The following is a 131566-nucleotide window of genomic DNA, read 5'->3' on the forward strand; positions in this document are numbered from 1 at the left end:
CTTTGTTCCTTATCAAATTCTTTGCACTGACAAAATTATCATGACCACATAATAACTCTATCCAATCAGAAGGCCAGATTAGGATGCCAATCCCCAGGTTATTTTTTCCCTACAAAAGTACCTACTCATAATTTATTTTTTGCTATTCATTAGGAGCTGCTTGACTTAGGGAAGCAAATTCTCTAGAAGTTTTGTGTTTTCCTTTGTTAGAACTAGTTCATTAGGAACTTGCCATATCTTAATGGTGCATCCCTACTTAATGATGTCTCCTCCATTATGACATTTTTTCCCTTGTTAATTGCTAAATGTCCCAAAGGGAAAATAGTCTGCTGTCAGCAGTGTAATAAAATCTTTGTCTCTTGATTTGGAGATGGTCTAAGCCTATAAATTGTTTTGAGACACCTGTGATACCAGCCTGAAACCCCAATATACTTTTGGGGTCCACACTCCTGAGCCCCAACAATGCTATAGATCCCCTTTCTGGTTCTGTATTACTATGGGGGCTTTATAGGTGCTTCTGTTATCTTTAGAAAGAAAGAAGAAAGTGAATGAGAAGTGGGACTTCCATTTCCTATATTCTGCCTAATCTATAGCCTTCAGAGGAAAGAGAAGTTAAATGAAGACTCTCCTCTGAGCATGTCCTTGTCTCTTTCTTGCATGATCTCCTTCCTTTTCTGGTATAAGGAGTAGGACTTTTCACTCAATGATGAATATGCTCACACTTGGTAATACCCTTCATTTCCTTATGATTCAGAACCCCTAGTTCATCATCCAAACATCATTCTAATGGAGTGTAGCTTCTAGGGGAAAGAAGAGTAAAAAAGAAAGAGCAGACCTTAGAGTGCTATTGTTCTAAAAATCTGTCCATCAATGATTGTAAAAGTTTTCTGGCCTAGGAATATAATAATATTTTTCCCTTAGACTTTAGGGAAGATATATTAGTGATTTTGAGATCCTCTGACCTTAGAGTGCTATTGTTCTGACAATTTGTCAATGATTCTAAAGTTTTCTGGTTTCAGAATAGTCCTACAAACATTACTGACTGACAATCTGTTGGTCAGTGATAACCAAGTTCCTGAGACAATAGTGAATAGGCCACCTCTCAGACTTACCTGAAAGCCATAAAATTAGCAAATAAGTCTCACGAAGCTCTGGTCTAACTGTCCTATAAATCTATCTTCTTGCTCTTGATTCTTTGCTAGATCCTTTTGGAACTTAGCTTACTTCAATTAGTGTTACAATTATAATAAACTTTACTCCTTGACTTGGAGATGGGTTCAAGCCTGCAAATTCTTTTGAGATACCTTGCAACTTTGGTCTGTGACCTCCAACCTTTTGGGCTTCTTTTCTGAATCACAATTCCTCATTATCTATCATTGAGTCCTTATTTCCATCCTCCTCAACCTTCCTCCCAAAATTAGCCAATCAGCAAATATTTACTAAGCATCTAGTATGTGCTTGGCAAAGACCCAAAAGAATGCTACTGATTTATTTCACTGAGCCATTTGGAATGCCTGTTCCACAGGCAACAAATTTGCCTTTATCTCCCTTTCCTTTCCTCTCTTAGCAATAACTGAGTTCTAGCTCCCCCTGGTGATACAAATTCCTTGACAACCCTTTCCATTACTCCCCTCAGCTCACAGACTGAGGCATGAAAATTTGATATTCCTTGTTCCATAGCATTACCACTTCCAGATTTTCCCCCTACCTGCATTACCCAGTAACCTCTTCTTGCATGCAATCAATATTTACCATTCAATCAAAATTCTAGTACCTGTTCAGAATTCAGAATTTAGAATCCAGGATCCTGGGTCATTCTCTTCTTACCTCAATTGTTCAGTAACTCACAATTTTTCTCTCCTCTCCAGGAATGCTTAGAGTTTGTGTTTGTTTTGTAAACAGTACTTTATTTTTTCCAATTATATGTAAAGATAGTTTTCATGTTAATTTTTTACAAGATTTTGAGTACCAAATTTTTCTTCTTTCCTTTTTACTTCCTTTCTTCCCAAGATGGCAAGCAAACTAATATAGGCTATACATGTGTGCTATCATGTTAAACATATTTTCACATCAATCATGTCGTGAATGAAGAATCATAACAAAAGGGGAAAATCAAAGAAAAATAAAATTTAAAAATGAAAATAGTATGCTTTGATGTACATTCTTTCCCTGGATGTGGATAGCATTTTCCATCATAATTCTTTGGGAATTGTCTTCGATCAATGTATTGCTGAGAAGAACTAAGTCTTTCAAAACTGATCACACGATGTTGCTGTTACTATGTACAATGTTTTCTTGGTTCTGCTCACTTCAATCAGCATCAGTTCACATAAGTTTTTCCAAGTTTTTCAGAAATTCACCTGTTCATTTTTTATAGCACAATAATATTCCATTACATTCATATACAATTTGTTCAGCCATTCCCCAACTGATCAGCATTACCTTAATTTCCAATTTTTTGCTATGTCTACAAAAAAAAGCTGCTAAAATTTTCTAAATCCTTTTTAATTTTAACGTCTCCTCTGTTAATTACTTTCTTTTATCTTACATATAGATTCTCGGCATATATTAATTTGCTTGTTGTCTCCTCCATTAGACTATGGTGAATTTCTTTAGGGCTGGGATTCTCTTTAACCTCTTTCGTAACCCCTGGGCTTAGCAAAGGCAGCACATAGCATACACAATGTTTATTGATTGACTCTATTATAGGCTCAAGCCCCTTCTGTACCTGTGTCTCCCTACTCCCACCCCTTTGAAAGAACTGTGACTAGCATTCTCAGTTCCATTTAATCACCATTTAACAAACATCACTATCAGATGAGCTTTTCACAAGGGCTGTTGTTTATCCTTCATTCTTGAAGAGGATCATGACATCAGGGATGCCATTACATGCAAGTGAATTGGATTGAAGTGAGGAAAGGCTGTGCAGTCACCTGACTCACTTTCCCCTCCAAGAGCCATCTGAGTCTACTGGGCAGATATACATCAGGACCACTAGAGATGGCCCTGGAAGCAATGGGAGACCTTAGTCTTTAATAGGTCTGGTTGACTGAAGAAGGGAGAAATAAAAATAGAGTAAGAGAGGTAAATAGCAGAACACCGGGGCTTTCTGACCTTTTGGACCTGTGGGAAAACTAGGCATGTTTCTAAAAATTGTCAAAGGAAAAGAAAGGAAAATCATTATTAGTGTTTGCTTTCATGGAATTAGAGAACAGAAAGTTTAAGAAGGCTAAAATGGGTAATTGTTTGTCTACAACATTTGATTAAGAGTTTTGGGAATTTACTATATTTTAAAGAGGTACTATAATGTTGAAATTGGGGGAAATAATTTTACTGTTGCCTCACACATGTTAGATTTATTCTTAAGAATTGTTTGAATATTGAGGCCTTTATAACCGAAGAGAATAGGATATTAAACAAAATGCAATTAGCTTACCTTAGGGGAGGTGGTTGTGTTTGTATCTCCTTACTTAAATGGTATATTGCTTTCTAGAAGTATTGGGTAATTTGTAAACTATATTATAAGTTTTATGAAATTTGGTTCAAAGTTAACTGTGAAGTTTAAAGTTTAAAAAAAGGGTGATTTAAAGATAAGGGACAAGAAAGACTGATTTACAAAAGCAATTAATAGTTTAAATGGAGCATCTAGTCAGAAGAGTTATTGGTCTGGGAGTGTTTAAAGTATGTTGGATAAGGTTTGAGCAAGTAGGCATTAGGAGGAGAGAGAGACAGAGAGATGGGACAGGAGAATGAAGGTGATTTAAGAAGGATTGAGTAGTAGGAGCAAATGGTGTCAAGGAGAAATCAGTGGGAAAATGAAGGAACTGGTTGGAAAGAGTAGTCACAGAAAGATGGCTGTGATATAAAATGTGTTTTTGCAGGGGGAGAGCAGTAGTGGAAAGGTGCTGCAGCTGTTTGGTTTCTCTTGCTGAAGAAAGCAAACTAATTTAAAGAGACAGGCTGATCTTATAAAATGTTAATTGATTGAACATTTGTGTTTTTAGATACATAATGGTTATCAATATTAAAGAATATGATCAGAAATGTGATCTATAGTTTGAAAGAATTATTTCAAAAAAGTTTAATTGATGTTTTCAAGAACTTTTCAGATTCTTTTATGTGAAAATAGGAAGTTTTAATTGACTGTATTGATGCCAATTATCTAAAAGGGACTCTGTAAGGGTCCATTAGAAAGATCAGGCAAGCGCAATTGAAATGTAATAGGCCAATGGTCACTGAGGTCCTTGGATGTGATTGGAGTTGAGTACATAGGGACTTCCTTCATAGGTGGGACCTCCAGCCAAGGCAGGAATCCTAAAATCTCACTCTGAAATCGTGTCAGGATCAGGATGTAATCTCCACCATCAATTGGCTTGTGCCTGTGACCTCATAGACCTTATATAAGCTCAGAGGAAGAAGGATTCGACCTCTTTTACTCTTTTCCACCTCTCTTTCCCATCTCTCTTTTCTATGCTTTTTTCCACCTTTCCCACCTGGAGCTTGCCCCTGGGGAGCGATACCAAGATGGTGCAGGAGGTTATAGAGTGAGGTGTAAACCACGTGAATAAAGTCTAAGCTTGTCTGCCAAAACTCTTGGGTGCTCTGTTGTGCTCAAACTGTGTTCATATAAGATAGCAGCTGAGGACTTCTGAGGACCTCAAAACAGAGGTAAGATTGATATTATATTTACCAGAGTTTCTCTGATTAGGCCTAGGAATTCAGGATTGATTAGCGGTAGTTGAATGCAAGAATGACAATTAACAGGATTCCAAGAATAATAGTTTTTGCCTTCATCTTTTTGAAAATGTTTTTGTTATGAACAATATGTAGTTTGGGATTTTTCTGTGTATTGGGTATTTTAAAAGCAAATGATTGGTATAATATTTAACTTATTCAAGATTCAACATCTACTTGGGTATATAAGAATTGTGTGAATTTTCTGGGATAAATTTCTTCCTGTTATCAGTACAAGGCTAGATTTTGGTCACATTACAGATTATTGAACCTTCTGAGACATGGATCGGCTCATCTGAAGCTTTGGTAGATGTCAGCATGCCACACCCACCCCCTGCATGGATTGAAAGCCTTCACCCATTTCTCAGCCTGAAGCAGCTGAGATTGATACCATTGCCCCTACTCCTGATGTAATTTGGACTGATATGGAGGAAGTAGGAAAGTGGTTGTGAAGTGCCCAGGCGAGAGAAAAACAGGGCAGCCAAAATAATGAAGTTTTAAGAGTGTTTATTGCTAGCTAGAGACTGAACCCCAACACCAACACTGGAGGGGTCGGTAATGAGTGGTCTCAGGGCCATATATTTATAGAAAGAAGAGAGAGACATCAAAATATTTCTTGATACATTTATCATAATAAAGGAATTTTTATTCTAAACAAGAGGCAAAAAAAGTTATCACTCTAAGGGGGTCATTCTCAGGCAGCAGCAAGCAGCATTTCTTCTCAGGTTGTTAAGGTCTCAGGACTCTCAGGACAGTACATCTGGGTTGTTAAAAATACCATTTGTATTAAGGAGTGAAGAACTAGCAATAAACTTCTAATTCACGGTTCCATTTGGGGTGCTTTTCCACTTCAGTTGATGAATTATTGTTAAAATTACAACTGTATTACTGTGTGTTTAAGATTTGGGATGAAAATTGTCAAATTGTGTAACTATTGCTGTTATGGATGTATAGGAACTTTATATGTGGGATGGTTATTTGATGCTTTAGCTTTGAATCCCTTTTTCTGTTGGAATTGCTCTGGCAGACTATTCTCTCACTGCCTGTTTTTAGGAAATCTCCAAGCTATAGACACTTGTCTTGGGACTAGCAGTCTCCAGGCCTATAACCCCAGTTTCATAATTAGTATCTCAGCATTTTCAAAGAACATTGCAATTTTGAGATCAAGCAACTTTTCAATTTGATATAAAAGTTTTTGTACAAACAAAACTAATGCAGACAAGATTAGAAGGGAAACAATAAACTGGGAAAACATTTTTACAGTCAAAGGTTCTGATAAAGGCCTCATTTCCAAAATATATAGAAAACTGACTCTAATTTATAAGAAATCAAGCCATTCTCCAATTGATAAATGGTCAAAGGATATGAACAGACAATTCTCAGATGAAGAAATTAAAACTATTTATAGACATATGAAAATATACTCCAAATCATTATTAATCAGAGAAATGCAAATTAAGACAGCCCTGAGATACCACTACACACCTGTCAGATTGGCTAGAATGACAGAGAAAGATAATGTGGAATGTTGGAGGGGATGTGGGAAAACTGGGACACTGATACATTGTTGGTGGAATTGTGAACACATCCAGGCATTCTAGAGAGTAATTTGGAACTATGCTCAAAAAGTTATCAAACTGTACATACCCTTTGATCCAGCAGTGTTTCTACTGGGCTTATACCCCCAAAGAGATACTAAAGAAGGGAAAGGACTGTATGTGCCAAAATGTTTGTGGCAGCCCTGTTTGTAGTGTCTAGAAGCTGGAAAATGAATGGATGCCCATCAATTGGAGAATGGTTGAGTAAATTGTGGTATATGAACGTTATGGAATATACCACAATCTGACATTGTATTAAGACCAGCAGGATGAAAACAGCGAGGACAGGCGAGACTTACATGAACTGATGCTAAGTGAAATGAGCAGAACCAGGAGATCATTATATACCTCAACAACGATACGGTTTGAGGATGTATTCTGATGGAAGTGGATCTCTTCGATAAAGAGTGCTAATTCAGTTTCAATTGATCAAGGATGGACAGAAGCAGCTACACCCAAAGAAAGAACACTAGTAAATGAATATAAACTGCTTGCATTTTTGTTTTTCTTCCCGGGTTATTTATACCTTCTGAATCCAATTCCCCCTGTGCAACAAGAGGACTGTTCAGTTCTGCACACATATATTGTATCTAGGATATATTGTAACCTATTTAACATGTAAAGGACTGCTTGGCATCTGAGGGAGGGGATGGAAGGAGGGAGGGGAAAAATCGGAACAGAAGTGAGTGCAAGGGATAATGCTGTAAAAAATTACCCTGACATGGGTTCTGTCAATAAAAAGTTATTTAATAAAAAAAAAAAGAAAGAAAGAAAGAAAGAAAATGAGAATTTAAAAAAGAAAGAAAGAAAGAAAGAAAGCTAACCAGGCCCCAGGAAAGGAGACAAGACTCTGAAAGAGATAATAAAGGATTTGGACTTTAACATCTGGCTGCACTTGTGATGATTATTGAACTGAAAGGAAGGCTGCTCCCAGAAACCCCAAGAAAACCCAAAAAAGAACATTACAACTCATTGTATACACATGCTACTGAATGGAAGTGGAGAAAATCATGCAATCTTTCTGCCTGGGTCCACTACAAATTTATATTATATAACTTCAACTGAATCCTAATTAATCCTACTATAATCCCTCATCAACTCACTATCCCAACTTTTCATTCCTCCTCTAACCTCCCATAGGTTAACCACTTTCTTCTAAATCTATCAACTGAAAACGTTGCCTCACATTTCACAGGGGAAAAAAAAAGGGTCATGGACTCCCTCTTCTCCTTCCTTCATCTCTTTCACTCAGATGTCTTCTTTCTTTACTCCTGTATCACATGATTAAGTAGCCTTACTTATCAAGGTTAGCCTCTCTATTTGCTCAAGTGGATTGCTGTGGGAAATATGAGAAGTTAGGTTTTCACAGATATCATCCAAATAGAATGAAGGGAAGGTGAAAACATCCTATTAAGACATCCCCAATCGGGGACTTCCGGTTAAGATGGCGGAGAGGAGGCACACAACTGTGTAGCTCCACATTTTCTCTCACTATCCACTTAATTACAAGCCTCTGAATTAATGCTTGACTGAAAAAAAACCACAAATAGTTACCGAGAAGCCATCCTTGAGATTCGCCAAGAAAGGTCTGTTTTTACTGGAGGGCTGGGACGGTTTTAGATCGGGCGCAGGCTGAGGGCAGAGGCAGTGAGAGCACGGGAGCAGACTGGAGAGGGGGTGGGGAGTGATCGCAGCCATCTCTGTGGAGAGAGCTTCACTACAGGACTGGATACTTTTGCCCTGGCAGCAAGCCAGCAGCCCAGCAGAGAAGCTAAAAACACGGGGGTGAAGAATACAACCCCAAACAGCTAGAGTCTCTCGGGACCTGGCCACCCCCCACCCTCACCCCCACCCCACACAGTGACTCAGCACGCTCTGGGATCTCAGAGCGCAGGCGCAGCACAGTAGGGCTAGTGCCTCACTGCTGCCCCCCCGCAGTCTGTAGAGGAAGCTCGGTAACACCACCCAGCCCCTCCCCCAAAGAAAGACTCCAGTTTTTTTTTTTTTCTTTGCTAGTTTGTCTTTGATTATTAGACAGAATGAGCAAGAAACTGAAGAGGACTTTAACCCTTGACAGCTTCTATACAGATAGAGAGCAGACTCTAAATCCTGAGGAGACTAAAAACAGACAGTCTCCAGGTGAATCCCCAAAGGAGGAGATCATCTGTTCCTCAGCACCGATGAATCTCATGGAGGAAATTAAAAAGGCTCTCACAAGAGAGCTAGAAGAAAAATGGGAAAAGGAGAGGGAGGCTTGGCAAAAGAGCCTGGAGAAGTCAGTTAAAGAGAGAGTGGATAAAGAAATAAAATCCTTGAAAAACAGGATTGGTGAACTGGAAACAGAAAATAGCTCTCTAAAAAACAAAATTGGAGAAATGGAAAAAAATTCCACAGAACAAAAGAACTCAATGGGACAATTAGAAAAAGATTTTAAAAGAGTGAGTGAAGAAAATACTTCACTGAAAATCAGAATTGAACAATTGGAATTGAATGACTCGAGGAGACAAGAAGAATCAGTCAAGCAAATCCAAAAAAATCAAACAATGGAAAAGAATGTGAAATACCTTCTGGGGAAAACAACAGACCTGGAAAACAACAGACCTGGAAAACAGATCCAGGAGAGACAATCTGAGAATCATTGGACTCCCAGAACAGCATGATGAAAAATGGACACTATTTTCCAGGAAATTATCAAAGAGAACTGCCCAGAAGTCATAGGAACAGAGGAAAAAATAAACATTGAAAGAATTCATCGATCACCGACTGAAAGGGATCCTAAAATCAAAACACCAAGGAATATAGTGGCCAAATGCCAGAACCCTCAGATGAAGGAAAAAATATTGCAAGCGGCTAGAAAAACCCAATTCAAGTGTCAAGGAGCCACAATAAGGATCACCCAGGATCTGGCAGCATCCACACTAAAAGATCGAAGGGCCTGGAATATGATATTCCGAAAGGCTAAGGAACTTGGTATGCAACCAAAAATAACTTACCCAGCTAGAATGAGCATCTTTTTCCAGGAAAGAAGATGGACATTCAACGAAGTAAGCGAATTTCACCTATTTTTGATGAAAAAGCCAGAACTTAACAAAAAATTTGATCTACAAATATAGAACTCAAGAGAAATCTAAAAAGGTAAAGATTAATCTTGGGAACTATATTTCGGCTATAAAGATGTATAAAGAATACATGTATACCTTGTTCTAGAAACTGATGTGGAAAGGACATTGTACCAGAAAAAGGGGAAAGTGGGGGTAGTACATCTCATGAAGAGGCATAGGAAACCTATTATACCTGAGAGAAAGAATGGAGGGGGATGAATATAGTGGGTATCTTACTGCCTTCAGAATTGGATTTAAGAGCAAAATTTTAGACATATTCAATCTATGGTGAAACTTCTCCCACCTCATTGAAAAGTGAGAAGAGAAAAGTGAAAAGGGAAGGAATAAGCTAAGTGGAAGGGAATACGGAAACTGGGAGGGAAAGGGGTAAGATAGGGGGAGGAACTCTAAGGTGGGGGGAGGGATACTAAAAAGGGAGGGCTGTGAGAAGCAAGTGGTGCTCACAAGCTTAATACTGGGAAGGAGGGTAAAGGGGAAAGAAGGGAGAAAAGCATAAACCGGGGTTAACAAGATGGCAAGTAATACAGAACTATAAATGTGAACAGGGTAAACTCCCCCATAAAGAGGAAGCGGTTAGCAGAATGGATTAAAAGCCAGAATCCTACAATATGTTGTTTACAGGAAACACACCTGAAGTGGGGAGATACATGCAGGTTAAAGGTAAAAGGTGGAGTTGAAATCAAAAAAGCAGGGGTAGCCATCCTGATCCCAGATCAAGCTAAAGCAAAAATTGATCTAATTAAAAGAGATAAGGATGGGCACTATATCTTGCTAAAGGGTAGCATGGCTAATGAAGCACTATCTATATTAAACATATATGCACCAAGTGGTGTAGCATCTAAATTCTTAAAAGAGAAATTAAGAGAGCTGCAAGAAGAAATAGACAGTAAAACTATAATACTGGGAGATCTTAACCTTGTACTCTCAGAATTAGATAAATCAAACCACAAAATAAATAAGAAAGAAGTCAAAGAGGTAAATAGAATACTAGAAAAGTTAGATATGATAGATCTCTGGAGAAAATGTAATGGAGACAGAAAGGAGTACACTTTCTTTTCAGCAGTTCATGGAACCTATACAAAAACTGACCATATATTAGGACATAAAAACCTCAAACTCAAATGCAGTAAGGCAAAAATAGTAAATGCATCCTTTTCAGACCACGATGCAATGAAAATTACATTCAACAAAAAGCCAGGGGGTAGTAGACCAAAAAATAATTGGAAACTAAATAATCTCATACTAAAGAATGATTGGGTGAAACAGCAAATCATAGACATAATTAATAACTTCACCCAAGAAAACGATAATAATGAGACATCATACCAAAATGTATGGGACGCAGCTAAAATGGTAATAAGGGGAAATTTCCTATCTCTAGAGGCCTATTTGTATAAAATAGAGAAAGAGAAGGTCAATGAATTGGGCTTGCAACTAAAAATGCTAGAAAAGGAACAAATTAAAAACCCCCAGTCAAACACTAAACTTGAAATTCTAAAAATAAAAGGAGAGATCAATAAAATTGAAAGTAAAAAAACTATTGAATTAATTAATAAAACTAAGAGTTGGTTCTATGAAAAAACCAACAAAATAGACAAACCCTTAGTAAATCTGATTTAAAAAAGGAAAGAGGAAAATCAAATTGTTAGTCTTAAAAATGAAAAGGGAGAACTCGCCACTAACGAAGAGGAAATTAGAGCAATAATTAGGAGTTACTTTGCCCAACTTTATGCCAATAAATTCGACAACTTAAATGAAATAGAAGAATACCTCCAAAAATATAGCTTGCCCAAACTAACAGAGGAAGAAGTAAATATCCTAAACAGTCCCATCTCAGAAAAAGAAATAGAACAATCTATCAATCAATTCCCTAAGAAAAAATCCCCAGGAACAGATGGATTTACATGTGAATTCTACCAAACATTTAAAGAACAATTAACTCCAATGCTAAATAAACTATTTGAAAAAATAAGGATTGAAGGAGTCCTACCAAACTCCTTTTATGACACAGACATGGTACTGATACCTAAACCAGGTAGGCTGAAAACAGAGAAAGAAAATTATAGACCAATCTCCCTAATGAATATTGATGCTAAAATCTTAAATAAAATATTAGCAAAAAGATTACAGAAAATCATCCCCAGGATAATACACTATGACCAAGTAGGATTTATACCAGGAATGCAGGGCTGGTTCAATATTAGGAAAACTATTAGCATAATTGACTATATCAATAACCAAACAAACAAAAACCATATGATCATCTCAATAGATGCAGAAAAAGCATTTGATAAAATCCAACATCCATTTCTAATAAAATGATAGCATTTTATTGAGAGCATAGGAATAAATGGACCTTTCCTTAAAATAGTCAGGAGCATATATTTAAAACCATCAGTAAGCATCATATGCAATGGGGAAAAACTGGAACCTTTCCCAGTAAGATCTGGAGTGAAGCAAGGTTGCCCACTATCACCATTATTATTTAATATCGTATTAGAAACACTAGCCTCGGCAATAAGAGTCGAGAAAGATATTAAAGGAGTTAGAGTAGGCAATGAGGAAACCAAACTATCACTCTTTGCAGATGATATGATGGTATACCTAGAGAACCCCAGAGATTCTACTAAAAAGCTATTAGAAATAATTCATAATTTTAGCAAAGTAGCTGGCTACAAAATAAATCCCCATAAATCCTCAGCATTTTTATATATCACCAACAAAACCCAACAGCAAGAGATACAAAGAGAAATTCCATTCAGAATAACTGTTGATACCATAAAATATTTGGGAATCTATCTACCAAAGGAAAGTCAGGAATTATATGAGCAAAATTATAAAAAAGTCTCCACACAAATAAAGTCAGACTTAAATAATTGGAAAAATATTAAGTGCTCTTGGATCGGCCGAGCGAACATAAGATGACAATACTCCCTAAACTAATCTATTTATTTAGTGCTATACCAATCAGACTTCCAAGAAAATATTTTAATGATCTAGAAAAAATAACAACAAAATTCATATGGAACAATAAAAAGTCGAGAATCTCAAGGGAATTAATGAAAAAAAAATCAAATGAAGGTGGCCTAGCTGTACCTGATCTAAAATTATATTATAAAGCAGCAGTCACCAAAACCATTTGGTATTGGCTAAGAAATAGATTAGTGGATCAATGGAAAAGGTTAGGTTCACAAGACAGAATAGTCAACTATAGCAATCTAGTGTTTGACAAACCCAAAGACCCTAACTTCTGGGATAAGAATTCATTATTTGATAAAAACTGCTGGGATAATTGGAAATTAGTATGGCAGAAATTAGGCATGGACCCACACTTAACACCATATACCAAGATAAGATCAAAATGGGTCCATGACCTAGGCATAAAGAACGATATTATAAATAAATTAGAGGAACATAGGATAGTTTATCTCAGACTTGTGGAGGAGAAAGAAATTTGTGACCAAAGATGAACTAGAGACCATTACTGATCACAAAATAGAAAATTTCGATTACATCAAATTAAAAAGCCTTTGTACAAATAAAACTAATGCAAACAAGATTAGAAGGGAAGCAACAAACTGGGAAAACATCTTCACAGATAAAGGTTCTGATAAAGGCCTCATTTCCAAAATATATAGAGAACTGACTCAAATTTATAAGAAATCAAGCCATTCTCCAATTGATAAATGGTCAAAGGATATGAACAGACAATTTTCAGAGGATGAAATTGAAACTATTATCACTCATATGAAAGTGTTCCAAATCATTATTGATCAGAGAAATGCAAATTAAGACAATTCTGAGATACCACTACACACCTGTCAGATTGGCTAAGATGACAGGAAAAAATAAGGATGAATGTTGGAGGGGATGAGGGAAAACTGGGACACTAATGCATTGTTGGTGGAGTTGTGAATGAATCCAACCATTCTGGAGAGCAATCTGGAATTATGCCCAAAAAGTTATCAAATTGTGCATACCCTTTGATCCAGCAGTGTTTCTATTGGGCTTATATCCCAAAGAAATACTAAAGAAGGGAAAGGGACCTGTATGTGCCAAAATGTTTGTGGCAGCCTTGTTTGTAGTGGCTAGAAACTGGAAAATGAATGGATGCCCATCAATTGGAGAATGGCTAGGTAAATTGTGGTATATGAATGTTATGGAATATTATTGTTCTGTAAGAAATGACCAGCAAGATGAATACAGAGAGGACTGGCGAGACTTACATGAACTGATGCTAAGTGAAATGAGCAGAACCAGGAGATCCTTATACACTTCGACAACGATATTGTATGAGGATATATTTTGATGGAAGTGGATTTCTTTGACAAAGAGACCTAACTGAGTTTCAATGGATAAATGATGGACAGAAACAAAAAGCCTTCTTTAATCCCTCTTTAATAATTTTTTATATTTTTTGTTGTGTATATATTTCTTTGCTTTGTATTCACCATTAGATTGTTAAGCTCCTTGAGGGCAGGAACTTTTTTTCCCTCTTTTTGTATCCCCAGTGTTTTAGCACAGTGTCTGGTATATTATAGGATCTTAATAAATGTTGGTGATTGACTTCCCAAAGGCCATTCCCAAAACTTGTTCATTGTTCCTCAGGGCATCAGTGCTATTCTGGCTATGAAATCTAGACGCCAGAATGAAGAAGATTCCATTCTTTTAATCTTCTATTTGCAAAAACAAATCCTTGAAAGAAATTTGTGACCAAAGATGAACTAGAGACCATTACTTATCACAAAATAGAAAATTTTGATTATACCAAATTAAAAAGCCTTTGTACAAACAAAACTAATGCAAACAAGATTAGAAGGCAAGCAACAAACTAGGAAAACATCCTCACAGTTAAAAGTTCTGATAAAGGCCTCATTTCCAAAATATATAGAGAACTGACTCAAATTTATAAGAAATCAAGCCATTCTCCAATTGATAAATGGTCAAAGGATATGAACAGACAATTTTCAGATGATGAAATTGAAACTATTACCACTCATATAAAAGAGTGTTCCAAATCACTATTGATCAGAGAAATGCAAATTAAGAAAACTCTGAGATACCACTACACACCTGTCAGATTGGCTAAGATGACAGAAAAAAATGATGAATGTTGGAGGGGATGCGGGAAAACTGGGACACTGATGCATTGTTGGTGGATTTGTGAACAAATACAACCCCAGAGAGCAATCTGGAATTATGCCCAAAAGTTATCAAACTGTGCATACCCTTTGATCCAGCAGTGCTACTACTGGGCTTATATCCCAAAGAGATACTAAAGAAGGGAAAGGGACTCACATGTGCAAAAATGTTTGTATTAACCCTTTTTGTAGTGGTTAGAAACTGGAAATTGAAATTCATTTGGAGAATGGATGAATAAATTGTGGTATATGAATGTTATGGAATTTTATTGTTCTGTAAGAAATGACTAGCAGGATGAATACAGAGAAGCTTGGAGAGACATGAACTGATGCTAAGTGAAATGAGCAGAACCAGATGATCATATATTTCAACGACGATACTGTATGAGGATGTATTCTGATGGAAGTGGATTTCTTCAACAGAGAGATGATCTAACTCAGTTTCAATTGATCAAGAATGGACAGAAGCAGCTACACCCAAAGAAAGAACACTGGGAAATGAATGTAAACTGTTTGCATTTTTGTTTTTCTTCTCGGGTTATTTTTACCTTCTGAATCCAATTCTTCCTTTGCAACAATTCTTCCTGTTTGGTTATGCACACATATATTGTATCTAGGATATACTGTGACATATTTAACATGTATAGGACTGCTTGCCATCTGGGGGAGGGGGTGGAGGGAGGGAGGGGAAAAATCGGAATAGAAGTGAGTGCAAGGGATAATATTGTAAAAAATTATCCTGGCGTGGGTTCTGTCAATAAAAAGTTATATTAAAAAATAACCCGAGAAGAAAAAACAAAAATGCACACAAGTTTATATTCATTTTCCAGTTCTTTCTTTGCGTGTAGCTGCTTCTGTCCATCCTTGATCAACTGAAACTGAATTAGCTCTCTTTATTGAAGAGATCCACTTCCATCAGAATATATCCTCAAACAGTATCGTTGTTGAGGTATATAATGATCTCCTGATTCTGCTCATTTCCCTTAGCATCAGTTCATGTAAGTCTCGCCAGTCCTCTATGTATTCATCCTGCTGGTCATTCCTTACAGAACAATAATATAGAATTATGTTTTAAAATACATAAGATTTTATAAAGGAAACCAATTATGTAGAAATAAAAATGGTGTTTTCCTCTATCTACCTGATGAGTCCCAGGTTTAAAAAAAGCACAATCTATTGGTTAGTTTTGATAAACTTTATTTTCCCCTTTTTATTCTTATGAGGCTGGGGTAGAAGAAGTGATATATGTAGAAATAAAACAAAAGATTAATTTTTAAAAGATAGTTCTATAGAAATAATATTCTAAAGCAGTTCCTGTTCTAGACCAATATCATTTAACATTTTAAGCTGCCAGAGAGAGATAAAATTTTTTTTTTAGCACTTCAATTTTTACCCCTCTTATATCCCCTACAAACGGAGGGGTGTCAGAACAGGATAGCAAAGGGAGAGAGAGGAAGTAAGGAAGCAGGAGGATAGACAATTTGATGTATCCAAGCAATAAAGCTTCTTTAACTTTTTTAGCACTTCAGTTTTTACTCCCTTTAATTTACAGTTTTAGGTCCTTTTAGCAAGTTCTGAAACTCCAGCTTTGTGAATTTCTTTTAATTCAGGCTTAGTTGCAATTTAGTGTGCTTTTGTTTTGATTTGCTAGTGCTAGGGAATCTAGCAACAAGAATGCTAGGGAACAGAGTTAACAAGAGTGCATTAATCTTGAGACTCTTCATCATGTACCTTGCACACAATACCCCATTTGTATAGACAAGTCTGTGCAAAGATAGTCTTTTGTGCAAACTTGACCCTTGAGGTCTTTGGCTGGTTGGATCTCAGTCAGCTCACTCTTGGGAATGGATATTGAGGCTTCAGGTGTGAGTTCTGCTTCATTGGCTAAAGGTCCCGGGTACACACCCTGTAGACATGTCAGGATAAACATCGAGCATGCACCAAATCGAGATTGCCCCCACTGTCTCAGGAGTTGGGCTCCTGGATACACAAGCTAAATACATACTTGTTGTTGGGGCACGTTTGCAGAGGATATGAGAGGGGTGTAAGAACAGGATAGCAAAGGGAGAGAGAAGTAAGGAAGCAGGAGGAGAGACAATTTGATGTATCCAAGCAATAAAGCTTCTTTAACTGCATAAAGGGTATCAGAACTGCTCTGTCATATCTGGAGATGGAGACGTCTGTCTCTGAAGGTTGTAGAGGCGACGATAATTATGGGGAAGTGCTCAGACACCAGCTGGTGTCAGCAGATCTGCACTAGCTGGGGACCCCAACATGCTACCTCATTTTCTTTCAAGTTACTGAAAATTTCTTAATTATATGCTTACTGTATCCAAATCAGAGTTTATAAATTTGGTTTTGCTAGTTCTTGCTTCTCCTTTCCAACAACTTGTTTCTCTTGTTATTAGATTTTTTATTTATTGGGCAGCTGATGTTTTCATATATAGGTGCTACCTATAAAGCCCAAACTGTCCCCATATTCTACTTTTGGTCTCCAAAAAGCTTATTTTCTTTTCAAAGTTTTACCCCTTTGGTAGTTTAATAAATTTTTCTTACAAACCCCTTCTCATGGGCTTTTAAAACATGAAATAAAGCACACACTTATTTTATAAAGAAAATTATATTGAAATACTTATCAAAATAGCAGAAAAAACAAAGTTCAATGATCCCAGATTAAGACCCCTTTCTCAGAAACTGTCAACTGCAAAATGTACATAATTGAAATACTAAATGTTTCATTGAAGACTAAGTATTCACAGATCATATAGGTAGAAATCAGTAGCTTCATGGTTCATAATGGATTATTGATTCACAACTGAAAGCCAGTATACAGATTGAACTTGTACAATAGTCCACACCACAAAAACAAAGAGCAGATTTTGTTTCTTGGCCCTAGCTATGATTAAATCTTATCCACTACTCTCCCCTTCCCAAAGTTGAAAGCACTTACCATGTAATTTTGTATTATAGTTATGGCTGTATATGAGAAATGAAATCATGGTGAGTTTAAAGGCCTGTTTCTAATACATAATAGCAATGTAACCACTGGCAATCACTGAATCTCTTAATGAACCAGAGAACTTTCTAAGATTTATGTAAGTTCAACAGACACAAGCTGCTGATCTGTATTTGTGAAGAGTTTTTCCACATCAGAACTTCCATATATTCATGACATTGAAAGGGCAGAATAACCATCCCACCCCATCCCACCCCCCAAAATAGAGGTAACATCACAGTGGAAAAACAGCATTCTGAGGTTGGAGGATTTGGGTTCAAATTCTTCAACCTCCCTGGGCTCTAATTTTTTCCACTCTGAGGTCCCTTTCAAAGTCCAGGTTTATGATCCTATTTAGTGCATATATTATTTGTATATATATTTTTCAAATCCTAAATGATCAATTCTTATAGCACAATCAGAGATTTTGAAATGATAACTGTTATTCTGTCCTGAAATTCTTTTTTTTTTTTTTTTTTTTTTTTTAGGATCCACTTATCTGATCAACTCCCAAACTTTAGGCCTCCCCTTAGGCTCTTCTCAAAGACTCTCTCCCCACAGTCAGCCTCACCTACCATTTTGTTCAAAATCCCCAGACCTGTCCAACCCCATTCACGGTTTCAGAAAACAGTAAAACATATACCTCTAGAATGAGACTGCTTAATGCCCCCCTCCTTTTTTTTTTTTTTTTAATTATCTTTCATTTCCAATCTTGTTTCCTCAATGCCTTTTGCCTGTATCTCTGATGTTTCCATGGGTATGGGTGACTTTGAGAGTCAGTGCTCTCTGTCAGTCATGCTCTCTATCGGCCTCTTCGACTTTGCTCACCATATTCTTTCTTCGTGCCTTTCTTCTTGTTATGACTCTGGCTCTGGCTCTGACTCTGGGAGGTGGCATTTAGCAGATCTTTTGGTGTGGGAACCCTCTGGCCTGGTCTGACCCCATTTTTGTTAGAATAGTCATGGATATATGAGATGACAGCCCCCTTTGCTTTGGATGAAATGTTCGCCTTGTTGTGGTGTAGCTTCTTCAGCACCTTGAGAGGAAGAGAAAAAATTAAATGATAAAAGAGTTAAAGGGAAAGATTATGTTGAATAAGAAATAAAGACAGCACAGAGCTAAGGAATAGAAAAGTAGTAGCTATTAAATAGGAATGAGCCTATGGAAAAGGAATAGGATGTAAAGGGACTGGATGATGAAAAACGAAGGTCATTAGTCAAAATTAGTCAAAAGAGAGAGAGAAAAGAGAAGCTTAAGACTGAGGAAACAGATTCAGGGAGAAAGGCAAGGAAGTGATAGGTTAAAGTAGGAAAGGAAGTAGCCAACAAAGAATTATGTAGAAGTCACATGGAAAAGAGGATAAGAGTAAGTTTGGGAGCAAAGAGAGTGAAAGAGGAAAAGAAATGAGGTTTGGGGCTCAGAGAAGACAGAGAACTAAGAAGCTGCCAGCTAACCTGGGTCACACAGCGGGATCGTGGTGTGGGTTTCCTTTTCTTTCTACCCTGGCACTTCTTGCCTCTATATCTTTTTCGTCTCCTTGTTTTCTTTACCATTTTGTATGGGGCCCCAAGCTGTCTAACCTTTGGGGTCTGGCTCTCCCTATGAATATATAATTCTGAATCAACAATGAGAAGCCACACCCTTTACCATCTGATTGGCCAGCTAAGCTCTCCCTTCCCAGCCAATTGTATCTCTGAGAAAGCACTGATTCACAAAGCACAAAGCACCCAACCAAAACTAGGTAGGGACAAGTATTCATATGTGTATTCATGGATCTGCTTGAATTATCCTAATCCCCCTCCTTCTACTCATTGTTTTGTCTTTCACTTCATTATTAGTTTTTTATTCTGTCTCATCTTAAATTATTTAGTGCATTGTTTCCTTGTTTTGGCTGATAAGGTCTAATAAGTCACAAAAGGAATTATCTGGAATGAATTCACAGGCCCAGACCATTTCCAAGTCAAGGGGCAAAACTTTAGTGTAATATTTAGTAAGCAGACAAAGTTATTGTAATACTTAACAAGCAGGGAAAGCTGTATTATAATACTTAGCAAACAGGAAAAGTTCCCAATTAACTCAAAATTAACGAAGAAAGATTTTTTTTTTAAATGGGAAAAGATGCAAGGCAAGGTATGATAATTGAGCAGTTAGTAAATCAAGTGTGGTTATTGACTGTCTTGTTTGTACAACTTAACCTCTAAATTGTATAAGGTAATGGTGGGTGTCAATACAGAATAGCTCTGACTGTACATGATAATGTTAGTGCAATATAATTCTATATGTCAGCTTGCTTCTCACTGGGGTCCATTCAGATACTGGGTGACAGCCAGGGATATAGTATTTTGCTGGGGTTTCTTCAGCCCATCAAACCACCTTCAAACAAATGGAATCCAAAATATTTTAGGGTATGAGGTGATGGTTACATCTTTTTGATAGGGTATAGGGATGTAGAAATGCTGAACCTTCCAAAATATGTTGGGGTTTCGGGGCAAGATCATGAGATCTCAAAAGAATTTATAGACTTGAACCATTTTCAAATCAAGAGGCAAAGATTTTATCATTACACCATTGATTGGTGGCTTAAGTTTGAAAAAGTAGATAGTGAATAACAGGGGAAAAGCTTCTGCTAAGTTTCCTCGCAGAACTCAACATTAACAAGGGGGAAGAGCTGATAATCAGGGGGAAAATACCATCAATGCAGGTTAAGTTCTTACTGACTTAGCCATTGTGACACTTGGCTAACCCTAAAAAGAGTAAACTAGTACTTGTAGAGTCTTTTATAAGAGAAAAATAACCTCAGGGGCTGACATCTTAACTTGGCTTTCCAACTGGATACAATTAGCTGTGGGATCATATTAACTTTGTCCATGTAAAGGTACCTTTTGATTTTATCACCTCTAATCTCTAACAGATTATTCCCATAACTATAACTTCTCTTTAACTCCAAAGATACGTTTATCCTAGATTTCTTCCTTGTTGCCATAAGCATATCCAAGTCTCCCTATCCTTAAAAATCACTTTTACATAAAAAAAATCCTTATTAGAGCCTACAATCCCCTCAAATTTTCATCCTTTGAAATCTGTTCCTTTCATAGCCAGATGCCTAGGGGAAAAAAACAAAAACAAAAACATTCCACAGTACTTCATTTCAACTGTTTTCATTTAATTTATTTCTTAATTTTTTATAATCTGATCACCAGCCTCATCATCAATTCAACTGAAATTTTTTGTTTTGTTTTGTTTTCAAAATTACCAAATCCAGTTGTCATATATGATGGATTTTTCTTGATCTTCATCTTCTTAATTTATTCTGAGGCAGACAGTTGACCACTCTTTTCCTCTCTAGAGATTTTGTGACATTATTCTTCTGTTTCTCTTCCTAGCTTGGCCTAGTGACACCTTAATCTCCTTTGTGTAATGATCACTTAAATTACCCCTCTTAAATATGGGTACATCCCAAAGCGCTGTCATTGGTCATGTTACTTCTCTTACATGTTTAAGTGATTTTATCATCCTCCCCTATGCAGAGTACTTACAAATGTATATGTTCCAATTCTACATATAGTCTCTTCTCCTGAGCTCCAGAATCACAATTTCAATAACACATTTTCGTTTGGCTACTAAGAACATTTCAAGCTGAATCTCCCATAGCATTTCAAATTTAACACATCCTGAGATCCCAACAAATCATGTTGTCAAGTCATGTGCATTTATTTCTGCACAGCATTTTTCATTTATCTCCCCTTCCTTCACTCTTCTAGTTAATTAAGATCAAGTATTACTGTCCTGGATTATTTCAATAGTCTCCTAATTGGTCTCCTTTTCTCAAATCTCTTTCCACTCCAATCCAGTCTCCACACAGCTGCTAAAGATTCTCTTAAAACACAGATCTGAGATGTGTCACTCTCCTATCGTAATAAACTTCAGATTTGTCTTAAGGGTCAAATATCAACTTTCTTCCTTTACAACCTGATCTCATTTTACCTTTTCAGCATTACTTATATTCACTTTGAGGCCCAGCCAGATTTTGCCCATATGTCACCCAAAACACACCATTCATTCACCCAATCTCCCTTTACATTGATTTGTTCCTTCTTGTCTCCATCCTCATCTCTACTTCTTAGGATCTCTAGTTTTCTCTAAGACTAAGTACACTTCAAGCACCACTTCCACATGGAGTTTATTCTGATACTCTCTCCCCTCTCCAAAAAATTACCTTGTATTTGTAATATAAAGAGATAGATGTATATATACATATATACATACATATATATGTATGTATATTGCGTGTGAATACATGTAATCTCCCCAATAGAATGTAAGATCCAAGGTAGGAGAACTCAACGGTTTTTTTGTCTTCTTCCTATGCACCCTGCATATAGAGGACAATTAAACAAAGTGCCTGTTGATTAATAAATCAATTAAGTAGCTAGATAGATTTTAGATTTTAAAATCTTCCCCCCCAAAATCTAAGAAATAAAATAAATGCTACAAAATTCATTTTATTTTGCTTATAAAGGAGAATTCTCACTTAATCTATTTTTGCTATTGACAAATTTTAATAAGCATGTTTTTTATTTCTTATCCCAGAGTGATCAGAAGTGGGGGATAAGGAATATTCTGTCAGAAGTCTCAGTAACTGTTATGGTTGTCAGCAAGAGAGAAGCATGTATTCGAAAGAAGAGGAAGGAAGCATATGAAATGCAAAGAGAGAACTCACACACACACACATACACACACATATATATATATAGCATATATGTGATATGCATGTGTGTATAATTTTTTTTTGATAGCAAAAAACCCCAAGAAACAAAATAAACAAAATGTACCTAAAACCTAGGGAATAGATCTTTAGATTTGTTATAATCCAGATTTAGATTGAAGAAAACAGAATCAGGAAAACACTGTATACAATGACTATACAAATTTACTATGAACAAAACTTAATGCTGTTGTGTATTTGTAAAAATATATATTGAGATAAAGATATATCATCTCCCTATTTTCTTGGAGAGATGGGGAAATAGGTGCAGAATGTTGTGGGAAGCCAGCACTAATCTACAGGTAAGGCCACATTCCTAAGACTACTTTAACCTTGAATAGGAAGACATCTAGGCGCCTTCTAATCACATCCTGGAGCTTCCTACATCACCTAAGACCCCTGGTCAACTCGTCTTTTGGCGGGAAACTAATCCTTTGTCTAGGGCCCCCTCTGTACTGAGTTTGCGTGACCCCTACTTCCTTTCTTCTTGCTATAAATACTTGTACTTTTGCCCATAATAAACGAGACTTGATCAGAAAACCTGTCTTGTCTCCCTTCTATGCATCTCCTGTCCTTTGCCCCTTCTCTTCTCTTTCAGGGTCCATACTCTGGTCCCGCGGGTCGGGACAGAATGTTACATATATTATCAAGATGTGGTGTTTGTGCCAGTTGCTTTTGATTTTTTTATTACAAGGAAAAAGCTGACTGGGTGAGATTGCAGAATATCTAGGAATGAGTGATATAAAAACAAAGTCATCAATAAAATGCTAACTAAAAAAACAATATGAAGGAAGGAGAAAGAGATAAAGTACACTTCTCCCTCGCAAAGTTAATATGATTAAAAACTACAGAAGCCTTAGCCCTATGCAGCTTTCAATGACAACAGCATGTCATGAGGGGAAGAACAGTACAATAATTAGTATTTATTGCATCATCAATATTACATTAAATGCAGGAAAATGTTTCATATATTTCAGAAATATTTTTCATAAAAGTGATTGTGGACAAAAAAGGTCTACCCCTAACGACTGGCCCCTTTCCCAAAATATTTTGAGAATTTACCACCATCCATCTCTGCATCAAAAAAACCTTTTCCCAATGATTTATTTTCATATGCCAATAGTTTTTTATACCTCAATTTGTAGAAAGTCTTTTTCTTTATTGTATTCTAAGAAATGACAAGCAGGCTGATTTTAGAAAAATTTTAGAAAAAAAATACAATGAAGTTAAATAAACCAGAAGAATATTGTACATAGTGTTGTGCCACAATTCCCTTTTTATTGTCCTGCTTCAGTTTCCCTAATTGCTCTGATTCAGTTTCCCTAATTGTTTTCAGTTTCCAATGTAATGCCAGAGAAACTGAGGTAAGATAGAGATTAGAGTTTTTAATATTTTATTTGAAAGGGAGAGATTGTGCTGGGGGCCTGATGCCCCCAGGGCTGATGTCCAAAGCATCCAGCAGCCAATGTGAGTTCTCAAAAGCCAAACTCTGGTGAGCAGGAATCTTCAGGCAGGGACCATCAATCTGGTTCTGACAGGTTGGGAGGTATGACCATAAATTCTTGATGACTTAGGAGGAGTTAGGAGCCAGGAAGTCTGAACTCCCCCTTATCCTGAGTTTACACATTTACAATTTATAACATTAGAGTAACTATCCCTGAGTTATTATATCAGTCCTAATGAATGGGGGGTGGAAGGCTAGGGGGTGTTGCAATTAAGGGGATTGAGGTAGAACAATTAAGGGAAACTGAGGCAGAACAATTTAGGGGAACTGAGTCAGAACAATTAGGGAAATTGAGGCATAGCAATTAAGGGAAACTGAGGCAGGACTATTAAGGAAACTGAGTCAGGACAATAAAAGGGAATTGTGGCACAATAATAGGAACAGTAAATTACAAGATAGAGAATTGTGAATGACATATATTATTCTTAGCAATGCAATCATCCAAGATAATCCAAAGGATCCATGATGAAGTGCTATCTGCTTTCAGAGAAAGAATTGATATTGTCTGAATACAGACTGAAACATATTGTTTTTGTTTGCCTTCCTTACTCCTTTCCTCCCTCCCTTCCTTACTTCCTTCTTTCCTTCATTTTTTCCTTCCTCTCTTCCACCCTTCGCTCTCTTCCTTTTTCCTTTCCTCCCTTCCTCTCTTCCTTCTTCCCTTTCTTTCTTCCACCCTTCCTTCCCTTCTTTCTTTCCTTCCTCTCTTCCACCCTTCCTTTTCTTCCTCTCTTCCACCCTTTCTTCTCTTCCTTTTTCTCTTCCTCTCTTCCACCCTTCCCTTCCTTCTTCCCCTCCTCCCCTTCCTTCCTCTCTTCCTTCCCTCTCTCCTGCTCTTTCTTCTTTTGGTGGTGATGAGGTGTGGTAATGAATGAGTGAGGTTCCTTTTGTTCAGAGACAGGAGTTTAAGAATTCACTAACTCCAGAGACTATGACAAAGAGGAGGCCTTATTGTTTAAGGGCAAACACCAAGAGGCATTCTCTTAGTAGGCATATCTTTCTCAATGGAAAGAGAGATCTGCAAAGAATTATTTTTAGAAGACCCATTTTACGTGTAAGTCTAGGGGAAGTTTGATAATCTTCAAGTGAATATGAAATCTTGCCTGGGATTGTGACTTACCCCAAAATCAATTAGGAGTTTGATTTGCTCTTGAATGGCACAATTTATTTTCTGAGAGGATGTGAGAATGTTTGGAACTATAGATCAAAAGGGCCGTGGTTTCTGTGATTTTACATAATTTTACAGAGGTCATATAGAGTCCACCCCGTCAATGGGACATAGAAGTAAAAATGTTTTCACTACTGGAAATACAAGGTCTGATTTTTTTTTTTTTGGAAGGCTATTCAAGACTTTAAGAGTCATCTTGTACATAGGTGGTCACAAATGATTAAGATTGCTACAACAGAGACTACAGAAAAAAGGATCAAAAAGCTAAGGACTAGGTTATTGGGGATATAATTAGAAGGAAAAAAACAGGAAATAAAAGTCATTAAAGAAGAAAGAAATATTAGGAGTGCAATACAGTCATTGATGTTAAAAGGAGGAAAATTACTAAGAGGTCTTTTTCAGAAATATCTTTCTACATAAATTATGTGTATATACATATATATATTTGCATATATAAAGAAGCATGTACATATACATACACATGTACACATAATTCACTAAATATATACAACATGTGTTTACTTGGGATATATACATGGGGGGTTCAGGAAAGACTAGCATGCCTCTACAAGGCTTGAACTTTTTTCAGGGCTGCTTTTTTATTTTTTGTGTCCACCAACTCTCTCCTATCATGGCTCCAAGAAATATATATGTGTAGGAGCTATACCTTGATTTCAGGAAATGAGCTAAATCAAACTGAAAGTAATTGACAGGCCTCTCAAACTCACAAGTGAGTTAAGAATTGACAAAATACCAAGCAGGTAAAGACTTGGATATGGGCATGGAATAATAGGCAGATGAAAATAATTTGTTCCACTATACTGTAGAACACTTAGAGCTTGGTTAGATATGAAATATACCAATGTCATCTACTGCCTTCCTGGCTATTATAGCCTATTGGTCTTGAATTTTATCTTTCCACGGGATTTTGATGATGACTCTGAAAGAGTTTGGCTAATGATTTTGGGCCACTAAAATCCAAATCATGAAGAAGTCAAGCTACAAACCTGTGATGTCATTGAACTTTCCAAATGAAGTATAAATATTTCACATACACTTGAATAAGTCATTTTTTGAATCAGTTTTCCCATGAAGTAAAAAAGAAGATTGCATTAAAGTAGGAATTTTAAGGTCCTTTCTAGTTCTAAAAATAAAATAGATTCTTGTAGAATTACAAGTAATCTTACAAAGTGTTAACTTAATGGAATTGAGATCATGATTCTCTAGTTTACATGTTTAGTACTTAGTATAGTTCTACAAGTTGACATCTATTCTACAAGATTAACACCTATGATGATGTACTTATAATAAAGTATATAAGAACTAAAAGATCAGGGAGGGAAGGCATAGAGAATACCGAGAACTGGAGGCTAGAGCTCAGACTCGAAGACAAAGATCCTTGTGATGGCTGTCCTGTCTCCTTCACTTCTCCACTAAGACTAAGACCAAGGCCCATCTGAAGGTCCCCCACAAAGCTAGCCCAGCCCCAGGTGAAGGAAACAGACTGTGAAGGAGATAATAAAGACTTGGGACTTTATTTCTGACTGTTCTTGTGATTATTCTGCTGAAACTAAGGCCCATTTGGAGGACCTCCAGAGAGCTAGCCAGAACATTACAGATTTAATGGAATTTCTTTTTGATCTTTCAGTACTGCAAAGTCCTCAAAATATCACTATAAAAGAATAAAACACAACTTGTTCTTTATAAAGAACAAGGTAAATGTTCATCTTTATGCTTTCCTTTGATTTATGGAATAGGAATTTGAATTTTGCATGTTCCTTGAAGAAACAATTTTCTTAATAGTCTTGATATATAACAAGTGGCTAGTTTTGCCATTAAAAAAAACAAAAAACAAAACCTGTTAGAATTTTGAAAGATTACCAGATTCCTCTCAAGAAGAGTATAAATGCAATGTATAACATGTTTTATTTCTAAATTTTTTTTTTATTTCTAAAAGTCCACCCCAAACCTTTAACTAGATACTGTGTAGAAGACTCTCACTAGGTCTTGATCTAGCCTCTTTCTCCCTGATCTTACTAGTTCCCTGCTTCAGGTTCACTTTAAAAAACAAAAACTCCACTCTGTATTCTAATTCTTGCTCAAGGATCCAAATCCAACACACTTTCATTTGTTCCAGTGTGGGCATATGCTGCTCTTTTAGAAATTCTTCAACTCTTCATTCCACAAAAATCTTGAGATGATTTTTTAAAAAAATATTTAATTTAATTTAAAATTTAAATTTAAAAAATTAAATAAAAAATTTAAATATTTACAAAATATATGCATGGGTAATTTTTCAACACTGACCTTTACAAAACCTTCTGTTCCAAGTTTTCCCCTCCTTCCCTCCACCCCTTCCCCTAGATGGCAGGTTGACCAATACATGTTAAATATGTTAAATTATATGTTAAATACAATACATGTATACATATTTATACAGTTATCTTGCTGCACAACAAAAATCGGATCTAGAAAGAAAGTAAAAAAAACCTGAGAAGGAAAATATGCAAACAATAACAAAGAGTGGAAATGCTATGTTGTGGCCCACACTCATTTCCCATAGTTCTCTCTCTGGGTGTAGCTGGTTCTGTTCATTACTAATCAATTGGAACTGATTTGGATCCTCTCATTTTTGAAGATAGCTACTTCCATCAAAACTGATCCTTATATAGTATTGTTGAAGTGTATAATGATCTAGTTCTGCTCATTTCACTTAGCATCAGTTCATGTAAGTCTCTCCAGGGCTCTCTGAAATCATCTTGCTGGTCATTTCTTACACAACAATAATATTCCATAACATTCATATATCACAATTTATTCATCCATTCTCCAAATGAATTTCAATTTCCAGTTTCTAGCCACTACAAAAAGGGTTAACACAAACATTTTTGCACATGTGAGTCCTTTTCCTTTAAAATCTTTTTGGGATATAAGCCCAATAGTAACACTGCTGGATCAAAAGGTATGCAGAGTTTGATAACTTTTTGAGCATAGTTCCAAATTGCTCTCCAGAATGATTGGATTTGTTCACAACTCCACCAACAATGCATCAGTGTCCCAGTTTTCCCACATCCCCTCCAACATTCATCATCTTTTCCAGTCATCTTAGCAAATCTGACAGATGTTTAGTAGTAATGAGATGAGTTTTAATTTCTTATAAATTTAATTTTTTTATTTTCTTTTATTAAAAGAAAAAATAACCCCAAACCCAAACACTTATGGTTAAATGCTCCGTTAATTGAGTTCTTACAACTTGAATTTATTTTAACATGGTTGTTTTAGTTATTTTCTATATAAGAAACCCTGGACTTTGTTAAATTTGTAAAAGTTATTAAGTATATGTGTGTTTAGAGAATGATATTGTAACACTGCTCTCCCACACCTTAGATTCCTCCCACTCCCAATTTCAGCTGACAAAACCTCAAAAAATTAAGGAAATGAGTAGTATAATCAAGGGCAAGATTGTGTGTTAATCTATATATAAAGCATATCTAAACTTTTTGACAAAATGAGAGATTTGATTAGAAATAAAATTAGTCCTAATTATTATATGAAAATCCCTGGTTAGAATATTCTCTGAGAGCTAGTTCTTGGATTGGGTTTTTTCTAGGTTGGTACAGGGAATATATCCCTGACATGCTTGAAGTAAAACAACAACAACAACAAAAAAAAATCAGAAAAATCTGAGTTTAGTTATTATACTATTATATTACCCTCTATATTATGTATAATACCTAACTCTGGTCTCAATCCACATGGAGAGTCATTTCACTTTTCTAGGGGTCTCCAATACTCCTTAAGAAGGGGGTTTGGGATAGTTAGGAAAATCTTTGCCAGTGGTTCCAGTTATTCATAGATAAGTGTTACCTCTCCAATTGCAGGGGTAGCCACTGACAGTTGGAATTAGGCTTTTACAAAAGTGTATTTGCTTTAGAGGTATATCCAAATTATTTATCAAAGATATTACATTAAATATACATACTCCAAGATCCATGGGAGGTATCCCTTCTATTCCCATGAGATGCTCACAATTCCTCCTACACACTTTTCACCTCTCCACTCATCCTCTCCAACTTATAACCATATTTCCCAGATATCACAAAGTAAAATCACAAAAAGATAAAATACCACTTGTACTTTCCTTTGAAAATGTTTTAATTTTCAAGGGAATTGAGTTTTCTTACAGCAATCCCAATCCCAAAATCCAAAACTCATTACTTCAGGGCTCTAGTCCCAGGTATTCCTCATTTTTACGAGTTTTTCTGTCAGGGTGATTGACTTCAATTATCCTTCCTGGAATTTGGTTCAAAGTCACCATGGCTCAAGTTACTGCTACCAAGACTGGTGGGGGAAATGCATTACAGGTGTATTTCTCACAGTCACTGGGTAAAAGTAGAGATGGGACAGAAAAAGTATCCAGTTGAACTCCCAAGTTTGTGGCACTGGTGCTTGGGGGATGAATGTGTGGTTCAGAGTCCATCCCTCTGGAAGCAATGAAAGAGTTTTCAGAAAAGATAGTCAAGTAATTTTAAAGATGGAAGGTTCTGTTCCATATAGAGCAAATGGAGGGCAGCTAGTCCTGCCCCATCGATGAAGTATGATAAGGGGAAAAAATTAAAAGCAGGATCTGCCAGGTTAGACAATCTGTTCATTGACTTAGACATAATGTGTATCTATATCTATAGACTTTAGTCAGATATACATGGTTCATTCGGGATATTGGATAGACAGATATTGATAGATCAGAAAATACCACCTTTTTTCTCCCCACCCCTTTTCTCTTTCCACTTACAAGCATGAAAGGACCATAAAAACTCTTCCCTCCTCCCCTATCCAATAATCATGAATTTTAAGGTCAAAATACATTTATACACAGAGATAGAGAGTAGGTGGGTTTACGCATATGAAAATATAAATGGGGATCTTCTTAGAAGATAATTAAAACTAAAACCCTTAGAAAGGATAGCTCAGTAGATAAAGAGTTCCTGGCCTGATGGCATTCATTAATGACATCATTGTCATTAATGTCATTAAGACATTTTTCCAGAGTTCAAATCTGGCTCCAAACACTGGGTAAAGTCATTTTTGTCTCAATTCCTCATCTGTAAAAGCAGCTGAAGAAGGAAATGGCAAAGCATTCCAATATCTTTCCCAAGAAAACTCTTATAAGTCAGATGTAAATGAACAAAATTTTTAAATAACATACTTCCACAATTCCTCCCTTCATTCTTCCTACCCCTTCTCTTTCAACCTATTTCACACCCCAGAAACAAATTACAAACAAACAAAAAAAATAGCAAAACCACAAGTAGTGTTCTCAGTTGTTTTTTTTTTTTTTTTTTAATTATTATTCTCTTCTCTTCAGTTAGGGGATGGGGTGAGGGAAGAGCTGGGTTGTCACCACTGAAAGTCCATATTTGATCTAACTTTTATTTGATTTTTTTCTAAAATATTGGCCCCCAACACCTCTCCTGACCTTCCTGTTTTCCTCAGTGTTTCTTTCCTGGGACTTTCATTAAAAAACAAACAAAACCCCCCCTAAAAAAACAGAACACACACAAAAACCCCCCAAAAACAAACAAAAACAAAAACAAAATCCAGGGGCCTTTGTTCTTGAAAAAGCCTTTTGTCTTCCCTCTGCCCAAGATCCAAATTCATGAGTTTCTCATCTCTCCCGAAGCCTAGGCTTATTTCTTTTTTTTTTAAAGTTCTTCAACTCTTGTTTTTCCACAGCTGCAGAAATTCCACAAGAGATTGATATAGGGGAGAAGAAAAAAAGTACATTTTAAAGCACAAAGTGGGTGGCTGGGATTGGGAGTAAGGAAGAAGGTTTGATGATGATGATGGTAATGTTGATGATGATGATGGTGTTGGTAGTTCTGGTGGTGGTTCTGGTGGTGGGTACTTAATGGGGATTGATGGGAAATGGAAGCAAAGGGTAGAAGAGGAGGACGAGGCAACACGACCCCTCCCCTTTCTCCTCTCCCCCCAGACCTCTGGGTCCACCCTCAACGCCACCTCGAATGCTCCCGGCCTAATAGCAAAGAGGGTCCGAAGCGGTTAGGCGGGGGCTGAATTCTCAGCTGGGAAGGCAGGAGGATCTGCAGGGCAGCCTTGATCTCGCTTGGGCCCACAGGATCTTCTGGGTCACCATCAAGGCACTCCTTCTTTAGCCGGCTGGCCTCAAGGGCAATGCGGTCGAAGAGGTCTTTGACAACCGAGTGAAGGATGGCCAATGCCCCTTTTGATAGATGGGCCCGGCCATTGGACAACTGCTGCTTCAGTACCTGGACCACATAGGAATCCTTCCAGGGCATCCTTCGGTGCCTTTTTCGGTGACCTTTTTTCGAAAGTCTGCGCTGGGACATCCGGGCTTGCACAGGGGCCCCCTTCATGAGTGTACCGGGGGAACCAGAGGAACGATCGCCACTTTCCACAGTGCTGGTAGTTTCCTCGTCCATCTACTGTCAAGGTCTGATGGATTAAGATTTTAGGTGGTTGGTTGGACTTTTTTTTTCCCTTGCTCTGCCCCAGCCCTTCTAAATCCCCGGGGGTAATCTGGCTTGAAATGCACAGACCAGAACCTCTTGCCGGCCTTTTATACGGCCCTGCCCCTCCCCCCCAGGACTCCTCAATCACAGGTCACAATGGGTACTCCTATGCACGATTTTGTCTGTGTGATGGTTGGTTAAAGTAGGGCACAAAGGAAAATTCTGACCGGGACGCTGATGGTTTAACCACACACTCAGTTGCTAGAGCAAAGGGAGTGTTTAATTTCTATGAGTTAGTTGATTCTAGTGTGCGACTCTATTCTAGTTCATTTTCATCTTTTTTCTTTTTTTTCTAAGTAAGGCTTCCTTCTGGTACCTATCTAGAATCTTCATCTTTTCCCCCTTTCCCTTTCCTCTCACCTCAACCCCAGCCTTCTGTTCATCTCATATTACTTTCTATGCAGATGAAAACAAAGTTTATCATCCAGCACCCTTTTTACATGGGCAAGTAGATTGGGGCAGAAGGGGAATAGAGAAGAAATATCAATTATAAGAGCACAGAATTTTAGAGCTGGAAGCGATATTAGAAAGTCAATCAACTTTAAATGCCTACTATGTGTCAGTTACTAAAGACCAAAAAAAAAAAAAAGTTCCTTCTCTCAAGAAGTTGAAATTTAAAAAAAAAAAAAAAAGTATGTACAAACGATCCACATACAGAAAAAGACACTACAATTATGAAGAATTGGGAAAAGATTTAGAGTTGGAAGAGATCTTAGAAAGTCAATTTTAAGTGCCTACTATGTGTCAGTTATGAAAGAAAAAAAATGTTCCTGCTCTCAAGAAGCTGAATAATGAAGAAAATTACATGGGGGGAAAAAACTACGCACAATCCATATACAGGATTAAGTGGAGATTCTAAAAAAGGCACTACAATTATGAAGGCTTGGGAAAAGATTGCAGAAGAAGGCAGAATTTTAGCTGGAACCTGAAAGAAGACAGGAAAACCAGGAGAGAGAGATGAGAAGGGAGAGTGTTCCATATATAGGAGACTGCCAGTGAAAATGTTCGGGGCTGGGAGATGGGATGTTTTGGTTGAAGCCAGTATCATTGGATCACAGTACAGGTTGGAATATAGGGCATAAAACGACTGAAAAGGTTAATGGAAGAAGGGGGGGGGACAGATTATGAAGGGATTCAACTACCAAAACAGGATTTTTTTCACTTTTTATCCTCTGCCCTTATTTTTTTTTTTTAAGGTTTATTTACAAAATATATGCATGGGTAATTTTTCAACATTGACCCTTGCAAAACCTTCTATTCCAAATTATCCCCTTCTCCCCCACTCCCTCCCCTAGATGGTGGGTAGTCCAATACTTGTTAAAATATATATTGAATCAAATATATGTATACATATTTATACAGTTATCTTGCTGCACAAGAAAAATCCAATCAAGAAGGAAAAAAACTGGGAAAGAAAACAAAATGCAAGCAAATTACAACAGAAAGAATGAGAATGCTATGTTGTGATCCACACTCAGCTCTCACAGTTCTCTCTTTGGGTGTAGATGGCTCTCTTCATCAGTGAACTGGAATTGGTTTGAATCATCTCATTGTTGAAGAGAGCCACATCCATTAGAATTGATCATCATATAGTCTTGTTGCAGTGTAATGATCTCTTGGTTCTGCTCATTTCACTTAGCATCAGTTCATGTAAGTTTCTCCAGGCCTCTCTGAAATCATCCTGCTAGTCTTTAAGAAAGAATTTTTAATTTGATCCCAGAAGTGATATGGAGCCACTGGGTCTTATTAAGTAAGGCAGGTGACAAGGTCAGAGTTTAACTCTAAGAAGACTACTTTAGCTACTGAATAAAGAATGGACTAGAGTGGTGAGCCTTGAGGGCAGGCAAACCAACCAGCAGGCTACTGCAAAAGTATAATTATGAGGTAACAGAGAGCCTATGTCAGGTGATGGCTGTGTCAGAAAAGAGAAGAGATCTTATGGGAGAAGTGTTTTGAATGTAAAATGGGTCTTGACAACAGATTAGATGGGCTTAGAGTGAGGTTTGAGAGTGAAGAGTCAAAGTCATCTAGGTTGCAAAAACTGGGAGGATGATAGTACTTGACAGTAATAGAGAAGAAGGGTGAGAAGTAGAGCCTGGGAACATAACTTCAAATCTCACGGTTAACAAACTATTTTGACTGAATATAACAGCAAAAGAAATTCTTAGCTATCTCATGGGAGCATTTGCATGTGACTTAGAGCCATCTTGGCACTATGCTTTCTTTATTTTATTGCTATATAGTAGCTGACCTAATCTAATTTTATTGCTATATAGCAGCTGAACTAACCTAAGGGTGGTGCGAGGATCCACTATTTTGCCCTCCTGCTGCTGATGACTGGGCCTTCTGAGTAAACTTCCCATAATTAATCTAATAAAGCTTATTCTTTTTGATCTTGATATTCTCTAGCATGGTATACTTCCTTACAATTGGCATAATCAAGACAGACTTTCCTTTGAATAGATCTTCTAACAATTGGTGTAGTTTACAGGATAGTCTGCCCCTTACAAATCTTGTGTCCTTACAGGGAGATTTTTGTGGAGAAAATAATGAGTTCAGTATTGGATTTGTTGAGTTTGACCACAAAGCATCTAGTTCATCCAAAAGGCAGTTAGAGATGTGAGACTGGATATCAGTGGAAAGGTTAGAGTTGGGTAAATAGATTTGAGAATCATGGAGCATAGATAAATGATAACAATCTATAAAATATTGATGATAGCACCTACTTCTCAGGTAGTTGTGAGAGTAAACTGAGATAATATTTGTAAAGCTTTTAGTCAGTCTGGCACATGATGACTTGGTTTAAAAAAAAAAAAATCCAGCAAATGAAACTCAAGAAAGTGTAGTAGTTAAGAGAACCAGGAGAGAATAGTATGATGAAAATTTAGATGAGAATATCAAGAGGAAGAGCAATGAATGGGACTGATGACATGAAGTATTTCTCAGTATTGAGTCACATAATCTCTGGAGGGATGAAATTTGAACCCTGGGATACAGGAAGTTACAGGAAGTGACATGACCTGTGGGAGGCAGCCAATATTGATGACCATTGGTCAAGGATGGTTATATCCTTTTATTCTATCCAATTAGAAGGCTTGGGGCTTTTGCTTTTAAGTCCTGGACAAGCTTGAAGCTGGCCAGGTTCCAGGAGTATATGGTAGAGTTGAGATGGCTTTCAGGTGTGTCTGGGCCTCTCCCTGCAGGGATTAAATAAATGTTTTCTCTTTGTACCTGATGATGTTTCTGATTAATCGGGAAAAAGGGTCTTGTACTTGTCCCACACACATAGCAATGATGTCAAAACCTGCAGAAGGATGTAGATTGAGAAAAGACATCTGGCAATTATTCTTCCCCCTTATCTTCAGGGACTATCTGACTTAGGTCCTTCATTTTACTTTAAAAAAATTTTTTTTAAATTCCATGTAATTCCAAATTTTATACAAAATTTGAAGTTCAAATTCTCTCTTCTTACCTCCACTCTCATTGAGGTGATTATATATGTGTAATCATTTAAAACATATTTCTATATTAGTCATGCTGTGAAAGAAACACACCCACACCCAAACACATACAACAGATTTGATCAGTTTTTTCTCTGGAAGTAGATAGCATTTTTCATCATGAATCCTTTGGAATTAACTTAGATCATTGTATGGCTGAGAATAGCCAAGTTATTGTTGATCATCATACAATATTGCTTCATGTAAGTCTTTCCCGTTTTTGTTTTTTTTTAAACATCCTGATTGACATTTATTACAGCACAATAGTATTCTGTCACAAACACACCACAATTCAGTCATTCCCATTAATGGGCACCCCTCCATTTTTAATTATTTGCCACCACTAAAAGAGTTGCTATAAACATTTTTCTACATACAGATCCTTTTCCTTTTCTTAAAAAAAAAATTATTAAAAAAAAATCTCTTTGGGATATGAATCTAGTAGTTTTATTACTAGGGGTCAAAGGGTATGTATAGTTGCGTGGCCTTTTGGGCATAGTTCAAATTGCCTTCCATGATGGTTAGATTAGTTCATAACTCTACCATTAGCGTCGTGATTTTCTTACATCTTCCCCGGAACAAGCGGCATTTTCCTTTTCTGCCATATTAGCCAATCTGATAGGTATGAGGTAATACATCAGTTGTTTTAATTTGCATTTTGCATCATTTGCATTAATTTGCATCAATAGTGAGTTAGAGCATTTTTTTTATTTGACTAAAGATATCTTTGATTTTATCTGAAAACTGTCTGTTCATATTTTTTGATTAGTTATCAATTAGGTAATGATTTGTATTCTTATAATTTTGATTTGGTTCTCTATATACTTGAGAAATAAGGCTTTTATCAGAAAAATTTGCTGTAAAAGTTCACCCCAAATTTTTTTTTCTTCTAATTTTGACTACATTGGTTTTGTTTGTTCATACTGTTAAATTCAATATAATCAGAATTATTTATTTTACATCCCATAATGTTCTTTTATTTGGTCATGAATTCTTCCTTTATCCACAAATTTTACAGGTAAACTATTCTTTGTTCTCCTAATTTGCTAATGGTATCTCTTTATTTCTAAATCATGTACCTATTTTGGTATAATGGTGTGAGATGTTGATCTATAACTAGTTTTAGCTTTCCAGTTTTCTCAGTAGTTTTGGTCAATTAATGAATTCTTGTCCAAAAGCTTAGATCTTTGGGTTTATCAAATCAATAGATTACTATTGCCATTTACTACTTGTGTACTAAATCTATTCCACTATTCCACTAATCTACCACTATTTCTAATACAGTACCAGATTGTTTTGATGATTACTACTTTGTAATACAAATACTGTTAAGCAACAGTCTTTCACATTTTTTATTATTCCCTTCGATATTTTTGACTTTTTGTCCTTTCCAATGAATTTATGACTATTTTTCCCCTAGCTCAATAAAATATTTTTGATGGTTTGTTTGAAATTTCAATTGCATTGAAAAAATTAATTGATTTAGATAAAATTGTCATTTTTATTATATTGGCTCAGCCTATCCATGAGCAACTAATATTTTTCCTTTGTTTAGATCTAGTTTCACTTGTGTGAAAAGTGTTTTGTTAGGTGAAAAGATTCACCTAAGTTCCGGGAGTTTGTCTTGGCAGATAGACTCCAAAATGTTTTATATTGTCTACATTTATTTTAAATAGAATTTTTCCTTCTATCTCTTGCTGCTGAATATCTGGCAGTTATTAAGAGATCATTACTAATTTTGGAGAGAAAAATTTCAGTTGAATGATAACACATGAAGCTTGAATATTGAAAGTTAAAATGAGAGAGGAAGGAAAATGGAGGCGAAGCAGGTTGTGGTCCCTTTAAGAAACTATTTCCTATTGATCTGTGATCCCTTTCAGATTCTCAGCCCCTCCTGGCTGAGGAATATCCTCCCTAGAAAAGTTTTCTTTCCAGGAAGCCAGAACCTTTGATTCAATTACAAATCCTGGTGAAAAGCATCCCTTTGAAGTGTTGTTAATTCCAGGCCCCCACTGGATCTGATCTGCTCTGCTAGAGCTGCTAGGGCTGTCCCAGACCCCACTAAGACACTCAGTATAATAGCTTCCATCAACTAAAATGTTTTGCAGATGGACCTTGGCAGCTCCCTTTGCTGCCACGACTTTCTGTTCACTGAGAACTGCATTCTCAGTGCAAAATTGCATTTTCCAATAGATCTGCCACTATAGAAGTCAGTCTCTTGGTAAACTGATTTCTATCTAACAATAAACTTTCATTTTGCAACTAATATTTCTGGAACGAGCGCGTTCTTTCACTCCTAAAACCTGCGGCGGATTTAAAGGGAATTCTTAACAACTCTCTTATAGCCACTAACCTCCAGACCATCAGGGATCTAGACTACTCAAACAGCATCAGAGGCACATATTGTATATGGCTTTCTGAAGTTTAACTACATAGCTGGAATGGGTGAAGGTCTTTTGAGGATAGGGGAAACACAGTCATGTTTATAGGCAGTAGCAAAGCAGCAACAGACAGGGAGAGACTAATAATAAGTGAGAGACTGGGAATGATAGAGGGGACAATCTACTAGTGATATGATGAAATGGGACTATTAAGTTGGCAAGGAGGAGAGCCACCTCTTTTATGTGAGACAGGGATAAAGAAAGAGATAGAGACAGAACAGCTGTGAAATTGAAGAGGAGAAGACGTTCTTAGTGAATAGCATCCCTTTTTTAGTGAAATATGAGGTAAAATTCTTAGCTCATATAGTAAGGGGGGAACTATGGAAGGATTGAGAAGAGAATGAAAAGGTTTGGAAGAGCTGCTGTAGAGATTGGGAACATGAGTCAATTAGAGAGGTTCAAAAGGATTAACTTGCTGCAGTGGGGTTGAAGTTTCAATTATTTATCATAAATTTGTAATGACCCAGTCAGCATAGCTTCTTGATTTTTCCTTACATTAACTCAACAGAACATAAATGAGAGCAAAGGCAGCGGATGGTGAAAATAATTCAAGGCCAAGACTTGATCAGCTATAGGGTAAGAGGGCAAATAATTTACAGAAGAGGACTAATGTAGAGTTGAACTGATTCACCGAGGTTGACAACTGGAAAGTGCATCCAGTGCAGGTGTGATAGCCTGGGAGAGAATTAAAGGGGTAGAGAGATTGGAGATGATGGTAAGGAGAAATAACATGGTTTAAGGTTGCAAGACATGGGGAGAACTGAAAGAATAACAAATTATGATAAAAATAAGGGAATTTCAGAATTCATAACCATAGTATGACTGAGATTCTTTGCATATGGCTGTAGTGGGAAAAAGAAGTGTATTTGGTCATGAGGAAATGAACAAGTTGAGGAACTAGGAGATATAAATGTTTGAAGAAATATATCAATATGTATGTTGACATTCCCTGGAATGAGGTCAGGAATTAAGGAGAAGAGAAAGACTGAGTTAGAGAAAAAAAACTGTAAAGAAAGGAGAGTGTCAACAGTTACAAGAATTTTGATTGAGTGATAGATATGATAGATATGAATTGAATAAACCTCAAAGGTAGTTTATTTACTGAGTAAAGTAAGTAGAGGGTATATTTCAACTTCTATACATCAACCAGAGAGTCAAGGAGTGAAAGTGTGAACCTTTTTCAAAAGGGTTGACTAGGAAGACCATGAAGGGACCCTGGGTCTCAGTGAGAGCCAGAAGATTAAAAAGGAGTAGGAAAGGGAAAGATTTAAGATGAAATCTTTGTTACCTATGGAGCAGTAATTCCAGAGATATAATAGGGTATATGGGATGGATTACTTTAGAATATAATGATAGGGCTGCTATTGGGTTTAAGGGACTAGAAAAAAGAGAAAAGGCAGTGTGGGAGTATTTAATGATGTAATCTGAGCCCCAAAGCTCATTACTCTGAGACTCATTTCCTCAATGGTAGAAATCAATACCTTATATATATAGAGAGATCAGCTGTCAAAGGCAAGAGAGGAGAGATATGGACCCCTCCATCTCTTGGAGAAGAAAGTTGTGGCTTCTAGATGGAAGAATTCAAACATAAAATAAGAAAGACTGAGGAGAAATCAACATGTAGAATTTTGATCATGTCCTCATTTCCATTGTGCTATGTTAGAGAATTTGAGGAATTTTCCACTTGGGTGAAATTTAGGACTCAGTCTCTTGATAAATTACCCCATTCCCAAGGGACAGCTACTTCAATTTGTATTGTCTATGTGTATATATATACTTTCTCTGATTTCTGTTTTGCTCTCCACCTAAATAAATGAATTTCTTTTCCATTTATTATATGTATTTGTTATAGAACTGGTATTTGGTAGGGAGTTAAGCCTTGGATGTAAAACTTGGAATCTTCCTTTCCCCATTAAGAAATGGGCAGGATATGAGCAGGAGGATATTTGCTGATCTTTGCTGAACCAGTCCAGGAGGATTATTAACATCACTAGAGGATTGGGTTTCAAATTGGGGTCCTCTCAGGATAGCTGTTCAGGAGAATAGTGCTGGGGAATTGATGGAATAGTGTATAATCTTTCACTGCAGATGGTTAGGAGATAGGTAGAGGGAGCAGGAAGGAATTGTGTTTCTATCCCTACCAGGCAGGAAAGGTTTCCATAGGCTGAGTTTCTTATAAGTGGGAAGAAGTTAATTCAAGAAATTCAAGATGGAATGGCATTTCTGATTCTCCTGAAAGCAGGAAAGGACTGTCAGGAAACTATATTCAGTGGAAGGGTGTTTCTCTGAGCCCCTGAAAGCAGGAAGGGGTCTTTAATTCATGGAAGCAATATGGATTTTTAGTTTGAGGGCTTATATTCAAATGCTAACTGTACTTGTCTTACAGCAAATGTAAGGTCTCTTATAACTCTAATGATTCTTTCTAACAGTAGAATCGGCACATATATTTTCTGAGCTACAAAAAAGAAGGGTAAAATTTAAGCTTCCTCAAGGACTTTTCTAAATAATTAGAGGCACTGTACTTAGCAATGAGTATACAAAGAAAGGCAAAAAAATATAGGCCTCTCCCCTTAAGGGATACCTTCAAACTGGGGGAGACAAGAAAACAGCTATAAACATACAAGTATATACTGTATAAATACACACACATATATAAAACACACACAAATATACATGTGTTGGATGCTTTGCAGAAAACAAGAATGATCAAAAAATTAAAAATACATATTTTAGCAATCTTTATAAATTAAAAAAAAATTAAATCTTTAACTTCTCTTGCAATCCAGTCTTCTCTTTATTCACACCATAAACAACTTAGTCAAGTCCTCTTAACCTCTTGCCATAATTATACAATAGCCTCCTAATTTGGCTCTCTGCTGCTATCTTTTCTTCAATTTATGCTCTACACAGATGCCTAATTGAAATTCCCAAAGTACAGATCTTGCAATGTCACTTCCCTGCTCACCAAGTTCTATCTGATACCCTACTGTTTTGGCATTCAAATCCTTCACTTGGCTCTATTTAATTTTTCTAGGCCCTACTGCTACATTCCAACCAAACTATCTAAATTACTTGATGTTTTCCATGAGGGACAATGCATCTTCTTTGTGTCTGTTATGAACTCCATTTCTGAGATGCTCTCTCTTTACCTCAAAAATGCTTCAGGGCTCAGGTTAAATGCCATTGACTACCTCTTTTAATTCCTCTCTTCCCTACCCTCAACCCCACCATTTTTAATATTTCTTGGTGGAGTTATTTTGGTTTTTGTTTATCTCATGTATTTGTTTCTTTGAATAGTCATCCCTCAGTAGAATGTAAACCCCTGTGCATTTGTCGTAGAGCAGTGGCTAGAGCATGGAGTCTTGAGTCAGAAGTTCAATTATGACTTTAGACAAATTACTAGCTGTGTGACCTTGGGCAAGTCACTTAACCCAGTTTCCCTCAGTTTTCTTCTCTGTAAAATGAGTTGGAGAAGGAAATGACAAATCACTCCAGTATCTTTGCTTAAAAAACACAAAGCAGGTTATAAAGGGTCATAATATGACTGAATGACAAATCCCTAGCCCATAATCGGTATTTAGTAAATGTTAGTTAATTGATTTCATTGGATTTATTCATAAAAATTGTGCAAAATTATTTTTGTACAATTGCGTTTCTTTTTGTGAAGTTTTTTAGGGAAAAAAGTTAGGAAATTTTTTAAAAAGGAAAGTACAGGGTCTTTTCATTCAAATTTCTATCTTTCCCGATTCCCGTTCTCACACCCTTAGGACTCGTTTAGTGGACTCTCTAGTCTAGTCTAGGACACTAGTCAAACTACGACAACTCCCATGATCCCTTGCTGCTTTAAAACAAAACAAAACAAAAACCTTTTGCGGATAAGGGGTGGGGATTTAATTCGTTGGTCTGTTTACAAAATGAACGGCGGACTACAATTCCCAGCAGCCACTGCTTAAGGTTATTTGCTTAGGCCCACGTCCTCCTGCCTCTTGCCCCCAGTAGCTGTTCCGGGCTCCAGATTCCCGCAGTAGCTGAGGCGATTTTTTACTTAAAAGAGAAACGGCGGTGGTCATCTTAACAAGTACTTCTCCGTCCCCCTTTCCCCGCCCCGGTAGCCTGAACGAGTGACTACAAGGGGCGCAGACTCACACGGGGTTGGGGTGGGCGGGTAACACAGGTAAGAGAGGCAGGCGGCGAATAAGTGATTGAAATAGAGGTTAAAGGGGTTCCGGGTTTCTGTTGGGCCAAAGTGCTTTTCTGACTCATTATTTCTCACTCCAGACCAAACTTTTAACAGGAATATTTCATGGCTGCCATTTGCTGGCATTTATAACCTCGTTTCACTCACCTATTGAGACAGCCACCCAGCCCCTATTGTGACGTAAAAATTATCCACTGCTCTCTGCTGCTTTTGATGTAAACCTGTATCTACTTTTCCGAAGTCTACCTGTAGCTTAAGTGTAAAGGTGGTGGGTAATTGGAAAACTGGCTTTAATTTCCTGTAATCTCCAAGATTCCTTCTAGCTCTGAAATTTTTCCGATTCTGTCATTCTTTCAGCTTTGTTTAAAAGTTTCATTCCCATCAGGGTAAAAACAACAACCCCCACACAGGTTTTTAGCCAATAAATTAATCCACGGTTCAGATGGTCTCTCTGTTGAGAAACCTTGTGCCATTTTTCAAGCGGCAATGTGATATTGTCTAGGGTCCTGGATAGAGAATGAGTACTGGGTTCAGATCTCAGTTTAGCTATTTAATAACTGACCAACTTGCTTTTTTTTTTTTTTTTTAAACTTCTCGTTTGTGCATCATTCTACACACCTCTTTCACTGGCCTTGATCTTACAAATAACCCTCAAAATCAGGAATAGAAAAAGCTTCACACTTAAAATTTGTGTCATTGGAAAGGAAAATGTGTCAAGGGAAAGGAAAAATATCAGAGCTAAAAGGATTCTTAGAAAACATGATTTGTTCAGGTTCACAATGCTAGAAGTACTCAACCTAAGGAGTACGTACTACATTAGATTGTGACTTTGGATAGTCCCCTCTAGGCCTCATTGTTCTTCTGTGTAACGAGAGCTATAGGATGCAAATAATATTTTTATCTTCTCCCCTTCCCTCAGAAGGGGGAATTATCTCCCCACCTTCCAGTCCTAGGGATCCCAATGGCTGCTTCCTTGGGTTCCCAGAGGCAGAAACGAAGGGAACTGGATGCCCGTCGAAGTAAATGCAGAATCAGGCTAGGTGGCCACATGGAACAATGGTGTCTTCTCAAGAAGCAGCTTGGTTTCTCCCTGCACTCTCAGCTTGCCAAGTTCCTGCTTGATAGGTCAGAAGGATCACTGTTGGATATATAGAGTACTATGGGAAGTATTTGCAGTAGAAGTGTAAAATGGGAGGAAGGGGGAAGGTGGGGAGGAATTTGAATAAGGCTGAAAGGGTAGAGTTTGGTGCTATTAGTACTTTTTAATAAAGGTTTATTTTATAGAACTATATTATACTATTTATGTTTATACTATTTATACACAGCATGGTATCCTGTTTCCCTTGTGTTAGGCTTGTCTTCTTAACTAGACTGTAAGCTCCTTGAGAACAGGGAACATGTCTTCTTTATCCTTGCCTACCATTCCATGGTGCTGTTATGCTCAATAAATGCTTGATTGATTTGAAATGTGGTGCTCACCTGATTCCATCTACTTTCCTTTGACAGGTACAATTCTCCAGGCTGTGTGCTCTGTGCAGGTAGGTAGAATAGAGTGAAGTTAATTAGAGAAAGAAAAATAAAGTGTTTACTGTTTGGGTTAGCAGCCACAAGAAACAACCAACAAATTATTTGTCAGCCAAAATTAATTAAAAGTTCTGGTTAATTAAAATTGTTAAGTTGTAAGCAGTTTTAAAAGGGGACCTGTCTGAAGGGGATTCAAACATCTCTGAACCATGTGATACAATAGAAAAACAACTGCTAGCGAGATTAGGAATCAGGATTAGGTTTGAATTTTGACAATGAGTAAATTGCTTTAACCTTTCTGAGTTTGTCAATACTTATCTGTAAGATAAGAGGTTTGAACTTGACTTTTGAGGCCCTTTCCTATTATATTGAGAATAGAGGAAAAGTGGCCTGGGGATCTAGATAATTTATGCTAATTGTACCATAAATGAGAATTTATGGTGAAGGAGATGAGATATGTTTTGTAAGGAATGTAGTAGAGAAGAGCATTCAGTGTAAAAATATGGGTTCTCTGGAGGGTTCAGAGATAGGAGAGGGAGAGAGGGGAAGACTCCATGGTTAATATTAATTTCTCCTTTGCAGGCCCTGAGCCATCTCCCCCAGAGGGTCTCCAGTATCTGGTATTCTTGTCCCATGCCCATAGCCGTGAATGCAGCCTGGTACCAGGGCTTCGGGGACCAGGAAGCACAGATGGGGGGCTTATATGGGAGTGTTCAGCTGGTCATACCTTTTCCTGGGATCCTTCCTCTGGTCCTGCACCCCCAGGATCCAATCCTAATATCCAAAGCTCGGTCCTAAGGAACTTGTGGACTAAGTCAGGGAGCTGGCAAGAGCATGAAGGTGAACTGAGAAAAGGGAAAGGTGAACAGAGAAATCTCTCTTTTCCTTAGCATTAGACCATTCTTAGTTCCTCTCCTAGTACTTCTGGCTCTTCATCCTAGTTCTCTTATCTCCCCTTCCCTCCTCTATTTTATTTTCTACTTTGATTCTTCCCATTCTCTTTGGCTTAATCTTTTCCCTCCTGACCTCAGTGATTCTCCCTCTTTGACCTTCCCTCTCACGACTTTTTTCTTTTCCTTTCAAATCTGACTCGTCTCCCTGTTCTATCCCACCTATTTCCCCAGCCCAGGTAAATGAGCACTATGATGGGACCCAAGAATCTGGGATGCCCAGGTGAGTCCATGAAAAGTAGGGGACGGAATAGGAATGGAGGGGTGGGGGAAAAGGTATGAGAAATGGTTATGACTAGAATAGGAAAAAATGAAGTATGTGGGGGGAATGAGCCCAGCCTTGACACCCCTTGGGTATACAGGGAGGTGGCACTCCTTCCTGAGACTTCTCTGCCCAATGGAGAAGATGAAGATGAAGCTGAGGAAGAAGTGGATGATGAAGATGATAACCTCAGTGATGTCAGCCCTTGGACCTACAGCCCCTCTCCAGATTGGTAAATGCTAGATGAGATAATAGGGATGAAGTTTAGTAACTTGGGCAGACTTGGAGAAACCAAGAATAAGAGATGACTAAAGAGTGAGGATATTTAAGATCTGTGTTCTAGGAAGACAATGAAAAGAGACGTTCTGTATAGGGAAGACTAGGAGAAGGGTTAAGGTGGTTGTCTTAAAGTACAGAGAGCTTTGAATGATGAAGAAAGTTAAGAGAAGAAAAGCTTATCAGGGAATTCTTGTGGGAATTAAATCAATCTGGCTGTGGAGATTGATGGAAAGGGTGAGAAAAGGTACTGGAAGAACTTTGAAGTTGGGGATGGGGGATGATGAGCTGATCAAAGGGGGAAAAAGCCTGGGGTTAAGAGCGGGGGTTCTGATGGTGTAAGTTTAGGATTCTTGGCACAAAGTGTGTAAAATACAAAGGGAGCTGGTGGGGTTTGGGTACTGGAGAGAAGTCATTTAATGTGTCCGTCAGCTAGCATTTACTAAATATCTACTGTATGCCAGGTACAGTGCTGAGCAATTGTCCCTTTCCTAGTAATGAACTAGGTACCTCTAGTCCTCTTCCACCTTACCTTCCTCCACTCAAAGAAGAAGAAGAAACAACACCTCCACTCCCAAGCTCTCCTGCTGCTGATTCATCAGAAACTGGAACACCCCATCCTGAAGAAGATAGAGTACAGCCTGAGCTAGACAAAATATCCCAGAGGGGCCAAGGGAGCAAGACCCGATCCAGGTAAAATAGATAGTAAACAAGGGAAGACATTCTGGTAAGTTTCTCTTCCTATGGAATTCCAGTGAAGGGCTGGAATAGATATTTCTACCTTTAGAAATTCTTTGCTCCCCATCCCCTTTCCTTTATCATTCTCAAAGCAGAAGGCAACAACAAGGACCTTCTCCCATGCCTCTGGATGAGGACATAGCACAGATCAGTCTCAAGAGGATCAGGTAAGATTGATGAGGCTTGGGTATAGGAAAAGAAAAGGGGAGTGGAGATGGCATAGAGAATGTAGGGTAAACTCGTTTTCTTGCCGTTTTCCTTCAGAAAGACTGCTAAAAGAGAGCTCCTTCCTTGTGATTTTCCTGGCTGTGGGAAGATCTTCTCCAACCGGCAATACCTGAATGTGAGGCATAGAGAATGGGATGCTGGGTGGGAGATGGTATGGGATAGTTTGGAGAAAATGGAGCTAACAGAATAACATTTGTAATTGAGGGTAGGACACTGGGAAAGTAGAGGACTAAGGAGAAATACCAAGATTTTAAAAGCTTGCTTAAAAAAATGGCAGTGTCAGAATAGTTGACTATAAATTGTATTATTAGAATAATACCACTATATTATAATATTATACTCAAAGGTTTACAGAGTGTTCTACATGTGATATTACTCAATTACAAAAACCCTTTGAGGTAGGTGATAGAGTGATAGTATGTTTTATAGATGGGGAAACATTTAGGGAGATTAAGTAATTTGTCCATAGCTATATAGTTGGCATCAAAGACAGGATTTCAACTCAAGTCCTGATTTCTACTAGCATTCTATCCACCATGGCACACTGCCTTTGGAAAGCATTAGCTTGGGAGTCAGATCTCAATTTATATCAGGAATGTTCCATTTATTGTGTGACTTCAGGCAAGTTAATGCATCTCTCTGTGTCTAATTAATTTATATGAAAAAGGAATTAAATGAGATATCTTTAAGACCCTGTCCATATTTGAATTCTGTGATTCTCTACCAACAAATAGATTTTATGGAAAGTGGCAGAAAATGCAAACCAAAAATATAAAATGCACTATCATCTCTCAAAGCTATAAGTAAGTGAAGGTACCTTAGGACTTGGTGGGAAAGTATAAGTATGTGAAAAACAATAATAGGATTAATACCTAAATCAGGGGTTCTTAACCTGGAATTTGTGAATGTAACAATATTAAGATTAATATCTGAATCAGGATGATCTTAACCTGGAATTTGTGAAGTTGGTTTTTTTTTTTTTTTTAATATAGCTAACATTTATGTAGTACTGTAAGCTTTTCAAAGAACTATACAAGTACCATCACAATTTGTAATCTTTAGATTATTATTTCACTGTAATTGGTTTCTTTACAAAGTTCCTTGTAAATCCATGCTTTTTTATTCATTTAAAAAATTAAGTGAGAAGGGCCCCATAGGCTTCATCAAATTATAAAAGAGGTCCATGACACAAGAAAGGTTAAGAATTTCTGATCTAAATGGATAAAAGAAATACGGTGGAATCTCCGGTTGTGGAAATTCTATATATAATACATTGAGGAAGAGGCCATGTTTTATGTGAAGGTCATCGATGACTAAGATGAATTGAAGCATCTCTTCAAAATATTTTATTTCAGAGACATGAAAAAAGTTTTGTTGACTTCATATTGCAAAAATAAGTATTCAGACAGTAATGAAAGTATGTAGTAAGGTATAGATTATGATAAATATTAAAAACAAACAAACAAAAACCTTCCTGTTATTTGATTAATGTTCTCCCACTTTTCCCCTATAGTTTCTGTAACTCCCTTATCACTTAAAACATTATTAAATACCTGTTATGGATTTAATATATACTCATTCACTAAGCTATCATAGTGTAGCCGAAAGAGCACTAGTCTGAGAGACAAAATACCTCCTGACATTAACTAGATATGAGGTCCTTGGACAAGTAAGTCAACTTATCTCTGGGTTTCTGATTTCTCATTTGACAAATGTGATAGTTGGACTAAATAATAATATCCCGCATTTATAGTACTTTACAATTGCAGAACTATAGAATTTGAAAAGAGACCTCAGGCCATCTGGTACAACCTTAAAGGAAAAGGAATCCTTATTATAAAATCTTCAATTTAATTTTTGCTTGGAGACCTCCAAGGAGCCGCCACCACTTTTCAAGGCATTCCACTTTTGCATAGTTCTAATGTTAGGAAATTTTGCTAACTTCAAGTCTAAATTGGCCTTCTTACAACTGCTCCCCCTTCACTACGCTGTGGTTCTGCTCTTTGGGGCCAAACTTACACTGGACAGCCTTTTAAGTGCTTAGAGAGCTTTTTCTTCCTCTTTTCTAAGCTAAACTTGTTAGGAGTGTCAGAATGGCCTTGGATTATTTTCTCAAGTAGGTAATCAAAGGCATTAAATAGAAGTGCTAGGCTTTCTCCCAAAGGATTCTAAAGGTGAGATGCTAACTTGAATTCCATAGGGTAGAGGGAAAAAGCAGTTCTTAACAAAGGAGAAAGGCATTATTTATTAATATAGACATGTATACAAACATATATGCATGTAAATTTTTGCATTTGTAAAATATCCAAGAAGAGGAAGGGGAACACTTGCAGTTGTAAAATATCCAAGAAGCAATATATATATATATAGTTTTGTTGGCCCAATCACATAGAATCATAAAATATTATAGCTAAAAGGGACTCTGGAGAAAATTCATTTGTGTGATTGTTACGTAAAGAAACTAAAGCTCAGAGAAGTTATGTGATTTGCTCTTGATTATACTGTTTTGGTAGCAGTTTTTGTTGAAGACTGAAGACAGTCTTTGTTGAAGACAACTACTAAAGTTAATATCAAAAAGATAATCATGTCCCACACATCTTTGTTCATATTAGACATAAAATATTGGATTAAATAGATCATTGCTTTTGCTTAGTATGTTTACTTAGTAATTTTAATATTTTTTTAGGGACTGGAAAGAGGGGTAGGGCATGCAGATTGTGAAGGATATGGAGAATTGCAGGAATTGAGAATAGTAGGAAAAAGTGCTGGATTCAAAGATATTGAGGAGCAGGAACTAGGATGAGATGAGTAATCTCTAATAGATGGAGCTAGATGGGTGAGAGTTTCGTTAAAAGTATTTCAAGGAAGGGCAGTTAGTAAAATTTGGTTTAGAGAATTATGTATAACCTAGAAAAGATTAATAGAGACCAGGATGCGGACTGGGTGTGATGGAATAGGTCAAAAAAGTAAAGATAGGGGACAAGGTAGGGAAATTTTCTTTTATATTTTAGAGCAGGATTTGGGGGTAGGGTTAGAGGGTGACACTGTTTAATGGGAGAAAGTGTGCATATGTTAGTTCTGGGGGAAGGATAGTCTGCCTCAGGAAACTGTGGAGAGAGCTATTCCTTCTGTTTTACTCCACCACTACTCTTCATTCTTCCTTTCCCCAGCATCATAAAAAATATCAGCATATCCACCAGAAATCCTTCTCCTGTCCAGAACCAAGCTGTGGAAAGTCCTTCAATTTTAAGAAGCATCTGAAGGAACATGTGAAACTGCATAGTGGTAAGGACCACTCAATTCACCTTGGCAAATAAATGCTTATCACTAAGCTCCTACCTGAATACCAGGCACAGTGATAAATACTGGACATATAAAGTTAAAAACAGTCCTTGCCCTCAGAGAGCTTATTGGAGAAAATGGGGGAAGTTTTACTGGGGAAAAACCCAACATGAATGCAGATAAAATATATAATACAAAGTAATTTTGGGGGTACTAAAAACTTGAGGATTTGTTGGGGGTGAGACTGAGTCTTCAAGAAGCCTGTAGCTTTCAAGCATCATAGGTCAGCAAAGGCCTGGAGGCAGAAGATGGAATGGGGAATTGCAAGTAAACTGATAGAGTAAAATAGGGATTAATATGAAATCAATCTGGTAAAACGGGTTGAATTAGATTTGGAAAGGCCTAAAATACTAGATAGATAAATATGTATTTTCTCCTATAGGAAATACGGAGACACTAAACTTCTCAGGCAAGGAAGTAATATGGTCAAATCTGTGCTCTGGAAATAGCAATATCATTATAATATAAGGAGGCTATTGATGAAACACCTAAGAGAGTTATCTAATAAAAGTAGAATGGGATTCCTAAGGTTACCCGTATCAGAAGTCTTCTAAGGACTATTTGTGGTATATTTCTCCCATTGGCAATGATCTTTCAGAGGTCATAGACAGAAAAGCTCAGAAGCACATCTGCCAATTCTTTCAGTATCTGTGGGTGTAGTTCTTCTGTACCAGAGCATCTGTGCCCTTTTACTTATTTAGGATATCAGCTTCCTATTGGCCGTTTTTATTTGGTCCTCTCCAATCCAAAGATGATTTTTCTTGGCAAAGGAAACAGAAAGAAAATAATATTGAAAAGCTCTTTCATAACTTATCATCCCAATTTATTTTATCCTTTTTTTAAAATTGTCTTTGCTTTTCATTAATTTCGCCCAATGTAGCTAAAAATAAAAAAAATCTTTTTTGTTGTCTTTCCTAAACTTCCACTCACATTTCCAATTATATCTTTTTTATATTTCCAATTGTATTAATTCCTGTTACCCACTTCAAGCATCTGCATCTAGCTTTTTCATTTCCCAGTTTTTCCTTTGTCTCTTGTTAAGCCCCATCCCACCCATTTCAATCTACTTCAGTTTCCTTTCTAGTATCCTAAATTCCATATAAATCCTGGCTTCCTCCTGCCTACTACTCTTTTGTCAGAAGTCTAGTTTTTCTTCTACCTACTGGGCCTTCACAGGAAAAAAAAAATCCAGAGGGTTATATTTCAGGGCAGAATAAGCAAGAAGACACTTAGGAGTTCCTTCTTTGTTCCTGGAACTGAGGGGACAAGAAGGGTGGTGTGGGAATGATAATGATCTAGAAATTTACTTATGTTGAGTATTTTATATCTTCTCAAGGACTTTCATACTTCTTTAGACTCTTAAAACAATCATTTTTGGTTGGAAGAGTCTCTTTTTTTAAACTGATTTTCTGAGCAGTTAAATGATTTGTCTGTGGCCACAAACTTAGGAACCAAGACTAACTCCAGTTCCATTGGCCAGTAATTTTTTCTTCTGAGATTTTTCTGTAGGAGAATGAGAGATATGGCTATAGTATAATATACAGCAATGGAGACAGATTCTGGGATGTCCCTTTTTGTACTTTCAGACACTAGAGACTACATTTGTGAATTCTGTGCCCGCTCCTTTAGAACCAGCAGCAACCTCATCATCCATCGTCGTATCCATACTGGGGAAAAACCATTACAGTGAGTAGAAAGGGTTGGGGTAAAGTATGTGAGGTACTTAAATCCTCAGAGAAACAGGAATCAAGACACCAGAATTCTGGGAAAAGAGAATTAGAGCTGGGGATAAATGCAGAGGAACAGAGGCTGGAAGGTAGGGGAAAGAAATTGGAATAGTTATCCACAAGAAAGGATAAAGAAGAGAGGTAGGCATTTAAAGCCTGGGATCCAATCTAATCTAGCAATTATTTAAACACTTATTATGGTAAAGGTACTAAACTGTGTGCTGGTAACACAAAGACAAAATGAAAAATAAGGAGAAAGAATACTGGGGAAGATAGCAGAAGTATATATTAAGCATTTGCTACATGCTAGCCATAGTGCTGGGTATGCAAATACAAGCAAGCAAAGAAGTCCCTGCTCCTCAAAAGAGGTCTGGTCAAGGCCAAATAAGGCAAAAGCTTAGCTGTCAGAACCAAGGGTCATTTCAGGGACAGGATCAGATAAGTGGTATTTTACAGTGATGCCAGGACTTTGAATGGAAACAAATATGTGGATCAAATGTGAGAACTGCAGCCCTATGATAAAAAGGACTTGGGAAATGTTAAAGGCTAAAGGAATGTGTAGGTAGCAGAAAATAACTGATTTTTGAGAAGGGGAAGCACAAGGACCCAGGGAAAGGCCTAGGACATCTTGATTTCAAGATAAACCTAGAGGAAAGACTAGACACAATGCTAATATTTTGAAGGGCTGGTGGAATTGGGAGATGTGCAATTACTGGAATCTAAATTCCTTGATTCCTTTCTCCCTGACTCCAGGTGTGAAATTTGTGGCTTTACTTGCCGCCAGAAAGCCTCTCTGAATTGGCATCGACGCAAGCATGAGGAAGCAGCAGCAGCTTTCCAATATCCCTGTGAGTTCTGTGGCAAAAAATTTGAGAAGCCCGACAATGTCATTGCCCACTGCAGCAAGAGCCATCCTACCCCTCGCCCTGGCTCAAGCCCCACCAAGTCAGAATCCCATCTTTTACTCACTATTTCTAGTTCTACTTCTCCTATTTTGGAATCTAGCCTTTCATGTGAGTCTCAGAAGTCACCTACCTTGGATTCTAGCTCTTCCTCACAGATCCAGAGGAATCAGAAAAGGTGTAAGGAGGCAAAGTAGAAAATAGCATGGGGAAAGGCAGTAAGTCTTACAAGTGACAGTCCCACCTTTAAAAGGAGCCAGAGAACTGGATTGTCTTGCTTCCTACTGCTGAGAATGCAATAAAGTGATTATTTTACATATACATTCACTTGAGATTGAGTTTTTTTAACTTAGGAAATTAAGCCGTCAGTTTTGAGTTCTTCAGGAAGGTATTTACTGGAATCTCTTTTAACATGAAGAGTCTCTTTTAAATTGCCTAAGTCTCAACAACAGTTTTAACCTGCCTCTCACTCCTGATAGGAACCCAATTTTCTTTTCAGGACCTACATGTTTAGTTTCCAGTTTTCCCATATGTCTTTTCAGAATTCCTTCTTTTCTGGAGGAGGTAATGAAAGTTCCAGAAAAGGGGGAAAATTAGAGAAAATGGATTTGGGAAGTAGTAGGATGTATGCCTTCAGGAGGTACATTATTTAGGAGGCTACAAAACAGGTCATGGGAGGATTACTATAGAAATGTAGTTTCTTGGGGCGACTAGGTGGCACAGTAATTAGAACACCAGCCCTAAGTCAAGAGAACCTGAGGTCAAATCTGGTCTCAGACACTTAACATTTCCTAGCTATACGACTCTTGTCACTTATCCCAACTGCCTCAGCCAAAAAAAAAGAAAAGAAGAAAAAGAAGAAATGTAGTTTCTCCCAAGGAAATCTGATGGTGTGAGAGAATGTTAGTCTAGGCTTTGGAAAATGGCTGATGTAAAGTTGGGATTAGAATAGGAAGATCCTTTAAACACTGAAGTGTGAGCATAACTTATACTTTAAATTCTTATAAGTTTAATAAACAAGGCTTGAGGCATCAGACACAAAAAAAACCTTTATTCTAAAGAGCAGTTATAGGGAAAAAGGGATATCCTAGGAGTTTCTTCTGGTTTTCTTCATTCTTGTTCCTCCATACTCTTCAGTGTCATTAAGGATAAAGACTGTGGCTATCAGGGTGCCACAAAATAGTTTTGCAAATTACAAACACTTTCATGTTCCAGTGGAGAGTGAAATAAATAAAATATAGGATAAGCTCTTGGCTTATCTCCCTTGCCCTCAATATATATGGAATCCCAGCTATCTCGATCTAGAAGCACAGAACTTGAGTTTGCCAATCTATATATTTTGACAGAACCAGGATTTATGATGGGGATGGCTCAGGATTATTGGCAAGGACTCTCATGTTTACCCTTTATTCCTTCCCTTGAATGTCACTGGCATAAGGCTATTTCTGACATGCACTGATATGTATTTTAGCATTGGCATATTATTTTGTTTGGCATGTGGCAATATTTTGGGGGTCTTTTTCCAGATCTTTTATATTTTCACACCTACTCTTCTCATCCTTTGTATTTAACTCACCTCTTTCAATTTTCTCTTTCCGTTAACCCCACAGAAATGGAGGGACCAACACACATGGAAATAGAGAAAAAGAGAGCAAAGACAAGAGAATTATAGAAGAGGGGTAAGAAAGAACAGAAAGCAGAAAAAACCAGGCCATCAAGGACAAATGGAGACACAGTAATACTGAGAGGTGGGAAAAAATAATGAAATAAACATAAAAGATGCAGACAGAGGAAGGAGAGGCATAGACAAAGAGGGAACAAACAAGCAAAGATTAAAAACATTGTGGGTTTTTTAAATGTATTTGGGATCTCTCTCCCATGCAGGCAGAGAAGGGTTAATTCAATTTGACTTCTACTACATCCACTGCTACCTATATTACAGAAAGATGAGATAGATGGGATATGAGGAAGTGTAAAGAGAAAGGTAACAACTAAGATAAACATGGGGATACAGAATACTGAAAGGAAAACTAACAGCAAATGAGGAAAGAGACTGAGAATGCAGTGAAAGAAGACATACATGGGAAGGACAGGAGAAGGCAGAGCAAGCTCAGCCCCAAATATTATTTTTTCCCATTATTTAGTCAAAACTTTCCTCCAGACTTCCTTTCAGGAGGTTAGAAGGAAAGTGACTAAGTGCTTTTTACAAAAAGTAGGACCTTCAGTACCTCTCTCCTACTTCTGTTACTCTTAGGCCCGAGTTCTCTTGGCCAGGGTTTGCTGAAAAGATCAAGGTGGGTGCAATCCCAACCAACCCACCTGCAGCAGCTCCCGCAGCTGCCCTGGCACGGGCATGGGCCCTCAGGTGCTGTGACAGTGATCGGCTGTGGCTAAAGCACTTTCCACACTCAGCACACTCTGAAGGGCGTTCACCCTGATGGGTCTTCCGGTGAAGTGCCAGTTTGGAGCCAACACTGAAACACTTGCCACATTCAGGGCATTTGTGGGGCTTGTCACCAGCATGGTTCCTCTTGTGAACATTTAGGTTGGAAACACATGTGAAGAACTTGCCACATTCCTCACAACGGTATGGCTTTTCACCTGTGTGTGTGCGCTTGTGCTTTGTGAGGTCTGAGCGATCACTGAACCGTCGGCCACACTCTGGGCAAGGAAAGGGCTTTTCCCCAGTATGAATTCTTTGGTGAACAATCAGATCTGATCGTTGCCCAAAACTCTTGCCACAGGTGGTACACTGGTGTGGCTTCTCTCCCTTATGGCTTCTGCGGTGCCTCATTAGTGTGGAACTTTCACTAAATTTCCGCCCACAATCTGGGCAGGCATAAGGCTTCTCCCCTGTGTGAATTCGGTGGTGTCGTACCAGCGTGGCACTCTCTGTGAAGCACTTCCCACACTCGGGGCACTTGAACGGCTTTTCTCCAGAGTGTGTCTGCAGATGTCGTGTCAGGGTTGAGCTTTTACTAAAGCTCTTTCCACATACACTGCACCGATGGACTCGGGTCATTCCATGTGTTGCCTGGTGAATCTGGAGCTCTGATGCCTGCTTAAAGACTTCCTTACACACAAGGCACTTGTGGGCTCCCTCTACCTTGGCTCCACTCCTATGTCTATGACTGTGGCTTTGCTTCTGATGTGCAGAGAGCTGTTCCCCATTGTCAAACCTCCTTCCGCACTGATTGCACTTAGAGGGCTTTCCTGCTTCATGGACATGATGATGTTTCAGCAGCCCTGAGCTACTTCGGAAACTGCGATGGCACTCACCACACTGATAGGATTTTTCTTCAGGGTGTAATGGGGCAGGGAGGATAGGGCCTGTGTGAACAATAAATCTATCTTCACTGGCCTCTGGCCCTGAAGGAAGCCCATCTGCAGTGAGAGCACTAGAACCACCATGGATCCTCTCATAGTGAAAGATGTAGGCACTCTGACGGAAGCTTTTTCCACAGATGGGGCATCGATAAGGCTTTTCACGAGGGTGATATCTCTGGTGACAGTAGAGGGCAGAATGATAGGGAAAGCGTTTCCCACAGGAATGGCATTTGCAGGGCTTGCCTCTAGTATGGGTACTCTGGTGCAGATCTAGATAGACACTCTGATGGAAGCTCTTGCCACACTCATTGCAGATGTAGAGGGTCTCCCCAGCATGTGTGCGCTGGTGGGCTCTAAGATCCGCATTCTGTGCAAAACCCTCACCACACTCTAGGCATCGGTAGCAGCAGTCTCCAGCATGTGTGCGCTGGTGGAGATGCAGCACTGAACTGTATCGGAAGCTCTTGTTGCATTCATTGCATTTGTAGGGCTTTCCTGTTCCATACATAGCTGGAAAGGGGTGGGTGAATTAACAGGAAACAAATGATTTCTGTAATCCTAGATTCAAGAGGAAAGAAGGTGGGCCAGTTAGAAGAGGTATGTAGGGAATATTTTCCTCTGTATTCTGAGGAGGTGGATATTGGTAGTTTTCTTTCCTCCAGCACCAGACTTTCTGGTTGAGTAAGCTTTTTCCTTATACTGTGGTTGCCTAAAAGTAGAGGTGGTGACTAACCAGGGATAGAAGTAAGCTTTTCTTGCTTTCTGGAAGGACTGTATACAAAAAATGTTATTTTCTTGATAAACTTAAATTTTCTTCTTAGTTAAAACGTAATTGTCCACTTGGTCTGGGGAAATTCCTGATTTGGTAAACACTTCTGCTTGGAAGCTTTACTCTATCACTGTCAGCTGCCTCAGTTGTTCTTTCATGGATTTTCTTCCCTATAAGGCTTCAGGGGGTGCATTGTTGTACCCTGGGGAAGAATGAGAGAATCTAGCTCAACACTGCAAACTAATAGATAGATACTGAGGGACATGGATTAAAAGTAAAATTAAGCTTCTTTGAGATGTGTTTTGATGACTGTAGCTCCAAACTGGACCCAGGATGGTGAATATATTCCTATTGAATACAGGCAATATAAGGACAACATGGCAGATTTGGATACACTAGGAATGTAGCCAAATCTCTCTCTGACCCAGTCTTTTTTTTTTTTTTTAAATTTATTAAATGTGAATAATGTCCTTTGCAGCTCAAGTGAGATAACATTTTGTATAAGTATTAAAGCACCATATAAATGGCAGTTATTATTGACTGGAGGCACATTAAAAATCTGGTTATATTTTAAAAGCTTCATCACTCCATAGCCAACTTGCTGATGAGTCTCTAATTTAGTTAGGTTAGGGGGTAAGACTAAGCTTGAAGGCTTTCCATATTGGCACCTGTCTTGCTTTCCCTTTTCTATCATTCCTTTGAGAGTTCAGAGTCTACACTATACCATAATAAAGCATATGAATACGGCTTTTATGAAGTTGCATTGCTATAAGTCAAAATTATATTTATTTTAAACTCATAATCAGATTGCTGACTTAAGCTTAATTTCAGGTCACATAATAAATTTACCCTAAAGAAAATAGATCTTCAAAACTACAGATTTCATGGACAATTTCACGTACTACATTATTTATATTCATCTCTTAAGTTATCTATGGATGAATCAATGAAAAAAAATTTAAATGGCTAGCTAATTCTTTGTAATACTCCATTTGGGTCTCAACTGTAAACTGGATTCTTGATTCAAAGAATCATTGAATTTTTTAGCTGAAATGGATCATCTGGTCTACCACATTACTTCCTATTTTCCCTCCAATCCCTATCCATTTAAATAAGCAAAAAGAGACCAGAGATACTACAGCATGCCTAATCAGCTAATTCCACTCCCAAAGATCCCATGAGGAAAGGATGGCCACATAATCAATATGTAGTAATTTGAATTAGTCTTGGTTCAGCTCCTTCATCTGTTCTAAGTTGCAGTACTTTTATCTTCCTGCTTTGAGTTCAGAGATCTAACTCATAGATACTTAATATTTATTAACCAAGGAGGCATGGATTAAGTAAGTCCCTGGCCCCTTTTATTATTTAGTTGAAATGTTTTCCATGTTAATTATTTCATAAAATCCCTAAGAGATAAAAGGGCTCAGAGACTGAATGAGTGGTCTATAACTGTTATTTACTGGAATGAATGCTAAATCTGGCCCTCTCTCATATAAATAAAAGAACCCAGAAATATAGTAGATCTGGGGCATTTTGAATGGTATTTCAAACAAAGTTGTTAAAAAAATGATGGAATTAGGAATAAAGTCTACTTCTCAGCATATTCTTGGGAAACCTTTCATAACAGAGAAGAGATAACTAAACAATTGTGGTCAACATTACTCAAAAGAAGGGGTAAAAATTTAGTGATTTTTTTTTTCAAGGTTCCTCATCCTGATTGACATCCCCGGGGGAAAAGAAAAATGAAAAAGGGGAAGGAAGGAGAATACAGTTCCTTAATTAATCTCTAAGTTTGATCTCTAAGTCCTAGATTCTTTACATCCTTTGCTCCATCCTTTTCTTTGCAAGCCGAGTTAGTTCCTATTCAGTGTGAAGGGACAGAATGCCTCAGTAATTAACTTGGAAGATTTATAGTTTTTTTGATGAGGGAAAAAGAATCTTAAATGCCGGAAATAATGGAGGTTTTTTTTTTTTTTTTTTTTTTTTTTTTTTTTTACCATACTTAAAAGGTATATAACAGTTGAAGTTCATCTTTACACCTCCTCTCAAATCTCCCTCAATTCACTTTAGCATTTGAACTAAAGTCAACTATAAGGCACTTTCTCACTTTTGATATTCTATATGAAGGGTAAAAAAAAAATCTCAAAAGGATTCAATTGAATCCCTTGATACGAATTAAGCAAAAAAAAAAAAGGGGGGGGGAATGCAATGAGAAAAACACCCCCAGTTTCATTTTTATGTGCTTAGTTGTATTTGAGCTTTTTCTTATCTCCTTATGGACTTGAAGGCAGTCCTCAAGCTGTATTATAAATTTATAAATTCTCCTCTCCCCACTCTCTTCTTTCTTCAGACCAAAGAGGCCTCTTAGGAATGTGAGGGTACCGAACTGTTCCGCAACTCTTTTATTTCCCTCACCTTCCCCACCTCTAATCCTTTCCTTTCCCTTCCTCCCCCCACCCCCACTTCCTCCAGGAAAAACAAAAAGAAAAACTACTCACCGAAGGTATTAGTAAAACCCAACAAATATTGCCTGGGGGCCAGAAAAGGAGAAGGGAAGCAAACTAGAGAGTCAATGCTTAATCCCTCTTTGACTCCTAATCTCGATGTCCTCAGTGTCCAGAACAGGAAGTCTAACAGGAGCTCCTTCCTGTCGGACAGTCTGGGGCCGCTCTAGGATTTGGGATTTTATAGGATCTCAGACACTTTAACTCTCTGTAGCCCTAGACTAGAGAGCAATCAAGATGCTGGGTGGAGTAAGAATTTGAGGATAAATTCAAAGGGACAGATCAATTTCATACATAGTTATGAGGGACATAAGGGGTATAAATCTGGATTGTGGATGCTATGGAATTTTTAAAAAATCTTAGGTATCACTATTCCTCTCATGCCAAATGATTTGAGATAAAAGATTTAGGAAAAAGGAATATTCCTTTAATATTCCCTTTTTGCCCTCCTCCTCCAACCTAAACTATAATTAGAGAAAAGCTAAAGGTTCAAACTGTGATCTAATTTTTAAGTTCAAATCCAACAAAGATGAGAAGCCAGTCTTTCTGAAGAGGGAGAGAAAACTGTTCCCTTTACTGAAGCTGTGTTCTCTTTTAAGATTATCACTCTGAGATTGTGTCCCCTTTTTTGATCTGAGAGATCAGGATCTTCTAGACTCCAAGGAGTCTAGAGAGGGCCCATCCTCCCAGGATGAGAGAAGCAAACACTATTCAAGGGCAAATCAACTCCCTTTGATCTTTTTGAAATTCTAAATCCTCATTCAATTGAGAAATCCCTGGTCTGATCAGCTCAGGTGGTCCCAGCCCCCACCAAGATGCCCACATAACAGCTTCCTTCAGCTAAGCTCCTTGCAGAAGGTCCAATCAATTTGCGGGGACCCTTCTCAGGGTCAAATTCCATTTCCCTAATAGGTCTTTGCCACTATAAAAGTCAGTCTCTTAGCAAACTGGTTTCTATACAACAATAAACTTTTGCAATTAATAATTAGAAATAAGTGAATTCTTTCACTTTTAAACCTGCAGCAGATTAAAAGGGGATTTCAACAACTCCCTTATTGCCACTAATCTCATCACCATTGGGAATTGAGGGGATTCAAACCCCATCATTTCCACCAATGGCTAGAAAACTGGAATTCAAATACTTAATGCTTAATAAAAACCAACAGATTCTGTTTGTCTATTCCCAATTATCCCCAAACTGAAAGTTAAATGCTCATCTTGGGTTAGGATCATTTGGGGAATTTAGAAGACTTCAATATCTCATTTTAAAATTTTCCAATAAAGTCTTATAGATTCTTCCAAATATCTCTTGCTTTCTTTGATTCTAGAACCAGTCTACTATATTTAAAGAAGGGGATTGGAAATTGTCTCCTGAACCCCAATTTGACTCCTTCAAAGACCTTTTAGGAATTTTAGGAATATAAATAACTATGATCCTAATTTTCCTTCTGGGAGTTTACCTTAACTCTTCCCAATGGATTTAATAATGGCTAATATTTATGTAGCATATTACATAGATTATCTTCTCAAAATAACTTCCTTTAAAGGTTAGATGCTATTATTATCTTTTTGCAGATGAAAACAGTCTCTGAGAGATTTAATCAACTTGCTTAGGGTGATACAGCACCAAAAAGTCTAAGGTAGCATTTGAATTTAAGTGACTTGAGTATCACAAAGCTAATAAGTATCAGTGGTGGTTTTCAGATACCTTGACACTGTTCAACTGAATCTAGTTCAAAGCCCTCATTTTATCTCTCAGATCCTGTAGCTCAGAAAACTCATTTACTCAAGATCAGAATGGTAGCAAGTGGTTACAAAAAAATTCAAAACCACACTTTCTGGGTCCAAAATATCCATTTTTGAATTATACCAGCTGGCTTCTCCCTCCATTACACTTGTCCCAAATTTTGGGGAACCCTGAAGAAACTTTATCTGCATAATCCTCCTACAATATTCACCAGCAGTTCTACTTTTAATAAGTGACTTTTGATAGCCCAAGCCTGCCAACCTTTTGAAAAAAAATTTAGATGTTCTGTTTCTACCTGCTATGACAGCAAGAGCCTATTATTTAGTAATCATCACTATGTTATACACACAAGATACCAAAAAATAACTGAAGTGCTTTATTAAACTCGAAGTTGGAGTGGTATTTGACTGGGAGAAACAATTTCAGATATTTGACTGCTTGCTTATTGTGGGTGGGGTGAGAAGAAAAGTATCTAAGCAAATAGTCTATAAGTCATTAATATATTTGCATAGATTGTTTACAACACATCGGCACACAATTATACCTCTAATATTTTTACTAGCTCTTTCAGGTAGGTAGGATAAACAATTCATTTCACAGAAAGACTAAATGACTTAGACCAAAGTCACATAGCAAATTAGCGGCAAAACTTGGATTAGAAACAAGGCTTCGTTCATTACACTGTCCTTTTCCCTCCAGCCTATTACCGCCTCCAAATTCAGTTCTTAGGAAAGTAATGTAAGGGAAAGGAATTTAGTTCTCTTTATTCACATATCAGAAAGTTGTTAATATTGCTTTGAGTTACACAGACTCCTGTTCCATCCTATGTGCGTATATATTTATGGCATTGGAGTCAATCTTGGGTAGCAGAATAATTACGACTAAGGTGGGTATCTCTTAGATTGGCACTTGGGATTGGCATAGTGCTTTCCATATACAGGTGCTTTAGTCTCAAACTCCTCTCTAGGAAGATATAAAGCTTCTTCCCATTCCTCTCCTGTTCTCCAAGTTAATGCAAACTTCCTGTAACTTTACAAGGCCAAGAAACCATGAATTGTTCCTAAAGCTTATGCCTGCAAATGTAGAAACTGCATTCCCCTTTCCGGCTCCAGATAAACAAAATTCCGGTTCTGATGGGTCCTTACAAGTCTCCAATCACTGGGAAGAAATCTCTCGGAAATGAAACACCGCCCCCTCTTCGTTACCCTGGAGACCAAGGCGCTTTATAAAGGACAAAAGAGTAAAAAGGTGGGGGAGGTGGCTAGGGAGACGGATAGAGATGGATCTGACTCCTCCTTTCCATTTCTAGACCCTCCCTCAGCTCTGATGCCTGTAACTGGAGACGATTTGCTGTGTCGCAGATGTTCCTTTTGCTCTTGCGGAACTGTGAATCTTTGGCTCCAGGGACCGAGGAAAAAAAAGATCGTACTAAGTGCTGGAAATAAGCTTAGAAAAGGAGGAAAGGGAGGGGAGAAGAGGGGAAAAAAGGCGAGAGGGAAGGAAGAAGAGAAGGGCGAAAAAATTAAAGGGGAAGGAATGGGGGAGAAAGGGAAGAAGGAAGAGGAGGATGAAAAGATTGGAGGTGAAAAAAAGACCTATGTCAGGAGAGATACTCGAGTGAGACATGATAGAGAAAAGGCAATAAGCAAGCATATAGAAAAGCTTTTGCTTTTGGTTCATTTCCACCTTCCTCACTCTACCTCCACTCACGCGAGCGCCCCTAAAAGCGCGCGCTAATTTCACTCCCCCATGTATCACTCAGTTGCCAGTGCAGACTTTTCAGGAAACCTAAGGTTTACTTCAGAAGAAGATGGTGGTGTGGAGGAGCTCGCGAGAGCCTCAGGATTAGAAGCCTTTCAAGCCCCGTCATTCCCTCCCCCGCCCCCATCATCCTTTCCTCACCCGTCAAGCTTGGGTTCCTTCAGCAGCAGTCCGACTGACTCCTCCAATGCTCGAGCTGGGCCAGCCTAGTCGGCTCAACGATCCCAACCGCCACAGCTGGTAGAGAGGAGATAGCTGGCAGGGTAGGGCGGAGAGGAAGACAAGCAAGTCAGGAGTGGGGGATAAAATGAAAGGGTGGGAGGTGCCAAAGAATACAGCGCCTCTGGATAGGTATTTATTCCCCAGGCCACCACCTCCTCCTCCTGCTGGGTCTTGGTCTTCAACCCGTTGTATCCTCGCCAGACCGCGCGTCATGGGTAACTGGGCAGACTGTCCGCCTGACACACCCCCTCCCGGAGGCTCTAAGAGCGCCACCTAAAGTTCGAAGACGCGAGTTGAAGAAGCTTCTTAGGAGGAGAGGGAAGCGAGAAATGGAAAGGGCCAGATTGATAATTTTTCATGGGTGGAAGATGAAGGAAAAGACTTGAACAGAGAACTCGTGTGACTTTGTGTAACTTAATTTATTTGGATCCCAGGTCCTACTGGCCCTAAATGGACGGATCTCCTCCGAACAGAGCCTATTGATGCCCTTGATCATGTTCCCTAATTCTCACTCTCCTCTTCGTTTAGCCAATCTGGTATTTACCCAAAATCTCCTCCCCCTCCCAAAATCAAATAAGTCCTAATGACTTATTGGACTAATGCTAAGTCCAGGTGGTTTTTAAGCCTTTATGCTTTATTTACTTCTGACAACCAATGTCTGTTTTGCGTCATCAGTTGCTACGTGACATAAATTACAGACAGGCTGGCACTTGGTAAGCTAGTTTCTTGCCTGTAGCCTAGTTTTCTTTCAAGAAGCATGCATACTTTAGGCCTGGGTTATACTCAGGCCTTCAGATATCATGTGCTCCCTCAGTGATAAGGCTCAGAGATTTGGGAGTCCGGGTCATGGCACCTTCTGAGAAGAGTGTGTGCAGGGTAGTAGAAAATGCTTACAAACTCTCTTCTGCTACTCTGCTACCGCCCTTCTCCCCACTTAATTCCTAACTAATCCAGCTGCAGCCTCACTGCCTTTTTTTGACATATACAGATCCTGATGACTATTATTTGCTGACATAATGCAGTATATAGTTCAGTCTTCTCCACTCCAAACCTGAATTTTATACTTGGTGGCTTCAGTATACATATAGATAATATAGATACCCTTGCTTCCCATCTTATCGACCTTGAGGTAGATCTGTCTACCTATATTAAACAAAATTAAACAAAAGGTCTCATCAACAATTTTTCATCTCAGGGAACCCAATGATTCTTGCTGGTTTTTCAAGAACTAAAACAGTCTCATCTTGTCTTAGGAAATCCAATGATTCCTGGGATTTTAAAAAGTTCTTTTAACAGTCTCATTGTCAGCCATCTGATTCTATCTCCATCTGTGGAAATATAAGCAGATCCTCTTCCCCAAGCAGTTATAACCTAATTCCCTTCTATTTACCAAATTTGGGATTTCTCCTCATCATCTGGTAATTACATTGGAGCTGTTTGCACTGGATACTGCCTTGTTGTCTTAAAAGGCCTGTATTCTTCCCAACTGTAATTCTGATTGCTTTTCTGTTGGTTGATGACATCAGAGTTCTGAATTTCTAAAGTCTCTCTGGGTGTAACCTCAGCTGCTATCATGCTCCACCTGTCCTTTGATTGATACTTTGGAGCTGGATCCTGCCTCTCATTTCTCTGGGTCATCCTACATTCAGAGGCCCAGTGAAAGCCTCGGTTACATTTTAGACATGGGGTTTTGGGTTTTCTCTCACCCCGTCTTCTCACTCTATCTCCATATCTACAATGAGCTCTCAAATGTCCAACTTTTCCACATTGAAAACATCGACGAGTTTCTCTATAATTCCTTTGCCAAGAAGGACCTTGTCTTTCCATGTTCATCATAGTTTGGGCATAATAAGCATTTATGTCCACTGTGGCGCAGCATCTTATCTCTTCTAAAGGAGCATTTTTGTCTAGCCCCCATATAATTCTCTTGCAAATCTCATTGGCATTTTCTTTAGCCAGATGTCTGGTCATTATTTCTGTTGCTGCATTATCTCCAATGGTTCTTATTACAGCTGTTTGTAAACGTCCCACAAAATCTGCAAAAGGTTCATTAGGACCTTGCTCTATTTTTGTGAAAGCATTATTTCCATCTTTCTGTCCAGGGAGAGAATTCCAAGCTTTTATTGCAGCCTTAGAAATTTGCTCATACACTGTTATGGGATAATAAATCTGTTCTGAATTCTCTGCATACTGACCTTCTCCAGTTAGTTGGTCAAAAGTGATTTGTACAACAGCTCCTCTTTGCCTATTGTGTTGGGCTTGAATCCTACATAATTCATGAAACTCCGAAAGCCACAATAAATTTTGTCCCGGTTCTAGACAAGTTTTCGCTATGGATTTCCAGTCATTCGGGGTTAGGATTTCATAAGACAAATTATCTAGTAACATCTTCATATAAGATGATGTAGCCCCATAAAGAGTGCAACCCTTTTTCAAATCTTTAATTTTTTCCAAAGTAAAAGGAGTGTATCTTCTCTCTTTTTGACCTGAAGAGTCAATCCTTTCAATCACAGGATATGCGTTTATAAAATCAGATATATCTTCTCCTTCGTTTTTTGCTTTAATTAATGCTTTTTCTAATCTTGTCAAATTCTGCTTTACAGGAGAAGCTGACTGTGTTTCTGTCTCTCTCCCTCCCCCTTGTTCCACCCATGAAGGGTTAATTGCGGGGGGAGGGTCATAAGATGTGGAATCACCTAATTCCTCCTGCTGTGAAGTATCATACTCAGAATTGTAATTAACTTCATTCTCATCTGATTTGTCCTCCTTTTCACCTAGTAAAGTTGGCACTTCTTCCTCCTGTACTTTCCTTTTCATCATTCTATCACTTAAATAACTTCTTATAGCCAATTGTATTACATTATATGTATTAATTATTGAGTTAGGCCCATTTTTATCATAGAATTGACAAAGATCCTCTCCAACCAATTTCCATTCATTTAGATCTAATTCCTTATCAAGAGAGAAACAAGGACATATGTCCTTTACAGTTTGTAAAAGTTCAGTGATTTGCTGTAAACTTATAATTAAACCTTGGCTTTCCATAATTTTGACAATGCTCTCTAAACATTTTCCTTGAACAGAAACAGGCTGTTTTCTAAATATCTGTCCCATCTTAGGTGAAATTCTACTTTAACTCTTCTAACAAAATTTCTTTGTTGCACTCACCCTAATTTCTGGGTTGAAGTCTTTTCCATTGGATCAGGATCAGAGGCTTTTCCACTTGAATCAGTGATTCAAGTAGTGATACCCAAGACTTTTTATCACCTCAAGTTCTACAGCCACAATCCATAACTTCTATTCAGCCATAATTTAATGTGCTTGCAATTCTTATGACCTACTCCTAAAGTTATTTGCTCTTCTCTCATCCTTGAGTCACCCTAAACATTCGTGTTATTTCCAGCTTCAATATTCAGGCTTAATGTGCTTCTTTTCAAAATTTCAGCCCTTTAGTTATCCATTTGTCTTTGAATTCAAATTCTTTATCATATTCATTCTATCTCTGTTGTTCCCTTCCAAATCTCAAACCTGGGCTATTTCCATCCTCTGCCTTTTCTGCTATTTGTTGGGGGTTTTAGCCCCAACTCCAGGGTAGAACAGGCCTTATGTGACCAGCACTGCCTGTCCACTTGAATTGGGAAGACTGTGAGTAATGAAGGGCGAGAACCAGCTGTGGCAGTTGGGGATCATTGAGCCAACTAGGCTGGACCAGCTCGAGCATTGGAGGAGTCAGTTGGTGGTGTGAGTCTCTGATTTATTACAAAGACTGCATGCAAGTCCTTTTACCTCCTAGGTGCCTGCTTCTAGTTCCTATATTGTAATGTTCTCTGTTGAGGTTTCCTTGGAGTCTCTGGGAACAGACCCACACGAGTAGCCAGGGGTTAAAGTCCAAATCCTTTATTGTCTCTTTCAAAATCTTGTCTCCTTCACTTGGGGCTCAGCTAGCTTTTCTGGAGGTCTATATATAAGTAAGGCTACTTAATCATGAGAGAACAGGAGTAAAGAAAGAAAGCATCTGAGTGAAAGGAGATGAAGGAAGGAGAAGAGGGAGTCCATGACCCTTTTTTTTACCCTGTGAAATGTGAGGCAAAGTTCTCAGTGGATAGATTTAGAAGAAGGTGGTTAACCTATGGGAGGTTTGAGGAGGAATGAAAAGCTGGGATAGTGAGTTGATGAGGGATTATAGTAGGATTAATTAGGATTCAGTTGAAGTTATATAATATAAATTTGTAGTGGACCCAGGCAGAAAGATTGCATGATTTTCTCCACTTCCATTCAGTAGCATGTGTATACAATGAGTTGTAATGTTCTCTTTTGGGTTTTCTTGGGGTTTCTGGGAACAGCCTTCCTTTCAGTTCAGTAATCATCACAAGTGCAGCCAGATGTTCAAGTCCAAATCCTTTATTATCTCTTTCAGTTATTATCTCTTTCAGAGTCTTGTCTCCTTTCTTGGGGGCCTGATTAGCTTTCTTATAGTCCAAATCCTTTATTATCTCCTTCCTGGGGCTGGGCAGCTTTCTGGAGAGCCTTTCAGTCTGGCCTTGGTCTTAGTGGGGGAAGTGCAGGAGTCCAGGCCAGCCATCAGGAAGATTGACAATCGAATTGAATTTCTTCCCTTGGTTCCCTGCTGCCAGTCCTCTCTGAATGTCTCTGAATCTCCCTGGCTGAGGCTTCTAGCTTATATGCTACACACTGAGTACAAACAATCAGTATATCACTAGGAAACTATTATTTGTTGTAGGATTAAATCAATGCTAAACTAGATTTAACCATTGTCTCCTCAATTCCACTTAGTATTTTGTTTCAAGATATGGCCCATAACATCTTTGTAGGATTAAATCAATCACACCGAACCATACTAAATTAGATAACTATTGTCTCTATCAATTCCATTGACTTAGTACCTTGTAAGAATCCTTTGTTTCAATTTCAGAGTTCTGGCCCATAACACTATATCATACATAAGCACATTCTAATCTATAGTAAATACATGATTCTCTAAAGGAAGCTACTTGTAACTATAATGTGAGCATTCCTTTCTTAATAGAAATATAGTCAAGGTACTCCCCTCCAAGGTCCAGCACACCTCTCCTGGGAACTGCCATGTTGCTTTTTCAGGTGAGACCCCTTTCTTTCAACTCCATCTTGTTCACCCTCATAAGGCTACCCTCAGTTTACCTGAGCCATGCCCTGTGTGATGTCCAAGGTTGTCAGGGGGTTGGCAAGTCCTTTTACAGCTACTTTTTGGTTGATCTAGATTACCACCATAATAAGTCTACTATACAAATGATTAGGTCCATTGCAAATCTGTGCTATCATATCTCAGTTGTACCCTCACTGCTGCATGCCAATCCATTTATTCTTGTATCTATTCCACTACCAAGAGAAGCTGTTCCAAGTCTCTCTAGTATTACCTCGCTTCCCCTTTCCATTTCAACAAAGGGCACTGTGTCACAATTCACTGAAATTTGGATTGGTAACTTTAGAGAAAGCAGTATCTATTGAAATAAAGGATAATCTAGAAGAGAAGCAAAGAACAATAACTTTAAGTGACAATATGGAAGCAAAACATACTAATCTGGAAGACAAAGGGTGATAAACTGAGGATCTTTCTCTTCTAGAATAAGATGACAGGATAAAAAAAAAAAACAAAAAAAAAAAAAACAAAAACCTTACCACCACCATGAAGGATTAGTAGAAAAGAACTGCTTAGAACTTTTGAAGACAGAAATGAAATACCAATGAAAATAATTCATACCTTTCCTCCTAAAAAAAAAAAAAACACAAGACAGATAGTGGTTATATTTAATAATTTAGTTCAGATATAAGTTCTACAAATGATTAAAGACTTTCAAAAACAAAGAAAAGAAAATGTGAATAATGTAAGACTAATTCTGTACCCACCAGAAAAACAGGAGGGAATAAAATGTTCTAAAGCACAGTGAAACTCAGGATGCAATCCAGGGCGACTTAACCTGCAAATCCTAGCTTAACCATCCATGAAAAATTTTATAAAGAGAAGTTTGAAACATTTTTAGAAAACCAAAATGATTACTTGCTTCTCAAATACCCTCAAGCAAATGTAGGAGGAGTGGATATATCTAATAGCCAAGGACTACAACATCAGCAGCACTGAGTAACAGCTGAGTGACCAATATTCCTTCCTTCCTTCCTTCCTTCCTTCCTTCCTTCCTTCCTTCCTTCCTTCCTTCCTTCCTTCCTTCCTTCCTTCCTTCCTTCCTTCCTTCCTTCCTTCCTTCCTTCTTTCCTTCCTTTCTTCCGCTTTTTTCTAAATGTACATGTAAGGAGACAGAGATGAGGACAAAAGTCTGATGGAACTAATTGTGAAGAGACAAGCATGGAAAATTAAGGAGTTAGTGAGGACAGTGTGATGAACTGGGATTAAATTGAGCTTAGATAACTCCTGTTGTTCAAAAAAGAGAAGAATCTGCAAAGAGAGTTGGTGAGAAGGAGGGAAGAATTGAAAAGGAGAAAGAAAAGAGGCCTTGCTTTGGTTGGAAGAATGGATTTCACTGATGAATACTTAAATGGGTGAAGAGAGAGTTTGCAAAGGGAAATGGGACCCTGTACTGGGTGCAACCTGAGGGATTTGGTGCTTCAAAAGACTCCTCAGCCTACTTTGAGAGGAAGGCAGATTGAACTTTTATGGGCATCTGGCTTCTAAGGAGCAGGAAAAAATGTACCAAGGGGAGAGAATGTAAAACAAATGTGGATAGAAAGTTAATTAGGGGAAGATGGGGAAGGAGGCCCTTCCATGGGACAGTGTCATTTCCAATATCTATAACTGGCATTGTTCTGCAATGGGGAATTCATAGAAAAGGAGAATCCATGGGGCAAGCACTACAAGGAAGTGGAAGAAATCACTTTGATTACATTAGGAATACAGAGAAAAGAGAGAGACCAGGTAATTATAAGTGTTATGAATCAGAGAATGATAATCTAAAGAGAGAGAAAGAGAAAGGGCATAAAAATGTTGAAATCCGAACAATAAGCATTCTCCATCTGATCTTTCCTGTGTGGATAAAGAGATTCAAGTTCTTTGAGTAGTTACAGCTCTCTTCTAGGAGGCTCTGCAGTGTCATGAAGTTTGATGGAATTAACATGCTGTCATCTGCAAACAAGTATCTGAAAGACTTTTTCACCAATAGGGAATGACTCCTTGACCTGGACTCTGTTAGATTCCTTTCATTACAGTGTAAAATAATCTTAGCAATGTACATTTTTCCTTAAAATAGTCTTGCTTCCCACATTTAACCTCTTCCATGGGGGACAGATACAAAATATTTCTTGTATATAGATTTAAGTGTTTTATGCCTTTTTATTATCAGAAGATTGTTGAACAGAATTATTTTTTCTTTTTCTTTTTCTTTTTTTTTTTGCTGAGGCAATTGGGGTTAAGTGACTTGCTCACAAGATTATTTCATTTTTTAAGGAATCCTGAATGATCTAGAGATAGGCAAACACATACATATGTATACATTAATGTATATGTGTGTATGTGTTGTGTATATATGGGATAATTAATCAAAGAATCTTAAGGTAGCATTTTATCCTATTCCTTTTTCAAATCAACAAATAGTAAGCACAGTGGAATTTTATAATTTCTATGTATTTCAATTAATTGTGGAATGGCAAAGATATAATCTATTAATGCATATTGTTTGTAAAAAGTCTATTAGGAAAAACCTAATTTTACAGGTAATGTTCTCTCAGACACTGCCCCCCCCCTTTTTTTCTTGCTTTAATAAGATTTCAGATTTTTTACTTGCCTTTGTATGTTCTTCTTTTAGTTTCCTTGTATATAAATACCTTCACAGTTGTATTACCTTTATCTCCTTTCTCCTCTCTATATACAGAGCAATAAGTGAGAATAATTAATCCTGTGGAATCATATTATTCAAGATCACACTAAAAGGAGTTATAATTACATGTAATTTAAATAATTGGTTCTATCCCATTGAAAAGATACAACAAAAGATTGTAAAATACTTTATTTAACCTAATAGTATAATATTAACAGCAAAAAAAAAATTAAAAAGTATTTCTCACTTAAGTTTTTTATTTATAAAATTTTAAAATGATTGATTATGGTACCTAAAGATAAGCCTATACTTATGATAGGATGAAAACATCATTATTATTGTTTGAAATATTTTAGACATGAGGCAGCTAGGTGGCACAGTAGATAGAGCACCAGCCCTGAAGTCAGGAGAACCTGAGTTCAAATCTGGCCTCAGGCACTTAATACTTCCTAGCTGTGTGACCCTGGGGAAGTCACTTAACCCCAATTTCCTCAGCAAAAACAAAACAAAAATTTTAGACACATAGACTAAACTGATTTTTTTTTTTTAGTTTTTCATATACTGGTAAGCACAGCTTTATCCATATCTGCAAATACGCATGCTTATATTTTCACAAGTCAACTATAATTAGATGATTTCAGGCATTATCTAAAATTAATGTTTTAAAAGCATCTTTTTCAACAACTGGGCTAAAATTATTTGAAAACCTTATTTGATAACTTCCATCCTCCTTTATTACTTTCAGGGAAGTGTGGCTACTAGGCCAAAGAAACTAAAGATACTACAGTGTAATTTTACCATATGAATTCTGGCACTGGGACAGGCTGCATGCTAATGAGTTAGTTAAAGATGACCTAGACTAATGAGTAACAGTGATTATGCAGGATCATTACAATTCTGATATTCCAGGTGCTGCTACTTTTCTTAGTCAACTCTTTATATTGAGGAACCTACTGTGAATTACAAATATTTGGTAAATCTTGCCATTTAGACCAGATCTTTACATAATGGATATACTTATTTCACAAAGTGAAAAAGCAGAATTATGTCTGTTATTTATAATTGTTTATTTTTCAAATATCATTACATATGGTAATTACAAAACCTATTCTTCATCAATTTCTCACCAAAGTTTCTTCATCCTGGAAAATCATTTCAGCCCTGAAATTCCCACCTGGAAAATACCTTCTGACCCTATAGCCCCTCCCTCTGAGTAGATGGCTTCTCTCAGAATTTCCATTTAAATAGAGTGCCCAGGACAGCAATTTCCTTCATTTTTCATCAAGCTGAAATAGAAATTTCTCCATTATGCTTCTAGCGAGGTACCTCCCCCTACATACCTTTTTCTTTTCAGCTTCTTTTTATATATGTTCTGCTCCTAGATTAGCAGGGATTTTTTTCCCTCTTCTATTTGTATTCTTGATATATCTAGTACAAAGTAAGCACCTATTAAATGCTTGAATGACAGGTCTTATTTTATTCAATTACAGAATGTGGAATTTTCATTTTTACCTTCAATTAAGAAGTATGATTTACATTTATGTATTATTTCATGGCTATAAATTTCTGTACTTATGATTTCATTCATTCCTCAGAAAAAGTCTTTTGCATGTGTCTAAGAGTGAAAACCAGACTTGATTAGGAGATTTAAGTTTATCCTTGGATCTAACATTGTTACAGGAGCAACGGGCTAGTGGCTGCTGGGGATCTAATACTGACCAGCAGAATAGATCCCGCCATGTGATCCCTCCATGTGAAAGAATGATAACAATACAAGGAGACTGAGAGGCAATTGCATTCTCTGACCTCTCTCCGATTCCCTCTAATCTCCCATTTATTTCATTCCAAATTAACAAGCAACATCTGCATCAGTAAAAGCTGATTTGCAACTCCTTCAAGTATGTTATGATTCACAGCTGTGGGGGCTTTTGGAGAATCGACCTGCCTCTTCACACTTAGGTGTGGACAGTTAATTTTGCGACATGGACAAGTTATTTTAAGTTCTCTGAGCCTTAGTTTTCTCATTTGTAAAATGAGGATAACAAAACTTGTACAATGAAATCCATAAAAATTATTAAGAGAGGCCATGGAAAGAGCACTAGATTGTGTGCCAAAGAAATTATATTCTGATCTGTTCTCTGCCTCATTGACTATGACTAGCTAAATAACTTTCCCTTTTGAAAAATAAAGAGATTTTTAAAAATTGATTTATTTTTCTTTTTTTGAGAGGAATATTATTTTTTCCTTTTTTTATTATAGCTTTTTATTTACAAGATATATGCATGGGTAACTTTTCAGCATTGACAATTGCAAAAGCTTTTGTTCCAACTTTTCCCCTCCTTCCTCCCATCCCTTCCCCCAGATGGCAGAAAAAGATGATTTCTAATCTCACTTCTAACTCTGAATTTAAAATTTTATACTCCACCCCTTCCTGAACCTTCCATATCCTTCTTCCTCAAATGATCTCAAATTTATTTTGTATATAGTATATATATAAATATATTGTGATAGAAATGACAAGGGGAGCCCTGAAACTCTCTTTCTGACTTGGGGGTGGGGGCGAGGAAAGGGAAAATGAGGTAGAAATTCCTTGAATGAGAAACTCTCCTTAAAGCCTTTGCAAAAGACCTGCCTGAGGGACTCAAAACAAGTAATTTCATTCTGTTATCCTGAAGACCAGCACACCCACATTGATAACACTCACTACTGATTCTGATACTGAAAAGACATTCTCTTTTCAGCATTAACTCCCCTCTCTCTCTCTCTTTCTCTCACCTATTTCCCTAACATGATTTTATTCCTCTTTACCTTTCTGTCAGGATTACTCTGCTATGACCTTTATCTCTGTGCCAGGACCTTGTCACTTGGAAATCAGTCTTCCTAGCAAAGGTTAACTTCCTAATGCCAACAATAAACTTCTTTTTGCCAGTCTAACTTTCAGGTTTGTGAATTCCGTCATGAAGGACCTACATTGACCAGAAGGGGTTCCCACAACTCCCTGCCTTGTGCTGAACCTCATCATTTCTGGTTTCCTGATGACCGGGAACCCTGAAATCTGGACAAGGTAAAAGCCTTTCTTGTTGTCTATTCTCTAGCTAGACAAACATATAGGTTTGAGTCATTGAGAGCCCCAGACTCGAGCAGAATTCCTTTATGGGAATTCTTGTGATCTGACAAAAGTGCCTTTTAGCATTTTGCCATCTTTCTCTCTCTAGACATGTCTATTCTATAGCTGTGACACTGAAACACCCGGGTAGTTTTGGATTGTCAGAGCCCCAGGGTCAAGCAGCATTCTTTCAGGTATACCTGATACAAAAATGCCTACATTCTCTGACAATTCTTCCTTGCTCAGGTAGCATTTTGTTGTTCTCCATTTCTAGAATTTTTCTAGAGAAGGACGAGGAGCTGTAGAATCGGGGAAACTCCGTCTAGAGGAGGACAAGGAGCTGTAGAATTGGGAGATGCTAAAGGTTTTTCCTAATAAAAATGAGACAAAAATGAGACCCTCCTTCTAAAAATCCTTCCTTGAGCAGAGACCAATTCGACTTGAAAAACCTCAAAACTGGAAAGCTTAAGATGCTGTTAGATTTGCTGGAAGGGTGTAAGAGTCCAAAGAGGAAATTCCCACAGTACGATCAGGAAGTATAAAGGCTTTGAAGCCTGAGATGCCCAGATGTGATTTTCTGTGAACAAAATGGACAGCTTCACAAGCAGAAGCTCTGATCCTATTGAGATTGCATCATCAATGGGAGGAGTCTCCTTCTTTAATTGGTTGTGCGTGTGACCCCATAGACTGGATATAAGCAATAGGGATGAGGAAGTAAGGCAAAGTCAGGATGTGAACACATGGAATAAAGATCTTGAGCTTGCATGCAGCTGTCCTCAGGTGTTCTGTTGAACATGACAACCACGCTCGGAGAGGCGGTGGCCAGAGAGCTCTGAAAACTTGATTGAGATAAGACTGGTAAAGATCCACTGTACGAGACAGTGGCCAGAGATTTTCTGAAGGCCTGGGAATTAGGCATGACTGGTAACTGTAAGCTCAATCTCTGAGTGGGAGGCTACAAGTGGCGCCCAATGTGGAGCAGCACTGTAAGGTTATCAGGCCCTGTAATCAGCAAGGTTCAGCAGCCCCATCTAGAAGAGAAGGCAAAGAGGCATTATGGGTCTGGTTATAAGTCTATCCATGACCAAGTCTGAGAGTGCAGTTGCACATGCAGCTCAAGCATAAAAATTAGAAAATCAGATGGGTGATCTTTTAACAAAAGACATGCCCAATGAAGAGCAGAGGGTTTGCTTCCCAATGCCAAGGTGCTTATACCCTTCATTAGCACATCTACTTGGGGTATATGCCCTTAGATGACCACGATAGCAAAGATGAAAAGAATACATTAAGAACTGAACAACGGGATGTGCCAAAATGTTTGTGGCAGCCCTGTTTGTAGTGGCTAGAAACTGGAAAATGAATGGATGCCCATCAATTGGAGAATGGTTGGGTAAATTGTGGTATATGAATGTTATAGAATATTATTGTTCTGTAAGGCTTGGAGAGACTTACATGAACTGATGCCAAGTGAAATGAGCAGAACCAGGAGATCATTATATGCTTCAACAACAATACTGTATGAGGATGTATTTTAATGGAAGTGGATTTCTTTGACAAAGAGAGCCAACTTAATTCCAACTGATCAATGATGGATAGAAGCAGCTACATCCAAAGAAAGAACACTGGGAAATGAATGTAAACTGTTAGCATTTTTGTTTTTTTTCCAGGGTTATTTCTACCTTCTGAATCCAATTCTCCCTGTGCAACAAGAGAACTGTTTAGTTCTGCACACATATATTGTATCTAGGATATACTGTGACATATTTAACATGTATAGGACTGCTTGCCATCTGGGGGAGGGGGTAGAGGGAGGGAGGGGAAAAATCGGAACAGAAGTGAGTGCAAGGAATAATGTTATAAAAAATTACCCTGGCATGGGTTCTGTCAATAAAAAGTTATTTAAAAAAAAAATAAAATAAAAAATAAATAAAAGATAAAATAGAAGAAATTTTTTAAAAAAAAGTAAAAAAAAAAAAAAAAAAAAAGAATTGAACAACAGGAAATTTGCCTCCCACACCCATTAAGTACAACTTAGCAAGAAGGGAGAGGTGAGGGGATTAAGCAGATAGAGCGAAAGATGCAGGAATTTTACCTGCAGGTAGAGTTAGAGAACAAACCAAAGACTACCTTAGAACAATTAGAACAGGAAGTGCAACAGCTCTGCCTAAAGATTGAGACAGAGAACAGACAAAAGATTATTTTACAGCAGAGAGAACAAGAAATGCAAGTGCTCTGCCTACAGATTGAGCCAAGAAGAAACAAAAAATTACATTACAAAGACCTGTTGATTTTATAATAGAACATAGAAAGAGCCATCCCTGCATGGTTTTACAGGAAACTTTGATAAGGGCAGATGCTGAAGTGAGATGAGATGGGATTTCGATTGGGGCCTCCAGGCCTATCCAGTAGAGGATGACAGGCTGGAGGTCGGACACATGTCCCCATCCCATTTAAAATGTTGAGGAAGATGTTAATTATGGCCCGAATGCTCCCTATGCCATACAAATGTTACAGCTGTTATCAATGATTGGAAATCCATGGCATCTGCCTGTTTTACTCCTGGCCAATCAGTTGTATGGTTATCAGAATTTGCTAAAGCAGCTTGGAAGTCTGCTGTGGCCAATGTTCATCAGGACCCAGAAGAGTCTGTGCTTGTAATTACTGGCACTGGCCACTATTCTACAACTTATACAGGCTTGGGAGAGAATAGACAAGGAGGAGTTAGTACAGCAACATCTTCAATAAAACAGGGCCCCCAAGAACCTGTTCAAGACTATGTGTCCCAATTACAAAGAGCAGTTGACAGAGTTATAGGGAAAGGTGGAGCTTCTGACCTTCTCTTCAGGCAACTGTTAAAAGAGGGAATGAAAAATGTGTAGCTGTATAGTGGCTGGATTTCTAAAAAAGCTGCTATTGCCGAGATAATAGACAAATGTTATGAAGTAGATTATGAGGCTGTCAATGTGGATGCAATGGCCTCCGCTATAGTCCAGGGAATCACACAGGGGATGAACAGGAAAGATGAGGGAAAGAAATATTATAGCTGTGGCAGAAAAGGACGTTTCCAAGCCCAATGCCATAAGCCCCCACTAGGGGGCAGAAAATCCTTTTGCTTTGCTTATGGCAAGATAGGGCATGTTGCAAAATTTTGTAGAACCAGGATGAGAAATAATTCTGCCGTCCTGGGAAATGAGTGCAGAGGCCCTAGGGACCTCAAATGCATACCCGATAGATCAGGAATCTACCCAGAGAGGAGATACAGGGTTCAAAGAGACTTATCAAGGCCTGATAAGGAATATGGACAACATTTGGCGAATATAGTTGAGGGTTTTGATATTGACCCATAGACCACTGCACATGTTGAAATACAACCCAAGGCTGGAGATAGATTAATGATTGGACTTTCAGACTATACATACTATAATATTAAAAAATATGGAACCATTTATCTTCATCGCCAACCTCACCTATATCCTATAGAGAGCCAAAACTTTGGAGAAGTATACTTGAAACAAGGTGTTAACTCAGTGGAATGATAAGACAATGGTTATCTAGTTTAGCATGTGAGTTCTCTAGTTCAGTAAGATTGATTTAATCCTAAAACAAAGTGTTAACTCAGTAGAATTAAGAAAATGATTCTCTAGTACTTAGTATATAGTTCTACAAGTTGACATCTATTTGACAAGATTGACACCTAGGATGATGATGCACTTAGAGTACATAGAATACTTAGAGTATATAAGAGCTAAGACAGCTCTTATATGGGCAGAAAGACAGACTTCAAGATAGAGACCCTTGTGGTGATTCTCCTGCATTCCTCCACTGAAATCAAGACCTGAAGGGTTTTTTTTTTTTTTTTTTTTTTTTTTTTTTCTGGAGGGCCTCCAGAAAGTTAGCCAAGGACCCAGGCAAAGGAGACAGACTGTGAAGGAAATAATAAAGACTTTGGACTTTAGTCCTGACTATTCTTGTGGTGATAACTCAGCAAAAACTAAGCCTGGTCCTGAGACCTCCAGAAAACTAACCAGAACATTACAATATCCTGTGAACCTGAAGGGAGATCATCCAATTGCCAAAGCACTCCCATTACATCTCTTCGGTGAGGTGAATTTTACTCAGATTATTGTATGAGGAAAAACCCATGTATACTATTTGTATTGAAAATAGGCCATTTCAAGGAATGATTGATACAGGAGCTGATATATCTGTTACAACAAAAATTGATTGGCCTCCTGAATGGTCGCTACAAACCCAAACAGTAATAGTTAATGAGGTGGGCAGCATGCAGAATGCTTCCCAGTCTAGTAAAAACCTTCATTGGGAATTTGAGAATCAGAAGGCCTCTTATCATCACTGGGCTCAGAACCTCGTTGTGGGGAAGAGACTTACTGAAAGCCCTTCAGACAACATTACATATTGAGGAAAACTAACGGAGGCCACTGAGAAGGCCCTGGTAGATCAGTGGCTCCTACCTAGTGAAAAACTCATTGCCTTGAAATCCATCATTATTGAACAAGAGAAACTGAATCATATTGAGCCCTCCTTTAGTGCTTATAAGTCACCTGTTTTTGTAATTATGAAAAAGAACAAAGCATGGCGCATGCTAATTGATTTGAGAGCTGTGAATGCCGCCATGCAAACCATGGATGCCCTACAACCAGGCCTCTCATCTCCTAATATGGTCCCTAAAGAATATCATATGGTGGTTATTGACATCAAGTATTGCTTTTACTCTATTCCTTACACCCTACTTACAGGGAGAAGTTTGCCTTTTCTGTTCCAGCTATTAATTTACAAGCTCCTGCCACTAGGTGGCTGTGGAAAGTATTACCATAAGGGATGGCTTAACAGTCCCACCCTTTGTCAGTGATGGACAAGGTTCTTGCAACAGTCAGAAGTTTATACCTAAATGTCTATATACTCCATTACATGGATGATATACTGGTGGCCACTAAGGAAGAGTCATAGTTGCAATGCATTGTGCAACACATCATTTGAATATTAGCTCAGCAGAATCTTGTAGTAACACCACATAAGATACAGATTAAGCCTCCATTTCTCTATCTTTGGCACATTCTTCAAGATCTTAATGTGTCCAAGGTGCCTCCTAAGATGGATGAGAGTAAGTATAAAACTCTTCGTGAGTTCCAACAATCAATAAGAACCTTACAGTGGTTGCAGTCCATTCATCCAATCCCTCCTTCTGTTATGCACCCCTTTTACAATATTTTGAAAGGCCCTTCTGCCCTCATATCACCACAATAGCGGTCTGCAGAGGCCAGTGCAGCACTACAATGCTATTCCTTTGCGCTTGAACTACCTCTAGAATTGATCCTTCATAGCCCTTGATGATGTCAGCATTTGTTGATAAGCTCTTTTTCGCTACACTGCACCAAAGTGAGACCTCATAGAATGGCTGTACCTCATAGACCTTCACGCATTCTGTCTGATAAGATTGAGGGACCTGGTTCCTTTTTGTGGCAATGTTGCCAATGGGCTGTACTTATCTCGGGGCCACCCTCTCAATTGGCTCTTGGTATATCAGCACAGCAGGTGCTTGCTATTGCCCAAGATAACTAAATGTGGGCTGTCCTGTTACAGTTTTGTTCCTTAGCGCTTTTGCATACTTCTCAGCCACTTAGGCAGTTGTACAAAAGATTAAAGGTAAGCATTGCCACTGGATCTCTTTCCTCAGAGCCAGTGCAAGCCCCTAATGTTTTTACTGATGCTACCAAAGATCACAAGGCCACAATATACAAGAAGGACACTCAAGAGACACACATTCTTGACACCTCCTATAACACAGAAAAATGAGTTGTATGCCATCATACATGCCATGCAATGGTATAAAGAGGCTATTAATATCATTATGGACAGCCTTTATGCCTGTCAAGCTGTCCAACAACTACGACATGCATATATAGATGACAGGCACTCTACCATTACTGATCTTTTTCATCAGGCTCAGGATGCATTGAATAACAGGGCCTCACCTTTTTTTATCATGCATATTAGGTCTTATACTGATGGTATTGGTCCCATATTTGACAGCAATCGGGTAGGTAATACCCTTCTTTATCTTTTGTGTGGCTTCTGCTCTGATTCCCCTGCTCTAAAGGCATATGCGTTGTTTATCTTCCCGCTCATTGTGGCGGCTGTATGGCATCTCTAAAGCAGAAGCTGCAGCTATTGTTTACTACTGTACTTCTTGTGCTCCTTTTCGTCCTGCTCCACACAATACTGCGATGAATCCTCATGGTAAGTCACCCAATGCCTTATGGCAAATGGACATTACGCTTGTTAAAAAGCAGTACATCCATGTAACCGTGGATACACACTCTCAATTCCTCAAGGCTTCACATCCTGGGGAAATAGGCATATGATCAGCCATCTTTATCATTGTTTTTCCATTGCAGGAGTCCCAGTACACTTAAGAGAGATAATGCACCGACTTATACATCTTCTGTCTTTAGGTCCTTCTGCACTGAATTTGGCATTGTTCATTCCACTGACATCCCATATAACCCTATGGGCCAAGCCATTGTTGAATGGGCTAATCGTACCCTTGAGATGCTCCTGTCTAAGCAAGAAAAGGAAGTATTGGGGTTTATAAGACCCTCCACCTGACTCACACAGACCTGCTTAGATGCAGTGATATATACATAAAATTACAATTTTCACATTCCTTGAATCTCACCCCGCAATGAGCTTTTGGCACATGCAGAAAGCGTGGTTAACTAACAGACTGGATGACAAGGACAAGAGCCCTCTTTTCATGTGATGTGGAAGAGCTTAGATGGCATCTGGAAGGGTCTGGGTTGGGTCAAGGTTTGGGGTCCCGGGTATGCTCTTGTCATTCCAGATGCAGACCCAACAGCAGAGGAGTAGATCCCAACCAGAAATATCCACGACCTGGGGAATCAAAAAGAAAAGGACCAGATGACAAAGGCATCGCCAACGATGACAGCCCAGGAAGATAGGTCAGATGTCAGTAGTCCTTCAGACGCTGATGACAGCTATGTTCTTCCTGACCATGACAGCAAAGACAGAAGACACAGAACCAGTGTAGCTACTAAATTGGACTGTCCTGGTGTAAGGGTTAAAAAGCCTCTAGAAGCAAAGAATGCGGCTCAAGGCATGTGGGAGGACCTGAGGGATGAGAGGTACCGATGCCCAGGCAAGTCCTATGTGGAGGTGGGGCATAGCCCCAAGAGGCGGTGTCTGACCCCAGGTAAAATGTCTCCCTCCTTAGTGCTCTCAAAGCCTAACATGCCTCCCTCCCTCTTCTTGGGCCAATCCCATTATGCCAGGTTCCTAGGAGGACCTTCCTCTTCCCCCAGATCCTCAATGGGGTATAAATATGTGCTATCTAAGAATAAAGTTCTCTTTCGCTTCACTTCTACCTCCTGGTGGTCTGTCTCTATGTTATCCGGATTGGTGTCCGAAGACAGGTAAGTGTGGCCTAGCCGTGCTGTTGATGGATGGGCATTAAGAGTAGCTCAAAGGGGATCTAAAAGGTTAGGGTAGTGTTAAGAGATGCTATATCCTCCCAGGTTATTTCTACCTTCTGAATCCAATTCTCCCTGTGCAACAAGAGAACTGTTCGGCTCTGCACACATATATTGCATCTAGGATATACTGTGACACATTTAACATATATAGAACTGCTTGCCATCTGGGGGAGGGGGTGGAGGAAGGGAGGGGAAAAATCGGAACAGAAGTGAGTGCAAGGGATAATGTTGTAAAAAATTACCCTGGCATGGGTTCTGTCAATAAAAAGTTATTATAATTTTAAAAAAGAGAGAGATGCTACATCCTGAGTGATGTGTAACACCTAGAGACTGACAGAACTGAACAATAGGCTTGTCCACTTCTCCCATGGCTACCTGCTATTCCTATGTGGATTGGGGAGAAGCTTTGCCCTGTTTTCCACTTGTAGGCAAAGCCTCTAAATTAGCGTTTGAAAAATCAACACACACACACCTACCAAAGTTAGTGAAGCAGTGCTATGGGACATGACTCTTCTTGTATACATCCTTCCTCTGTGCCTTTCTTTACCAAAAGGTGTATACAATTGAAACCACAGACTTATGACATCCTACCTCCTTGAACATGACTTTCTTGAGTGGGTTGAACACCATGTTATCCTTGCTTAGTTTTGGCCTTGTTGGGCCTAGGTCTTGTACTTTTGTTCTTTTATATACACTCTGTAAACTCATTGATCAAGTGAGCTATTTTTTTTTAAATCTTTTTTTAAAATAGCTTTTTATTTACAAGATGTATGCATGGATAATTTTTCAGCATTGACAGCTGCAAATCCTTTTGTTCCAACTTTTTCCCTCCTTCCTCCCACCCCTTCCCCCAGATGGCAGGTTGACCAATACATGTTAAATATGTTAAAGTATAAATTAAATACAATAAATGTATACATGTCCAAACAGTTAATTTGCTGTATAAAAAATGAGTTGGACTTTGAAAGAGTGTACAATTAGCCTGTGAAGGAAATAAAAAACGCAGGCGGACAAAAATAGAGGGATTGGGAATTCTATGTAGTGGCTCATAGTCATCTCCCAGAGTTCTTTCCCTGGGTGTAGCTGGTTCAGTTCATTACTGCTCTACTGGAACTGATTTGGTTCATCTTCATTGTTGAAGAGGGCTACATCCATCAGAATTGACCATCATATAGTATTGTTGTTGAAGTATACAATGATCTTCTGGTCTTGCTCATTTTACTCAGCATCAGTTCATGTAAGTCTCTCCAGGCCTTTCTGAAATCATCCTGCTGGTCATTTCTTACAGAACGATAATATTCCATAATATACATATATCACAATTTATTCAGCTATTCTCCAATTGATGGGCATCCACTCAACTTCCAGTTTCTGGCCACTACAAAGAGGGCTGCCACAAACATTCTTGCACATACAGGTCCCTGTCCCTTCTTTAAGATCTCTTTAGGATATAAGTCTAGTAGTAACACTGCTAGGTCAAAAGGTATGCAGTTTGATAGCTTCTTGAGCATAGTTCCAAATTGCTCTCCAGAATGACTGGATGTATTCACAATTCCACTAACAATGTATCAGTGTCCCTATTTTCCCACATCCCCTCCAACATTCCACATTACCTTTCCCTGTCATTCTAGCCAATCTGACAGGTGTGTGTAATGGTATCTCAGAATTGTCTTAATTTGCATTTCTCTGATTAATAATGACTTGGAGCATCTTTTCATATGGCTGGAAATAGTTTCAATTTCTTCCTCTGAGAATTGTTTGTTCATATCCTTTGAAAGTGCACTATTGTTGATGTTAAAGTTAGCTTAATGTGATGAGCAGTTTCCGCATTACAAGAGAAGGGAATTGTAAAGACCCACAGAGTTAACTCCCACAGTGCAATCAGGCCTTGAAGCCTGAGATCCCCAGATATGGTTTTCTGTGAACAAAGCGGACCTCCTGGCAAGGAAAGCTCTGGTGGCATTGAGATTGCCTCAACAGGAGGCATCTCCTTCTCTAATTGACGTGAGTGTGACCTCATAGACTCAATATAAGCAATGGGACAAGGAAGTAGGGCAAGGGCAGAATGTGAACACATGGAATAAAGATCTTGAGCTTGCATGTGTAATGCCAGAGAAACTGAGCAAGACAGAGATTAGAGAACAATTTAATAATTTATTAAATGGAGAGAAATACTGAGACCAAATGGATGTATAGTTAATCCCAGGGCTGGACGAGACTATTGTCTCAAAGAATCCAGCAGTGAATATCAGATAACAAGGTTCTTTTATAGGGTAACAAGAACAATGACATAATGGGGAAGGTACCTGGGTGGGGATGACCTAATGGGGGGAAGCACCTAGTATGACATAATGGGAGTTATTGGAGAGGCTCCTGATATTCTAATGATGTCTAAAACGGATAAAGACCTTTATCCCATTAAATATTAAGAGGGAATAAGTATAGCCTAAAGTCTAAGATATAAGACCTTTATCCTATCAAACATTAAGAGGGAATGGCTATAACCTGAGGCAGATAGGACAATGGGGAAATTAGGTCAGGACATCAAAAGGGAACTGTGGCACAACACATGCAGCTATCCTTGGGTGCTGTGACAACCATTCCTTCAGAGAGGCAATGGCCAGAGATCTCTGAAGACCTCTGATTGAGATAAGATTGGTAAAGAACCACTGTATGAGACAGTGGCCAGAGATTTTCTAAAGGTCTGGGAATTAGGCATGACTGGTAACTGTAAGCAGAATAGGAGGCTACAGAAGGGAATCAGACTCCCTCCATCCAGCCCCTCTAGAGATGCAAAGGATCCTTCCTTTGCATCTTTTCCCCCTCTTGAGCTGAATCCTGGAACTTCCAAGGATTCTGATTTTAAGCTCTGCCCTCAGGCTGAAATGACTGAGACACTTAGAAAGCTGAACCTCTCCCGGACTAAGGAGAAATCTGGGTATTCTGGGGACCCGCCCAACTTTTTGAGAGGGTCCAAGGCCAACACTTGGGAAATAAATGGAGAAAACTCTATGTTTCTCTCAGAGATTTGTGCTCTAGGTGTCATGAAAACTGTCTGAGGAGATTCCCCAGTTTGAGCAGAAGGAGTACTGGAGGGACTGTCTCTCCACCACAACAGGCCCACAGCTCAGCACCTGGTGGCTGGTACAGGTGTCGAGCTGTCCCTCCTAATGCCCTGCCCTCTAGTAGGAATTTGGGGCTTGGTCAAGATCCCCCTTGCTCTACCATGACAGCCCAACACTTGGCAGCTGGTAAGATGGGAGGGGCTTCTTTTGCAACTCTGGTCTCTCCTACTCCTCCCCCATATAGTGGGGATTGAGAGGGGAGAGGTAGGGAAGAGAAGCAGTCAGGACCTGTCTTCAGATCTCTCCTCTGCCTAGTCAGCTTGGTGATTTAATGATGAGACCCAACTGTCTCTTCCTTCACCTTCAGAAAAATTAAAAAAACAAAACAAACCACAAACTTTTAGTTACAGTTTAGAGATTTGGAGAAGCTTAACTGCATTCTTATATATCAGGGTTTCCCACCTGACTTGTCTCTCTGGATGTGTCACACCCTTAATCCTGCCATCCTGTTTCCCCACCTCCACCCAACCGAGAGAAATTAACTTTCCTGAAAATGGGAAAGAAAGGACAGCTTTTCCTATGGTGACTCTCACTGGCACCCTAAAGGTTTTGGGACCTCTCCCCTAACCATATCTTGGAACTATGGAAGGGAGTGAGAGTGGACATTTAAACACTCAGGAAAAGTCCCTCACTTCCCTGGGGAAAAAAACAATCCTTGCAGAAGAAAGGGGGTACATCCCTTCTTCTGGCTCTGTTATGCCACAGTTCCCTTTTAATGTCCTGACCCAGTTTCTCCAATTTTCTATTTAGTTACTCTGCCTCAAGTTATGACCTTTCCCTCTTAATGTTGATGAGATAAAGGTTTTATAACTTTAGGTTATAATCATTCCTTCTTAATGTTTGACAGGATAAAGGTCTATCCATTTTAGACATCATTAGAATATCAGTAAACTCTTCAGGACTTCCCTCCATTGTGTCATCTTAGGTGCCTCCCCCCATTGGGTTATCCCCATCCAGGTACTTCCCCCATTATGTCATTGTCCTTGTTATCCTATAAAAAATCTTGCTGTCTAATACTCAGTGCTGGAGTCTTTGAGACGATGTCTCAGTATATCTCTCTATTTAATAAACTATTAAATTGTTCTCTAATCTCTGTCTTACTCAGTTTCTCTCTGGCATTACATCTGGTTTCACCACTCCTGCCCAATTTGTGCCCAGGTGAATCCTGAAGGAGCTGTTAAACCCCCACCTCTCCTGCCCACATACCCAGATGGATAGTGCAAGGGATTCCAAATTTCTTTCATTTTTTTTGCTAACACCCCTGAAGGCCTCAGGGCACTTGCTAAAGCCTGCCTAAACTCCTGGCAGGGAGATAAACAGCCTAGCTTTTTTGTATTCTTATGAGCACTGTGGAGAAAGTGAGATGGGAACTTTTTGCTCCAAGCATATTCTCTCCTACTTTTCTTGATTGACATTCTATACCCCTTCCAGCAATTAACTCTTTAGCATAATTAACTCCTTAATTACTTTCAGCTAAGGAGTTGTTCAGCTTTGTTGGGTGGACTATCAGCATTCTTAAAGGAAGCCCACAGATGGAACCTGATGCATTTTTTGCAAAAGGCCCTATTCCCAAACACCATCATCTCAACCCTGGACACCACCCCACTTTTAATCTGTTCCTGAGATCTGTTTTCTCTAGGTTTCAAGCTTCGGATTTTCAACTGCCCTTCTGCCTGGAAAACATGGGACAAATGACTGGGACAAACACCCCTTAGATGCTGTTTTCAGATCTCCCTTCCCCTCCTGGCATGAACCCCGAAATCAACTACAATACTTGCCAGCTCGAAGTAATATCAGAAGAAATCTTTGCACTGCTTAAGGGGGGGGGGAAATATCAAGGGAAGCCCCAAAACTCTCTCTCTCTCTCACTTGGTGGGGAGGGGGAATGAGGTAGAAACTCCTTGAAGGAGAGACTCTCCTTGAAGCTTTCCCTTTGCAAAAGATCTGCCTGAGGGAATCAAGACAAGTAGTTTCATTCTGTTATCCTGAAGGAGACCAGCACACCCACATTGATAACACTCTCTACTGATTATACCCTCTATTGAGTTGAAGATTAGTGTAGGCCTACTCATTCAATTAGGAAGATTCACTATTCTGATTTCAACTCAAACTACAACCTCTAGCCAAAGTTTCAATTATAAAAAGAGGCAACTGGGCTCAATACCTTGCAGAGACCAAAGCAGGAATCATGCCAGGCCAAGGGACTTCCCTTGGCATAGCTGCCTTGTGAGGACTCTGCCTGCTGAAAAGACATTCTCTTTTTAGCGTTAATTCCTCTCTCTCTCTCTCTGAGTCTGTCTGTCTGTCTGTCTGTCTCTCTCTCTCTCTCTGAGTGCCTCTGTGTCTTTCTCTGTGTCTCTGTCTCTCTCTCTCACCTATTTCCCTAACAGGACCTTAACCCTCTTTACCTTTTTGTCAGGATTACTCTGCTATGACCTTTATCTCTCTGCCGGGATCTTGTCACTTGGAAGTCTTCCTAGCAAAGGCTAATTTCCCAATCCCAACAATAAACTTCTTTTTGCCAGTCTAACTTTGAGGTTTGTGAATTCCTTCATGAAGGACCTGTGCTGACCAGAAGGGGTTCCCACAACTCCCTGCCCTGCACTGAACCTCATCATATTTTCCTCTCTCTTCTGAACTGAATAGCAAATAAAATGAACATTTCTGTGTACCTTGTAAAACAGAAATAGGATTGTAATGAAAATGCAAATTCTTTTATGTAAAACTTGCTTTTATTTTTAAGCATATAATTTAATATAAAACTTTCAAAATTATGTTTTCTTAAATGCTTTAATGACATTGATTTCTTTTTTTGACAAATTATCACCAATCTTCTGATTCTCACCTTCTTTCTTCCAATTTGGAAAAAAAAATAAAAACAAAAACTTTTAACCAATATGAGAGTAATCAAACAAATTTCCACATTGTCCATGCATTGGCCAAGCATCTTAAGTTCATCACTTCTTTGTCAAGAAGTAGGCTTAAAATTTAGTTATCTAGAATCCTGGTCACTGTGCTGATTAGAGTTCTAAACTATTTCAAAGTTGTTTTGCATTTTTCAATGTTATTATGTAAACTTATCTATAAATTATATAAATAGCTCACTTCATTCTGTACCATATACATACAAGTTTTCCCAGGTTTCTCTAAAACTGTCCCCTTTAAAATTTCTTATAGTGTAATATTTCATTGTATTTCATTTAATAATTTGTTCAACCTTTCTCCAATTGATGGGCACCCCCTTAGCTTCTAGTTCTTTGCTACTCAAAAAGTGCTGGCATACTATATTTTTATATGTATGAACATTTTACATACATGTAAATAATTATTTATATGCATTTATATTTATATATATGTATGTCCTTTTCCTCTCTCTGACTTTTCTGGGATATAGATTTAGTAGTGGCACAAGAGTCAAAGGATATGTATGGATATAGTATATATACTTGACATATTAAATTATTTCACAATACGTATATCTATATTTTTATCTATCATTTGGGCATAGTTCCAAAATACTTTCCAGAAAATCCATAACTCCATTAGTGTAATTTTTTTCTCCCACAGCCCCTGTAATAATTATAGTTTCTCTTTTTTTGTCAGTGTTATGGATGTGAGCTAAAATTCAGTTTTCACATTAATTTCTTTATTAGCAATTTGGAACATTTTTTATATGGCTATTGACAGCTTGGATTTTCTCCTTTGAGCAATATCTGCTCATACCTTTGTCCATTTACTCAAGAATGATTCTGAGTGTGGTGGCACATGCCTTACGGTTCTTGATCTTATATATTTGAATCTCTAATGTCCTCATATATTAATATAAAACTTATCAGGGAAACTTGCTGCAAATAACTTTTCCCCTTTACTTGCTTTTCATTTAATTTTAGCTATGTTGATTTTGTGTAAAAGATTTTTAATTTTAATATAATTGTTCATTTTATTTTTTGTAATTCTACCTTTGTTTGGTATTTATTACTCTTTCCCTCTCTGTAGATCTGAGAACTCTTTTTAATTTGTTTATGCCATTTTTGGCATGCAGTATGAAATACTGGTCTATACCCAATTTTTGCCAAATTAATCAGTTTTCCTAACAGTTTTTGTCAATATTGAGTTATCGCTTTAACAACTGGGCAAGATCTTTGGGTTTATCAAACATTCGACTGTTGTAGTCATTTACTTCTATATATCGTGTACCTATATTTTCCACTGATCAACATAGTTCTTAACTAGTATCAAACTGTTTTGATCAATATTGCTTTATAATACAGAGAGCTGGTTTTTCCCACATTTTTTTTCATTAATTCCTTTGATATTCTTGACCTTTTTTTCCTTTCAGATGAATTTTGTTAATTTTTTTTCTAGCTCTATAGAATAATTCTTTTGAAATTTGATTGGTATGGCATTAACAAATAAAATAATTTAGGTAGAACTGTAATTATATTGGCTTAGTCTTACACAAAATCAATGAATATTTCTCCATTTATTTAGATGTAAAGTGTGAAGACTCGCAAGTTTTCTTTATTTTCTATAGTCTTTTTTTTAAGCAAAATTTTTTATCCTATCTTTTCCTGATGGATTTAGTTGGTAAATATACAGAAATGCTGATGATTTGTATGGATTAATTTTATATCTTGCAAAGTTGCTGAAATTGGTGACTATTTCAATTAGATTTTTAGTTTATTTTCTAGATTTCTCTAAGTAAACTTACTATACTTTGCTTTTCCTAGACTACTGTCCAGTTTTTTCAGCAGTTTTTGCTCTATCTTTAGGAGTCAGGGTTTGAAGTTTAATGAACATGATGCTACTTATGTTCATTTGTTTGTGTCATTTATCTAATATGTTCCATTGATAAGACCTCTTTATTTTTTAACCAGTACCAAATAGTGATCAAAAGATCACTGTTTTGTAGTATACTTTGAAATCTAGTACTTCTAGATCCCCTTCTTTTCCACTCTCCTCCTACCCCTTATTTCTTTTCAGATTCTTTACCTTTTGCTCCTCCACATTGATAGTTCTTAACCTGGGATTCATAAATCTGTTTTTAAAATATTTTGAGAACTATTTCTATATAACTACTTTCCTTTGTAATCTTAATTTTTTTTATTCATTTAAAAATATTGCTCTGAAAAAGAATTTCTCCAGAATGCCAAAGGGTCTATGATGAATTGTTAAATAAAAACCTTAACAATCCTTGCTCCAAAAAAACTCTAGTTCCATAAAGTAATCATTTTGTGGTTTGATTGCTATGGGAATGAATAAGTTAAGTATTTGACTATAATAAATTCTGGTTAGCTCTATGCAAGGCAATCTATTAAATCATGAGGCAGGGATAGATAAGTATTTCACTCTGCCAGACTTAAGCTTAAATACCTTAAGAGCTAAGTTCATTTTCTTTTGAAAGTGGAAATTTAAATTAGGAATGGAGTACAAACCCAATAACAGCAGAGACCCTAATACTTATCAAGAAACCCCAGGGCACCTAGTCTTAGAAATATAACTATTGGGACTGATGTCATAGACCTTATTTGAAAGACACGGAATTGGGTCTGATATCTTTATTCTACCAAGTTATCTTTCAGGGGTTGTCTGGTTTGTCATCCAAACGTCTGGGCAGCTAACTCATATCTGGACTCAGAAAATGAGCACTTAAGTTTCATTAAAGAAAGGGGTGGTTTTAGCCCCCATTACCATACTTCCCACCAATTATGTGAACCCTAATACCATGACATCATTTACCCTGTTCTTTGTTCTGTACTCCCCAAATCTCTATAAATTTATCTGCTTGCTCCTTGCCTTTTTGTTATCTTTCTATTTTTGCAATTTAGCCCGCTTTAATTGGCTTTACAAGTATAATAAAACTTTGGTTCTTGATTTAGAAATTATCTAAGTTTCCGACCTTTTGGGACACCCACGACACTTGTCCGGAACTCGAATATAGCTTGGAAATCCCCCTGAACCCAACACTGAATACAGGTAAACAGACGCTTCTTGATTTTCTTTCATGCCCCTAGATCAATTCCTGGAAAAATAAAAACGACTGTAAACCACACTAGAGCCGTGTTCATTGATACAATTGACTAAGCAACCGTTACCAACACAAAGCTCATCCAAAAGCCCCAGGAGCCATTCTGTGGCGTCACCGCTGCCGGAAATTCCTGAAACATCCTACCTTTTCCTCTGCATTATTGACGTGACAATACGCGACCCAAGACTAACCTGGAGGATCGCACTTTATCTTTATTCGCTATACAGCAGCAACGCTCCATTTTGGGAATACAGTCTCTTTTTTCTGCATTCTCAGCTTTCAGTTCTCACTACCAACACTTAAGACTCAGGATAACTTAGACTCGTCCCGGGTGATTTGAAGTGAGCACGTAGGTGGGTACCATGTTGTACGGAAAACTAGTGCATAGCCGAAGCGGAGGACTAGACGGGAGGGTGGGGGTTCAGGGAAGTCGGAAGTCATTGGTGTTTGGGGGCGGAGCTATAAGGTGTGAGGAGAGGTTGAGTTGCTAAGCAATGATGTATTTCCTCTTTTGCTGTCTCCCCTACTATGTGGTTGGACGGGTTTGTTGAGGGGAGGGAGGAAGGAAGGAAGGGAAGAAGGGAGGGTAGGAAGATTGGTTGCCACTGAAAAGCCCCGGACACAGAAAGGTAAACCGAGGTGCGGGCGGTATTGGAGTGATTACGCATTTGTCCGGGGTTGTTTGAGAGATATTTTGGGGCTAGGAGTTGTTTGGCAGGAGGAGTATGGGATAGGGCGCTGAGTGAGAGTACTGGGGAAGAGAGGGGAATTAAGCGTAGGAACCTAGGGGCTCGAAGTGTTGGAAGGATCCTTTGGGCGTGGAAGAGGAGGGGTGGAAGGTGGGACCTATAGCACCAAGGGAGAGAAGAAAGGCCATTAATGATTGAGACAGGAGAGACGAAGGAATGGTAGAGTGGAAGGGCCCCAAGAACATCTAGTTCAACCATTGCCTTAACGAAAATCCATGCATGAACTCCCCAAGTGGTGTTCATCCAATACTGCCTTTGAAGACTTTTATCGAGTGGAACCCCTACGCTATAAAATCAGTACATTGCCACATCCTTTCCTATTCCCTGAGACAGCCCAGCCCATTTTTGGATAATTCTAATTTTTAGGAAGTTTATCTTTAAAACTTTGCCCTTATGACTTTCATCACTGCTCCTAGTTTTGTTCTTTGATGCCAAACAAAACAAGTCTAATCCTATTCTAATCTATGACAAAACTTCAAAATTTGGAAGACAGTTATCATGTCTTTTCTTCTCCAGGCTAAACGTCCCTCTCTTCATTCAGCTTATCCTTATGGAACAGTCTCAAAGCCTTTTACTATACTTTACCATCAGGTTCATAAGAAGGCGGCTGGTAAAGGTCGAGGAGAAGATCAGAGAGGAGGAAGGAGTCTGGTAAAAGGATGAGAAAGCAAGGAGCTAGAGGAAAGGGGTAGGAAGAGAAAGAAGGTGAGAGCTTCTTCTCTTACTCTCTACCTCCATTCCCTCCAGACAAGGAGGAACGAATGAAGAGGGGTTTGGAAAAGATAAGAGATGGTTGGTAATAACGTTAAAGAAATTATGTTAGCGAAATAGGGATGGAATGCTTTATTTGAATAGGAAAGACATAGGGAGAAGGAGGTGCAATATCTTCTGGTGTTGGAGAACTGGAGTAAAAGAACCACCTGGGCTAATCTTGGGAAAGAGAAAATTGGTTAAAATCAGGAGCTCAGAAAAAAAGGGTATGCAGATGAGGAGGAGATAGGACCCTTCAGAAATGAGGAAGACCCTTCAAGGTTAGCATTTTTGAGAAGAGATAGGAAGGCTTCCATTTGGTGGATTTTTTTGGTTAGAGGAGATTAGAGAGGAGGGGGAGTGGAATAGAAAATGGGAATGGTATGGATTGATGACCATACAAATGAAAGGAAGAAATTAAAAGAGCATTGGGTGAGAGTTGAGGGAGGAGATTGGGACTCGAAATGGCATTTGGGGAGAAGACATTGTTGGGGGCTCTGAATATCTGATTTTAATATGTTTTTTAATCTTTGCACTCTCCTCTCAGAAATCTCCAGAGACCAAACCAGGGGTTTCTATCTTTATTTAGATTTGACTTTAACACTCCAAACGCCACCTCATCCTGGGGGCACCTTGCCTCTTTCCTACCTGAATGGTGCTACTACTTGCTGGTCCAGGATCCAGGCCTCTTTTATTCCCTACCTCAGTGCTGGTGTTCCAAGTCTTTTCTAGTGGAAGGACCCTTACGAGGAAACAAGGACTTTCCTCTAGACATTATTTTGCTAAACTAAGAAACTTGTTTATCAGTTTGAATTTGTTTTATCCTTTTTGAGGACTCAAGAGCCCTTGTACCTCCTTTCTTCATCCTTTAAGGAGAAACTTCTCCTTAATAGCTCTAGCTTGGGTCTCTGGTCCCAATATGCTAGTCTGTTTTTGTGAATAGGACCTTGCCTATTTCCTGGTTGGCATGGCTGAGCCAAGACAGGTTCCAGGTGGCCGGGAGACTCCTCAGGGGGAGCTTCAGTCAGAGGTTGTTGACGATGAGGCCCCTAGGAGTCCAAGTACAGAGGAAATAAGAGGAGGAAGAAGCAGCAGTAGCAGTGAGACAAAGTTATCTCCTAGAGAGGAGGAGGAACTGGATCCTAGAATACAGGTGAGAAAATGAAAATAGTTGAACAACTCTCTTGGAGAAGAGGGATTCAACTAATTCTTTGTTTCTTTAGAAGGAATTCTAGAATAAATGAATAGAAGTTATGGGGAGATTTTGGTTTGATATTGTGAAGCTGGCTAGGGGAGGAAAAATTCATGCTGGATTTGGAATGAAAAGAAATAAGACTTTGTGACTTACTAAATGACCTTTCTGTACATGCTGCCTCAGTTTCCTCAACTTTAAAATTAAAATCCATAATTACCTAATATACAAGATCCCTTTCAACCCTTTAGCATTCTGTCATTGTTACCATATAGTGTACCATCACTGGAAGAGCCAAGGCAGAGGATTGACATTGTTTAGAGATCTTGTAAATTATTATGTTTGGGGTTGGGGGGATGTTGGATTATGTTACCTTCAAGAAACATTTCTCTTATTTGAATAAGTTTAGATGAAATTTTTTATCCTTAATATTTCCTTTTCCTTTCCCCAAGGGTACAGTGGAGCCAACTTGAACTGGTTCTCAAGAACAAATATTTTACATTTTTACTGTAAATTACATTTATATCTCATAGTAAATGCTACATTATTGTTTTGTTGATTGTTTAGACTTAAATTGATGGAGAAAATGTTAATGCAGATTAAGTTTAAAAGTGTCTTGTGAATATATTTTTTCTCCATAGAGTCAATTGACAAACATTTATCAGTACATTGCCACATCCTTTCCTATTCTCTTTTAACAGAATCTCTTATTACAAATCTAGAGGGTAATGTTCAGTGTAAAATATTCTTTGTGAAGCGATATGTGAACAGTTGGAAGTGAATAGAATGTGAACTGAATTTCTGAGTACTGAAGGGATTAAGTATAACGGAACTATCAAAGTGGAGCCAACAGAATCAGGAACAGGCACATTTTTGAAGCAGGTAAAGGAGAGGGGAAGTCTAATTTTGTGTACCAAGTTAACTTCGTGGTTATGTGGCCCCATTGTTATGGATGTAACTTCTGAGAAGCCACTTAATCACATCTTTGAATGTCTGCCTACAAGCATTTTCTGAGGGACCTCATTATTCAAATTTCTATATAAATGTCATGATAACCAAAGAATCAGAAGATTAGGTAACTATCCTTAAAATGGTTTTCTTTTTTTTTTTTAAGATAAAAGAGATAGTTCTCCTTTCCCCCTCCCTCTTCCGCTACCCATTTCCTTTCTTCTCTCCCCTTCCCTGTTTCCCCCTCTCCTTTCACTTTCTTTCCCTTCCCCTCCTTCTCTCCTTCCCATACACTTTTGTGACATACTTTTAATTCTTGTGTTAGTGTTTTTTTCAATTTATATAGTTGTAGTTTTCTTGGCTATTTACTTTACTGTCTTAGCATTCTTTGTATTTATCTTATTCATCATTTTGTGTAGTATAGTAATATTCCTTACAGTCATGCCAGAATTTATTAGCCATTCCTCAGTCTTTGTGTAACAATCTACTGTTACAAATATTTGGTGTGTATGATGATTTTTTTTTTTTTTAATCGATGATCTCTTGAGTTATAAGGTTAGTAATGAAATTGCTAGGTCAGAGTATTGATATTTTATTCACTTTATAAAATGGTTCTTTCTCTAATATTTTGCTGCAAATGTTAATTGACTTAGATTGTATTGTATGAAATGTGCCAAAATTCCTTAATTCTTTCGTGAACTAAGAAAATTTAAGTCCACGAGTCAAGTGAAAAAAGCCTTGGCCTAAGAGTTGGGAGATCTGAATTCTGTTTCCAACTACCAACTATGATTTGCACATAGTTACTTATGTTCTCTGGGTCTTAATTTCCTCTTCTATGAAATGAAAATTAGATCAGATGATTTTGAGGTTCCTTTTAGCTCTTAATATTATGATTCTTATTCCTAACAACTTAATGCATTTTTACTGAACTAGAGCTAAGTTTCTTTGTTTAGTTTCTTTGGCTTGGGGTCTTCAAATATGCGTGGAAAAAATACTCTTCTTTTATAGTTGAATGAGCAGTGCTGCTTAGCTCCTTTTGCCTCTTTCTTTGTCTACAATCAAGAAAGAAACTTTGCTTATTGATGGAGATTCTCTTGAAAGTTCTGCAGAGAAGAGAGAATAACCTTTTGCCTTTCTAAGAAGCTTATCTAAGATTTTATCTCTATCCTTTCTCCTATTCATTTTTGTTCCCCTTTAAGCTATATGGGAGAGATATATAGATTTCTATAGCTGTCCAAGGTTTACAAAGCCCCGTCAGTTAGGGTAGTACAGGTATTATATTCCCTGTTTTACAAATGAGAAAGCCAAGTCTAAGAATGTTGTGATTTACCCAGTCACACTGATACTAAATGTCAGTGACAAATCTTAAGCCCTGATTTCTTTACTCTAAGACTAATATACTCATTATATCAGGCTGCTGCTTACGTATTTCATTACTAAAGTAGACTTCTTGCTCAGATGTGTGATTTCACTGGTTTGGTGAACCAAACCATGGAAGCTTCTCTATTGCAATCCAGCTACTTGTTTGAAACATATAATTTATGAAAATTGCTGAAATACTGGGAGCTTAAGTATTTTGCCAGTAGTCACAGTTTGTTTTTGGTACAATATGCACTCTAGTATTCTAGACTAGTTTTCTATCTGCTATGCAAGTATGCTTTTTATAGGATACGGGATAAAATCAAGAAGAAAAAATATGAGAAATCTTTGAAAGAGAAGGTAAGACTTCAACAAGTGACATATAACCAGATAAAAGGGCAGGAACCAGTGTTAAATTAGGTAGCACACATTGAAGAATTTTAGGGAAAGCATGGTCAATTGGAATAAGAAAGTTTTTTTTAAGACTTGGTTCAAGATGAGAGTTGAGTTTGCAGTGGAACCTTGCTAATTACCAAATGCTAGTCACCAAACCCTTCATATTAATTGTTTATTACTTTACCTCAGTACTTTGATCTGAACAGGTCAAGTATTTTGATATCCTGATGGATTATTGATAGTTTGAGCTTTAGGTTTGTGGCTAGGGAACAATGATACAGACTAAGTGATTGGTATCCAGTAGCTGATTTTGTTGTTGAATGTACATTTTAATACCTTTAAATCTTTTTAAATCTCCTGCAAATAATTTTCTTGGATCTGTTTATATGCCTTTACTATAATCCCAAATTGGAATGCTCTTTCCAACTTCTCAGACTTTTTTTTAAGCCTTATTCAAGATTTCCTTCTCTAGGTTGTTGTTCATTTATTTCAATTGTGGCTTATTCTTTGTGACCCTTTTTAGGATTTTCTTGGTGTAAATTCTGGAATGGCTTGCTATTTCTTCTCATTTTGTAAATGAGAAACTGGGTCAAGACAAGGAAGTGACCAAGGTCACCACAGGTCAGATTTGAACTGAGGAATATGAGATTTCCTGACTCTATATCTTCCTTAATTTACTGATCATTGCTTTACTTTCATTCTCATTAGGATTTTAATAGTCTTTTCCCCTTTCCTCTTATTGCTGTGTTGCTTTATGTGTGTTTATGAGTTTTTTTTCCCATATTAGTGATTTTTTCCTCTTTCCTACTAGACTTGGAGCGACCATATCTCTGATTTTCTTCCTACTTTAATCAGAGTTCAATGCAAGCTTTTTATACAGAGAATAATTTAATCTAATCCATCTATCTATTTGTCTGTCTATCTATCTATACTATTGAATAAGGAACTCCTTTAGAGTCAAATGCCCATGTAATTTGAGGTAATTTATTCTATTTACATTTTTTTATTGGTAGAGGGAAATGAGTGACTTGAGCCTTTAGGCCTTTAGGAATTATCCTGGCATCCTGGGAATTTGCTTGACCTGCTCTGGGGAGGTCAGTCTGCTTTGCTGACTCATTGACTAATGAAGTGAACCAAGTCAGATAGCTTTCTTCATGCATTCCATTTCAGCTGAGTTTCTCAGAGTTTTCTGCTTGAAAAGTCAAGTGGTATGTGTCACCAAAACCAAAAAACAATGGCCCCTACAATTAGAGGAATATCCCAAGTTATCAGAAATTTCCTGACCCCACTTTATCTTTGCTCTGCCCTTCATCCTGATCTGGCCATCATTCTATTTTTTTGAAGAATTAGCTAGAAATTTGTAATTCAAAAAAAAGTATGCTAGCCTCCCTGCTTATCTGTTATCATTATTAAAAAGCTTTTATTAAATGTCTAATTTCATGCATATCTAACTGCATAGAGAGCTTGTTATATAGGGAAACAGCATGGTACAATGAAAAGAGTGGTGGAATTGGAATCAGAGGACCTGCATTCAGATTCCAACTCTGTCATTTATTACCTGTGTGATGTTGGGCAAGTCACTTAACTTCCTTAGGCTTCAATTCCCCATCTAAAATGAAGGAGTTGGAGTAGATGACTTAAAAGATCCTTTCTGGCTCAAGATCCTAGGCTCTTCTCAATCTTCTCATCTTGCCCCCATGCCTACTCTCCCCTTTCCCAACCATTCACTTTTTCTTTTGTGTCCATGGGTTTAATTGTCATTAAAAATGCCTCCCAGATCTATATTTTTGGTCCTTGCTCAGTGGGATCAGTGTCTGTTCATCTTGCCTTAGCAGTGAACCCCGTCCTGCCTCATGCTGTCCTGAATACCAGGATTTCTACCAGCTGGATACTCAGGCAGATATGGCCCCACACCTGGAAGGAGAAGACATGAGTGAAATACACAGAGAACAGAAATTGTTTTGGGATAATAGCGAGACTCTGCTCTGTGACACAGAATTCCCATCCTGTGTTTTGAATTAGATGTCTTATAGGCATATTCAGCATATCTAAAAAAAGAAAATCTTTCCTCATCAAACTAACCCTTTGAATATCCCATTCTTCTGATGTTTAAGGTTTAAGGTTCACAACCTAGTAATCTTTGATTTCTTATTCTTCCTTACTCCATTTGTCACTTGGTTGCCGTGCTTTGTTGATTTCTCCTCTGCAATCTGTATAGCTTTATAGTATTTTTTGCCTGCATGCTCTACTATCCAAACATATAACTACCATCTAGTTCAAGACCTTATTACTTTTTATCAGAATTCTTGCAGTTTATCTCCTAATTTGTTTCCTTATCTCAAATCTGTCCCCTTTAATCTGTCATCTATAAAAGTATCAAAATGATGGTATTTCTGAAGAATAAATCCTTTAAATCCTTCCACATCACTTCCTTAATAAGTTCTGTTGGTTTTTAAGGATCAAATGGATTTTAAGCCTTTTATTATAAAACTTGGTTCCAACCTCAATTGCCATGATAAATTTTACTTTATTTTTCTTAAGGCACATAACGTTCAAACAAAATGGCTTTTTTGCTATTCCTCACAACATTCCATCTCTCAATTCTGTGCCTTTGTATTTGATATTCTCTGTAACAGAAGAATATATTTTCTCTTCAATGCCAAAGCTTACTTAGTTGCCACTTTTTTGAGGCTTTTCCTGTTCCATTCTTCCCAACCATAGTATCTGTCCCATTCAGATAACTTCATATTTACTTTTGTGTGTATGTACTTTGTATTTAAATGTGTGCATATTATCTTCCTTGATATAGTGTAAGTTTCATGAATTCAGATATTGTTTTATTTTTGTAATATAATGTAATAGCAGTGTCTAAATGGTGCTTTGCACATATTTAGGACTTAATTTCCTTGTGGATTGATTTAGCAATATTATACTCTTGGCCTGCTCATAGTAGAACAAACTTTGAATTATTTTCCTTTCTTTGTAAATGTTTTATTTATTTATTCATTTGTTTGTTTGTTTATTTATTTATTTATATTGCTCAGTGGCTTCCTTAACCTTCCCCTTTAATAAATAGGTACATTTATGCAAAATGAAACAAAACAATCCATTGGCCATGTTGGAAAATGCATGCCTTATTTGTAATATGTAACCTACCTCCTTTCTGTTAAAAGGTTGAAATCATCTCTAATAATAACTAAACATAGACAACCTAGAAAAAATAAGGAAAGGGAGAAGGGAGGAAATGGGGAGATGGAAAGATCCTAGGATGCTAGGATCATATAGTTAGAGCTTGAAGGAACAAGCTAAGTTCTATATTTGGACTACCTAATTTTATAGACAGGAACCCTAGAGAGGATATATATTTGCTCAATATCACATGGGAAATGAATGGCAAAACTATAATCTGAAGTCCTTTGATTACAAATTCACCACTTTATAAAGTGAAGACATTGATCACTGCATTGATTCTGAATCTTTTGGTGGTGTTTTGATAGTTTTCAGTATTGTCTATTTTGTTTATGGTGTAAATTGTTCTCTTGGTTTTGCATATTTTGTTCATTGATTCACACAGATTCATATTTTCTTTGAGTAGTTCATATTTATCTTTACAGTAATAATTCCATTACATTCATACCCATTCTCCAAACAATGGGCATGTCTTTTCTTTTCAGTTCTTTCCTACTTAAAAAATTTTTTGTATAAGAGAGAAAGGAGATTTTTTTCCTTTATCTTTGACCTCCTTATGGTATATGCCTAATACTGGTTTTGATCGGTAAAAGAGTATATAGTTTTTAGTGATATTTTTATGATAATTCTAAATATTTTTTCAAAAGGAATGAATCAGTCAAAGGACAAAACAGTCAATAACGTGTAATAATGACTATAATAACAGTCAATAATAATCTAGTGTTTGACAAATACAAAGACCCCAGCTTTTGGGATAAGAACTCATTGTTTGAGAAAAATTGCTGGGAAAATTGGAAATTAGTATGGCAGAAACTAGGCATTGACCCACACCTAACACCATACACCAAGAGAAGGTCAAAATGGGTTCATGACCTAGACATAAAGAATGAAGATATAGGATAGTTTACATCTGACTCCTGTGAAAAAGGAAGAAATTTATGACCAGAGAAAAACTAGAGATCATTATTGATCACAAAATAGAAAAATTTGATTATATCAAATTGAAAAGTTTTTGGACAAACAAAACTAATGCAGAGAAGATTGGAAGGGAAACAATAAACTGGGAAAACATTTTTATAGTCAAAATTTCTGATAAAGGCCTCATTTCCAAAATATATAGAGAATTGACTCCGACTTATAAGAAATCAAGCCATTCTCCAATTGATAAATGATCAAAGGATATGAACAGACAATTCTCAGACAATTAAAACTATTTCTAGCCACATGAAAAGATGCTCCAAGTCATTATTAATCAGAGAAATGCAAATTAAGACAACTCTGAGATACCATTACACATACCTGTCAGATTGGCTAGAATGACAGGGAAAGGTAATGCGGAATGTTGGAGGGGATGTGGGAAAACTGGGACACTGATATATTGTTGCTGGAATTGTGAATACATCCAGCCATTCTGGAGAGCAATTTGGAACTATGCTCAAAAAGCTATCAAACTGTGCATACCTTTTGACCCAGCAGTGTTACTACTAGGCTTATATCCCAAAGAGATCTTAAAGAAGGGAAAGGGACCTGTATGTGCAAGAATGTTTGTGGCAGCCCTCTTTGTAGTGGCCAGAAACTGGAAACTGAGTGAATGCCTATCAATTGGAGAATAGCTGAATAAATTATGGTATATGAATATTATGGAATATTATTGTTCTGTAAAAAATGACTAGCAGGATGGCTGGAGAGACTTACACGAACTAATGCTGAGTGACATGAGCAGAACCAGAAGATCATTATATACTTCAACAACAATACTATATGATGATCAATTCTGATAGATGTGGCCCTCTTCAACAATGAGATGAACCGAATCAATTCCAATAGAGCAGTAATGAACTGAACCAGAGAAAGAACTCTGGGAGATGTAGTGGGAGAACCACTACATAGAATTCCCAATCCCCCTATTTTTGACCAACTGCATTTTTTATTTCCTTCACAGGCTAATTGTATACTATTTCAAAGTCTGACTCTTTTTGTAAAGCAAAATAACTGTTTGGACATGTGTACATATATTGCATTTAATTTATACTTTAACATATTTAACATGTATTGGTCAACCTGCCATCTGGGGGAAGGGGTGGGGAAAAGGAGGTTTTGAAAAAGTTGGAACAAAAGGATTTGCAACTGTCAATGCTGAAAAATTACTTATGCATATATCTTGTAAATAAAAAGCTATAATAAAAACAAAATTCCCACTCAGAAAAAAAAGGAATAAGCCAATTCCTAGTTCCATCAAGAGTACATTAGTATACTTATGTTTTGAAAGCCTCTCTAGCATTTATCATTTTTCATCTTTTGTTGTTTTTGTCTGATTGATTTAAGATGAAACCTCGATTTAAGATGAAACCTCAGTGTTTTATTTTGCAATTTTGAGTTTTTCCATTTGGGATGAGGTGCTATCATCTGTTCTCAGTGATAAACAGAAGTTAATGGTAAACATTTTTAGATGACTATGAAATCACACTTATTTATGACTTAGGTTTTAACTAAAATTAAAACATTTAAAAAATATATCTCGTTTTTACATTTCTGAATATACCTTTTCCCTTTGAATTATTCTTCTCAACAAAGAATAAAAAAGCAAGAAATTTTTTTAGTAAAACTAATCAATTTATTAAGCATTATAAAATTATTAAATTGGTTGTGTTTAATTTTTGTAATTACCTAGCATTCATCTTTTGTTTTCTTTTGTGATTATTTTTTCCATTTATACCATGTACATATGGTATACATATACACATATACATATAGTTTTCTAATTCTGCTTACTTTACTCTTCATTAGTTCATCTAAATCTTCTTATGCATCACTAAGATTAAAGGAATCTGGGAAATATTTCTTGCAGAAAGTGGTAGTTTAGCAGAAACTTTAGGGAAACTAGGAGGTAAGAAATGAGAAACAAATTCTAGCATAAGGGAGTGAAGTCAGGAGGTGAAATGTCATGTGTAAGGAACAGCAAAGAAGTTAGTGTGAAAGGATTAAAGAGTTTATAGAGGAAAGGAAGGTATAAGAAGACTAGAAAAGTAGGGGGAAGGTCCAAGCTATTTAGACCTTCAAAAACCACACAGGATTTTAGTTTTGGAGGTAATAAGGATTCACTGAAATGTATTCAATAGGACAGTTTTATGATTAGATCTGAATTTTAGGAAGCTCAGTTTTACAGCTGAGTGGATTGGAATGAGGAGAGACTAGAAGCAAGAAACCTGAGCAGGTTATTGCAAGTCTATTTTCTAGTTTTGTGGTGATAGGGACTTATACCATGATGGTTACAGTGTTAGAGAAGAGAAGGGGCATGTATGAGAGATGTTACAAAAGTAAACATAATAGGTCTGGACTGAGTGGGAAAAAGAAGGAAAAGTGGAGAGTGATACCCAGATTCTTTGTGTATAGATGGGATACCTTCAGCCATAATTGGTAAGTTAGAAAGAGAGGGAGGGTTTGAGGGAAAGATGTTGTGTTTTGGACATGTTTTAAGATGTCTGAGGGACCTCCAGGCAGGTAGAGGGCTGTTTTACATTTCCAAGCCTGTTTCTTTAACCCAGTGAATAGAATACTGGGCTTGGAGACAGAAAAATCTGGGTTCAGATGTAACTTCAGACATTTAATAACAACCCTATTTTCCTCAGTTTTATCTTCTGTAAAATGAGCTGGAGAAGGAAATGGCAAACCATTCTACTATCTTTGCAAAGAAAACCCCAAAGAGTTCACCAAGAATAGAACATTTCTGAACAGTGACTAAACAACAACAGCAGCAGCAGCAGCAACAACAGTGAAGCCTTATGTGCCAGTCACTTTTCTGGATACCAGTTTCCTTTTTTGTTAGTAAAAACAATAATCTCAGTTCTGGATTTATGTTCAGGAAGATTATAAAAAGTATGCATATAAAAATTTGGAAAGTATATACATATACCTCCTCACATGTGAGGGTATACTTTATACAAAATATTTTCTATGTGTAAGAGGCATATGACCTGGCTTGACTTGTTGCATTTGACTAATTTTCTTTGTGATGTGATATGTCAATATAGGTGAAAATGGGTTAGAACTTTTAAGACCTTTCCTTTGTTAAACTAGAGACCTTTCCCTTAGTCTTTGAAGGGATGAGATCCTATTGCCTGTTCATAGACATGTATAGATTCCATCTTTTCTGCTCCTTCCCTTGCCTATAGGGCAAATAAGTCTTTTTCCTATCTTGAGCCGGGGGGAAGAAGGGGGAGGGGGAAATTTAATGTTTCTTCTGTGCTGGGGAAATAGAAATAATAGTCTATTTTGGGAACAGATAATTTTTGACTGATAGGCCCCTTCTATCTGTTTCCCCCCTTTAGTCCACATCACTGTTTGCCATTCTCATTTTTAAAGACTCTATGTATGAATATAATAACCTTATTCTCTAAAAAATGCAAAGAAAGTTTCTTAACTTTTCAAAATAGGATTTATACCTTTTAAGGGCCTACCTCACTAATCTCTCTTACTTCGTCTCCCTTTTGACAGGAGGAGCTAGAACACCTGAATCAGGCCAGTGAAGAAATAAACCAAGTAGAACTACAACTAGATGTGAGCATCCCTTATCTGTCCACCTACCTGATAAATTCCCAGGAATCTGAGAGATGCCTTGTACAGGGATTAGAATGGAATAGTGAAAAGAGAATTGGAGTTGGAGTCAGAGGACTTGAGTGTCTATAAAATGAATGGGTTATATTAAATGGGTTATATTAAATTAAATTAGGATCCTTTTCAGCAGCAAATCTGTAATATCATAATAATTGTTCTCTGGTTGTCTCTTTTCTTTTGCCTTCTTTATTTGCTTAAATTTATATTGGGGTAGATGAAGGAATGGAGGTAGAAACTTTTTTCCTTCTTTAGCTGCCTTCTATGGAAAACATGGAGATAGCAATAATTACTGTTTTTGTTTCAAACTAAATATTGTATTCCTTTGATCTAGGATAACTTCCCCTGCGTATATACTTCCAACTTGTGTCCATGATATATTTTTTTTGGGGGGGGGGTGTAAAAGGAAACAGTTTTTAGAATGGGGAATTTTAGTTTAACTAGAGGGGGGACTATCCAGTCGTCTTGACTTCTTATATCTTGTTGACAGGAGGCCCGGACCACATATCGGAGGATCTTGCAGGAGTCAGCTAGAAAGCTCAATACACAGGGCTCTCATTTGGGAAGCTGCATTGATAAGGCCCGGCCATATTATGAGGCACGGAGGCTGGCCAAGGAGGTACAGGAATTGGGTGCTCTATCCTCAGAAGCACACGGTGTCATCCCCTGAGCCTAAGGATCTGATTCTGGCTCTGACCCATGTAATCTTATTGTATATATGCACATTTAGTGCCTGTACTTAGTTTTTGGAATAGACTAGAATGGGCTGTTGGCCTGTCAGTAGATAGCTGGATAGCCTTGGACAAATAATTTCCCTTCTCTTGGCCTCAATTTTTGATTTGTAAAATGAGTGGTTTGGACTAGATGATTTTTAAGGTCTCTTCCTAACTTTTTCTCCTTATATTTATGTGTATACAGTCACTTTAAAGTTTGAAAAGGGCTTTCCTCACAACACTATGAGGCTGATAGTGTAGGTACTTTTATTCTCATTTTACAGATGAGAAAACTGAGGCCCTGAGAGGTAAATGACTTCCTCATGATTACAATCCTAGAAAATGTCTGAGGTAGGAATTTAAACCAAATCTCCTGAATCCTAATCTGGTTCTTTATCTACTATACCATATCACTTTTCTTGCATCTGTCTCTGCTTCTTTCATTTATCCCCTCTCCTTTTTTCTATTTTTCTACAGAAATGTATATCCAATTAGACTCTTTGTAGAGAAAGAGGAGAAAAAGGAGGGACAGTGAGATTGACTTCTCATTTCTTCCGACTCTGTCTCTCTACAGGATATGGGATTGCCGTCCTCTTGGGGCAGACCTAGGGGGAATCTCTACCATATATCTACTTTTCTCATGACGGGCTCTCCCTCAGCCAGGATTTTCTTGGTAGAGGAAGTCTGGGCCCCTCCTGTGACTGCTCCCCACCCTCCCTCCAGGCACAGCAGGAAACACAGAAGGCTGCTCTGCGCTATGAACGGGCTGTGAGCATGCACAATGCTGCTCGAGAGATGGTGTTTGTGGCAGAACAAGGTGTCATGGCTGACAAGAACCGGCTTGATCCCACTTGGCAGGAGATGCTTAACCATGCCACTTGCAAGGTAAGGGTAGTCAGGAGCTTCAATCTTTCCTTTTTTAATTAAAAAAATGTTTTTAAACTTCCTTTAATTTGTAGCTGATTTCCCTTTGTCCTTAAATTCTGTTCCTCACTATTTTATCACTCCCGTTCTCTTTCCTTACAGTTGAATTTTTTTTCATGACTTCCCAAGTTTGCCTTCCCTGTTTCAACCCAGAAAAGCTCTTTACTAACCCCTTATTCTCTTTTGCCAAGCACTCACTTAGGTTATTCCTTTGACCTAAGCTTCTTCATTCATTGCTCTCTTACCAGATTTTTCTTTTCACCAGCAACTTCTTTGAGGATTAATCACACACAATTCATCTCTCCCATTATGTTAGCATCACTTTAATCCTTGTGCATATAACTCTGTACTTCTACAGTTATTTAGATCTTTGTTAGTGAGTTCTTAATTATATTCTTGTTCACCAGTCTCTATCAGCAGCTTTAATATTCTGTCAATCTGTAAGTATTTGAATTAATTTTATGTGCAACAATAATTCCCTTTTACATAGAGCATCAAAATTTGGGAAGTACTTTATATACATTGTCATATTTCAGCTTCATCCCTGTGTGGTAATGTTATTATTCCCATTTTAAAGATGAGCAAACAGGCTCAAATTAAATGACTTGCCTAGGATTATCATATGGAAAATAAGTTCCTGAGTCAGAATTCAAACTCAGGTCTTAGTGATTTCAGTGCTATTTCCATTTTACTAAAATGTCTCTCTTTGAGCTTATAATAATATTAACTGACATTCATGTATCAATTAAAATTTTCTCTTTTTTCTCTTCTTTTTTTTTTTTTTTGCTGAGGCAGTTTTTTTGCCTTGACTTTCATTAGGCTTATTACCTTCCCCTGTATTTCCTTACTATGTCTAATATGGGACTCTGTATTCTGTACTCAGTGAAATCTTTAGCACAGAATGATAATTGTACCAGATCTGTCCCTTACAGGTGAGCTTTTGGAGAGAGGCCAGAGAAAGAAAGCCTTTAGAGTGATTCTATCTACTTGTCTTTCTCTTGCTTTGTGTTTTCTGCCCCTTGGGACTCAGGTGAACGAGGCAGAGGAAGAACGTCTTCGGGGAGAGCGGGAACACCAACGAGTGACCAGGTTGTGCCAACAGGCGGAGGCTCGGGTACAGGCCTTGCAAAAAACTCTTAGGCGAGTCATTGGCAAGAGCCGTCCATATTTTGAGCTTAAGGCCCAGTTTAACCAGATATTAGAGGTGAGTTGTCTCGACAGATTGGCATGGGTAAGACTGAGAGGCAACTGAAGAAGGGGACATAGAACAAACCTGAAGATAAGATAGAATATGGAGTTGAAAGGAAGGGTGAGCTATGAGTTTATGTTATGAGTAGCACATAGTTTGTTATTCAAGGTAATTCAAGAATAAAGTAGGGATTTGGAGGTTTGATCCCAGATGATCATACAATGATAGAAGTGAATTTAGTGGACATTTACCCTGTATTGTGCCAAGGGAGGTCTGTGAAGAGTTGAGAAATGAGAGGAAGGAAATGTAGAATTCTGATGGACAAAAGAAAAAAGAGAGGAAATGTGAAGAAATGGAGAGCTAAGAGGAAAAGATTGGTGTATAACAGGAAGGGTGAAAGAGATTCTGGAAAACATAAAGGAAAAGCATAGAAAAACCATTAGGAGGGAAATAACATAGGAGAATAAGGAGAAGGAAAGGACAGAGAAGAGAGGGACGAGCAGATAAAGAAGGCAAAGAAGAATTATGGGATTAAGGGTAGGATTAATGAGCAGAGAATTAGGTGAAGAGAATAAGGGAATGAGTAGGGAAGGGGAGGAATGCGGAAAAATTGTTTAGAAAGAGGAGAGAGTTTGACATACTAATGGGATAGTCACACATTTAAAAGTGGAAGAATTCCTTGAAGTTGGTAGAGGAAGAAAATACTGAGGTGAGGGGAAGGAAGAATGTCAGAAGTGAGAAACTGGTAGAGGAGAAAGGGAATAAGAAAAGCTAAAGTTGGGAGGGACCCTAATTGAGGCAGAAGGGAGTATGAGGCTGGAAGGGAATCAGGAAGATCCTTAAAGTTTTGGGTTGGTGGGGTATCTTATATTTCTGTTCTTGCCTCCTTCAGGAACACAAGGCCAAGGTGACTGGGCTGGAACAGCAAGTGTCTCAGGCAAAGACCCGCTACTCAGTTGCTCTGAGAAATCTGGAGCAGATCAGCGAGCAGATCCATGCCCGTCGCAGGGGTTTGCCCCAAGACCCAGTCCGCAGGCGTTCTTCCCCTGTAGGGGCTGAGGCTGGACCTGAGAGTGGGGATAGTGGAGACGTCAGGGTTGAGGGAGCAGAGGGTGGGTATCTGGATGAGAGGGGGACTCTGGAGCCTGGCCCTGCCCCTGATACCTTGAGTCTCCTAAGCCTTCGCACAGTTGCTTCCGACCTCCAGAAATGTGATTCAGTGGAGCACTTGCGGGGCCTCTCAGACCATGCCAGCTTGGATGGTCAGGAGCTAAGTTCTGAGGGGGGTGGAGATCAAGGGAGTGGGAGTCGAGGTCGTCACCAACGAAGCATTAGCTTATAGCCCTCGCTTTCCCAAAGATCTGGAAGCGTCTCCCCTTTTTGTCCCTGTTATCACTCAGGAGTTCTTGCAGACTTTTTTGGTCCTTTTTCCTTTGAGTGCTTCTTCTCCTTTATTTTGAAAAGCCCCTTATATCTATTTCCTCTGTCTCTGTGATAGTCTTTTTTTTTTTTTTTTTTCACTGTCTCATGCACCTGTCTCTTTTTCACTGATGGTTTTACTTCTTTCTTATTCTGAGAGGCTGCTCTCATCACTCTTTCTTAACTTCTATATATCATTTTCTGTCTTCTTCCCTCTTCATGTTTTTTTCATCTTTTCATCTTTTATCATTTTTGTCTGTCTTTCGCTCTATCCAGAGAGACAGGAAGTTGACCAGAGGAATACTATTCATAGAAGCTCGAGTTGTTCTCATTTTCTTTACTTCCTTAGCCTGGTTCTAACACCTTCTATAGGTATCATTCCTCTCTTTGAGGTTCTCTTAATAAGACCTCTAGTGCTGCTGGACCCTACTGGGAATTCATATATTTTTTGCTCTGCCCCAAACTGTCTCAGTTGCAACCTTACATTATAAGTTCATTTACTCAAGATGCCTTTTCCCTAATTTTTAATGGCTATTATATAACTCAAAAAAAGTCAGATCTTGTAGGATAATGGGGTATAAATCTGAGATTTATTTCTAACTCTTATCCTCCCTCCCTAATCCATATTAGCAGTGAGTGACTAGGTTTCCAGGCCACTAATGGTCCATGTAAACAATGTTCCTGTTCCTATAGAGAGCCTTTGACGACTTCTAATTCTTTTTAAGATTTAAAAGGTCTGATGGAGTCTCTAATTTGAGAGATCATTTTGGGAGGGAGGGAGGTGAGTTGTCCAAGCATTAAAATGGCTTCCCTCCATAGTCTCGCTGGTAGTGATTCACCATACTTTACCTGACAAGTGGATGGTGACTCATCCTCTTCCCCAGCTGCCCAGTACAGCCAAAGTTAGAATTAGGAACTACTGTTCTTCATTTTACCATCTTTCCTAAATTATGGGTAAGAAAACAGGTACTGATGGGGCTGGATCTAAGTCCCCTTCTCCCTTCCTCTCCTATATAAATTTTTATATCCTCTAGGAGTTTCTTGACTTGGCTGCTATACTATTTCCTTCTCTTTTCCATCTCCTCCCTCTCATCTCCCAGCTATGGAAGATAAGAGATCAAGATGTGGCAATGAAAGCCCCTTAATCTCCTTGGATATCGCAGGCTAGAGAGGTCTGCACACCTATACTACACAATGATTCTTACACATCCCCAGGCTGTGGGTTGGGGGGGAAATTATTTCCTTCTTCCTCCTACCTAGTAGACTTGGAAAATCATTCTTGTTTGACTAGGGGCATAGAGGAATCCATTTGCCTTTGCCCTCATCTATCTTTACCTCACTTCATCAGGTATTCTTCTACCCTTACCCACCCCTACTAAGCTCATTTCCTTGGGAGAACAAAGATTTACACTTTAAATCCCTGTTCTATGTGTCACTCCCCCAAGGCAGGCTTAAATGGTCATAATGAAGACTATTGTGTTTGAGGTGACTATTGGGTGGAGGTGGAACAAAGGTGGGGGAGTGTGTTTGAAAATGGAGGGACCGACTGATAGGATTTTATTTAAATAAAAAATACCACTGGAATTTCTTCCTGTCTGTTGTCTGTATACAAAGGGAAATGGTGAAGAGCTGAGAAGAGGAGGTTGAGGGGGTGTTAACTTGTTTCCTGTCTTCAAACTGATTTCAAATGACTTGTTTACCCAGTTTTAGACTATAGTCTTTATACCTCCTCGAATTCAGCTTTGTTTTGTAAACTTTGAAGTAACTCATACGTAAATTGAAAGTTATTAGCCAGTGTTCTGATTTGTATGCAAACAAATCTTATTTTCTAGAAATCTATAACCTCTTATGGCCTATGGAACTTTGCTACCCAAGAAATTTGAACTATCAGCATTACAAACTTGGCCTATCTGAAGAAGTTTCTTACCATCCAAATCTTCTGCTGACTTCATTATTTTCTGCCTGTAGTATAACCTTGTTCCCCATGATTCAAACCTTGTGTTTCTTTGACCTTCCTTTATCTTTCATATCCAAAAACCAAGTCTTGGTGACTAATAATATGTTACCTTCCCATTTGACCCACTGTCCCATTCCCCTTGCCACTGCCATAGCATAGGTCCTTATTACAACTCACTTCTTAATAAGTCTTCCTATTGCTGCTCAGTCCTCCAAACTAACTTTTGTATAGATGTCAGGTTATTTTGTTCATAGAATAGTCAGTGCTCAAAAATCTTCATTGGCTTCCTTTTGCTACCAAATAAAGTTCCTTTAGTTCTCAAGGCCTTCCACAATCTTTTTAGTTTTACTTTATATTATAGTATATGAACTGGAGTTTTGATCTCATTAACATTAATACCCATGGGAGGAAACTCCCTCAACCAATACTAGTCAGCACCTTCTATACAATTTATAGTTACTTGTTATAGTTAACTTAAAAGTTACCTGAAAGATTAAATGAAATGTTCAGAGTCATTACAGATAGTCATTATCAGTAAGGATTTGTACATAGGTTTTCTTGGCCTCAAACCCAGCTTTCTCCCCAAGTGTTATGTAATACCACTGGCTCCTTGCCATTGCTCCTTGAACATTCCTCAAACTTTCCCATCTGTACTATTGTTCACAATGTTTGCCGTACCTGGAATACTGGCTGATATTCCCCTTCCCTGCTGTTAAATTACAAGTCATTTCTTTAAACCCCAAATGAAAGACTATCTTTGGAAAGCCTTCCTTGATCCTTTTGGACTTTTTTTCATTCTGGCCTCACAAGTGTTTTATTTATACTTTTATGTATGTAATTAATTGGGCCTTAAAATTTTTTTTAAATACAGATTTTTTAAATTTCCTTTTAAAAGTACAAGAATTTAAATATATGAACAAGAACATAAAAGAAAAATAATCATATAAAGTAAATGATTATGAAGCCAACAAACGAAAGTAAATGATTATTTGTCTGTGATTTGTTACCATTTGTATACAACCTCCAAAGATGTGTATATTGACTTTTAATGTATTAATGCTCACATTGTTTTTATTTTCCTAATCTTTGTCACATGAATTTGTCACTCTATAATGTATAGTTTTATTCCCACATGCATATACACACAACTCATATTCTTTAAGTTTGTGCTTCCCTTTTCTTATATGTGAAAACTAGCATTTGATTAGCCATTTCTCATTTGATAGACACCTATATTATTAAAGATTTTTGCTATAACAGATAGTGCTGCTAGAGGATATTTTTGTACCAATCACCTAGAGGATAAAGAAAGGGTGTGCATATTTTTGTAAGTTTGGGGTAATTTCTTATTGCTTTCTACAAATGTTAGATCTTTTCCTAACTCCAGTAATAGCTCAATAGCAGGTACAGCATGTATTGCTAGCATTGAATTTTCCCCTTTTCATCTTTTCTGGTTATGATGATGATGAGGTGGAAAGTCAAGATTGTGTTAATTTGAATATGCTCTTATAGATGCCTTTAGTATTTATTAGTTTATTTATGGTGACCTCCCTCTTTCCCTATTGAACCTTTCTTTCTTTCTTTTCTTTCTTTTTTTTAATTAAAGCTTTTTATTTAAAAAGCATATGCATGAGTAATTTTTCCAACATAGACCTTTGCATGACCTTTTATTCCAAATTTTCCTCTCCTTTCCCTTACTCCTTCCTCTAGCTGGCAGGTAGTCCACTACATGTTAAATATGTTGAAATACATGTTTGATCCAATATATGTATACATATTTATACAGTTATCTTGTTGCACAAGAAAAATCAGATCAAGAAAGAAGAAAAAGAAAAGCTGAGAAAAAACAAAATGCAAACAGATAACAGAGAGAGTGAGAATGCTATGTTGTTTTTCCACACTCCTGTTCCCATGGTTCTCTCTCTGGATATAGATGGCTCTATCACTGCAGAAGTAGAACTGGTTTTTTAATCATCTCAATGTTGAAGAGAGCCACATCCATCAGAATTGATCGTTGTATAGTCTTGTTGCCGTGTATAATGATATTCTGATTCTGCTCATTTCACTTAGCATCAATTCATGTAGATTTCTCCAACCCTCTCTGAAATCCTGCTGGTCATTTCTTACAGAGCAATAGTATTCCATAGCATTCATATACCATAATTTATTCAGCCATTCTCCAAATGATAGGCATCCACTTCTTGCCACTACAGAGAGTCCTGTCACAAACATTTTGGCACATACAGGTCCCTTTCCCTCTTTTAGGATCTCTGGGATATAATCCTAGTAGAAATACTGCTGGATCAAAGGATAAGCACAGTTTGATAACTCTCCAGAATGGTTGCTCCATTCATCAACAATGTATCAGTGTCCCAGTTTTCCCACATCCCCTCCAACATTTGTCACTATCTTTTCCTGTCATCTTGGCCAATCTGACAGGAATTAGTGGTATCTCAGACTTGTCTTAATTTGCATTTCTCTGATTGTGATTTGGAGCACCTTTTCATGTGGCTACAAATAGTTTCAATTTCTTCATCTGAAAATTGTCTGTTCATATCCTTTGACCATTTATCAATTGGAGAATGGCTTGAATTATTATAAATTTGAGTTAATTCTCTATATATTTTAGAAATGAGGCCTTTATCAGAACCTTTGGATGTAAAAATATTTTCCCAGTTTATTGCTTCCCTTCTAATCTTGTCTGCATTAGTTTTGTTTATACAAAACCTTTTTAACTTAATGTAATCACAATTATTTATTTTATGATCAATTATCTCTAGTTCTTCTTTAGTCACAAATTCCTTCTTCCTCCACAAATCTGAAGATAAACTATCCTATGTACTTCTAGTTTGTTCATAGTAACAATCTTTTTGTCTAGATTATGAACCTATTTCAACCTTATTTTATTATATGGTATTAGGTGTGGGTCTATGCCTACTTTCTGCCATACTAGTTTCCAATTTTCTCAGCAGTTTTTGTCAATAGTGAATTTTTATCCCAAAAAGTGGGACCTTTGGGTTTGTCAAATACTATATTGTTATAGTCATTGGCTATTTTTGTTCTGGGAACCTAACCTATTCCACTGATCAATTGCTCTTAGCCAGTACCAAATGGTTTTGATGACCGCTGCTTTATAATGTAATTTTAGATTTGGTACAGCTAGGCCACCTTCATTTGCTTTTGTCTTCATTAAATCCTTTGAAATTCTTGACCTTTTGTTCATACAGATGAATTTTGTTATTTTTTTCTAGTTCAATAAAATAGTTTCTTGGGGGGGTTGATTGGTATAGCACTAAATAAATAGATTAGTTTAGGGAGTATTGTCATCTATATTATATCACTTGACCTATCCATGAGCACTTGCTATTTTTCTAATTGCTTAGATCTGACTTTATTTGTGTGGAAAGTGTTTTGTAGTTTTGCTTATATAGTTCCTGACTTTCCCTTGGCAGATTAATTCCCAAATATTTTATATTATCAACAGTAATTTAAATGAAATTTCTCTTTGTATCTGTTGCTGTTGGATTTTGTTAGTGATGTATAAAAATGCTGAGGATTTATGTGGATTTATTTTGTATCCTGCAACTTTGCTAAAGTTGTGGATTATTTCTAATAGCTTTTTAGTTGATTCTCCAGGGTTCTCTAAGTATACCATCATATCACCTGCAAAGAGTGGTAATTTGGTTTCCTCATTACCTACTCTAATTCCTTAAATTTCTTTTTCTTCTCTTATTGCCAATGCTATCGTTTCTAATGCAATATTGAACAGCAATGGTGGTAGTGGGCAACCTTGTTTCACCCCTGATCTTATTGGGAATGGTTCCAGTTTATCTGCATTACAAATGATGCTTGCTGATGGTTTTAAATAGATGCTACTGACTATTTTAAGGAAAAGTCCATTTATTCTTATACTCTCTAGTGTTTTTAATGGGAATGGGTGTTGGATTTTATCAATTGCTTTTGCTGCATCTATTGAGATAATCATATGGTTTTTGTTAATTTGGTTATTGACATAGTTAATTATGCTAATAATTTTCCTAATATTGAATCAGCCCTACATTCCTGGTATAAATCCTACTTGAACATGGTGTATTATCCTGGGGATGATTATTTGTAATCTCTTTGCTAATATTTTATTTAAGATTTTTTGCATCAATATTCATTAAGGAGATTGGTCTATAATTTTCTTTCTCTGTTTTCATCCTATCTGGTTTAGGTATCAGTACCATATCTGTGTCATAAAAGGAATTTGGTAGGAGTTTCATTCCTTATTTTTTCAAATAGTTTATATAGTATTGGAGATAATTGTTTTTTAAATGTTTGGTAGAATTCACCAATAGAGTTGATTAATAGCTTGTTCTATTTCTTTTTTCTTAAATGGGATTATTTAAGTAATTTATTTCCTCTTCTGTTAATCTGGGCAATCAATATTTTTGTTGGCATTCCTCCATTTCACTTAGGTTGTCAAATTTATTGGCATAAAGTTAGGCAAAATAACTCCTGATAATTGTCTAGTGTCCTCCTTCATTTTTGAGACTAACAATTTGATTTTCCTCTTTCCTTTTTCTAATCAAATTAATTAAAGGTTTATCTGTTTTGTTTTTTTCCCATAAAACCAATTCTTAGTTTTATTTATTAATTCAGTAGTTTTTTTTATTTTCAAATATCTAGAGAGAATAAAATTTCCCCTTATTACCGGATTGGCTACATCCCACAGATTTTGGTATGTGATTGATTGTATCTATGATTTGCTGTTTCACCCATTCATTCTTTAGGATGAGATTATATTTAGTTTCTAAATTCTTTTGGTTCTATTTTCCCCTGGCCCTTTATTGAATGTAATTTTTATTGCGTCATGATCTGAAAAAAATGCATTTACTATTTCTGCCTTTCTGCATTTGATTTTGAGGTCTTTAATGTTCTAATATATGATAATTTTTGCATAGGTTCTATGAACTTCCAAGAAGAAAGTGTAGTCCTTTGTCTCCATTCAATTTTCTCCAAAGATCTATCATAACTAGTTTTTCTAGTATTCTATTTAACTCTTATAATTATATTATCTCTTTAACTTCTTTCTTATTTATTTTGTGGTTTGATTTATCTAGTTCTGAGAGAGCAAGGTTGAAATCTCCCACTGTTGTAGTTTTGCTGTATTTCTTCTTGCAACTCTTAACTTCTCCTTTAGGAATTTAGATGCTACACCACTTCGTGCATATCTGTTTAATATCGATATTGCTTCATTATCTATAGTACCCTTTAGCAAGATTTAGTTTTCTTCCTTATCTCTTAATCTGAGATTGCTTTGATCTGAAATCAGGATGGCTACCGCTGCTTTTTTTCCTTCAACTGAAGCATAATATAGTTTGCTTCAGTGTTTTATCTTTATTCTGTACGTAGCGCTCTGCTTTAAATATGTTTCTTTTAAACAACATATTGTAGGATTCTGGCTTTTAATCCAGTCTGCTATCCACTTTTATTTTATGGGAGAGTTCACCCCATTCACATTTATGGTTAAAACTACTAATTCTATATTTCCTGCCATCTTATTAGCTCCAAATTATACTTTTCTCTTTTCTTTTCCTCTTCCCTTCCTCCCCAGTATTTTACTTATGAGCACTACTTGCCTCAAGCAGTCCTCCCCTTTTAGAGACCCTCCCCCTTTCTTATACCTTTCCCCTACTATATCTCTTTTCCCTTCTAGTTAGCCTACCTTTTCCCTTTTCCCCTTTCCCCTCCCACTTTTCTATAATATGAGAGATGATTCTCAGTGAAATCAAATATAAATAATGTTCTTTGGGCCAAATCTGATTAGAGTAAGATTCACATGATATTTGTCACCATCCTTTCTTTCCCTCAATTATAATATGTTTTCTTTGCCTCTTCCTGAGATGTAATATTCTTTTTTTCCTTTTTTTTTTTTTTTTAAATTATGGCTTTTTATTTACAAGATATATGCATGGGTAATTTTTTCAGTGTTGACTCTTGCAAAGCCTTCTGTTCCAACTTTTCCCCTTTTCCCCCTCACCCCCTCTCCTAGATGGCAGGTAGACCAATACATGTTAATTATGTTACATATATTATATGTATACATATCTATAGTTACTTTGCTGCATAAGAAAAATCAGACTTAGAAATAAGGTAAAAATAACCTGAGAAGGAAATCAAAAGTGCAAGCGGACAAAAACAGGGAGTGGAAATGCTATGTTGTGGTTCACACTCATTTTCCATAGTTCTTTTCTGGGTGTACCTGGTTTTCTTCATTATTGAACAAATGGACCTGATTTCATTGTTCATCTCATTGTTGAAGAGAGCCACATCCATCAGAATTGATCATCAAATAGTATTGTTGTTGAAGTATATAATGATCTCCTGGTTCTGCTCATTTCACTCAGCATCAGTTCATGTAAGTCTCTCCAGGCCTTTCTGAAATCATCCTGCTGGTCATTTCTTATATTCCATAACATTCATATACCATAACTTATTCAGCCATTCTCCAATTGATGGGCATCCATTCAATTTCCAGTTCCTAGGCACTATAAAAAGGGCTGCCACAAACATTTTGGCACATAACCAAAAAAGGGCCCATCTTTAAGATTTCTTTGGGATATAAGCCTAACACTAACTAACACTGCTGGATCAAAGGGTGTGTACAGTTTGTTAACTTTTTGAGCACAGTTCCAAATTGCTCTCCAGAATGGTGTATCAGTGTCCTAGTTTTCCCACATCCCCTCCAACATTCCACATTATCTTATCCTGTCATCCTAGCCAGTCTGAGAAGTGTGTAGTGGTATCTCAAAGTTGTCTTCATTTGCATTTCTCTGATTAATAATGACTTGGAACATCTTTTCATATGGCTAGAAATAAGTTAAAGTTCTTCATCTGAAAATTTTTCATATCCTTTGACCATTTATCAATTGGAGAATGGCTTGATTTCTTATAAATCAGAGTCAATTCTCTATATATTTTGGAAATGAGGCCTTTACTGAGATGTAATTTTCCTCATTTTACTTCTACATTCCCCCTTTTTTTCTGTTATAATCCCCTTTCCACTTTTTTATATTACAACAGTAAAATCAGATTATACATGTACTCTTAATGTATACCCATAACAGAAATACAATTCTCAAAGTTTTTTCTTTTTTTCTTGTTATCTTTTTGTGCTTCTCTTGAGTTCTATATTTGGGGATCAAATATAGTTTAGCTCTGGTCTTTTCATAAAAAATGAATGGAATTCACTAGTTTCATTGAATGTACATCTTCTTCCCTGAAAGAAAATGCTCACTTTAGCCAGGTAATTTATTCTTGGCTGTATTCCAAGTTCCTTTGGCTTTTGAAATGGCTTTTTGAGATTCCAGGCCCTTCAATCCTTTAAAGTAGAAGCTGCTAGGTCCTGAGTAATCTTTATTGTGGCTCCTCGGTATTTGAGTTGTTTCTTTCTGGCTGCTTGTAATATTTTTTGCTTGGTCTGCTAGTTCTCAAATTTAGCATTGGTTTTCTTTGGGGTTTTAATTTTTAGGTCTTTTTCAGGAGGCATTCCATGAATTGTTTTAATGATCATTTAATCAGTTGCTATGATATCTGGGCAATTCTCTGATAATTTCCTGAAAGAGAGTGTCTAGGCTCTTTTTTTAATCATGTATTTTAGGGAGTGCAATAATCCTTAGGTTGTCTCTCCTAGATCTATTTTCCAGGTCAGTTGTTTTCCCAATTAGGTATTTTACATTTTTTTCTATTTTTAAATGTTTTTGATTTTGCTTGACTAATTCTTGTTGTCTCAGAGCCCTTCTTTCTTTAAGAAAAAAAAAAGAAAAAAGGTAATTCATTACATTGTTCATATTTATTTTGTCCAGTCAATCGGAAATAAGTATATTTCATTATCTATTTTCTCAACAAGAATGGGTTTTTCATTTGACTCAGCCTTTAGTGCCTTTTTAGTGATATTTTCATTTTATTGTAATCCTTGAATGGTTTTCTTTTTTTTGCTTCTTCACTCTAAGTATCGCTGTAAATCAATCTTATGTTTCTTAGAATTCTTCATATTAATCATTTTTATTGCACAGTAATTGAGCATATAACACACAAATACATGCCACAGTCTTTTCATTCACTCTTCAATTGAGAAGGTACTTTTTTTTTTGTTTCTAATTCCCTAAATTCTAAAGGATGCTGTTATGACTATTTTGATATGTGTTTGTATCTGTCTTTTATTATACTTGGGATATATGCTCAATAATGAGATTGTTGGGTCAAAAGGAAAGGACGAAGTTATAATTTATTTACTTTTTCATAATTTTAACAAATCAATATTCAAAATGGTTGGACCCCTTCATAGTGTCACCAATGACATATTTATGTGCCTGTTTTCCCACAACCCTTCCAGTAATGATTTTCCCTATCTCTGCCAATTTACAATATATGGTGGATTGATCCACAGAGGTATTTTTATGCTTGTTTCTCTTACTATTGGGAGAAAGGAAAAAGGTATTTGTTATGTGCTAGGCACTGTGCTAAGTGCCTTACAAATAAATATCTCATTTGATCCTCACAACTTTGTGAGGCAGTTGTTATTATTATATTACCATTTTATAATTGAGAAAACGAGATAAACAGGGATTAGATGACTTGGCTAATAAGAATATGGTGTCATATTTGAACTCAATGCTTTCTGACCTGGATTCTAACGACCACACTACCTGGCTGCCTCATGAAAATAGCTTTTAAGGATTTTAGTGAGTAATGGTAACAGCTAACATTTACAACACACTTTAGAACTGGAAAGGTACTTTCCCTGTATTATTTCATTTGAGTCTGTGTGTAGGTGAGGTATAGATGCTGTTTTCTCCATTTTGGAAACAAGGAAATGGGCTAACCCAGGAGTTTTTTGCTCAGAGTTACACAGCTAGAGACTGATAAGAGGATATGAATTCAGGCTCAGAGGTATGTTTTCACTCATGTATGGTTTATACTTGGGAGCATTTATTCAACATTTATTGTATAGAGCAGTGGTTCTCAAACTTTTATTTTCACTTTCTTTATACTATTTAAAAAACTATTGAGGATCTGTCTGAAGAATTTTTGTTTATGTGGGTTATATTGATAGATATTTACCATATTAGAAAAAAATTAATTTGAATTTGCAGACCTTCTGAAAGGGTTTTAGAGACCACTAGAGAATCTCCGGACTTTACTTTGAGAACCACTGTTATAGAGACAACCCTTGTAGCAAACTGGAAAAGGCCTGGCAATGGGAGTCCCAGAAGTGAAGGCTCTCTGCCTAGTCATGAAGCCTTGTACTTCATAATTTATTACAGTGTGGAAGCATTTACTGTGTTAGGTACTTATACTTTAATACATCTTGTCGCAGAGACATGGGAACTCCATGCAGAGCACTATCTAGCTTTCTCTGTTAATTTTTTAAACTCTCCATAAAGCCTACAAAGATGGGTCCATTAAATGTTGATATACTTACTAATGGAAAACTCCAGAGTTCTAATCTGATAGCTCACTGTCTCATGGAAGTGACAGTTGGCAAAGACAAAGCCAGCAGAGGGAATTTCTCTGACAATTTCTGCTGTTCAGGAAAGGTTTTGAATTTAGTTCCATCTGTTGCCCTGTGAGTGAGATAGCCTAAGGAAGTACAAAGAGGCTTATCTCCAATAAACATTGGTTAGACAAGTGTTCTAGCAGTTTATTTTAACCCCTACTACTTCTCTACTGATCCATTTCATAAAGGCAAGACACTATTATATATAGGAAGCATAAAACAAAAACCCTTGGTAACTGTTAACCCGTTTGATGTACCTATATAGCTAGCATACCTTAGAATAAGGAATCAAATTTGGAAGAGTTAATAGTTAGAAATTTAGGTCAATGACAAGTAATGGGATCTTTTTTCTTTTTTGCCATTTGCTGATTTTGCATTCTTTTAGCCATGAAATCCCTTATCCAAATACCATAAGACTATACTCATATGGACAATGACCATTTATGTGGAGAAATGGGCCCTTGGGTTCTGGGTAACTATTTTGCAGACCTCAATCATGGCCATGTCATGAGTTAGATTTCATACTTTTTCCATTTTTTCTTCAACCAATTGGTAATGCTTAGAAATCCTAAATCATAATTTAGAAGCAACATACAACACTTTGCTATTCCCAGTAAGTATTGCCCTGGAAATTGAGGAAAATGGGTAAAATGTTACTGATGTAATAGCTCCTATCCTATGTCTGAGGGGCAAAATTAAAGCCACTTTTGACTTACCTCTTATACACCTATCTCTGTTAGATAAAAAAGTGTAATGAACACACCTTTCAGGACTTCCTGCAGTATTCTGCAATTTCATTTGTAAATCTTTATTAAAAAACATTTATTAAAAATTAAAAAGCCCCCAGTTCTTCAGTAAATCTTATTTTGATGCACACATTTTGTTCATGAGTTACCATTTCTCTGGTGGGGTCATTAGATTACTATAAAACTATTTAATGAACATTTGGTGGTAAATGTGGACAGGAGAATTTGATTATTTCTATTTGACCATTGCCCACAATATCCCCACCTTGTGAATTCTGCATACTGTACCATAATTTATTCATCCCCTCAATCATTGGGCATTTAGTTTTATAGTTTTTATATAAAAATATTACCAGAATATTTTGCACATGTAAGCATTTTTCCTATCATTTTTTCTTAAATTATAGGCTAAGTAGTAGGATTTCTATATTAGAGAACATGAACATTTTTATAATTCATCTAATCCTACATTGTTTCCTAAAAAGATTGAACTAATTCACAATTCCACCAATAGTGTACAAATGTTTTTTTTCCATTTTCTTGCTAGCATTCAATTTTATTATCTTACAGGTTTAAAGTTAAAAATTTTGCATTTTTCCCATTTGCAATTTTGAATATTTTTATAAGTGGTTATTTTTTTTTCTTTTGATAAGTTACCTGTTTCTGTCCTTTGATCCTATATTTCTTGAAGAATAGCTATTACTCTTACACTTGTAAATTTTTGCCAATTCCATGTGGAATTGGATTATAGACATTTATAAAAAAAGTTCAATGCAATGATTTTTCTTCAAGTTCATTCCTCATTTTGGATGAATTTTTTTATATATAATTAAATTAATCCAATTTTTGCATTTTTATAATTTCTTCTAAGTAATGGTTGGTCTATAATGTGCCTTTTCCCCCACAGATGTAAAAGTTACAACTTTTATATATAATCTTAAATCATTTTTTAAGATTTCATATGTTTATATTGTTGCTCTAGTTGGAATTTACTGTGACAATAGTACCCATGAGCTATCAAGAAAATTAGAGCAAGCCCCCTGGATATGTTGGATAGGCCCCCAAGGCAAACTTATTAGAAAATGTGGAGGAAAGTCATCCATGTGGGCAGATATGGATGGGTTAAATTTAGCATTTGTGCAGGCAGTACCTATATCAATGTGATTATAGTCCCATCAGCATAATGAAAGATAATCATATTCACTTTTTAAAGTTCTCAGCAAGTTGCAAAGTGAATTTCTTCACCAGTCATTTATGTTTTTTGATGACTACTGTGTACATGATTCTAAATCTTGCTTACCTATTTATGTCACTGGATAGTTCTTTTAACATCTATTATGTGGTAATTTTGATGATTGCTTTTTGTTTTTATTAAAGCTTTTTATTTTCAAAATTTGCATGGATAATTTTTCAACATTGACCCTTGCATAGTCTTGTGTTCCAAATTTTCCTCTCCTCCCCACCCCATCCTCTAAATGGCAAGCAATTCAATATATGTTATATATGTCAAAATATATGTTAATCCAATATATGTAAACATTTATACAATTATCTTGCTGCACAAGAAAAATCAGATTGAAAAGGAAAGAAAATGAATAAAAAATAAAACAAAATGCAAGCAAACAATAGCAAAAAGAGAATGCTATGTTGTGATCCACACTTAGTTCCCACAGTTCTTTCTCTGGGTGTAGATAGCTCTCCTCATCACAAGGGCATTGGAACTGGCATCAATCATCTCACTGTTAGAAAGAGTCATGTCTATCAGAACTGATCGTCATATAATATTGATGTTGATATGTACATCCATCTCCTGGTTCTGCTCATTTCGCTTAGCATCAGTTCATGTAAGTCTTTCCAGGCCTCTCTAAAATTATCCTGCTGATCGTTTCTTATAAAACAATAATGTTCCATAACATTCATATACCATAATTTATGATGGGCATTCAGTTTCCAGTTTCTTGCCATTACAAAAAGGGCTGCCACAAACATTTTTATACATGTGGACCACTTTCCCTCCTTTAAGATCTCTTTGGGATATAAACCCAGTAGAAACCTGCTAGATCAAAGAGTATGCACAGTTTGATAATTTTTTGAGCATAGTTCTAAATTGCTCTCCAGAATGGCTGGATCCGTTCACAATTCCACCAATAATGTATTAGTGTCCCATTAATCCCTTCCACATAAATCATTATCTTTTCCTGTCATCTTAGCCAATCTGAGAGGTGTGTAGTGATCTCTCTCTCTCTCTCTCTCTCTCTCTCTCTCTTTTTGCTGAAGCAATTGGGGTTAAGTGACTAACTCAGGATCATACAGCTAGGAAGTGTTAAGTATCTGAGGCCACATTTGAACTCGGGTCCTCCTGACTTCAGGGCTGTTGCTCTATTCACTGTGCCACCTAGCTGCCCCATGTGTCTAGTGGTATCTCAAAGTTGTTTTAATTTGCATTTCTCTAATCAATAGTGATTTAGAGTATCTTGATGATTGCTTTTTATAGTGTAATTTGAAACCTAATAGTGCAAGGCTATACTTTTTTCATTATTTTCCTTTTTATCTTGATTTTTTTTTTCTTCTGAAGGTATTTTATTATTTTATTCAGTTTAATTATACCATTATTATCTTGATTGGTATGTGTTAAGTCTATAGCGTAAATAGTAATAATATAGTAGCATGTCCTAGATGCTTGTACTAAATGCATCTTGAATTATTTAGTTTTTCTTTTATTCATGTAAATGCTATTTGTATTTATATATTTTGAGTGTCTTGATTAATTCCTATGTATTTGTTACATTTTGTTATTGTTTTAAATGCAGATGATTTTGAAAATGTGGACTTTATATCCTGATATTTTAATATACCTTCATTTTACAGATGAAAACAAACAAAAATCAAAACTTTGAGGTCCACGGAAGTTAAAAGAATTTGCCCAATGTCACAATAAATTAGTGGCACAGCAAAACTAAAATCCAAGCTTCTGACTCCAAATCCAGTGTTCTAGTAAATTAATGAATTTTCCTCACAGGACTTTTTGGGAGATTTCAGGAAAATCTATAATCCACATCAAACGAGATTCAATCTTGGGAAATTTCTGTCTAGTAACATTAATATGGATTAGGTTCACATTCACACAGAAGAATTCCTCTCTGGGAACGTTTGAATTTGCCCCATTTTCTAGGGTATTCAGTTTGTATACAAGCTGGAAAGACTAACAATAAACATATGAACATAAAACATTTATTGCAAATCATAAAATAGAAATGGGGATTGCCTCTGAGTTCTGAGTAATATATTTAATTTCAAATTTGATTCAATTGAACAAATGTTTTTTAAGTCCTGTTTGTGTTAAAACACTAGGCTGTAGGGGCAAGAAAAGACATCATTCTTGCCCTTACAAAACTTAATCTAAATTGAAAACAACAGTCCTATGAAAGTAATCATACCATATAATAATACATGGTTAGTGGGACAATGAGATTCAGTTTTACAGAGGTAAAAAAAAAGAGGCTTGACTTTATAGTCGGGAAGAAATGGTCAAGTACTGCTTCTGATAGATTCTTCCTGTGACAATTAAAATTTTTTGTTTAGTATGAACTTCATTAACAAACACAAATATACATACAGACAACAAAATGAAATTAAACTTTTAAGTGGCTGGTTTTAAAAGGTGTTATCTTAAATTTAACAAAACATCAACATTATTTGTTATTGTCCCTTTCTCAACTTTTGCTCTGATCATTTGTAAGATTTATTGATCTTATTTTTCAATTTGTTACTTCCCAGTATAGCATCCCAAGTCCTCTTGTTTGTCAATCCCAAATTAGGCCTCCCTATTAACAAATATAGTCAAGCAAACATATCAACACATTGACTTTGTCTGACTATATATTTTGTTACCTCAAATTCCATCACCTCTCTGCCAAAATGAGAGGATTTTTTAAAAAATCAACTTTTTAAAGTAATTGTTGACTACATTGATCAAAGTTCTACCTATGAGTTATAATTTTCTGATTTGAATACATGGAGGAAGTTTAAATTCAAGAAGTTTCTCATACCAATGAAATTAGTCCAGATGAAAATGTTTTAAAATACAAAAGGTTAAAAAATAAGTATGAAAATAAAAGTTATTACCAACAAAGTGGTAAGGACTAGGAATAACTTAGTGAAGAGAAGGAATTTCTAATTCATAGGATTTAGAATTATAGCAGACTTTAGAGATAACTTAGTCTAATTCCTTTATTTTAGAGATGAGGAAACAGGTTTAGGTTTATATGATTTGGGAAAAATCACATGATAAGTAATTGACTTAGTCTTAACAAATTGTTGAGCTTTAAAATGAAGGCTAAGAATTTAATAAGGACATGCTCAATGCATGAGCAAAGACAAAATAGAGGTCATATTTGGGGAATAGAGAGTAGTTTGGAATGTGGAATGATCCAATAAATATTTTTCAGTGAAGTAATTGAGCACACTTAGGTTGTGATTAGGCAATTTTTCTCAAAAGACCTACAATGTTAGTTTCTGGATGTTAGATTCAAATAGAGATAAAAACAGTAAAAATCATTGTTGAATATTGTCTGGGAGATTTGGTTAGGAACCCCCCCCAAAAAAAAAAAAACCCTAAGAAGCCAATCACAACTGCACTTTCAAAATAAATGATAATTAATTTTAATAATCAGTAACAAATTGTTTATTACCCAACTCATTTGTTGGGAGAAAGCAAGAGCAAAATAGGATCAGTTAGGTGATGTGATTCTGACCACTATAGAAGCTGTAAAAGTGTAATATGAATTCAGAGTTCTTGCCAGTTATTCTCTGGGGATGCCACTGAGTTAGCATGCTGGCCAGGGTAATATGAATCTAAGATAAAGATAAGGGCAGCATAGGATTATAAACTGGTTGTACTAGAATCATGATAATCAACTTGATGAGGATGATAAGTTATGCTTTTTGGTGTTCTGGTTTGAGAAGAAGGGCAAGATACACTGAAACAAATTTGTTATTCCAATACCCAATCTCTTGAGATTGTTGCAGCGTGGGGGACCTTGATTGCTATGATAGGTGAATAAGCATAAAAATGGATTGAAGATATAAATGATTTTGTTATGCACTGGGACCATATATAAAATTGAAACAATTTAAACATAAAAACTTTTTTCAACATCATTAATGATATCATCAGTTCCAAAACATTGCAGATCAGTATAGGATAATCATAATAAATAGCTTAATAACTATAAATGAAATAAGAGTAGGAATTGAATTATTTAAATCTAAATAAGGAAAAGCTGAAGAATCTAAATACATTGAAAGTATATACTTGGGGCAGCTAGATGGTGCAGTGGATAGAGCACCACCCCTGAAATCAGGAGAGCCTGAGTTCAAATCTGGCCTCAGACATGTAACACTTCCTAGCTTAAATACTCAATATGAACTCCAGAATGCTATTAATGAAATAAATGCTAATATCTTGGATGATTTTGAAAAAGATGGGCATACTTAGAATGGAAATATGTATTCTCAATGTTTGCCAGGAAAAATATTCACAATTTGGGACTTGGACAATATGGTAAGGAACAGAGGAGGGAGAGGTGAGGTTATCTAGGAATATTCCTAAGAACAATCACCTAAGGACAATGGTGATTTTAGTGATTATAATCCTTTATAACAGATAAGTGTCACATTCTAGAAAGAAACTGATTCTTAGAGCTCAACAAAGAGTTACACCTAAAGGTGAGGATTCTAGAGAAAGTGATATGAGAAAAGAAAGAGGTAAAAAGGAGCTCATGGCTAAGGCCTTTACTTTTTTTTTCCTGTAAAATATAAAACATGGTTTTCAGCTAAAAACATGGGAGCCATGGGAAGTTTCAGGAAAGATGAAAAGATTTGAAGAGCCACTGTGAGAAGAGGGATTAATGAATTGATAAAGGAAATAGATATGGGTTGCCTAATAACAATGAGGGTCCAGTTGACACTGTGTAATATAAATTTGTAGTGGAGCAAGTCAGAAAGATTGCATGATTTTCTTCAACTTATTCAACATATTAGTAGGAGTGATGGAAGCAGACAGTGGAAGTGACTCAAGGTAGATAGAGGTTTGGTAGAATGCAAATTGGCAAGAATGACAAAATGATGGGAACAATCAATATTGGAGATATTGTGAGAAGATAAAAATACTGGTGCATTGTTGGTGGCTGTGAATTAAACTACCATTTTGGAAATTAATTTAGAATTGTGGAATTAAAGTGACCAAATCTTCATCAGAGACTTCATGACTAGGTTTATGCCCCTGTGATGCCGCTGATAAGGAAATCCCTACGTATACCAAAATGTTACAACACTTTTTAAATTATACCTATGAATTGGAAACAAAGTAGATATCTATTGATTGGGGAATGGCCAAACAAATTTAGTACATGAATGTAATGGAATATGATTACTGTTATAAGAAATAATGTATGTACAGATTACAGAAAAGCAGGGAAAGACCTACACAAATTGATGCAGAGCCAAGAATACAAATACACAATGTTGATCATAATGTAAATGGGAAGAACAATACATATAAGCTAATAGTAAATTTTCCAAAATTATAAAGATTTAGCAGTCCTTGAAAGGAGGCATGTGAGAAAACACTCCCACCCTACTTGTTTGCAGAGGTGGAGGGTGCACAGGTATCATGTTACACTTTTTTTGGACTTTTTCAATAAATGAGTTAAACTGACTTTCTTTTTTCTTTTTGTCTTAAAAATGCTACTTGTTATAGGCAATGACTCTCTGGAAAGGAGTAGAGATAATGAGAGAAATGATGGTGATATAAAACATTTTTCAAAAAAGAAAATGGGAAGAACCAAGATGAGAGAAAAGGCAGGGATGTGCTTAAGCTTACCCAAATTCTCCAAATAATTGTTGTAAGAAAACTTCAAAGATATCTCATCTAAATAGCAGCCTTGAGTGAAACAGGGCTGCAAATGAAAGCCAGCTTATCGAGCTGGATTCATATTTTTCTGGAGTGGTTGCAATGAAGGGGAATGCTGTGAAGCTGGTGAAAATTTTGCAGTCAAAACTAACGTAGTCAGCAAGCTTGTATGCCTATAAAAAGGATTGAATAGCAGACTCCAGACGATGTGATTGCCTCCTGTAGGAAAGTGCCACGCAATCATCATCACTTTATATGCTCTCACCATGACAAACCTGATGAAGTGAAGAAAAATTTAATGAAGACCTGGAGACCCTCAATGTGCTGCTGAAAGTGGACAAGCTTATAATTCTGGATGACTTTAATGAAAGAGAAGGGACAGACTAACAGACATGTCAGGGCATCGTTGGGACAAATGGAGTCATAAACAGCAGTAACAGAATAGTCACTATAAATAATTTGTGCATCTCATGAACTTTTTACCTCCAATGCTGTCTTCCATTTATCTGATGCAATCAAGTTTCCTAGGTGCACCTTTGGCAGGAAATGTTGACAGCACATCATTATGAAAAAAAAGGAGGTAGCAACTTCTGGTGTTCAACATTACTTTTACTTACCTGAGCTAGGATACTTGCAAACATCAAAATTAGTTTTGATGAAAATGATGGGGAAATTCAGAAACTACTAAATAAAAAATGAAAACTCCACAAAATAGTTCATTTCTAAGAAGGCAGCATTTAATTCCATCAAATGCAGGTGAAGATTAGAGAAATGCATTTTCTTGGCTCACTAAGAAGGCATATGAAATTCAATTTAATGCTGATAGTAACAGTCTAAAACATCTTTATGATATTCTAAAGACTATTGACTAAAGACGTATAGTACATCACTCAGTGCTGATAAAAGTACGTTGAATAGTGATAAGGAATGATCCTGGACAAATGGACTGAACAATTCCATAATGTTTTTAACAGACCATCATCAATCAATGCTGAAGTCACTGATCATATGCCTCAGGATGAATCAATCAATCTCTCTCTAGCTCAGCTTCCAATGGAAAAGCCATTAGGCTTCTCTTGTGTGGCAAAGTTCCTGGTGCTAATTCTATTCCAAGTGACTGAAATTTTCTGGTTATCTAGCATATTTGGGTATTGAAAAATGTCTCCATTGTCTTTCTCTATAAAGGTAAAAGAAATAGATTGTCCTGTGACATTCACCGGTGTGTGTGTGTGTGTGTGTGTGTGTGTGTGTGTGTGTGTGTGTCTCAATCATTGCTGGCAAAATTCTTGCTAGAGTCCTCTTTATAAGTAGTATAACTCCTTCACCTGGAAGATGATTATCTATGATCCAGGGTGGCTTCAGAAATAAGAATGATAACAGTATTTGCAGCTCTATGACTCCAGGGAAAATTCCAGGAAGAGAACAGAGTTCTGTACACAATTTTCATTGATCTAAGACCTTTGATACTATCAGTTTTGAAAGCTTGAAGAAAATTGTGATGGCTAGAAAAATTTATCAATATTGTATATCAATATAACAATGCTTGCCTGGGTTCTGGATAATGGATGATGATCTCATACTTTCCCAGTCATCAATGAAGTGAAGCAAGTGAAGTAGGCAATCTTTCCTCCCAAGCTTTTTAGTATGATGTTTTCATCAGTGTTGTCAGACACCTTTAATGAGCATAAAAATGGAATCAAGATCAGCTACTGTACTGAATGATAAATTATTTAACTTGAAAAGACTAAAGTGAAGGAAGAATTTGTAATGGGCTGAGGCTTGAGTTGATGCACTGAGGTCCCAAGCACATGAGGCTAAATAGTAATTGGACCATACTCTATTAATAGATAAGCTTGGAGAAAGAATGGCCCCCACCCACTCTTTGTGCAAGTCCTGATGTGTTGTATAGGAAATGACGATTTTGGTGGGTGGAGGCAGGGGAGTGGAATAGGAAGGGGAGGAGAGACTTTTGGGATTGCCATTGCAACAACCTTTCTGTTGTCCCCTTCCTATTCCACTCCCCTGCCTCCACCCACCAAAATCGTCATTTCCTATACAACACATCAGGACTTGCACAAAGAGTGGGTGGGGGCCATTCTTTCTCCAAGCTTATCTATTAATAGAGTATGGTCCAATTACTATTTAGCCTCATGTGCTTGGGACCTCAGTGCATCAACTCAAGCCTCAGCCCATTACATCTCCCGCTTTCTTTTGTTTTAGAACACAGGTGATCATGCCATCCCTGACTCTTCAGGGAGGTCAGAGCCCCCAAGGGGAGGTGATCACACCCTCCCTGATTTCTCAGGAAAGGAGGTGAAAGCACCGAAAAGGAAGTGATCACGACCCCCCTGACTTCTCAGGAAGGGAGGTGAAAGCACTAAAAAGGAGATAATCACGCCCTCCCTGACATCTCAGGAAGGGAGATGAAAAGCACCAAAGGGAAGTGGGGGTTGCTAGCAGGTTTCTGGGCTCAAGGGTCTTATTATGCACAAACCCATCAGCATGGGAACACATAGCACATAGCAACAACGCAGAGACTATTAGTGATGACTCTCCCCACAGTCAGTGCAGGCTTGATGTGGTGTAACAAACATGAATTATGCACCCAAGTAACGGTATAACAAACAATATAAATCAACAGTAGGACATGGCTCAGTGGGTAGAGCACTAGCCCTGAAGTCAGGAGGACCTGAGTTCAAATCCAGCCTCAGACACTTAACAATTCCTGGTGGTGTAACCATGGGCAAGTCACTTAACCCCAACTGCCTCAGCAAAAAGCAAAAAAAGAAGAAGAGAAACAAACAGAAAGGTTGTTGCAATGGCAATCCCAAAAGTCTCTCCTCCCCTTCCTATTCCACTCCCCTGCCTCCACCCACCAAAATCGTCATTTCCTATACAACACATCAGGACTTGCACAAAGAGTGGGTGGGGGCCATTCTTTCTCCAAGCTTATCTATTAATAGAGTATGGTCCAATTACTATTTAGCCTCATGTGCTTGGGACCTCAGTGCATCAACTCAAGCCTCAGCCCATTACAAGAATTGATGTGTGACTTTTTGTTCACAGATAATTGTGCACATAATGCAGTCTTTGATACTGATGCAACCAAGCTTGAATATATTTTTGCGCTAATTTTGACTTAATAATCAACACCAAGAAAACAAAGGTTTGCCAGGATCACACCACTCATACATGGAAGCATTGGTTACAGTAATCTGGAGAAATTTTGAAATACTGTGGATAAGTTCACATACTTGGTACCATACATTCTAGAGTTGTCCTTGTAGATGATAAAGTGGATTTTGGCCAAAGTAAACTCAGTGTTTGGGAGGTTCTGAAGGAAAGTATGGGAGAGAAAAGATTTTAGACTTTCTAGCAGACAAAGTCTACACAGATATTATGCTGCTCTCATTTTATGTCTGTGAAACCCAGACACCAGTAACATACCAGGAGACTGAATTGCTTCCAATTGAATTATCTTAGGAAGATTCTGATGATTACCTGGCAACATAAGATACTGAACACCGAGATACTTTCTCAAGCTAAACTGCAAAACATTAAAACTCTACTCCAGATAGTGTGATTTACATGGACTGGCCATTTTGTTTGAATGCCAAATCTACGTTTGCCTAAAAGACTGTTTTACAGACAACTCACAAAAGGCAAGCACTCAGATGAAGGGTCAGAAGAAGTGGTACAAGGACACTCTGAAGGTCACTCTGGAGAACTTTAAAATCAGTTAAATGACATGGGAGACACTAGCAAAGGACCATCTAGAATGGCCTGCCCCTATCAAAGAAGAAGCTGTACTCTTGGAGTAAAGCAGAATTTCAGTAGCTAAAACAACAACAACAAAAACCCCAAACCATGAGATGTACATTATTTGGAGACATCTGCACTCAAAATATTCATATGGACTATTTGTGCCTAACCTGTGGTAGAGCCTGCTGAGCTTATATTTTTTTTGATCAGCCACATTTGGACACACTGTACCTTGACTCCAACATAGTGATGTTATTTTGGTACACTTTGAGAGTAAAAGACAACAACCAACCAACCAACTTGAAAGGTGGGGATATGGAGTCTGTAATATTTGCAGATTTTCTTGCCTTCTCCTCACCTCAAGTTCCCTAATAAGTCCACTATTCCCCTTGAGATTAATGAGTCAAGTGGGGGGACGGAGCCAAGGTAGCAGAGAGGAGACACGTCTTTTTCTGAGCTCTCCCTGACATCCCTCAGATTAACAACAAATCAAGCCTCTGATCTGGTTTTGGAGTGACAGAACCTACAAATATTTGAAGTGTAATAAATTTCCTGCAGAAGATAATTTGGAAGATCTTCAGAAAAGGTCTAGTTCAATCAGGCATGGAGGGAGGCAGGCTGAGCACAGGCAATTGAGTGCAGGCAGTGCAGAGACCCAGGGTGTTGTGCATTCCTCACTCTGGGGAATCTACCAGGAGGAATCTATAGCAGTGTTGGCTACTCTGTCCTAGTTGCAAGCCAGTAGATCAGCAGATTAACTGTGAAACATCCAACACAAATGCAAAGCAAATAGTAGCTCCTATATCCCTGAATATCATAGAACCTGACCATGCCCACCCAGCTCCAAAAGTTAGTCAGCACTGGCCCAGCACTGTTACCTGTAGAGGAATCTTAGACAATCTCTCCTTTGCCCTAAAAGCAGGTTTCAATATTAAAAAAAAAAACCCAGCAAAAAAGCAAAAAGAACTCTGACCATAGATAGCTTTTATGGAGAAAGAGATGACACAAAGCAGATTGTCTCCACATGAAGCCCCAAAGGTTGACATCTCACAAGGCTCTCTTGAAAGAATTCAAAAAGGATCTTAAAAGAGAAAAGAAAAATGGGGAAAGAAAATGAGAACTTTGCAAGAGGGTTTAAAAAAGGAAACACAGAAATTATCTGAAGAAAACCACTTAAAAATAGATTTAATGAAATGGAAAAATATAACTCCTTACAAAATAGTTTTGACAAAATGGAAAAAGAAAACTTGTTGAAAAACAGAATTTGTGAAATGGAAAAAATCCTAGAACAAAACAACTCATTTAAAAATTGAATTGGCCAAATACAAAAGGAGCTAAAAAAGGTAACTGAAGAAACTAATTCACTAAAAATTAGAACTGAACAAAGGGAAATGAAATGACTCAATGAGACTTCAAGAATCAGTCAAACAAAATCAAAAAATTGGGAAAAAAATGTAAAATACCTCATTGGAAAAACAACTGACCTGGAAAATATATTTGGGAGAGACAATCTAAAGATTATTGGGCTTCCCGAAAAACCTTGATGAAAAAAAGAGCCTAGACATTATCTTTCAGGAAATCTTGAAGGAAAACAGCTGTGATGTCCTTCTAGAATC

General features: G+C 37.5%; 3 protein-coding genes across 11 annotated transcripts; 2 read left to right on the forward strand and 1 right to left on the reverse strand.

The window, feature by feature from the left end:
- Positions 1-18262: 18262 nt before the first annotated feature.
- Positions 18263-62774, reverse strand: ZNF672 (zinc finger protein 672). Of its 2 annotated transcripts, none has more exons than XR_007953405.1 (2): positions 61916-62774; positions 18263-18626 (listed from the first exon to the last, which is right to left on the reverse strand). XR_007953405.1 is itself a non-coding variant. In XM_051995657.1 (2 exons), exon 2 carries the CDS (start codon positions 55499-55501, stop codon positions 53888-53890), a length of 1614 nt encoding a protein of 537 aa, XP_051851617.1. In that variant the 5' UTR covers positions 55502-55964; positions 61916-62724; the 3' UTR covers positions 52698-53887. The 2 variants fall into 2 exon arrangements, 1 of the variants encoding a protein (XP_051851617.1); XM_051995657.1 differs by lacking the exon at positions 18263-18626 and adding an exon at positions 52698-55964 and having other exon boundaries at positions 61916-62724.
- ZNF692 (zinc finger protein 692) lies at positions 41390-51987 on the forward strand. Of its 4 annotated transcripts, XM_051995659.1 has the most exons (12): positions 41390-41693; positions 42637-42842; positions 43224-43255; positions 43824-44102; positions 44366-44414; positions 44554-44685; positions 45225-45422; positions 45560-45634; positions 45732-45810; positions 48866-48980; positions 50624-50723; positions 51518-51987. In XM_051995659.1, exons 2-12 carry the CDS (start codon positions 42679-42681, stop codon positions 51861-51863), a joined length of 1569 nt encoding a protein of 522 aa, XP_051851619.1. In that variant the 5' UTR covers positions 41390-41693; positions 42637-42678; the 3' UTR covers positions 51864-51987. The 4 variants fall into 4 exon arrangements, with proteins under 4 accessions (XP_051851619.1, XP_051851618.1, XP_051851620.1 ...); XM_051995658.1 differs by having other exon boundaries at positions 41390-42842; XM_051995660.1 differs by having other exon boundaries at positions 41390-42842; positions 45563-45634.
- A 27240-nt stretch (positions 62775-90014) lies between the features above and the next one.
- SH3BP5L (SH3 binding domain protein 5 like) lies at positions 90015-108612 on the forward strand. Of its 5 annotated transcripts, XM_051995665.1 has the most exons (8): positions 90015-90218; positions 90930-91043; positions 92032-92241; positions 102667-102729; positions 103274-103402; positions 104220-104381; positions 105451-105624; positions 106502-108612. In XM_051995665.1, the coding sequence occupies exons 3-8, from the start codon at positions 92056-92058 to the stop codon at positions 106949-106951; spliced, it is 1164 nt and encodes a 387-aa protein (XP_051851625.1). In that variant the 5' UTR covers positions 90015-90218; positions 90930-91043; positions 92032-92055; the 3' UTR covers positions 106952-108612. The 5 variants fall into 5 exon arrangements, with proteins under 5 accessions (XP_051851625.1, XP_051851627.1, XP_051851623.1 ...); XM_051995667.1 differs by lacking the exon at positions 90930-91043; XM_051995663.1 differs by having other exon boundaries at positions 90016-90218; positions 90930-92241.
- Positions 108613-131566: the final 22954 nt, after the last annotated feature.

This window comes from Antechinus flavipes, chromosome 4 (genome assembly GCF_016432865.1).
Source record: "Antechinus flavipes isolate AdamAnt ecotype Samford, QLD, Australia chromosome 4, AdamAnt_v2, whole genome shotgun sequence".
NCBI classification, from domain to species: Eukaryota; Metazoa; Chordata; class Mammalia; order Dasyuromorphia; family Dasyuridae; genus Antechinus; species Antechinus flavipes.

Bases quoted from the DNA above. Each gene is read 5' to 3' on its own strand.
- ZNF672 (XM_051995657.1), bottom strand. From the start codon at position 55,501: ATGTATGGAACAGGAAAGCCCTACAAATGCAATGAATGCAACAAGAGC.
- SH3BP5L (XM_051995665.1), top strand. From the start codon at position 92,056: ATGGCTGAGCCAAGACAGGTTCCAGGTGGCCGGGAGACTCCTCAGGGG. The intron at 102,730-103,273 runs GTGAGCATCCCT...TCTTGTTGACAG, and splicing joins AAGTAGAACTACAACTAGAT to GAGGCCCGGACCACATATCG. The intron at 105,625-106,501 runs GTGAGTTGTCTC...TGCCTCCTTCAG, and splicing joins AGTTTAACCAGATATTAGAG to GAACACAAGGCCAAGGTGAC.
- ZNF692 (XM_051995658.1), top strand. From the start codon at position 42,679: ATGGCTGCTTCCTTGGGTTCCCAGAGGCAGAAACGAAGGGAACTGGAT. The intron at 45,811-48,865 runs GTGAGGCATAGA...TCCTTTCCCCAG, and splicing joins CCAACCGGCAATACCTGAAT to CATCATAAAAAATATCAGCA. The intron at 48,981-50,623 runs GTAAGGACCACT...TTGTACTTTCAG, and splicing joins ACATGTGAAACTGCATAGTG to ACACTAGAGACTACATTTGT.